We start from the raw sequence: 126,257 nt of genomic DNA, 5'->3' as shown, positions 1-126,257 counted from the left end.
TCTCTTTAGAAAAGTTTAAAGCAAGGGAGGCCAAATTGGTTCATATGGAATGCAGCAGAACATAGCTGCTTGATTTGAAAAGTAAAGATTATTTATATAAGACTTTTTGTTAATAAAGCATATGACTCAATGATTCTGCCAGCAAAATAACTTATACCTTGCTGTGCTGACAGATTTTTTTTTCTTTTGATAAGAAAATGGTCTCAAATCATTATGGAAACATACTGGAGATTGCTGAGATTTTTTTGGAAGGGTAAGGAGACTTCTTTGGATAAAATGTCTGAGTACAGATGTGGGCTACCACTTTGTGTGAGAGTCAAAATTTCACTTTTGTATTGATTTAAAACAGAACTTTTTGAGATGCTGTGCTCTAGTTTCTGGTGAAATTCTTGGTGTGTGGTGGTTGACCCTGCAGAGAGGGATACTAGTGTCGGATACAGGAGTCCACGTGTGCCGATGTGACTTCCAGCTAAGCACCAGATTTTGATGATCAGTTTTCTCATCTGTGAGATTTGTCAGGAATATTATGAAAATGAGATGAGACAGATTGAAAGTACAGTTAAATTCAAATGTTAGTTTTTCTTAGTTAAGAACAGGTTTTGAATAGTCTGATGTAGGCATAGACTATTAAGGGGAGGAAAAAAAAAGAACCTTCCCTGGATTCACATAAAAGAGCTTCATTTCTGAAAGGTTCCTTAAAAGAAACTCATTTATTTGATCTGCCTTTAGGCATTGCTGTCATCCCTCCATTTTTTAAAAAAAATTTTTTTACATACTCCAGGAAAAGTATTCTCTCCTGCTTGGCAGTTCTAGGGCTACAAACTCCTCATTATCAGGAATCATAATCTAAACAGTGTAATTTGAATCTGTTTCTTCCTGAACCCAATCTCCATATATTTTTTTTAAAGGATTGGTGTCTTTTATTTCTATGGGGCCATGTTTACTATTTCTTTTGTTTGTTTGTTTTGTTTTTTTAAATAATTAATTTTTTTTGGAAAGACAGATTTACAGAGAGGAGATACAGAGAGAAAGATCCTCCATCTGCTGGTTCATTCCCCATGTGGCTGCAATGGCCAGAGCTGAACTGATCTGAACAAAGCCAGGAGACAGGAGCTTCCTCTGGGTCTCCCAAGTGGGTACAAGGTCCCAAGGTTTTGGACCATCCTTCACTGCCTTCCCAGGACATAGGCAAGGAGCTGGTTAGAAAGTGGAGCAGCTGGAACATGAATTGGCACCCTTATGGGATGCTGGCACCTGAAGGTGGAGGATTAGCCATTGAGCATTACCTATTGCATTGGCCCCAGTGTACTAACTTTTATTTTCCTTTTGCATAATTGAAAAAAAAAATCAGCAAAAGCTAATTAAGGAGATATTCTCTTTGTAAACATTAGAATAGGAATTAATTCTTAGCTTTTTATTAGTCAGATTTAGATCATAAGCTTACTGTTGATTAACTTCAATTTACATGAATTTTTCTTCTTTTAGTTCTAACATATAGTTGATAACAAAGTGTGCTTTGCAGGGATGCTTCTGCTTGTGTGGCTCTTATTTCTTCTCTTTGTAAAAATGCAGTTGTGAATTTTAAGTTTATGATCTGCTTTAGGAATTTTGTTTTTGACCTTATTTGATGAGCATAATTATATAACCTAAAGGGTTTCCTTCACTTTGTACATGTGCACTGAATTTTGAAATAAACATTACAGTACCAAATGCCTAATAAACAAAACATCAGGTAAAGTCACATACAGAATAAAAGACATGAATCTGGCTTCTTAAGATAATTTGTTGCTAGTTGGTTGAGTGGTAAAGTTTTTGGATGAGGTTACAGTTATGCCTGCATTAAAAAATAGTAGTAAAACTTGACAAGCCCTCTGAAAATAGCTGCTACACATATTGCTTTCTGGAATGTAATCATTAGATATAAATATTCTCTTGTTCTATTCAAATGCAGAATGCTAGTATAACTTTCTTATAGGCTATTTGACAATGAACGTCAATTCACTGTTTAAAAATCCTCTTACCCCTTTTAGTCCATTGGGGCGTTCATGTCCCTGTTGTAGAAAATTTCAAATGACTGGAATGGTGGTTTCTGATTTCTTCTCACTGAAGTGTCTTCTGGAATACCAGATGATTAGAGTTGCTCTGATGTTTGATAAGGGGGTTAAAAAATGTATTCATATTAGTACATGAGTTGTCAGCAAAAAGACACTCTGCTCAAAATTTCAGATAATGCTGAGATTTTTGATAACTTAAAGGGAAGAAGTGTGTCTCGTATATATTGTTGCACACACCTTAATGCATGATTTTAGTGTAGGGATAAAATAAAATGCAAAACATGTAATTCTGGGGATCTTTTCCACAGCTAATTAAAATATTTAGGAAAACTGCTTTATGAAGACTTAAAGATTTAAAGAATCCTTGATTTTCTTCCCTTTTCCTATCTCTTCATTAAAACATGGGTTTTTAAAAATATAACATGTAGCTTTTACAAACAGGTTAATCACTAAGTTTTACAAATTCAATTCTTAATATTGAATTGGTTATTGGTTTTAGGCATAGGATCTCAGTAAAATCTGTATACATAAATACATAAAATTACTATCAGCTTCATTATAAGTATAGTACTTGATTTAAAATGTTAATATGCAGTTATTAACAGGGCACTATGTTTTATGTGTTCATATAGAAAAGTGATTGTAAATTCTGAACATTCAAAAACTAGAGATTCAAAGGGGACAGGAACTTGAAAATATTTTCAAATAATGTTGCATTTCTCTTTATAATTAAGATATAATTCACATACCATATAATTCACCCTTTCTATGCACAAAATTCATTTTAGTATATTCACTACATCATTCAGTATCACCAATATTTACCTGCACAACTTTTCCTCAATTTCAAACAAAAAACAAAAAACAAAACAAAACAAAACAAAACAAAAAACCCTCACCTGCATTAGCGGTCACCCCTCACCTGTCCTTCCCAGCATCTGACAATTACTAATATGGTTTCTGACTCTATGGATTTGCCTGTTCTGGCTGTTTCATCCTAATAAATCATACAATATGACACTATGTGGCCTTTGTGTCTAGCTTTTCTTAAATATCATGTTTTCAAGACTCAACCATGCTGTAACATGAATTGATAATTCTTTTCATGGTGAAGTAATATCTCATTGTATGTGCCGCATCAACTGATGGGCACTTGAGTTGTTTCTGCTTTTTGGCTATGATAAATAATGCTGCTATGTACTTTTATGTAAAAAGCTTTTGTGGAAGCATATTTACATCTCTCTGAAAAGCGATTAGTCTAACAAACCATGTCATTGTGTTGATTTAAAATCCTATTTGGAGAATGTAACTTATGACTTTAGTTCAATTGATCAATTAGTAGACTTCTAAATAATGCAACATCTCAATATATTCGAGAGTTTTTCTATGAGCTTGTTGTCATTTAGATATATCAATTTCATAAAGATTGCTTCAGTCTTGTGGAAACTGAGTTGTCATCACAGGGAATTTCTTAAGTCCTCTACATTATTTTAAGGACAGCTGTACATCATGCGGAAGAGAAATTCACACTTCCAATCTTTTAGGATTTAATGAAGGAGCATTTTTAATATGCAATTTCTTTCATATACTGAGTATATTCTAAAGTTCGAATTTTCCTTCTTGAGCAAAGATTGTCAAATTGCCAAACTGCCTGACTGTCCATTGTAGCTTAAGTTTTTACTAAGAACTAATTTCAAACTTAGTAAAAGTAAAAAGAATGTATTTTGTGTGCAAAGGATGAATGTATTAAAAAAGGACTTTTTATTTGTAACAATTTTTTTAAAAAAGCTGAATGGAAATTGCTTTCCCATTTCCTTGTATATAAATAAATGTTTCCTGTTACCCACATTTGGAGGATCATGTGACATCAAAGTCTGTAAAAAGCAAATACACTTTAAGTATGTGGAAGTCCTTCAGCAAAAGATACACTGTGCCCTGTGTCCGGAGATCCATGTATGAGTGCTGATGCTTTAACTGACTGAACTCGGACATAACACTTCACATACTGCACCACGGTTTTCTCCTCCATGTAATAATGGGCTACATGAAATAATCTTCAAGACATGCTCCAGTTGTAATGCTAAGTAAGACTGCTGTGCTATATTCAGAGTGTGAAACTTATATGTTAATTATTTCTACTGGTGAAAAAGATACTTTGTGTTGGCATTCTGAAAGCAGTATTACATTGCAACTCACAGGAGTCAAAAATGCTAATATCATTTTTCACATTGAGAAGCTGTAAATTCAGATCCCAATCACTCTAATCTTGGATTTATCATTCAAAGCCTTAGTTTTCCCAAATACAAAACACGGGCACAAGATTAGACATCTTTACAGTCTCTTCTGACTAAGGCACACTATACAAACTCTTTAGATGTGTCATGTAAGATGTTATCCTGCTAAGCAATGAGTCTACTGACTCATCAATAGTAAGATATTTTATTCATCATTCACCTCCTCATTTATTTGCCATTTATTGTGTATATGCTATTGGGGAGGTACAGGAATCTGCTTTTTTGATGCCCTCTCTGTGCACTGCAGAAATCATGGTTTTCCACTTTTCTTTAAATTATCCCTTCCCTAGCCCTTGCTGCTTACCATCAAACTCAGGATATTGATTTGAGAGATGAATATCTTGGACTAAAGGCAAGTATAATAGATTATGAAAGATGTCAGAATTAACAAGATGACATAGGAATCAAATCTATGATCTTGGGGCCTTTACATGGTGTTAATTATTGAATGTGGACAAATTATTGAATGTAGACAATTATTGAACGTAGACAAACATTATCTGTTTCATCCAGCATTTATAAAGTGTTGGAGTTTGCAAAATCATTGCTATAAGTTTCTGTTATTGGCAAAAGATAGCTTCTTTGCAGTTGGTTTGAGACTCTAAATTTTGCTACTTTATCACCTTCATTAAAAGAATGTGTTTGCAAATATTTCTCTTCTGAACTTGCATGTGTTGTGGTTTTAAAGCATCCTATTATTACTATTAGTTTGAACCACATGAAACTTCAATCTTATAGATCCAAAAGAGCTATTAGTAATATTGTATGACTCTAATATGACCTAAAAGTTATGACCAGCCAAGACTGGGAGGTAAATCCTTTTAGCTAGAGATAAAACTTTGACCTCCTTTTGTTTATCCACTAAGGGAATTTAGACAAATCGAATCACTTTACATGCTTCTTTCTTTTCTTTAAAAGATCACTTTATTTTTTGTGGGGGAAGAGGCATGCATATCTACAGAGAGAAGGAAAGATCTTTCAGCCACCGATTTAGTCTCGAAATGGTTGTGATGACCAGAGCTAATCCAAAGCCGAGATGAGCTCCTTCTGGGTCTCTCATGTGGGTGCAGGGTCCCATCCTATGCTGCTTTCTCAAGCCATAAGCAGGGAGCTGGATAGGAAATGGAGCAGCTGGGACATGAACTGGCACCGATACGGGATCCTAGTGCTTGCAAGGGAAGGATTAGCTACTTCAGCCATCATGCAGCAGACTTCTTTTTTTTGTATTAGCTAAACAGAAAATTTCAAAACTCAATTGCATTTTTTTAAAACTGTAAAGACTTACTATTTTTGTTGGAAAGGCAGATGTACAGAGAGGAGGAGAGACAGAGAGGAAGATCTTCCATCCGATGATTTACTTCCCAAGTGGCTGCAACAGCTGGCGCTGCGCCAATTGGAAGCCAGGAGCAGGCAACCTCTTTCCGGGTCTCCCACGTGGGTGCAGGGTCCCAATGCTCTGGGCTGTCTTTGACTGCCTTCCCAGGCCACAAGCAGGGAGCAGAATGGGAAGTAGAGCTGCCGTGATTAGAACCAGTGCCATTTGGGATCATGGCGCATTCAAGGTGAGAACCTTAACCATTACGCTATTGTGCTGGACGCTTAATTGCACTTTTAAATGATATATGTCATTAGAGATTATTAGAAAACATGGCATGAATGGGGCCTATCCTTCAAATATCTAAATGTTTATATATATATATATGTTCTGATTTGAGCACATAATACAGCAGATACCTAAATCTCTGGCAAATTAGAAATCATTATTTTAAAAAACCTGAGGATTACTTTCATTATTAAATCAATTAGTCTGTATGTGCTGACAGGAAGACTATAGTTCTACTTGTATTTACATACCCCAGACACATCTGCACCCGAGATGAAACCTGGAGCTATATTTAAACCTCAGTCACATGGGTGTGCCAGGTGCTCAGATCTGAATATTTTAAGAACCATAACACATTTAAGGAACTGAAATGTCTTATTTTCATTACTTACAAGAAACCAAGTGTGAATAATGTAAGACCCATCCTAGTTAACTTTTCGGATTATTCAGGCTTCCTAGAGAATAGTTACATTTTCAAATCGAGATCAAAATAAACTTGGAGAAACCAGTCTTCATGCCTTGATTTTAGAGATGAATCCACAAGAACTGTTTGAGGCCTAACATTCTACAATGTTGATAGTCGTATGTAATCTTCGTTGTAAGCTGAAGTGCTCTGAATAGTTAAAAGTATAGAAAGTACATAAGTTTTGAGGGAAAATAAGCATCTAAAAAGCTCTTTATAAAAGATTATAAGATAAATGCTTGGCATTTAAAAAGCATTCTGGGCAAGAGGAATAAAGAGTGTAAGAAAATTTAAGCCAAAATACTTTGCTACTTGGAGCAAGTTATTAACTGGTTTTTATTCAGTTTCCTCATTTCCAAAGTGAGGATTTAACTGGTTTTTATTCAGTTTCCTCATTTCCAAAGCGAGGATTGACATGCTCGTCTCCATTTATCAGTTACTATATGCCAAGCAGTATTTTAGTCCCTGAGCTGATAGCAGTGAACAAACCATATATATATTCTCAAGGATTTACATACAACAGGGTAGGAGTAAAGAACTAGGTATCTGTCAAGTGCTGATACAATAAAGAGCGAAGCCCATGCAACAGTTTCATTGGTTAATTCTATACCTATTAGTGCCACCATCCAATATGGGTGCCGGTTCATGTCCTGGTTGCTCCACTTCCCATGCAGCTCCCTGCTTGTGGCTTAAGAAAGCAGTGGAGGGTGGCCTAAAGCCTTAGGACACTGCACCCACATCAGAGACCTGGAAGAAGCTCCTGGCTCTGAACTTGGAATCATCTCGACTCTGGCTATTGTAGCCATTTGGAGACTAAACTAGTGAATGGAAGATCTTTCTCGCTGACTCCTCTTCATCTGTAAATCTGCCTTTCCAATAAAAATAAATCTTAAAAAAAAAAAAAAGGTAATAACAAGAAGTAAACCAGGGCAAAAAGAGATAGTGATGATGCAGTATTGCTGTTTTGGTAAGGTGATCAAAGTGCCCCACTAGTAATGTGTCATTTGAAAATAGGCTTATATGGCGTAAGGGAAGGAACGCGTGTGCAAATCTTAGCAGAGAGACTGGGGCATGTAAAGGCCTTAAGACAAAAGACTTCTTAGAAGCATCAAGGATTCTAGAATGGCTGAGACAAAATCAATGAATGAAGAGAACAGGGCAGATGATGTTTGAGTTGCGCACAGATCATAGACCCTGGCTGTCAGGACTTTGGTTTCTACTTGCAGTGAGATGGCAGCTCTTGAAGTGTGCATCTCAGAACAGGGAGCTCAATCTTGCCCATCAAAAGTTTTTTCCTTTCTTAATTTAAATACTGTTCCTCCTCCTTAGATTTAAAATTCTCTGTTGAATCACATCCCTTTCTTCTCTTAAAATTCTCTGTTGAATCACATGAGTTGTTTGACCTGCAGTTTCCTGATATGAATCGTGTTTTCACTTTCATGGTAAAGGTATATGCTTGTTGTCAGATTTGTAAGTAGGCAGCTGGATACAAAGGAACGATGACTGTTTCATTCTCTTTAACAAGAGGGCATAGTCATCTTAAACCTAGCACAGCTCCAGGTACAATCTGGAACTTAATAATTTGCTCAATGAATACTGAGGTAAGATCTATGGTAAGATTTAATACAAACAGGTTCTGAAAAATTCCATGGCACTATCATTACTAACAGTATTGCCACTGTTACTGCAGTAGGGGTCATGAAATTACCCCAAACTGGCATTTTTGTCAAAAAGAAGTTATTTCTTAGTCCTGAAGAAAACATGGTACTTGTGCATTGAGATTGTACACAGTGATTAAACAGTAAATATACACCCATTCTCCTAAATTTTCAATAATATACCACTTTCTACTTTGCACTGGTACATGAATCTTATTTACAATTGTTTCTATAAAGGCCTTGTAAAAATACAAGTAACCTTGACTGAAGAACAGAAATGGAGAAGCCAAAGCTGTGAGAGTGGTATCTTAGAAATATAGGAAGTTCAGAGATTAAATAAGGAGTAACAAATCCACTGGATTTCAGTAAAATTACTGATACCATAGCTACTGTGGTTCCACAGACTGCAGGTTAAATATTGACTGGGCTGAAAGTTGACTACTCAATTTTTTCAGAAGAGGTGGATTAACAAGTCAACCAGCAGGGTACTTACAAGGAGTAAATCTTGGGGTTAAAAAGAAAGGCACAAATCACTGGAAAGTAAAAATTGAGTCCATAGTGATAAAGTGATGAAAGAAAAAAACTCATTTGCCAACGCTGGCAGGTGGTTATACTTTATTTTAAAACATTTACTTTCCTTACAGAGGTGAAGAGATGGGGATTGCAGACTCATGTGGGCCTCTGGTAGGGAGAGGGTGAGGGTGGGAAGGGAAGGAGGGGTGGTAGAGATGTGTCAGTGTGGTGGTGGGGAGAGGTAAGAGGGTAGCTTTCCTTGTTGCCAGTTGTTAGTGGCAGGAATGGAGATGGTCCACTGAGAAGAGATGGCAGCCTTGTGGACTGAAGGCGGTTGGAGGGTAGATGTCCTGGGAATGTTAGTTGAGTGGTCAGTGTGTAATAAGTGACATATTTCATTTGTCCTTGCAGGAGCTCTTCATTGTTCTCTTCATATAACAACTAAGGATTGTCAGCTGTCAATGTGTGCCTTACAGGCTAGTTGCTTTCTGTAGAACTTGATCTGAAGGGTGTCACTTGCTCTTCTTTTCACCCTTATACTTTTATTTTTAAAAACGATTGAGGCATAGAGAACTCCCATCTGCTGATTCACTCTCTAAAGACCTACAGGAACTCAACCCAGGACTTTCAAGTATAGTACTAGAATCTAACAACTTGCCCCATCATCACTGCCTTCCTAGGACCTGCATTAGCCAGAAGATGGAATTAGGATTCGTATCAGGATCAAATATGAGATACAGGCATCCTAACCGGTGTTTTAATTGCTAGGGTAAAACCCCAGCCAGGCTTCTTTACTGTTATAAAGGAAAGAAAAGGGGTGAATACGGTGTAACCAGGTAAAGCATTACCTATAATGTTGGCATCTATATGGGTGCTAGTTTTGAGTCCTGGCTGCTCCGCTCTGATCCACCTCCCTGCTAATATGCCTGGGAAAGCAGAACATAACCCAAGTATTAGGCCTTTGCACCCACATGGGAGACCTGGAAGAAGCTCCCAGTTCCTGTATTTGGCCCAGCCGAGCTCTGGCTGTTGTAGACATCTGGGGGAGTATACCAGTGGATGGAATACTTTTCTCTTCCTGTCTGTAAACCTTATGTAAAAATAAATAAATAAATAAATAAATAAATAAAATAAAGGCCTAAGTGTACAGTGGAAATTAGATACATTAACCAAGTAATCTTAGTTTCACAGATAATGGGACAAACTGATATTTTTCTGTGTAATACAAAAATACACACCATAAAGTATTACTGCCCCAAAGTCATATGTCTTAAGCTCTAATCTAGATGAAATGAGTCAAAGGAAAGGAATGATATCCTGACACTAATGCAGCAAACATACAAATCTAGAATGTTGTACTCTAGAACTAAACAGTGATTTCATTTTTTAAAAAGGTGTATGTATTTGAAAAACATTTAGAGAGAATCTTCCATTTGCTGCTTCATTCCCCAAATAGCTGTCATGGTTAGAACATGGCTGTTCTGAAGCCAGGAGCCTAGAGCTTCTTCTGAGTCTACCCATGTAGGTGCAGAAGCCCAGAGATCCAGGCCATCTTCTGATGCTTCAGGCACATTAACAGAGAGCTGTATGAGAAGCGGAGCGACCATGACAAGAACCAGCGCCCATATGGGATGCCAACACTGCAGTCCAAGGTTTAAACTACTATGCCACAGTGCCAGCCCTAGTGGTTCGGTGTTTTCATGAAGTTAATGTTTCAGAAAATAAGACAATAAGTTTTTGAAACAAAGGATACAACCAACAACTGAGGGTAAACCGTAATGAAATACTTATCAAATAACATTAATAATTATAACTTGAGGACAAATACAAAATTTTAAATATGGGCTGAATATTAAACAGTATTTTAATACTACTATTTTTCTTGGGTGTGCAAATGATATTGTGGCCATTCAGAAAAAATCCTTTTATAATGATTCATAGGGAAGTATTTTAGTGAAATGTCCCATCTGTAGCAACCTTTAAGTGGTTCAGCAAAACTCCAAAATGTTTATATAAGAAAACAAGCCAAGCAGACAAGTCGAACTGATTAGAATGACTGAACAAAATGTTATGTCACTGCACTATTTTTTTCAAGCTCTCAAAACAAAAAGGGAAGAGAAAATATCTAGCATTGCCAAAGGTAGAAATATGAGGGGATACTGCTTACAAGACTTCAAAGATGGATGTACAATAAGTCAAAAACCCCAAATTAAAAAAAAATATTTCACAGGGTGCAGCTACAATGCTGCTGTGACTGTGTGGGAATTATTCTTCATTTTTTCTGATTAGCATTGCTTGATTACCAGACTAAGAGTTTGGGGAAAGGAGGTTTTGCCTTTGATTTACAGTTCCAACCACAGAGTCTGGCATGTAGGAAGCATTCAATCAATACTTAGTAAATACAATTAATATATTAACTTCTAAATAGTAAACAGTACTGGGTTAACTGCTTCTGTTTCGATAGCAACATGTATGGCATCCCCATTAAACTTGTATTGCTACATTTTCTTTTACCAGTATATCCATCCACTGGTATACTCCCCCAGATGTCTTCTTTTTAGAAGGTACTTTATAGGCAGATACTCAAAGATCTATCTTCTGCTGCTTTGCCAGGCAGGAGTTGCACCAAACATGAAGTAGCAAAAACTTAAACTGGTGCTATTATATGGGATGTTAATGTCACAAGTACTGGCTTAATTTGCTACACTATCCTTTCTACTATATTATCTTGAAATTGCTTGCCCCTGTTTTATTTATCAGATTGAAATTTGACACCAGTGATGTTAGGGATCTGGATGGAAAGTGGAACAGCCCGGACAAGAACTGGCACCCATTTGAGATCCTGGTGCATACAAGGCGAGGGATTTAGCTACTAGGCTATTGTGCTGGCTTGTCATTTCCTATTCTTAACTGATTGAGAAACAGCACATTTTGGTTTGCAAAGGCTTTATTTCTGGAATGTACATGTGATTTTAACAATCTTTAAAAGGCAAAATTAACAATATTACTAAAGTTCACTCAACAATATAAAGTGCATAAACTCTAAATCATAGTGTCTTGGGAGGTCCATGGCTTTACATTTTTGAAGACACAATAGCACGTAGAACACTTTCTATTTGCTTTTCCTCAAGTATTCAAAATGCAAAGGATGCTTTCCATGCCACTAGAGGCAAGTTTCTGGAAGATTTATCTTCACTTAAGTTAAGATACTGAGTTCAGGAGATCTTTTATGAAAATAATTCAGGAGACCAAGCATATTTATTTTCAGGTGCAGAAGACAGGCAATTTTCTGAAAATGGATAGTAATGTTTGACTTCTGAAGAAGAATTAAGCCCAAGACTTAATTCTTTGGAGATCTGGTCTGAAGTTTTACAGTTATATTTAGGAGTTGTCTGTTTTGTAACTGCTGTAAACATATTCTTTAAATTTAACTTCTTAATTAAACACTCATCAGTTCTTTCTTTGGCATATTTAGTTTTCTTTCTTGGTAATTCTCTTTGATCAGGGGAATTCTGTGCAGCAAAGCTTTTCTGTAGACTCCTGACTTGGAATCCAAGCATGTCAGAAACAAATACTTTTTTTGTGGTAGGGGGGACCCATTCATCACTATCAGTTTCAGGGCTCTCAGCAATAGGACAGTGGTTAAAAACCTCTGGTTGTGCAATACTAGGTGTAACAGGGTTTCTGGATTTCTGGATGGTTGTTTTTATATTTTGTGGACTGCCTGGGGTGGCTTTCAGCTTGTCATTTTTAAAAGAAATTCTAGTTTTTCCCGTGTTAGCATCAAGATCTGAATAAAAAGCTGGAATTTTTTGGAAAGCTTTCCTTATTCCATAAATTCTTGTTCCTTGAAACCCTGCAACTGGAGTTGACTGTGAACATGGAACAAAGTCTTGACTGTCTTCAAAATCCTTTTCTGAGTCTGACTGGCAGTCAGGTGGAGGGGAGAATGTTCTTGGATGCCTGCAGGCAGATGCATTTTGCATGGATAATTTCTGTGAAGGTTGGCTGGAGCTTTCAGAAAGTGCCTTCACTGAAAAATCAGGCTCTACTTGAAGACTTTCTGCCAAAGATGTTCCCAAATGCAATAAAACATCCTGTGAATTTTTGATAATTTTCACTGTAACATTTATTTCTTTATCGATATCATCAAAGAGCTCAGCAGAAGTGTTGTAGACACCTTCATGGCCAGCAGAACAGCTCTGTGATAAGTCATCACTGGTATGTCCATAAGGGATATCTTTTAGTGTATGTGTACTTGTATCTGGACTACTGCAAGGAATTTCTAAAGAATATGTAAGTTTCCTACATACTGTAAAACTGTCACCTTCATTTTCTGGCCACCTATAAGATTGTTTATGATCTACTTTGCAAAGATCAGAAACATCATAATACTTCCTAGAACACAATGCTGTCAACTTCTCATTCATTTCTGAAACTGACTTTCCTTCATATCCATTAAAATATTTGATACTTAGATAAGAATGCTCACTCTCTGAAGTATTGGGCCTACATAACATTTCATCCCCACGAGTCTTCTTAACTGTTGTTTCTGAATCTTTTGCAGAAAGAAAACCTGACTGGTAAGTATTTTGTAGAAAAAAACGTGAAGTATTTCTTCCAAAACTGGTTATAGAAACTGCTTCTGTGGTGCTATCTGGTTGTGACTGCTTTTGAGCATTAGAACTTGGATCTGCTTCACAGTTGGAAAGGAAGTTTCCTTGGCTAGAGTTTGTGATGACTGCTGCTTGTGACGATCTTAAAGCTATAGGTGGTGTGTGCAAGTCTTCAGTACTTCTTTGAGGCACTCCGGACAACCTGCTGTGGTCTGCATGTAATTCATTGATGCCATCTGCATTATGTTTCCTAAGAGAGGCATCTGTCTGGGTTACAGCAGTCTCACTTTCAACAATTGCTAAAAATTTGTTCAGGCTTTCGGAAAGTGGCAGATTATCCCAAATCTCGGAGTCAGAATTCTGGGAATCACTAGCTGTCTCTTCAAGTTTAAAAGGTGATAGTGAATACACAGATTTCTCTTGAAGGTTAATGGGGGTATCAGGATTATGATGTTGGTAACATGGTATTTCATACTCGGTGTAAGTGTTTTTTATCTGTATTACACTGTGGACGGATTCTCTATCATTTGACTTTGGAGGCTCCTCCAAGTTCAAAGAGAATAAATTAGAGTCAGTAAGTCCAATATCATGACGGCTGCTGTGTAATCCACTCAACTGATCAGTTTGGAAGCCATATTTGACATCCAACTTTTCTGCTATATCATTTTTTTCCATATGTGAAACAAGGCTCCATGAACCCTGACTGGGATCATGGCAGCTTTTGGAATCTGTGGCCTCTGCAGAAGACAAACAGTTTTCATTCTGGTGAAGAGTGCCAACAACTCTGCTTTGTTCTAAAGCTGAAAGATCATTACCATCTGTTTGTGGTGAACCAATGGAAGTGAGTTCAAGTGATAGCGGCCAGAATCTTAAAAGCTTTTCTTTGTCACAGGATCTGAAAAAGCAAGTGCTGTCAGAACCATGTATGCTGCTGAACTGACTATCTGATTGATCCAAAGTTAAAAAGTCGCTGTTAGGTGATTGGGAGATACCATGAAGTTTCCTGAAATTCAAAGTCTGCAAAAGCTGATGAAAGTAGTCAATGACAGTAAACCCTGCCACAAGTGGGTCTGGTAGAACAACCTGGCAAGCTACAAGTTCTTTAGCTTCTCTTTTGTGATCACAGCACTGCTGCAGAGAGTTACTGGAATCTGGAAGTTGGGTTCCAAAATTCTGTGAAAGAAATGAGTTAAATAAGTTTTTTTTTTCCCCCTTTGGACTTACATCTCAAATAGATTAAAAGGTTAAAGGCTACAACAATCGCAAAGCAGGCTAATCCCCTCCCTGTGGTACTAGCATCCCATCTGGCTGCCAGTTCATAGGTTCAAATCCCAGCTTCTCCACTTCCAAAGCAGCCTGGGAGAGCAGCAGAAGATGGCCAGAGTCTTTGGGATTCTGCACCCATGTGGGAGACCAGGAAGAAGCTCCTGCCTTCCAGGCTTGGAATAGCTCAGCTCTGGCTATTGCAACTATTTGCAACAGAGGAAGGAAGACCTTCTCTCTTTATCTCTCCTCTCTGTGAAAAATTTGCCTTTCAAATAAAAACAAAATAGGTCTTAAAATAAAAAAAGGCCAAAGCTGATACAATTATAAATTCACATCCTCTAATATCATTGCCTGTAGTATTTTATGCAGAGTAGCGTATTTAAGAGATCTGACATTAAAATCCAGTTCCAGAATTTATTAGTATTCTGGGTCTTTGTAAAAGTTATTTAATATTCCTGAAATTTAAAAAAAGATTCATTTATGTATTTGAAAGGTAGAGTGACACACAGAGAGAGAAAGTAGCAGAGAAAGATTAGAAGAGACTGATTCCATCCACTGGTTCACTCCCTTGGCTGCAACAGCCAGGTCTGGGCAAGGAAGAGAAAGCCAGGAGTCAGGAACCCCTGCTGGCCTCCCACATAGGCTGCAAGGACTTAATGCTTTCATAGATGCATTGCAGGAAGCTAGAAGGGAAGCAGAGCAGCAGGGCATGAATCAGCACTGAGATATGGGCTGCTGGTATGACATGTGGTGGCTTGACCTGTCATGTTATAATGCTGGCTCCTTTGAGCTTGGTTTTGTCATTTATAAGAATAAAAATGTGGAATTATTGTTTAGCAGTTAACATGAGTAACTGCATAATGCTTAGTAACAGTAGTTAATAAATAAACTGTATTTCTCATTAGCTTCCATAAACTTTTGCGTTTAAGGAAATGTTCCCCTTTATTAATGGGAGAGGCAGACAACGTAAGTCTGTATAGTATGTGTGAGAAAGGCGGGCGGGGAGAGAGAAAGTTCCCCTGTAGCTCTTGGTTTTACCTTCATTTTGTTTTTTTCTTACCTTTTAGTGATGGAGTACTCTATACTCCTTCCCCCACCGCCCCCCCCCCGCTTTTGAAACTCTGATTCTAGTGTGGACATTTTTCTCTTTAGTATATGAGACATAAAATTATTGCAGCTTTAGTCAGTACATTCTTTTAACTTATTCTACAGTCACTTTTTAATTATATAAGACTATCTTTCTTCATTTAGTCTTAACATTCTTATTAATATTCACTTTACCATCAATATAGTTCCTTCCATTCCCTTTTACAGATGGCAGAAATGAATGGTAGAACATGAACAAAATGTGTAGTTAAGCAAACACCTAGCATCAAAATCAACTATCTCACACTTCTGAATTTATAAGAAATTTATATTTCAAACTTCTACAAGCATCTGAACTTGGCTACTTTGACTTTTGAAAGAGGAAGTTGCCACACATGGTATTTTAACAGATTTCCTGTAGACTATTTTTACACAGCTTAAAGAGCTTTTTTTTAAAAAAGTTTTTACACGTCTTCTCATTTATGTAACTCATAAAAATTACATGGAAAATTTAAATCATTTTCATTACAACAGAAATAACACAATACTAAAAAGAACACTATTCATAATTACCGTCACTCCGAAAATAAGTCTTTGTCCAACAAAGCAAGTTTCAACTGCTTTAGTTAATAGGTTTTGTGTTGCGTTGCTGTCCAATATTTCCGGTATTCTACTAGGATCCTGAATATACCTTGATTGGAAATAAGATAAAAAATGTGACTGGATAAGCTTTGAAATTTTATTTTGCTGTGAAGTGAGAAGATACAGTTAGTTTGAAAATTCATGAATGTTTTGTGTTACATAGAGAAAAGGGGAGAATAACTACGAGGCAGGTATTTTGCTCCTTGGAGTTTTCCATAGCACTGAAAGATCAAACAAATAAATCTTGCCCTGCTCCAACAAAGAACCGGACCATCAGTGGGAATAAAATAGATGCTTGTCTAGTCAACAGGCCAAGCCATTCCAAAACAAACTGAAGTAGTAGTGGGAGCAATGGCAAAACGTCTGCCTAGCCCTTCACCTCACTGAAGAGGGAATTCTTTTCCCTGGCAGTGTGGTTTCAGTCTCTTCACTCTCTTTCTTCAAGCCAGGTTGTTCTTAAGGACATACTACTTCTGTGAAGTGTTCAAGGGTGGAGGACAAAGACTGAAGGGGAAGCAAAGCTTCAATTGCTCATATAGATCTTCAAGAACATCTTAATGGGTCAAATGATGCAGATGAAGTTGCAATGCAGATGAAAAACTTTCAACTTCCTGCCTCAGGAAACTTTAGCCACTTGAATGCTAACCTTAACTTAGATCACCCTTCATTATGAAATGATTTTATTTATTTTTTAATTTTTCTACTTTGTATTAGAGTTTTGCAATCTAATGTTATCATTAGTTGTTTTAAAAAAAAAGCCTGGTTTAACATCATCACAGTACGTATTCACGGAATAAATATCTGTTTCTTACTTAATGATCTATTCCAAAAGACAGACTTATTTATTGGAAAGGCAGAGAGAGAAAGCCTGAAGGTCAGAGAGAGAAAGCAAGCCAGTTAGTGACAGGGGCCAACCTGATGCCTCCTAGGGTGCATGTTTGCAGGAAACTAGGATTGGGAGCATGGTAGCAACTGAAGCCCAGACAGTCTAATAATGTGGGAGGTGTCCTAACCAGCACCTCCACTGCTAGGCCAAATGCTGGCTGGGCCCCAATTGTCTTTTAGAGGAAACAATGATCTAAGGTGAAAACTACCTTTTTTAATTCAACATGCCATCTTAGGAATATCTATTTTCAACTTCTATTGGTATATTAGAAGAGCAGCCAGAGGGAAAAATGCTTTAAATATTCATACCTGTGCAAATCAGTAGCAGTAAGCCCAAAAAATGTATCTAAGCAGCTTCCAAATACAGTAATGATAAATAATTTGTTTGATTCTGTAACTTTTAGGGAAAGTTTATATCTGTAATTAGCATTTTCAGCTTTACCAGTAAAACCACACTTTGGACACTTGGACCTGGAAAAGTAAGGAAAAAAGTGTAGTATACAGTAAAATTTTTTATATGAAAACAAATTAGAAAAGTTAAAAATATTTTATGTACAAACATTTCTCCACAATACATTTTTCTTAAAATATTGCATAATGAACTTTAAAAAATTTTTTCCGGGCCTGGCAGCATGGCCTAGCGGCTAAAGTCCTCACTTTGAATGCGCCTTGGGATCCCATATGGGCGCCGGTTCTAATCCCGGCAGCCTCGCTTCCCATCCAGCTCCCTGCTTGTGGCCTGGGAAAGCAGTCGAGGACGGCCCAAAGCTTTGAGACCCTGCACCCGTGTGGGATACCCGGAGGAGTTTCCTGGATCCTGGCTTCGTATCGGCATAGCACTGGCTGTTGCGCTCACTTGGGGAGTGAATCATCGGATGGAAGATTTTCCTCTCTGTCTCTCCTCCTCTCTGGATATCTGACTTTCCAATAAATAAAATCTTAAAAAAAACCCACAATAATGAAAAACATTAAAAAAAAATACCTCTAAGGCCGCAAGACACCCTCCCTTCAAGAAGAAAATAATGATTTCTATGTAAATTCAGTTTCACTTGTGTAAGTTTACAATCTTTTTTGGGTGGATGCAAAATTTGTGAACTATGATTCTTGCTTTAATAAGAATAGAAATCCCACAGTAATTCATAAATAGCAACACTAGTAACAGTGTTGGCGATGGATTTCTAGACTAAAGGGACCACAGATCTATGAAGTCACTTAGGACATCATGCATTTGTTTGGACTTAGTGGATGGCTCTTAAGGCTCGTGCCTTGTTCATAACTTTGGGGAATGTACATACATATGCCTATACACTATAAAACTAACCTTACATTTACATTTATAACTCTGGTTATGCAGATTTAAAAATATTTAAAGATCTTCTGCAAAGATTATAGTGTGGACTCTATTGTCATTAATTTGCAAGGAAGCACAACCAAAAACATACAAAAAAAACCCAAAAATAAGAAAACAAAAAACAAAACAAGAAAACAAACACAAAAGCATTTGATTTGTGTGTTTTTTTGGGCCAATGTGACACATACATGCAGAGAATAGATTCTTTTTCATGGATTATGTTTCCACAGGCTTTTAGTTTTACATGCTTTTCAAATGGTCCAAACAGAGCTCCTTTCCCAGGGAATTTCCAGTTCTGGGAAGGAGGGAGTGCCATTCTAAATATAAATCCTGCACAGTGTTGATGAGGGCAGACAGCAGGCATATTAGTGAGGCTTATCCATATCTCTGCCCCTGACTAGTTTTATATAATTTTTCTAAGCTTTGGTTGTCTCCTTGGAGGGTAGGCATTAATAGCAGCACCAATTTCATGGAACAAAGTGCTTGTATTAAAGTGCTATGATGTCCACAAATTCCTATCATAGTGCCTATCACATAATAAACACTCATTAATATTATCTATTAGCATACCAATCTAAAGAGATAGCAACACAGCAATGCTGTTCAACCTAAATTTTTGATGATTACCTTTAAAAGAAACAGCTTGGAAGGAAGTTTCAAAAATATAACCACTTACTACAAACATTAATATGCCTATCAGAATAGTGTTTTACATACAACATATACATGGATAAATTATATGATATATATTAACATATTTGAGCCTTTTTAAGAACCCTAAGAATGTTAAGTTCAGATAATTTAAGTCACTTGTTCAAGGCTATAAATGATAAAGCTAGAATTTGAACCTACGTCATCTGGTTCCTGAGAATTAATATTTTTAATCACCATGATTAATGGCAAAGTATACTTCAAATAATCTGTAAAAGTAACACAAGGTATCATTTTAGAAATCCTAATATATAAGTTATAAATTGTGCTAGATTTCTGTGTATTAACTCTAATTATCCCCTATTGTGGGGACAGCTCCACTTTATTATTATCTTTAGATTTATTTATTTAGATTTACTTTTATTAGAAAGGCAGAGGAGAGACAAAGAGAAAGACCTCCCATTTGTGGATTCATTCCTCAAATGGCTAAAATGGCTGGAGCTGAGCCAGGAGCTCCTTCCAGGTCTCTCACATGACTGCAGGGTCCCAAGGTTTTGAACCATCCTATACTACTTTGCCAGGCCATAAGCAGAAGGCTGGATTGGAAGTGGAGTTGCTAGTACTCAAACCAGAGCTCTTTTGGGATGTCAGTGCTTGCAGGCAAAGGATTAGCCAACTGAGCCACTGTACCAGCCCCTGTTGTCCCACTTTTTAAATGAGTTTTACAGAAGTTAAATATATCGTGCTCTAACTCATATTACTAGTAAATGCCAGAGCCTATCTGTAATCCTATTGTGTCCTCTGAAGCCTGAAATTGTTCATTCTTAGTGCTTATCCTGATGAAAACAAATACATGGTTCGTGGTTTTTATTTGTGACAAATGATAATCAAGAACCTGAAAAATGAATAAATGTGACATCATAGTGTCATTTAGTCATTAATTCAGCAAACATTTGTTGAATGTTTGATATGAGTCTTCAATGAAGTGCTTCAATAAGTCTTCAATGAAGTGCTTTAATAAAGTAGTAACTACTTCAAAGATAATTGAAGAGTAGATGTGAGAAGTGACCCTTCTTGCTTTTCTGTTCAATGTTAAGTGAACAAAAAAACAATGCAAGGAATATTGCATACTACTCTTCCTTACTACTAGGATGCACTTTTGCCTTATCTTCTAGACAGAGAAAAAGTGTTCTTGAGGAACTGAACTCACTTCTACTCTAGAAAGACCAGAAGATCCTACACTCTCAGATATACTTGGCCGACATGTGAGCATGATCATAAACTATGTGTCAAGCAGTTTTGAGATGCTACATAGAAATTGCTATAGACTGAGTACCTTTAATCTGTGAACACAACATTCAAAAGGTTCACCAAGCTGAACTTTTCAGTAATGACATGATGTCCAAAAGCTTTGGATTTTGGGGTAGGGATGGTTTACTAGTAAAGTCTATGCAAAATTTCCATAATTCAAGGCCAGTGCCATGATGTAATTAATGCACAAAGTTGCTGCCTGTGGCACCGCAACCCACATGGGCACTGGCCTCAATCCTGGCTGTCACTTCTGCCAATATGCCTAGAAAATCAGCAGGTAATGGCCCAAGTGCTTGGGACCCTGCATCTAAATGGAAAACCCAGAAGAAGCTCCTGACTCCTGCTTTTGGATCAACTCAGCTCTGATTTTGCAGCATTTCCCAGAGTAAATCAACACTTTGGGAGACCTCTCTGTCAATAAATAAAACCTTTTTTTAAGAAAGAGGAAAGGTTTGGATTAATGCAGATATGGAAAGACTGATACCTAAAAACAAAGGTCAAATAAAAATTGCAAAAACTCTGAAACCTGAAACACTTCTAGATCCAAGCACTTGGGTTGAGGGAATCTTCATTCTGTATAATGTATTACCTGTTTTCAAAGAGTTTTTTCACATTAAAAAGCAATTTGGCTATCATGCAAATACGAACAAACAACAAACAAAAAACCTCCCACATTATTTCCAGAGATCTGAGAAGTAGGTTACTTTTTTGTTTTTAACAGGTTGGTCTGAGAAGTTATTTTTCTTCTCTGAGGCAGGTAGTTAGAAGACTTGGCAAAAATTTCCCCCTTATCATGGAGAATTATCAGCCAATTTTATTCTCAGATTTATAGAACAAATCCTTGAGGATTCCTGTGAGAACCTCATATTCTGATATAGTAAATTTAGTCTCTATTACCCTTGGATCCATAAGAAATCTACAGTATACACCCATATTTCCTTTCTTAGGCCTATAAGCTTTACCTCTTGGAAGCTAGGATTATTCGAGAGAAGCACTTTGGACATGATGGATATATAAAAGTTGAATTCTGCAGAGCAAGTACTGAGGCAAGGAGAAATTTTCTTCTTCTATTCATGCATTCATACTGTGGTCTGCAAAATAAAAATAATCATTGGGATAAATGATAAGCCTTTAATTGTATGTACATACCCATTTATTTAAAACTAAAAGGCTATTTTCCTTTAAAAGATTTATCTATTTTTACAGAGAGAAAGAGAGATCTTCCATCTGCTGGTTCACTCCCCAGAGGGCTGCAGCAGTCAAAGCTGAACTGATTCAAAGCTGTAAGCAGAGCTTTTTCTAAGTTTCCTATGTGTGTGCAGGGACCCAAGGACTTGAACCATCCTCTACTGTTTTCCTAGGCCATAAGCAGGGGACTGGATCAGAAGTGCAGCAACTGGAGCTAGAACTGGCACCCATATATGATTCTGGCGCTACAGCAACTTTCTAGAGTTACTTTTTAGAGTTTATTTATTTTGAAAATTATAAATATATAGAGACAGAGCAAGGCATCTTCCAAGTATTGGTCCACTCCACAAATGCCTGCAACAGCCAACGCTGTAGCACTTTAGGCCAAAGCTGGGAGCCAGGAGCCAGGAACTTGGCCTGGGACTTCATGTGACACCCAGCTTCTTGAGCCCTCATCTGCTGCTTTCCCAGGGTATACATTAGCAGGAAGCTGAGCGGAGACTTGAACTAGGACATGGAATATACTTTATTTTAATTGCTGAGTCAAATATCCACCCCTATATTAATTTCTTAGGAAAACCAGTTAACCAATCTTAAATAATAGCTGTCTTGTTTCACTTTCAAAGTTAAGTTTGTTAAGTGTCAAAGTATTGGAAAATTACCTTTTCTACTTAATTAAAAATATTACTAGAAAGAAAATAAGACAGAGTAAAACAAATATTATTTCTGAATAAATGCTCAATCTCAGTAATTCTGTAAAGATGACACTTAGCTCTCTCTGTTCCTCTTTCTTAAATTATTATTTTATGATACAGTTCTGAAGGCTCTGGGATTTCCTGTCTCCCTCCCCAATTGGCTTCCCCTTTAGTATGACAATGAGTGGTCCTTCATGAACAGTCTTAAGTCCATCGTTCCGCTACTGAAGTGTATCCTGACACTGCAGGCATGGACAATGTTGGAGAGTCCTAGCTTTCTCCTTTTTAAGATACAATCTGGTGTTTACCATTAATAGGGAGGCCATCACATAAACTTACACGAATCATTCAAAGAACTTAAGTTGGTGGAAATGATCTTTTGTTTTAGCTAAAAAATTGTTTTATTAATTTCAGTATGCACATTTTTAGAGTTTTTTTTTAAAGACGACTAATTTGTTTATTTAAAAGGCAGAATTTATGTGTGGCCAGTCCATGTCCCAAATGCTCTATTTCTGATCCAGCTCCCTACTCATGGGCTGGGAAAGCAGTGGGTGATGGCTCAAGTCCCTTGGTCCCTGCACCTACTTGACAAACCTGGAAGAAGCTCCTGGCTAGGATCTGTCCATTGTGGCCAATGTGGGCGGGGGTGTAGAAGCAGCAGGAAGACCTTTCTTTCTGTCCTTCTCTCTGTAAAATTTGCCTTTCAAATCAAACAAAACAAACCCAACAACTTAAAAAAAAAGTCTTGTTTGAAGCCACAATAAATTCTTAGGACTACCTCTTCATATCCATGACACCAAGCTCAGCTCTGAATCCTTGTCATGACTTTCCAGCCTTTCTCTCTTCAACCAGTTATGCTGCATCACTGGATAAAACACAATTCCACCAAATGATAAGCTCATCCTCTGCATAAGGAGTACACATCTAGTAGTTTACTGTGAAGTACCTGATTCAATATTTATTTTACTCAATACTTGCATTTTTTCTCATTTCTAACATTTTTCCTAATTATAGTCATATTGTGGTTAAGCACTTTTATTTAGGGCACTAAAATAGGACTTTATATTCTACAAAAAACATATGTGCATTCACCAAGTCATATCCTTCATACACTGTTACTAAACTCAAACCTTAGGAAAGGGAGGAAAGGGATTAAACTTGTAACTAGACTGGACACTGTGCAAAGTACCATGGGAAAAAATAAAAAAGAACCTTGGGTCTAAAAAGTTTAATGCATAATTACACAGTAATTAGGCAGATAGCACACCAACACATTAAAAACTTAACTATGCAGCAAATAATGCCACATTTATAAGGAAGTATGGTTATACTGTCTTTATTTAAGGGTTTATTGCCCCCTAGTGGATCAAGTAAGTATGCTCAGAACTATAACAGCGATAGAGAATTGAAATGAGAAAGATTAATACAGTACTTTTACCATTTGTGTTTCATCTGATAAACTCCAGCAAGTGGCAAAAATAATTTCCATTTCCCATCCGGTGGGATATAAGATCTTCAAACTATCACTGTTAGATATGCTTTCTGCTGTTTTTCGAAGTTCCTTCATGCACCCTGCCAACCAACCTTGGCTTCTCGGTTTACTGCCTGATTTGCAGTATGGACAATCTTTGATAGAAAACAGTGATGCATGAGAAAAAACTATCAGAATTAGGCAAATATGATGAGCTACAGGAACAAACTGGTATGTTGCAGCTTATCATTCCATCACAATCAACAAACCACATTATAACTATCAGCATATTGGAATCAGTGCTGAGGGCTAGGTCACCTGCTGTGGTGACAATCTGAGTCCCAACTGCTCTCCTTCTGATCTAGCTCCCTGCTAACATGCCTAGGAAAGCGTGGTCCAATGTTTGGGTCCCTGAATCACTGTGGGAGACTTGGAAGAAGTTCCTGGCTCCTGGCTTTGTCCTAGTCCAGCTCCAGCCATTGTAGCCATTTGGAAAGTGAATCAGCAGATGGAAGATTTCTTTCAAACAGAAAAATCTTTAAAAAAAAAAAACAACAACAGTATACTTATTTATCTGTAAATAAGGTGCTGGGAATATTATAAATGATAGACAAACTGACTAGGTCTAATGCAAGAGACAGGTCTTAAATAGATAATCACAAAAGGCGAAAGACAATTTATGGTAAATTCTATAAAGAAAATGTACGTAATACCATGAGTAAATACAATAAGCGGTATAATATAGCTTTTCTTTAGGGAGATGAGGATAGAATTAAGACAGGAAAATATATAATCTTTTCAAGAAAAAGTATTTTGGGCCTGGCGCGGTAGTCTAGTGGATGAAGTCCTCGCCTTGAACACACCAAATCCCATATGGACAACAGCTTGTATCCCAGCGGCCCTGCTTCCCATCCAGCTCCCTGCTTGTGGCCTGGGAAAGCAGTCAAGGAGGGCCCAAAGCCTTGGGACCTGCAGCCACGTGGGAGGCCTGGAGGAGGTTCCAGGTTCCTGGCTTCGGATTGGCTCAGCTCTGACCTTGGCGGCCACCTAGGGAGTGAATCAGCAAACAGAAGATCTTCCTCTTTGCTTATTTGAATTTCCAAGAAGGATAAACAATCTTAACAACAAAAAAAGTGTTTTTTCTCAGTGGTGGTATTAAGAGTTTTTTAAAATTTTCTTTACATATTTAAACCATTTTCTAAATGTGACATTTTTATAGATTTGTTAGTATAATAAAAATATGGGAAGGGACTTAGCTATAGTATACTAAGAAAATGTCAGCTCCTCTTAGTCTGTTACACATGAGAGCAGAAATTAGAATATTTGATGGAAAGCAGGAGAAAATCTAAATGTAAGGGAAGATGGACGGGAATTACATGGGGCCTCAGTTGCTTTTGTTTTGAAGGTCCAAGGATTGCTTAAGTCACGCTCTGACAGATTGGCCTATTGAAACAACGTGGTGTCTTACTGGACACATTCTAATACATTTCTAAATTACAGTGGGATATTCTGGATAGTTGCTTTTTCCTTTTTTCAGTCAAGTCATATGAAGAGTTAAATCATCCAAAGAAACTTTACTAACTTATCACAGGTTAAAAAATAAAAAACATAGGATCGGTACTGGCAATGCGTTTGAGCACAGGTTTGAGTTACAGCTGCTCCACTTTCAATCCAGCTCCCTGTTAACGGCCTGGATAAGGCAGTGGAAACGGCCCAAATGCCTGTGCCCCTGCCACCCACATGGGAACCCTAGAACCCCTGGCTCCTAGTCTTGGCCTCACACAACACTGGCCTTTACAGCCATTTGGAAGGTCATTAGCAGATACAAGTTCTGTTATTAAATAAATTTTAAAAAGACATAATTAAAAAAAAATAATGTCACAGGAGGGATTCATCAGAAGCCCATGTGTATAAAAGGTTTTTTTGGCAGGGGCAGCGGGGTATAAATATGCGGTAAGCCAAAGTATGAACAGAAAGCATTGCAGAAAAGGATCATTAAGTCAATCAACTTTAATGGAATGAGGCTAATTCCTGATTCTTTTCACTCTAGAGATGTTTTTGTCAGTGGAATGAGACATAAAGGGATTTCAAAAAGTTCCTCAAGAAAAAGAGAATTAAAAGATGAGTTTATTTTGGTGCAAAACCTTTTTGAAAACCATGCTTAGTTTATTCATAACATGAATGTTCCATGTTCTTCTTAAAGATTCTTCATATACACGGATTTCAAAATTTTTCTACACAAATAACCTTATCTTTTAATCCCACTTCCTATGAACTTGCTTTAGTACCCTCATATAAGCTGTATTCTATCTCTACGCTAGGCAAACAGTTCTCAGGCTGGAGTGTGCATCAAAATCATGCTTGATAACATCTATGGCTGGACCGCTCCTGTGGAGTTGGATCCAGTCAAACTGGGATAAAGATTGCCAACTTCCCAGGTCATGGCCACGTAACTCACCTACCCTTGAAAACTATTCGCTTAGCCACTGAGACTGACAGATGCACAGCACTGTGACTAGCATAGTTTCAGGTAAATCCCAAAGCCCAGGATCATTTTTGTCTTAAGTTTATTGTATCGCTAGCGTAACTGTTCCTTATCAGGTTCATGGAAAGCATATTAATAGTCTGAAACATCATTCTCACAAGCATTCTCATTGACTCTGACTCAGGTCAACACACCTTATTTCTTCCTTTGGACTGGATTAGAAAACACAGGATAATTATTGAGCATCAGCTCCTGGAGAAAAAAATTCAAATAAGTATTTAGTAGGACCTGGCATATGCAGTTAAGAAAGTGTAAGATGTGAGTCCTATCTTAAAGTCCATAATTCAATGGAGTTCATCATTTTTCTGTTTTACAAACGTGCAAAGTATTTTTTACATCATTATCTCACTCACAGATAAATCATTCAATCAATTAAAGGTTATGAAGCAAATGAAATCAGATGTGAAACTCACACCCTGTATTGACATTACTATTTGTTCAACCTTCACACTTGAAAATTTGGTTGTGTTTTACAATTGTACCCAAAGGAGAAAATTATCCCTTTAAAAAACCCTACTCCCCAGTTCTAATGACATGAGGGAAAAAAACAGTATGACTAATTCTCCATTTTTTTATTCCTCCCCAACCTGTTTTTATCTTACAAGAAGAAAATGTCAACTTTGTGTCCTCAGTTTTCCAAAATCCTATTTTACAGGCCAAAAGGATTCAGCTATGGGAATGATGGGTTTTTGAATTATTTCCTCAATCCTAATAATCTCCTCCAAGGACATATATATGTCTAATTATGTTTTTTAGTCTGAGATTTCTTAATACCCAAACTACAAAACAAACCCTGGGAGCCAGCGCCGTGGCGTAGTAGCCTAACTTTCTGCCTGTAGTGCTGACATCCCATGTAGAAGATTCCAGTTCTTTTTCCAGTTGCACTGCTTCCATTCCAGCTCCCAGCTTACAGCCTAGGAAGGTGGCAAGGGATGGCCCAAATGCTTGAAACCCTGCACCTTAGTGGGATACCCAAAGGAAGCTCTTGGCTCCTACCTTTAGATTGGCTCAGCTCCAGCTGTTCTGGCCACTTGGGAGTGAACCAGCTTATGGAAGATCTCTCTTTGTTAATCTTTCAAATTAAAAAAAAAATTTAAAGCAATAAACAACAAACTCTGCTATGTTCTTCTCTTCGTCACTGTCTGCACAGCAGAGTCAAGAAGTGCACTTTTCAATTCTGTGTTCTCATCTCCCTAAATTCATCCAGCAAGCCACAAGCATTATAGTAAATGCTTTCTTCCTTCTTCTAGTCCCTCTCCCCTCCCAGCAAACTAACTACTCAATTTTTCTTCCTAAATTTTGAAATATCAATTATTATTATTTTCACTTCCATCACCATAAAAATATATGGTTTATTACTGATCATGAATCTAAATTCCTAGTGTGTTTTCCTTCTCCTCCTTAGGGATACAAGTGCTATCTAGACAAACAAAAAAGTTGCAGATGTTTATAATTTAGAAGAAACAAACAAGTATTCAAAATTTCTAAATGCATTCAACGTTCTCAACCACTTTTCCAAACTTTCCCTCTCTTGACATATCCTGAGTAGATTTCATTTCATGCTGTCACAGCTAAGAGTTGTCTGTAAGTTTCTGAGCACTCTTTTTTTTTAAATAAAGATTTATTTTTTATTGGAAAGGCAGATATACAGAGAGGAGGACAGTCAGTGAGAAAGATCTTCCATCTGATGATCACTCCCCACGTGAGTGCAACGGCTGATGCTATGCCGAGTGGAAGCCAGGAACCAGGAACTTCTTTCAGGCCTACCACACTTGGGTGCAGGTCCCAAGGCTTTGGGCTGTCTCCACTGCTTTCCCAGGCCACAAGCAGGGAGCTGGATGGGAAGTGGAGCTGCCCGGACTAGAATCGGCGCCCATATGGGATCCTGACATTCAAGGCGAGGACTTTTAGCCGCTAGGCCACACCACTGGACCCTGAGCACTCTTTTCTCTGGCTTTGAAAGCTCAATGAAATTCAAAGAGGCTCAAAAGACTTCACTGATACTGGAAATCAATAAAATGGTCTATTCCACAGATAAAGTATTAAATTCGCATTGTGTTATCTTTGGGGGCTGTTACCTTGTCAGTTAACAATCTCTTGGCATTGGATGATGCCACGTTGTAGCACATTAAGGCGCTGTGATGTGGTTGCCAGTTCAAGTCACAGCTGCTCCACTTCCAATCCAGCTCCCTGTTAATGCACCTGGGAAAGTAGTGGAAGATGGTCCAAGTGCTTGGGCTCCTACTCCTTGTCTAATTACTTTTTCTAAGTGGGAGGGAGACCCTGAAGAAGCTCCTGGCTCCGGGCTTTGGATAGGCCCAGCCCTAGTCATTGTGTCTATTCTCTTTTTCCCTATAATTCTGCCTTTCAAATAAAGAAAGAAATCTTAACAAAACTCTCCTGGCATGTCTGAAATATTTGATATATTTCTATTTTATTTTCAGAAACATTCATAACAATTACTTGAGAAATAATTAATGACAGTAACATATAATTTTTTAAAAGAGAGGCAGGCAGGTGACTGAAAATTAAATATGATGGTAAAATATTAATGAAAAATGATATAAGCATATTTTGGTACAGAGCTTTTTAAAAATTATTATTAAATCTATGCCTAGTTTCTTCATATTACATAATGAATGTTAAGTAAGGCTTCTTGGGGCTGATGCTGTAGCATAGCATATTATGCTTCTGAATGCAGTGCCTGCATCCCATTTGAGTACAATTTCTTGGCTGCTTCACTTCCCTTCTAATGTTTACAGGAAAGCAGTAAAAGATAGCCCAATCTGTACCCATGCGGGATATCCAGAAGTTCCTGGCTTCTAGCTTAAGATCAGCTCAGCTCCGGCCTTTGTACCCATTCAGATAGTGAACCAGTGGATGGAAGATCTCTCTTTCGGTAACTTTGCTTTTCAAAAAAGAGTAAATAAATCTTTTTAAAAAGACTCTTTATAAACAAGAAAATCTCTAGTGAAAAGACACAGGTGAACCATACTGTTACAGCAGGGAAACCTTACTGAGTAGAATGGTCTGTCCGATTTATCCCACTATTTTATGGGGTATCTATGACAAGGCTGAAGATGCAACAGTGGTATAGAAACAGAGACATGTTTTTGTGTTCAAAGAATTCATAACCTATTAATTCAGACAACAGATAACTATCAATAAAGAGACACAAAGGTACAAACAGCACACGAAGCTCCAGCTTCCCACATCAATGGCTTACCTGACAGCCAACTGTACTTGGCCGTCTCAGCAACTCAAGGTTAACTAATCATAAAATCTGAATTCTTACTTCTCAATCTTCCTTCCCCACAGCTTCCTCCATTAAGGAAACTGCACTACTTTCAACCAGCAGTCCTCCCTTATTCCTTTGTCCTTCAAGTGTCACATCACATCCATCATTAAGCACTCAATTCTCTTAGCATATTAGAAATGAACAGTAATTGCCCCTTATATTCTACCATCTCCTTAATCCAAACTCCACCATCCCTGCACTGCCTCTGAACAGCATGATCTGGTGCTTGCCTGTGTTTGCTGATTGACACCATCCTTTGCAAAAATAGATCAACCATGCCAGTCTGCAGTTTTTTAAAAAGACTTATTTATTTTTATTGTAAAGTCAAATATACAGAGAAGAGGAGAGACTGAGAGAAAGATCTTCCATCCAATGATTCACTACCCAAGCGACTGCAATGGCCGGTGCTATGCCAATCCGAAGCTAGGAGCCCAGATCCTCTTCTGGGTCTCGCACATGGGTGTAGGGTCCCAAGGCTTTGGGCTGTCCTTGACTGCTTTCCTAGGCCACAAGCAGGGAGCGGGATGGGAAGTGGAGCTGCCGGGATTAGAACCGGCACCATTATGGGATCCCAGTGCGTTCAAGATAAGGACTTTAGCCACTAGGTCAAGATGCCGGGCCCAATCTGCAATTCTTTAATGTAGATGTAACTGCTTTCCTTCCTGGGTTTTTGCTCAATGTTGTTCCTTTCTCTTTGGCATGACCTCATAATTCTCAAGTTTCAGTCCTCCATTTAAGTATCAATTTGTCACAAAGGACTTCCCAGACCAATCTAAATCTTGTTATGTTCCTTAAATCCATCCATAACAGGAAACTTACATTAGGTCAGAAAACTTCTTATTTACCATTGTCGTATCTGGCACAGAGGAGTATTTACAAAATGAATTACTGAATGCTCTGCTATCCAGTCTCTCTCTTTTAAGATTTATTTATTTTTATTGGAAAGTCAGATTTACAGAAACAAGCAGAGACAGAAAGATATTCCTCCACTGGATCATTGCCCAAGTGGCCAGAGCTGTGCCGATCCGTAGCCAGGAGTCAGGAGCTTCTTTCATGTTTTACACGAGAGTGCAGGGTCCCAAGGCTTTGGGCTGTCCTTGACTGCTTTCCTAGGCCACAAGCAGGAAGTTGGATGGAAAGTGGAGCAGCTGGGACATGAACCAGTACTCATATAGGATCTCAGCGCATGCAAGATGAAGACGTTAGCCACTAAGCTACTATGCTGGACCTTGCAGTCTTACAGGAGGGAAGGATAGTCGGCCTCACTTAAAAAAAAAAAACTGATACCTAAGGAAAGGGAAAGAAAATTTTGGGTTTAAGTGGGCTGGTGCTATAGCATAACATGCTAAGCCTGTAAGAGTGGCGCTGGCATCCTACATGGTTGCCAGTTCGAGTCCTGGTAGCTTCATCTTCGATCTAGCTCGCTACTGGTGGGCTGGGAAATCAGTGGAGTTTGGCCCAAGTTCTTGGGCCCCTGTACCCATGTGGGAGACACAGAAGTAGATCCTGGTTCCTGGCTTCCTACTAGCCCAGCTTTGGCTGTTGGAGCCATTTGGGGAGTGAAGCAGCAGGTGGAAGATCTCTCGCCTCTCTGTTACTCTGCCTTTTAAATAAAAGTAAATTCTAAAAGTACACGAGGATTCAGAGGACTAGATCCTAATTTTCTGCTAGTATAATAATAATAATAATAATAATAATAATAATAATAATAATATCCAGATTGAGGAAAGGACTAGAAAAGGTCTGAGGGAGGGGGGAAGGAGAATAGTACATTTAAAGAACTCCCAAGACGTTTTATATGGCCAAAGCCTAGGTGGAGTTGGAAAGGCAGGCAAAGGCCAGATAAGGAAGAGCCATGGTGTATTACCCAGGAGGGCAGATAGGCCTGAAAGGTTTTAAGGCGGGGAGTGCCTGGTTAGCTCTGTACTTCCTCGGCCGGGCAGTGTGGAGCCTGTATTGGAAAGCAGCAGCTCTTTTTCAGCTGTGTGTCAGGGCGCAAAACACGTTAGATGAGGGACTGCAACCGAGCCTTTCACTCCTCCACAATCCTGCCCGCTCATTTACAGAGAAACGAAACCCGGAGCGGGGGAGGGGGAGAAACACCACAGACCGCAGCGCTCGGAGTCTCACATCAACGCAGGGCGCTCACCAGCAGCCTCCGGCCTCTGCTCTCCCCGGACGCCTCCTTCCCAGCTCCTCACCTGAGGCACAGGACTGGGGGAACCAGGGCAGGTGTCGCCCCTCGACGCAGAGCCGCCAGACGCCTCAGCTCGCCCGGCCAGTTCCGTCAAACCTCCCGCCTACCCCTCCGCCGGAGGTGACGCTCGGGCCGCGGCTCCTCAGAGCCAATCCGAAGAGGCTGCTGGAGGAGCTCTCAGCGACCATTCGTTCTCCTCCGCGGCGGAGGCGTGGCCGAGGGTGGTTCCTTCCGGCCGAGGGCGGTGCCGTGTCGGCTGGGCGTGGAGATCCAGGGGCGGCCTGGGGCGGGTGGGAGCGTCCCTCGGCGTGACTGGAAGCCGTTGAATAGGGCTGGCGGAGTCGGGAGGACGGGAGAGGGCGCTGTCCTGGCGTGAGGGCTGGGCGAGATGCCGGCAGAGGGAGGCGAGGGGTGACTGGGTTCCAGGAGAGGAAAGGGGGCGTCGCTGGAAGAAGGGAGCCGGGCCGGGCAGGGTTCGGATACCGTGGGCTCGGAGCGGCCTCCGTCAGGGCGGCCGCACGAGCCTCGGGGATCCGGGGGCACAGTACCACAGCGGGGTGACATCATGGTGGCCGGCTGCTCTGAGCTGCCGAGCTGTGCTCCCCTTTCTGCTCTGCGTGACCCGGTCCTATCCCTGCACCCCTCTGGGCCTGTTTCCTCATCTGTGAGTGGGACAGGAGCACAGGTGGTTGGGTTGCGTGACGTGGTGTGTTGTGTGCGTGTTTGCCGTCATACTTAGTGGGAGGCAGGCAGGTAGGAGACCGTCATTAAATGGTCAAGGTAGCTATTATTAACATGAGGGCTTTGCCTAGCGCGGGGAGTGCGGCCAGGAACTTGGGGTGCCCAGGATAGGGTTTGGCAGTGAGAGCAAAGATGGGTGATGTTCGGTGACTTTGGTTTTTTCTTGCCGGGCAATGTAGACAGGGATACGGCAGCGAGGTGTGCGGTACGGCGGAGGTTAGACTCGGCCGTGACCTCCGGGAAGGTGCGCTCTGTGGGCAGCGGAGGGGCGGCGTGGCTTGGGGGGCTCGCCGGTTCCGGCTTCCTCGGGGGAGGAGTCTGTGTGCGGCGGGCGGAGCAGTGGGCTGTGCCGGGGTTTGGACGGCTTCTTCTGCCTGTCTCCCTCCCACACTGCAGCCGGCAGCCTGAGCCATGGACCTCGGAGCCCTCTTGTTCCTGCTCGTGGGTTTTCTGGCCCCCGGGGCTGCCATCATCCCCCGGCCAGCCCTAAGAACTCTTGGTAGCCTACATTTGCCAGCCAACCCCACGTCCCGCCCCGCTATAGCCAACAACTACTCAGTTCTCTACTTCGAACAGAAGGTAAGAACCGGGGAAGGAGGAGGGAGGTTCACTGTCCCAGGCCCGACCGCCCGGGGTCATGCTCACGCATTATGAGCCCAGGCACTGCAGCCTACCCGCATTGAGACCCTGTAAGGCCCAGGACATGTCACACTTTCCCAGTAGCGGCTCCGTACCCTGGTGGTGTTTAAAATTTCACCTGCCATTACCGGTAGTTTTATATCAGTCCTGCCTCTTGGTTGGGTCTCATCTGTAATTGAGTCATCTCCATTTCTCTATCCCCAGTCTAAATTTCCTTGATTTTTCCCGAAATTCAAATTGTTGAAGGCTACCTCTGACCCCTAGTCTGACCTTCTCTGGCCCATAGCCTGTGGTGACAGGCATTCTTTCACCCCAAACAGTCTCTAGATACAAATTTTATCTTTACCTATTAGGTTTTATAGAACGTTTCTCCAGTTTAAAACACTTCAGTGTGTCAATTTAAGATTAGCTCACGGTTGTAGCACTTTTAAGAGTTTTTCAGCCCCTAGTCTCTGTAAGACAGCATAGATACGGGCTATCAATTGATCGGGATGATATTCTGCCAGTTCTACCTTCAGACCAGAGATGGTCACCCCAAGAAACCGTTGAATTTATCTGGACAATAAGATGCTGGACTCTATGTTTGGTATATGTTTGCAAAGAAAGAATCTTGACTGAATTTGAACTGTGGTAATACAACAAGGTGGAGGAATCCACCATGGGGGGAGGGCACGGGGAGGGGGTGGGGGAATCCCAGGGCCTATGAAACTGTGTCACATAATGCAACGTAATTAATAATAATTTTAAAAAAGTTAAAAAAAAAAAGACAGCATAGATAGCCTGTGTTTCTCAGAGTGGTAGAAAGACATCAGTATTTGAGGTGTGTGGGGATTAGAGTCTACTAACTTGGGTTTACATTTTTAAAAATTTAATTGTATTTGAAAGAGAGGTAGAACCATCTTCTGGTTCACCTCCGAAAGGCCTTCTGCCAGGGGCCTGTCCAGGCTGAAGCCAGGAGCCAGGAACTCCATCCAGGTCTCTCACATGGGAGCCAGGGACGCAAGTACTTAAACCATCAATCCGCTGTCTCCAAGGTTCCATATTAGCAGGAAGCTGGATAGAAATAAAACAGCTGAGGCTCAAGCCAGGTACTCTGATATGGGCTATGGCACCTCAAGCTGTGAATTAATGGCTGTACCAAATTGTTTGCCCTTTAACTTGACTGTAAGAGTTTAAGAAAGGCTGGAGACCTTGGTGCTTTGCTGTCATCCAGGTTCCCCAAATCTGAGTGGAAAGTACATTCTGTGTGAAATGACAGGAAACCCTTACCATTCTGCATTTCTGGGAGCCTGCATAAAGACAGGCAAAAATTTGGGAGAGAGTGTGAGGTTCTGAGTCTGGAGTCTTGGATCTAGGAATCAGATAAGCCAGGATTCCTCCCTGCCAGCTCTATGACCTGGGGGCAGATGGAGACCCAACCCTGAACTTGTCTCTTGATCTGCTGGGGGAAGGTTGGAGAGTGAAATAACAGCATTGTCCCTAGTAGAGTTTAAGGCTTCACTTTCTTAAATGTATGGTATAGACATATGTGAGCTGTTGATGGGAATTTGGGATGGATTACATGAGTTTATAGAATAACTTGTAAGAAATAATTTTTAACCAGGAAGTTTCAGTATGAGTTTATAAGGAAGAGAAAACACTTCAGTTTCAGCAGAAATACCAAGCAAACAGAAGTTTTTCTTGAACAGTTTAGGACAGTTTTCTGATTTGTAAATTAACATATTCGGCCAAAAACTGATGTGTTTTATACTTCACTGAGGAAAATTAAGGACATTTTAGAGAACTTTCTTCGGAGATCTGGGTAAGGGGCTGAACTCCAATACCCTTCTGGCCCCATTTCACTGTTTTTACATATTGAGATTATATAGAGAACTGTTTTCTGAATCTGAATTGCTGAAGTGACATTGGCAAGGAACTATTTGGATATGATATCTCAGAAATACCTATAGCAATTGATAAAAAAATATATCATCAGAAAAAGGGAGAAATGGAAGGATGGATGGGAACATTTTCCTAATTTATATTCCTTTGATATGTGGCAGTTTGTTCTCCACTCTTTAGAAATATAGTTCCAGGCTAGCACTTTTCCCATTTTTGGTGATTTGCAAAATCTGCTTGGCTTTATGCAGCCACTGTTTGCCCACTGATATTTGGTTTATGTTTTAGGATGCAGATTCTGCAACATGTCTGTAGCATCATAATACTTTTCCTTGTATCAGTTCCAAAGTTTTTTTTCTTTTTCTTTCTTCCTTTCTTTCGCTTCCTTCCTCCTTCCTCGCTTCCTTCCTTCCTTCCTTCCTTCCTCTCTCCCTCCTTCCCTCCCTTCCTTTCTTTTGGAAAAACATCCACTTATATTTGTTGCATACTTAAGAGTAGTTGGCACCTTCTGGATAGAGTTTTACTTGGAATTAACTGTCAACTCAAACAAATATTTTTATACCTTTTAAAAATAAAATGAACATAAACCCCAGTTCTTAACTAAAGTTTAATTTTTATCATACTTTATAATGATTTTTTGCATTTGATCTTAGCCAAAAGGCCTAGAAATGATATCTATGTAAATAATGATTTTTTTAAATGTTTTTTAAAAAGATTTATTTATTTTTATTACAAAGTCAGATATACAGAGAGGAGAGACAGAGAGGAAGATCTTCTGTCCAGTGATTCACTCCCCAAGTGAGCGCAACGACCGGTGCTGTGCCGATCCGAAGCCAGGAGCCAGGAACTTCTTCCGAGTATCCCACACAGGTGCAGGGTCCCAAAGTTTTGGGCCATCTTCGACTGCTTTCCCAGGCCACAAGTAGGGAGCTGGATGGGAAATGGAACTGCCGGGATTAGAACCGGCACCCATATGGGATCCCGGCGCATTTGAGGCGAGGACTTTAGCCTCTAGGCCACAGCGCTGCTAGGCCCTATAATAATTTTTTTTTTAAAAAGATTTATTTGTTTTTATTTAAAAGGCAGAGTTACAGAAAGAAGAGGAGAGACAGAGTTCTTCTATTTTGCTGGTTCATACCCAGATGGCTCCAATAGCCAGAGCTGAGCCGGTCAGGAACCAGAAGCCAGCATCTTCTGGGTCTCCTCCTGCACAGCTGGAAGGGCCCAAAGACTTGGGCCATCTTTGCTGCTTTCCCTAGCTGTCAACAGGAAGGAGGATTGAAAGTGGAGCTTTCGGGACTGAATCAGCACCCTTATGGGATAGTACCTGCAGGTGGATGCTTAGCATACTATGCCGTGGCATTGATCTCTAAAGTTGTTTTTTTTTTCTTTTCTTACCTTTTTAGATTTACTTATTTTTATTGGAAAGACAGATTATAGAAAGAAAGAGAAACAGAGATCTTCTCTTGTCTGTTAACTTCTGTATGGCTGCAGCAACTGGAGTTGAGCCAATCCAAAGCCAGGAGCGTTTTCCAGGTCTCCCATTAGGTGCAGGGTCCTGAGGCTTTGTACTATCCTCCTCTGCTTTCCTAGGCCACAAGCAGGGAGCTGGATGGGAAGTGGAACAGCTGTGATACAAACTGGCATTCATTTGATATGTTGGCACTTGAAGGGGAGGATTAGCCAATAAAGCCATTGCCCCAGGTGCCTACCTCCTAAACTTTAATGATTTGTCTATCCACCCAGAGGACCAGTCTAGTGCCAGCTGTCCTTGAATGTGCATAAAGGACATGATGTTATGGAGTGGTCTTATAAAAGGGATTCACCTAGGGCCTTGTCCCTTTCGTGTTCAAGAAATCCTTTGTAAGGAGGCAAAGGAGGGAAACAGGGATGAACAAAAAGAAAGAAAGGAGAGAGAGATGAGGAGAAATATTATATTCTCAGAATTCAGTCTATGAACTGCATTAAATCTTTTCTTTATACTAACAAAAATGAAAATAAAAATTACTTTGAAAACATAATGAGATACCACTTCATTCCAATTTAAATGGTTATTATCCAAAAGTCAACTCTTCCACCTGCAAGCACCAGCATCCCATATGGGCTCTGGTTTGTGTCCCAGTTGGGAAAGCAGTAGAGGATGGGAACCTTAGGACCCCTGCACTTACCTGGGAGAGTTAGAGGGGTATCATGGCTTCTGGCTCGGATCAGCTCAGCTCTGGCTGTTTGGTCATTTGGGGAGTGAATGGAAGATCTTTTGTCTCTGTCTCTTCTCTCTATAAATTTGAGTTTCTAATAAAAAAAAAAAATAAACACTTTCTAGCTTTATATCCTGCCAAAATCCCTCATCCCTACACTCACACACCTACACTTTTGACAACACAGAAGGCACTCCTGTGCATTTTACTGGGTGGGAAATGCTGTCTAAATTACCATCCCTCTGCCCTGCTGGGTAAGTTTATACTTCTGTCCCAGCTGAGATGATGCTTCTGTGAAAACTTTATTTCCTTAGCAAGATATAGTTTGTCATTTTTTCATTCTGTATATTTATAATTTGAATGCGTTCCTTTAACCAGATGGTTTCTCTATAGTATACCTGGAAGAGCCTATAAAAAATGTAAAACATAATGATTCATCCTTAAGGGGGTGAATGGCTATCTGAAGAGATCCCAAACAAGGCGAAGTCTATTATCATTGAAGTGGCACAACGTTTTGTATTGTTTTAAAGCTTTTCTCTCTGGCAGTAACTTTTCTTCCTTTTCAAAATCTTCAACTTTTGAGTTAATGGGAATGTTGTGTTTCTATTACCAGAAATAAGCTGAATGAGACTAGAGAAAGGAGGCACCCACATTGCACGGGCGCATGAAGGCTGTGGGAACGTGTGTGATGCCACAGTTGTAAAACATCTCCTGGGGTGCCTCACTTGCGATGACAGTGTTTCATTCTCTTCCATCCCTTTCCCACCCAGTCCCTTTAGGCTGCAATGTGAGCTGTGAGGTCATTTTACTCTGTGATGCAGTAAGGGAATGAAAATGGTTCTCTTAGCCATCGTATTTGGACTGGTAGAATAGAGTACAGTATCTGCTATGTTAAGATTTTTTAGAGAAACAACCAATAAAATTTCCCTGTCTTTGGGAATTGTCTTATATAACTGCAGGTTTAATAAGCCCAAGATCTGTTAGGGAGTCTTGGAGGCTGGGGACCAAGGAAGTTGAAAGAGCCTTAAGAAAGTAGTAGCTAAGAAGATAACCTTGAGAGGCAGGAAAAGTTTGAGCATAAATTTTTTCCTTTTTTTTTTTTGAGGTCAATTGAGAAATTTGAAAAATTAGGGACCGGTGCGGTAGCCTAGCGGCTGAAGTCCTTGCCTTCCATACGCCTTGGGATCCCATATGGCTGCCAGTTCTAATCCCGGCAGCCCCACTTCCCATCCAGCTCCCTGCTTGTGGCCTGGGAAAGCAGTAGAGGATGGCCCAAAGCCTTAGGACCCCGTACCAATATGGGAGACCTAGAAGAGGCTCCTGGCTCCTGGCTTTGGATCAGCTCAGCTCTGGCTGTTGCAGCCACCTGGGTAGTGAGTCATCAGACTGAAGATCTCCTCTCTGTCTCGCCTCCTCTCTCTATATATGCCTTTCCAATAAAAATAAATACATCTTTTAAAAAAATTTTTGAAAAATTGTTTTGCAGCAGGCTCCTCTTTTCATAAGCAGCAAAATGGAAATTATTATGCTGTCCATCTCACAGGTTTGTGTGTTAGCACAGTACCAACTGATAATTGTATTTTTATTTTGTAGTTTTTTGATGCCTTGATTTATGCCCTCTCCACTTGGAATAAAATATTTAAACTATTCATTATTATACAATATAGTTATTCTAGAAAACATAAAAATATGTGGAAACATTTTTCTGTTACATTAATTACACTCATGTATCTTTTGTTCTAGGGGCTATAATTTAATGGACCTATGGTTTAGGAGTTAATCCTTTCGTTTGACCTAACCCAAACCTGGCTGTTGTAGCCATTTGGGGAATGATCCAGCAGATGCAAGCTCTCTCCCTGTGTGTGGGTCTCTCTCTCTGTTAATTCTGTCTTTCAAATAAAAAGTAGATCTTTAAGAAGAAAATAAGATGTATGTTATCAACCTGCGTATTGTACTACTTGGAGTGGCTAGGTTATGCTGCTTTAACAAAAATCCAAAATTGTAATAACTTAACCTTACCAAAATTTATGACTTTTCTGTATTTCCAATGGAGTGAGCAGAGACTCACAGAGATTTGATGTAACCTTTCTCTCAATACAAACTGTAAAGATCACTGTAGCCATGGAAAAATAACACGGGAGGCCTCTGTCTAGACAAACATATCACTTCCTCTCACAACCAATTAAATGTTCGCACCTAACTACAGGGTGGGGAGACAAGAAGTATTGACTTTGGAATAGCTAGAAGGAGAGACAGCACTAATGACTACCACACACAGTCACTACCCACCCATCCACCCACCTTCTCAGTGTTTATCCAGTACCTTTTGTATGTCAGGCTCTGGGCTAGGTCCTAGGGAAGCAGAGGTGACTATAGGACCCCAGATTGGACTTGTTGACTACCAATATGACATACTCAAAACCTGTATCTGAAAAGCAGAAAACACTGGCATTTTTTTAATGCTTTGATATTCATATGGTTGTGACTCATAGATGGCTTCATATCGTATCCCCGAAGTGAGGCAGTTTTGTTGAGTATTTTCTTGTTTATCATAGTAGTTAACTAACCTGATTTACATACATTAAAGCACATGATAAAAAAATAAACTTATTTACTCATGCTGTCATTCAGTCAAAATAATTATTTTGCCTTTTACAATAAAGGGAAAGTTGTATCAAGGTTTATATAGAAAAAGATGTTAAGTATGTTTTGGTAACTGTTGTATCATTATTCACAAAGAAGGAGAAATCTACAATGATAATTTTTATTATGTGCATAGAAAATATGATTTGAGAATTTAGAAAATTATTTATGGTTCACAGTTTAGGAGACATCTAGTCATCCCAGTTATTACTTATGAGCAGTGAATGAACATTTATTGATTATTCTGCACGAGCACTATGCTGAAGTCTTTTACATATCTATTTTTCATGACTACAATCACTTAAAATTTAAAAATTATTTGAGAGGGAGGGAGAGAGAAATAGCACATCCATTGCTTCACTCCTGAGCTTCTGTCAGCCAGAAGCTGGGAACTCAGCCTGGGCTTCCATTTATTTTGCCTGGAACCCAATTACTTGAACCACTAATGCTGCCTCCTAGGTCTGCACCAACGATAAGCCAGAATGAAGAGTCAAAACCGGGAATTGACTTCAGGCACACAGATGTGGGGTGTGGCCATCTTGACCATCCTCTCAATTATTCAGTCAAAAGCCTGCCCCTGGATCACTTTTTGAAATAGATGGTTTAATTGCAGTTGTGTTGTAAACAAGCCATTTAGGGACAATGACAATATTATGAGTCACATTTTAATCTGTTGCTTCTAGGCTCTGTGATCTTTCATTGACAACGTGATGCCCCTGTGTCTTCATAGTAATAATCAAACTGATGTCTCTGCATCTGTTTATATTCCACATTCATCCAGTCTGTCAAAAAAAAAAAGATCCAAGACATAGTTTTAGAGGTAAAATTATGTAAGTCAGATCAAAGGAGAAAACATCTGGGGCTGTTGTTGTGCTGTCATTTCACATTAGAACACTGCTTCAAGTACCAGCTGCAGCACTTCTGATCCAGCTCCCTTCTAATGCTCAAGGGAAGGCCGGGGCAGATGACTCGATTACTTTGTCAGCCATGTGGGAGAGCTGGATAGTTACAGACTCCTGGCCATTGTGCCTGTTTGGGGAATGAATCAGCAGATCTCTATATCTTCCTCTCTGTCACTTTGTTTTTTTTTTTTTTTTAATAAAATAATGTTTCTTAAAGGAGACATCCAAAATATTTGAAAGTCTCTTTGCTTTTCAACCCCAGATTGTAAATAATTTGTGGTGTATATCTGTAAAATAGAATATCATTAGTCATTAAAAATGAGTATATCTGAAATATATCTGAGAAGGTGGAAATAATGTTCTTGCATTCTGATGAAAGAGGAAAAGCTAAAAAAAGGAAAAGTTCATATGCAATATTGTATTAGTCTGTTTTCCAGTGCAAAAACAGAATCGCTGCAGCTGGGTAGTTTATAAAGCCAATCAGTTTATTTAGTTCACAGTTTGAGAGGCTGAGGTTCCAAATAGCATAATGCATGTTGAGCAAGGAACTTAGCTGTGTCACACACGCATACCATGTCAAAGTCTGCAAGTTCTGGCTACTTTGCCTCCAGTCCAACTTTCTGGTAATGTGCTTGGGAAGACAATGGATAATGGCCCAAGTACTAGGATCTCTGCATCTCGTGTGGGAGATCCGGATGGAGCTCCTGGCTCTTTGCTTTGGTCTTGCCTGGTCCTGGCTGCTGTGGGCATTTGGGGAGTTAACCAGTGAATGAAGATGTCTCTCTCCTGATCTCTCTCCTCTGTCTTTCTCCCTATGTCACTAATTTTGTTTGTAAGTGAAAGATTTCTAAGGAGAATTTATGTCTGTGTAAAATCGAAAAAAAAATGATTAAGGTTGCCTAAATAGAACCAGATAATGTTTTCCCACCTCCTTGAGCCCTCCTGTCTATCTGATTTAATTCCTTTTGCTACCTGCTGCAAATAACTTGCTTTCATGTTTTCCTTTAGAACTACTTTGCAAATCATTTCTAATCCATAGTTGTCAGTCTTTGTTTCAGAAAAACTTGTGTATGAAAACCATCCACTAAAGATGGAAGGGCTAAGAAATAAATCTAAGATTACTTAAGTATAATTTATTTTATTATTTTATTTAATATTTTATTTATTTTATCTTTTTAGGGACATGTGGAGTTAGGGACAATTATAATGGATCCCTGTACTCCCAATCTATTGTAAAGAGACTTATCAATATTAAGTTAGCTTGTCGCTAACCTAACTGTTCCTGGACTTTCTCAAGAAGCATTAACATTCTAGGCATAAGAGATATTCCAGGATCTTGTTATATATTTATATATTTTTGATTATTTTATTTGAAAGGCAGAACAAAAGTGAGAGAGAAGCAAAGGAAGATATGGGCCTGGTGTGATAGCCTAGTGGCTAAAGTCCTTGCCTTACATGTGCCAGGATCCCATATGGGCGCTGGTTCTAATCCCAGCAGCCCCACTTCCCATCGAGCTCCTTGCTTGTGGTGTGGAAGAGCAGTTGAGCATGGGCCAAAGCCTTGGAACCCGTACCAATATGGGAGACATGGAGGAGGCTGCTGGCTCCTGGTTCTTGGCTTCGGATTGGCTCAGCTCCGGCCATTGCAGCCGCTTGGGGAGTGAATCAATGGGCAGAAGATCTTCCTATGTCTTCCCTCCTCTCTGTATATCTGACTTTCAATTAAAAAAATAATAATAAAATAAATTTTTTTAAAAAAAGAAAAAGATTCATTAAAAATGTTTCATCTCAGAATCCTCGGTTTCTGCTTATCCCTAACAATTAACCCATTGTAGGGCACATAAAAAGAGCTCAGTAAACTTGCTTGAGTGCATGACTGTGCTGCTTTATTGCATTAGCTATCACACTTGCTAGAATAGAGTGATATGTCATCGCATTTGAAGGAGCCTAGAGAATTGGACCCCCAAATATGGCGTGCTGGTATGCTGATGATTTCAAGTTAAAGGCCCTTGAAGACAGAAGATGCAAGAAGAAACTTTACGAACAACATCCAACTTGAACAAACTTGCTTTTTCCTAACACAGTTGGGCCAGTCTGCGCAGTACAGGCAGCCTGTGTGGGCCTGACAAAGACAAAGCAGCTGCTTCTTTCCATCCGTGCATTTTGTGGAAGCTAGAACTAATTAATGTGCATATAGAAGGAAGTCAGGATTCCCAGACAAAGGGGGCAGACATCTAGCACAAAGGTTAAGTCACTGCTTGGGACATCTGCATCTCTCATCACAGTGCCTGGTTCCAGTCCTAGCTGTTAATTGCTTCTTGGCCTTTTGGCTGAGATCAAGTGTAGCATCCCATCCTGGCTGTTTCACTTCCTGCCAGTTTGCACTCACAGGCGCGGCAGATGCAGATTCAATAATGTGTGAGATGTGGATTGAGTTTCATGGGCCTGGCTTCAGAATGATCTGAATGCTTGCAGCATTTGGGGCAATGAAGCAGTAGAGAGAAGATATCTTACAAGTAAAATAAGGTGAGATTTATTTGTTGGTTGAAAGGGGTAGGGGAGGATTGTGGAGACAGAGATCTTCCACACACTGGTTCACTTTCCAAATGCTTACAGTGGGCGGGGCTGGTCCATGCCAAAGCCCAGAGCTCCCTTTGGTTCTCTCATGTGGGTGGCAAGGGCTTGAGTATTTGGGCCATCTCCCACTCTGCCAGACATATCGGCAGGGAATTAGGTTAGAAGCAAAGCAACCAAGACTCAGACTGGCATTCCAACATGGGATGCCAGCATTGCAAGCAGCATCTTAGCTTGCTACACCACAACACTATCCCCAATAATTCTTTTAATTCAAATAGACACATTTAATTGCTGTCTGTCTTCAGATAAAAAGCAAAATTCTAAGAAATTCATTTCAGCTAATAAATAAAGGTGGCATACAGCTGTCACAAAGCTGCCTTTAAGGAGATTCAGGGACTTTTTTTTTTAATGTCTTTATTTTCACCCTTCTCACAGACAAAACAACAGGGAAAGGGTGAAAAAAGCAAAAAAGAAAAGGCAGCTGTCTCTCCCAATAACCCTTTCTCTGTAGATACACAACTCCAAGAAAAGAATTAACACAAACTTCCAGCTACAGCTTCGATGTCACCAAGTTGGGAGGAAAAGAAATTAGATTATTTTTTCTCCAATACTGAACCTTCCTCTCCAAAAGCCTGCAAAGCAGCCTAGGTTCAGGTTTCCACACACATACACACCCTGCCTAGGCTTAAACAAAATTATCACACAAGGCTAAAATAAGCATTAACAAAGTATAAAGCAAGCTCTATGAATCACAAGCGTCAGATTAAGAAATGGCTCCTAACTGATGGAATTATGATACCTTATGAAGGACTATAGCATTATAGTAAAACAGGGAAAATCTGTCAGGGGGTGGGAGTTTGAGGGGAATCTTAGTTTATATGGAAAAAGAAAAAATAAATAAATTAAAAAAAAAAAAAGAAATGGCTCCAAACTAATGCAGTGGCTCAACAAGCTAATCTGGCTGCAATGTCAGCATTCCACATGGGTGCAGGTTCATATGCAAGCTCCTCCACCTTTGATCCAGTTCCCTTTTTATGCCTTGGGAAAGCAACAGAGGATAGCTCAAGTCCTTGGGCTCCTACACCCATGTGGGAGACCTGGAGGAAGCTCCTGGTTCCTGCCTCTGGATTAGCTTGGCTCTGGCCTTTGAGACCATTTGGAGAATGAACCAGTGGATGGAAGATCTCTCTGCAAATCTGCCTTACAAATAAAAAGAAACAAATCTTGAAAACAAAACAGAAAAAGAAAAGAAATGACTCCTGAAGGAGGCAATGTCTGAGATGGCACTTAAACATGGAGGAAAGTGATAAAGGGAGGAAGGGCCATACAAGAGAGGCATTCCAGACAAGGGAAACAATGTGGGCTGATACAGAGACAGGAAAGGAAAGGCCAAGTGTAGAGAACAGATTAACCAACTAAAAAGGTGAGTTAGGGTCATGAAGGGAAAGGTTTGGAATGCTACAGGATTCTTTTCTTAATAAGCAAACAATAAGGAGTCATTACAGGGTATAAGTAGAGGAGTGAATTGGAAAGGAAGGGGGAGTGAATGGATGACTCACAAGAGCCACAGTGCAGGGGCAGGGGAGTTGGGTGGGATACACAACCCCAGTAGTCAGGGGAGACAATGGTAGGAGCTAAGGGAAATAACGTTTGTACTCTAGGGAAGAACTCATCTCATCTAGATAATTGCAAGGAATGTAGGGAAAAGAACCAAAAATAACCAACATGCTAAACATTGGGGGCTATCTTGCTTTCTGCTGCCTACCAGGTCCAATGTCCCTCCCTTGGAGAAACCTTCCTCAGAGGGATGATATAAAGACTTTGCCACCTCCTGCACCCCGTATTTTCACTTACCACCCTGCCCATTTTTTTTCAATGCAATCATTACTATTTATAATTTTACTAATCTGAGGTTTATCTCTGTCTGGAGCAGCCAGGACAGGAGCCAGTGCCCATATAGGATGTTGGTGCTTGCTAGCAGAGTATTAGCAAGTTGAGCCATCACACCGTGAGAAAGATCTTTCATCTGCTGGTTTGCTCTCCAGATGGCGACAATGGCCAGGACTGGCAAGGAGCCAGGCAGGATCTTTATCTGGATCTCCCACATGGGTGGCAGGGGCCCAAGCAGTTAGGCCATCTTTCACTGCTTTTCCCAACCATTAACAGAAAATTGGATGAGAAATGAAGCAAGCAGCTGGGACACAAAACAGTGCCCACATGGGATTCTAGTGTCACAGGCAGCAGCTTTATCTACTTTGTCACAACATCAGCCCCGATAAATATTATTTAAATGATAGTGTGCCACTACAAGAAAGTAAGACCAAATTACTTCATCACATAAACCTGATTTGAGTCAAACCTACAGAACCTCCAAACAGAAATATCAAAAGATAGGCCGGAGTAGTACTTATAATATTCTGTGTCTTACATTACCCGTCTATATATTACAGATAGAAGTACCAACACCTGGCCAGGTTGTTGTGAGAACTTGTGTGCTAATACATGTAAAGCACTTACAGTGTTGCCTGGCACAAAGTAAGAGTTCAATAAATACTATCTAAAATAGTTATTGCGGTTATTTTTAGAGAAATGTGAATATTGGGGAAAGGGGAAACCGAGAGGATGGTAAGGATTTGATTCAATGTGACTGCAGCCATTTTGGATATAACCATCGTCTTCCCCTTTGGGTAACGCTGACAATTATTACAACCTTCACAGGATAAAGAAATCATTAAGAAGACCTGCTGGAACTGTCAGTTCGAGTTTCAACTGCTCTGCTTCCGATCAAACTCCTTGCTAATGTGGTTGGCAGAGAATGTTCCAAGTACTTGGGTCCCTGTCACCTATGTCTGAGAACTGCCACCAAGTTTGAGACATTGTGATTATTTGGGGATTAAAACAGTAGATAGAAAATATTTTCCTTTTTCTTTTTTTTTTTTTAAGACTTATTTCTTTATATTGAAAAGCCAGAAATACAAGAGAGGAGGAGAGACAGAGAGGAAGATTTTCTATGCAATGATTCACTCTTCAAGCGCCACAACGGCTGCAGCTGAGCCTATCCGAAGCCAGGAACCAGGAACTTCCTTTGGGTCTCCCATGCGGGTGCAGGGTTCCAAAGCTTTGGGCCATCCTCAACTGCTTTCCCAGGCCACAAGCAAGGAGCTCAATGGGAAGTGGAGCTGCTGGGATTAGAACCAGCGCCCATATGGGATCCTGGCACATGTAAGGCAAGGACTTTAGCCACTAGGCTATCACACCAGGCCCATATCTTCCTTTGCTTCTCTCTCACTTTTGTTCTGCCTTTCAAATAAAATAATTTTTCAAATAAAATAAAATCCTGGCAGTTGCAAGATGAGGACTTTAGCCGCTAGGCTAGCATTCCAGGCCCTGAGATGAAACTTTCTATGAGCTGTGGATAGATGTATGCATTCAGAGTAAAGGTAAGAGACCTCCATAAATGGTCACTAAAAAGGTACTATCTGGAGGGAGAAGTGAGATTAATTTGATGAAGCAAGAATGTAATCATTACTGTAAGACTTGGCCTCCTTAAGTTTGGTACTCAGTATGGTTTCCCTAATTCCATAAGCAAATCTTCCATTTTGTGCTTCCTCAACTGTCTGTGTACAGAATTTGGCTCAAATAAGAAGAGTTTGTGTAACTCTGTTTAATTCACGCTGTCCCCACTTCCATTCTACTTTTGAAAGTCTGCCTGCCACTGTCCCCAACCCTGACACACAAGCAATGTTAACTGTATCTGGGTAAAATGTGTTCTTTAAAAGTCTGAAGATCCATTTCAAGTTTAACTGTGACTTTTGGAATATTAGCACTGTCTGAAAATTTAACGCTTGTCTCTTTAACCACTTTTTATTTTCAAACTTATGCAAAAGGCAGAGAAGGAGAGAGCCAGGTGCAGAGAGACCTCCCATTCACTGACTCACTCCTCAAAGCACCCCGAACAGCTGGGCCTCGATCAGACAGAAGTCAGAAACCTGCAGCTCCGTCTGATTCTCTTGTGTGAATGACAGAGACCCAAGCCCCACTCCCTGCCGGTCTTTCCTGGACGTTTGCACACATGTGTTGTCCAGGTTAACCCGCATAAGACCCCTAAATTGTTGCAGAAGGGGCATTGTTTTTGTTTTTCCATTTTACACATGAAGAATCCCAAAGATATGGAGTCACTTGTTCATGTTTAAACTTAGGCCTGTCTGCAGCTTCTGTTTTCTTCCAACTACATTGCAGAACATTTGTGGTCTTCAAGAGGAGAAATAGGGCCTGGTGCAATAGTGTAATGGTTAAGGTCCTCGCCTTGAACGCACCAGGATCTCATATGGGCGCCGGTTCTAGCCCCGGCAGCCCCACTTCCCATCCAGCTCCCTGCTGTGGCCTGGGAAAGCAGTCGAGGACAGCCCAAAGCCTTGGGACCCTGCACTTACTTGGGAGACCTGGAAGGAAGTTCCTGGCTCCTGGCTTTGGATAGACACAGCACCGGCTGTTGTGGCCACTTGGGGAGTGAATCATCGGACGGAAGATCTTCCTCTCTGTCTCTCCTCTCTGTACATTTGCCTTTTCAATAAAATAAATAACAATAAATCTTAAAAAAACAAAAAAGAGGAGAAGTAAGTTTTTGAGATGCCCTTGTTTGACATTGATTGAATTAGTGTGATTGTGGTGGTGGTGGGTGGGTGTGTGTATGTGTTAAGCCTTGAGGCCATTGATATTTTTATCAGTTTTCCAGATGGCTATGTTTATCCAACATCACTGTGATTTTATAACCTAATTAAAACAAGCAAGTACAACCTAAACAATGGCTCTTGATTCAGCAGATAGGAAAGTAAGGAAGTCATTGTTATTGTTTCTCAGTGACTTCTTATTTTGAGTGACATTTGAACTCTGGGTCACACTGCAGACACTGAGCTGCTTCCTCAGCGCTGATTGCTTCTTCCTTTGAGGCAACAGCTCACAGAACAGTTCTAAAACGCAGTATCCCTGGCTGCCTTCTCCTTGGCATTGAATCCTTCCTTTTCCTTGAACAATTGGCTTTCAATGACAATGACCCAGTATAGTCAGTGCAAACTAAAACAGCCTTTTGTTTGTCTTTTTAACTAGTTTAATTCCTAAAATGTGATCACCTTAAAAGAAAAGGAAGCTTGTATTTACTGGAGAATTTGTGATCTCTCCTTTCCTTGAAAAAAAAAATCTATTTAACTTTACTTGAAAGGCTCTGATGCATTGCTGCTCAAATAAATATATTTTTAAAAGGCAGAGAGAGAGAGAGAGATTGAGAGAGAAAAAGAGAGAGAGAGATCTTCCATCTTGTGTTTTATTTTCCAAATAGCCTCAACAGTCATGACTGGGACTTGCTGAAACCAGGAACCCAGAACTCAATCCAGGTGTCCCACAGGAGTAGTAAGGACCAAATTCTTGAGCTAACGCCTGCTCTGTGTGATTTAGTGTTTTAGCAGGACATTTTAATTGCAAGCAGAGCTAGATTTTGAATCAGGCCTGCATTTTGAACAGGATGTGGGTTTCCTAATCAGCATTTAACCACTGAGCTCTATGCTCACTTGTCTGATATCTTTGAGGATAGCAGTCTTGAGTCTTGCTCATTTATCGGTCTGAGAGATTTGCTTCTGTGCCAAAGTTCATCCCTGCCTACACACATCTAGCAAATACAGGCAACTCTTGCTGATCTTGTGAATGGTGACTGCTGTCTAATGCATACACTGCTTCGTCTGAGCAGAAGCTGGTCAGAGTGCAGACCTTCTGCAATGCTATGGGTCAGTACTTCAGGCCTGCAGATCTACAGAGGGATGGGACAATAGACTAGAGGTGGTGTTTACGTGTGCATGGGGGAGTGCACATCATTGAAGGTGTTCAAATAGTTCTTTGCCAACTGGAATGGGAGTATTTAACTATGCTAACAGTTGGCTGAGTATTAGCATTGGTCCTCCCAGAGAGGATACCTAAAGAATGGGAGAGTACTTGTACTGCTTAGTGTCCTAGCTATGGATACCTCTGCACAGCTCAGAGGTATTGTTAAAACACTACATTCCTTTTAAAAACTCCTCTGATGTTTCTCATTTAAAAAACTATTTTGAAGGCAGAGAGAGAGCGAGAAAGATAAAGATACTGAATGAGAGAGAAAGAAAGAGAGGGAGGGAGAGAGAGAGACCTAGTATGTGTTAATTCACTTCCCACGTGACTACAATGGCTGGGGTTGGGTCAGACTGAAGCCAGGAGCCTGGTTCTCCTTCTGGAATTCCCGCAGGGCTGGCAGGAGCCCCAGCACTTGGGCTGTCTTCTGCTGCCTTCCCAGGTGCATTTGCAGAGAGCTGAGTGGAAAGTAAGCAGTGGGGACTTGAGCCAGTACTCCTATGGCACTGTGGGTTAAGCCTGAGTTGCTGCTCCCATCCCATTACTGTTAACAGTATTGTTCTCCTGGTCACCCAGGATAATAAATTTTGGAATCGTCTGATTTCTTCACCTTCACAACCACACTTAAATCCAATCAATTAAGAGCTTTCCATGATTCCTTCCTAATTTTCCTATTACAATAACCTCTCTGTTCTCTGACCTTCCAGTTTCAGTCTGTGCCAGTTGGCATCAGGGTTTATTCTCCTTTCCTCTCCTGAAATCCAGATTGTAGTGTGTGCTCTGCTTAAACTCCCCCTGCTAACAGAAACTTTCCCAACCAAGCTGATATGGCACAGGCTATCCTTCTCACAGCTCCGCTCATACTTACTGTCTATGGCTGTTAATTATACTCTGCAGCTGACTGAGCTGTAGTTCTATCATTTAGCAGATAGTTGCCTCAAGTAGAGAGCATGCATGCTCTTTAACTATTATATGTGAAAGTTATAAGGTTTAGGCCATTTAGTTTTTCTTGAAGATTAATTTATATATTTAAAATGCAAAGTGATATACATACAGATTTTCCAACATATACACAGATTTTTCCATCACACATGTGTACACACAGGTTTTTCCATTTACAGGCACACTCCACAAATGGCCTCAATGGCTCTGACTGAACTAGGCAAAATCCATGAGCTTGGAACTCCATCCAGGTCTCCCATGTAGATGAGGCTCAAATACACGGGCTGTTTTCTCTTGCTTTGCCAGATGCATTAGCAGGGAGCTGTTTTGGAAGCACAGCAGTCAGGACTCGAACTAACCCATTGGGGATGTCCATGTTGAAGGCGGTGGCTAACTTTCTGTACCAAATGGTAGGACCTTCAAGTGGAGTCTTAATCCTTCGTACAACAATACTGGCCTGGGCTTCTTAGATTAAAAAAGTAGAAGAATCTTTTTGTTAGAATAATTTAAAATTCTATATCTTAGTTGTTGAATAGTGTGCAACTTTGTTTTAAAAAGTGCTGGCCATGACTACTACCATTTTATGGCAGCCTTACAAAGATGAATATTTCTTTTGTAATAGTAATGTCTAGAAACAGAAGTCTTTACTATATGGTGAATGTAAAGTATTGCAAGAGAAGAGTACAGCACAAGAGTTCAAGGGAAGGAAAGTCGCATAGCGTAGTGAAAGCAATCTAGATAGGTCTTAGCAGTGTAGAGATTCCCCCCCCGCCCCCGTAATAATTGAACTATTCTGCGGCCCAGTTTGTGATGGCTCAGTGGCTAAATCTTTGCCTTGTATGTACCAGGATCTCATATAGGTGCCAGTTTGTATCCTGGCTGCTCCGTTTCCCGTTCCGCTTCCTGCTTGTGGCCTTGGAAAGCAGTAGAGGATGACCCAAGGCCTGGGGAGACTTGGGAGACCTCAAAGAAGCTCCTGGCTCCTGGCTTTGAATCAGCTCAGTTCTGGCCATGCAACCACTTGGGGAGTGAACCAGTGGATAGAAAATGTTTCTCCATGTCTCTTCTCTCTGTAAATCTGCCTTTCCAGTAAAAATGAATAAATCTTTTTAAAACAAACTCTTCCTTACTAAGTTTTTTTTTTTTTTTCCTTCTCCCCACAAGGGAGTGGAAACATGTGCTTTCATTCCCTCCCCTGGAGTTTTCCGTAGGCTTTTATTTATTCTCCCTCTTGTTTTCTTGCCTAGTGTTTATGCACTTTGTAATAGCAGGGCTTGTGTAATAGCAGGGCTTGTTGAGGTTTTCTGACTTCAACACTGTTTCTAACAGGGACAATGAAGCAGCAAACTGCCAAAAAATTTTTCCTTCAGTAATCATGTATTTTGTGGTGATTATAAAAAACAATTTTGAAAATGTGGAGTTCCAGGAGAGACAAGGCTGAGGGGTGAAAACACCATCACCTGCAAACTGTAGTGCTCATCTTCGTGCATGCTGCCAGGATCATGGCTTTGAACAGCAGGCATGTGCCAGAGTAAGTGGAGACTGCTTGAGCCAATTTGCCTCGGAATGTCCTGTGTTACTTTCTGGACTTTTTAAAAAGTGAAATGAACCTTGGTGGTAATTTTTTTTTTTGAGGCGGGAGGCGGTGTGAAGATTTTTTTTTCCTCTTGTAAAAGAACTTTCATTTAAAGGCTGCCTTGTATTATTTTTATTGCATTAATGAGAACAGAAATGTACCTTGGGAAACTGTATCAATAAACTGTTCTTAGGTTCTGGGATTACATGCCAAATGCAAAAATACATATACGGTTGTAATATACTTCTCTGTGTATGTGTGTGTGTGTGTGTGTTTTTGATAGCACAGTATACACATTTTTTATCAGTAGTAATTGTTAGAGATATTTGCTATAATTTGAAAGATTTTGAAAACTTTTGCAGTGGTCAGGTAATGTACCTACACTATGTTAAATCCTTGGAGCCCTGTAAGAAATGTCTAGTGTAGCTCCTTTTATATGTGAAGCAGCCGAAATGCAGGCATGTGAAAAGTTTGCTGCAAGTCATTTAGCTGGTTAGGGGGAGTCTTTCATTTCAACGTGGGGCTCTTCTCACTGTGCCAAGGCTGCTGTACTGGCTGCTGTTAAAAGATCAGAGGTGAAGGAGCACTCTCCCTTAGGCCCAGCTTTGTGTTAGAAAACTGTGGGAGGGATACCCTTTGAGTGAACACTCGGAGGATGACCTGGGAGTTTTTGTGTCGATATGAAGGAGGGAGGCAATCCAGCCAGGAGGAGAATCGTGTATAGAAGCCCAGAGACCTGAGCAAGTATACTGTGATCACAGCATTTCTGAAATATGAAGTGAGAACAATGTAGATGGCAAAAGACATGACTGGAAGAGTTGGGAAGTGTCCCAGAACAGACAGCCCATTTTTTTGAGTTTGCACTGCCCGTAAACTGTACCGTCGGTTGCTTGGGTTATGTCTCCTCTTTGCTATCCTAACAGACACCTTGTGCTTAGTGTAATTCATAAATGTGCATTTCTGTTTCTAGATGTTTTTATTATTATTGATTTTCGTCTACTTGAAAAACAATTCCCAGGGCTGGCTTAGGCCATAGCCAGGAGCCTGGAATTCCATCTGAGTCTCCCAAACGGGCGATAGAGGCCCAAGCACTTGAGTCATCGTTCGCTGCCTCCTAGGCTGCATTAGGAAGAAGGATCATAAGCAGAACAGCAGGGGCACTCAAACTGACACTTTGCTGTAGGATGCTGATGTTGCAAGCAGCAGCTTCACTGGCTGTGCCACAGTACCCACCCCAAATGTGCATTTCTTATGTAAAAATACTTCCTTTCCTTCTTGTTACCTTCCCCTTGAGAGCAAAGGGAACACCTTCTGTCCTGTGTCCAGTGCAGCCAGGCACACATAGGCTTCCAGGAGGTAGCAGGTGGGGTGTGGCGAGGACCTGGCCCCTGTTGAGGAGGATCAGGGTCAGTCGTAGTCACCTCTTCCGCCCCACCAAGTTTCAGTTTTTGGATTTTAATTCAATAATTTTTATTATTTGTATGAATTTTTATTTTATATGAATAGTTTCTATTCATATTCCCTGAACCTCGCATACTTCTGATAGAAAGGCCCAAGGGGCCAGATCAGAGTTAACCAATCCAGCCTGGGTCACTTAGCCTTCTGCTGTCACATCATGCTGCTCCCTTCTCCCCAGTCCAACTCAGTATTGACATTGGTGGACAGAGGCCCAGGCACATCATACTTTAGGCTGTGATTATTTAGAGATGAGTAAGAAAGGGGGAAATGGGATGAATGCCTGGAAAAAAACATTCTCTCCACTTTAGAGTTTCTTTGAAGAACAGCGTGTATGTATTCCCCTTGTGCAGTCCTCACAATACTTAGAGTGGCAGATGGAAACAACACTCATGGCCAACAAATTCTTTTATTTAGTGTTCTTTTAGTCTTGGAGTTTCCAGTAATATAGCAGTTGTAAGACTTGGCAGCCCTGTGGTGTAAAAGGTTAATCTGCCACCTATAACACTGGCATCCCATATGTGCACCAGTGTGAGTCCCAGATGTTCCACATGTGATGCTGCCCCCTGGGAAAGCAGCAGAAGATGCCCCACATGCTTGGTCCCTGCCCTAATTGGAAGACTTGCATGAAGCTTCTGGCTCCTGGCTTTGGCCAGACCAAGGTTGTTATGGCCACTTGGGGAGTGAACCAGCAGATGGAAGATATTTTTCTTTTCCTTACCAAGTAAATCTCTTAAAAAAAAAAAAAGCCAACTTGCATGTATCAGCTACCATGGAAATGACATTTAAAAAGCTTCAGAACAAGCATGGTGTAGCGAGTTAAGCTATCCCCTAGTGATGCTAGCATTTCTTGTAGGTGCCTTGTAATCCCAGCTGCCACATGTCTAACCCAGCTCCCTGCTAGTGTGCCTGGGAAAGCAGCAGAAGATGGCCCCAAAATTTCTTGGGTTCCCTGCATCCATGTGGGAGGCCTGGAAGAATCTCCAGGCTCCTGCCCCTGCTATGGTGGCCATTTGGGGAGTCAACCAGGAGACAGAGGATATCTCCCTCTCTCTCTGTAACTCTGTCGAACAAAGAAACAAACAACAACAAACAATAAAAACAAGCTCTAGAACATCTGAATTCCCTGAATGCTTCAGGGAAGAAATGGCATCATATAGACACCCTGAAACCTTTCACATAGTTGAGACCTGTGGGGATTAAAGATTTAGTTGACTGTTGTCTGCTCTGCGATCCCATTGCTGGTCACCTTATTAAAAGTAAATCTGTCCTGTTATTCTTTATCAGAATAAATCCTGTATAATTACAATCTAAAGTATTATTTGGTGTGTTGGCTTGTCTGCTCTCTGTCCCTCACTATAAAAGCTGCGAGGGCCATGGACATGTCTAGCTTGTTCACTGCTGCATTTCCAGCACCTATCCCATCGGAGGCACTCAACATAACTTGTGGGGTGGGCGTTTAGTCTAGTGGGTAAGATGCAGGTTAAAAGGCCTTCATCCTACATTGTAATATCTGGCTTCAGTTTCCAGACCTAATCCTGATTTGTTTCCTACCAATGCTGACATGGTGGCAGTGATGATGGATCAAGTAATTAGGATCTTGCCATCGTTTACGAGACCTGGCTTGGGTTCTCCTGGCCCTCAGCTTTGGCCAGTGCCCAGTTTGAGCTACTGTGGGTATTTGAGGAGTAACTAGCAGATGGGAGCTCCATCTCTGTGCCTCTCAATAAACAGATATAAATTAAAAAAAATAAAACATACTTGGTAAATGAATGAGCGTGACTGCTGAATGCTGTTTCCCTGTGTGTCATATTAGCTCTGGGCAGTTATATAAGCTGGTGACAGAGTGGCAAACGCACCTGAAAGTAATCAACGGAAGCAACTTGGCTGCATTTGAACTTGCTGCTATTGTTCTGAGCTTTTTGCTTTCAGCTGCGGATATCCTTTTTCCTTCCTTTATCTTTTTTTACAGCAACATTATCATTTAGACCGGATTAATACTCTAAACAATGAGTAGTTTGTAAGTATATTTTTACAGTGATGATAAGAAATCCATGAAGGCCATTATATAGTGACTTTAGAACTAAAAATGTGATATTGGAGTTTCCCAAAGGAAAAAGCATAGGCATTACTCTTCTCTGTTGTTTCATTTTGTGGATTCTGTTCATGTGTGGATTTCATAACATTACTTTTCCAGAATGCTTCAAAGAGACAGGTGTTGTGGTATAGTACACTAAGCCATTGTGTGGGATGCCCGCAGCCCACGTCAGAGTGTTGGTTTGAGACCTCGCTCCTCTGCTTTCCATTTGACACCCTGTAAATACAGTGTATGGTGGCATAAATATTTGGGTCTCTGATATCACCTGGGAGACCCAGATGGAATTCTAACCTCCTGGCGTTGTTCTGGCCAAGACCTGGCTGTTGTAGGCATTTGAGGGGATGAAACAGCAATGAAGACTTTGTCTTTCTGCCTTTCAAATAAACAAGTCTTCTTAAAATGCCTTCAAACCATATGTTTTCGATGTAATAAAAGTATAGTCGTGCTTTTGTAAATATGAGGATTGGTTCCAGCAACCCCCTTGATTCCAAAATCCAAAGATGCTTCAAAACCTGTATACATAATAGCAGAGTATTTGCATATAAACTATGTATAGGTTAAATTGTCTTTAGTTCATTTGTAACACCTAATACAATGCAACTGTTGTATATATATTTGTATTGAATTGTTCAGGGAATAATGACAAAAAAATTAATTACCTACATCTTCAGGATGGATATAATTAAAAAAAACATTTTCTAACTAAAGTTCTTTGGATTTGTGAATATGGAACTGTAGATGTGGAAGGCTGATTGTGATTCATTTTAAAGCCATGGCCAAAAATAGAACATGGGTTTCTGTTTCAGTAATTTTCACAGTGTGAGTCACAGAAGATCCTCTAAGAAGGAGGAAGAGTTACGGTTTAGCATTATTATGCAATGTTCCTATTATCCTTGTATGTGCTTTTTCTTTAGAAAAAGTATTAATTCTTCAGAAGTCACCAAGTGAAGATTGTGGCTCCTGGTGTGTTTTGTCTCACCAGTTCAGCCCAAGAAGCCTGAAAATGAGTGGGTCATTGCCTTCTAGCAGTTTCTTGAAATAGTTTTTTTGGTTTTTTTTTTTTTTTTTTTTTTTTTGAGGAAAAGGTGGGAGGAGTTGGTGCTGTGGTGCAGCCAGCTAATCCTTTGCCCTGTGGCTGTAGCATCCCATGTGGGCACCAGATTGTGTCATGGCTGGTCCACTTCCCATCCAGCTCCCTGCATATGGCCTGGGAAAGCACTGTAGGATGGCCCAATGCTTGGGCCCCTGCACCCATGTAGGAGATACGGAAGAAACTCCTGACTCCTGCCTTTGGATCAGCTCAGCTCTGGCTGAGTGAACTAGTAGGTGGAAGATCTTCTCTCTCTTCTACTTTCTTCTGTAAAATCTGCCTTTCAAATGAGAATAACTCAGTCTTTAAAGATGGAAGCAGAACATGCTTTGTTAACTGCCACCGAACGCTAGGAGGAGCCTTGGACATCTTTCACTGGTTTACTGGGGCTCTATTTAGCGTCCTCGAGTCAGGGTCAGTGCAATCGGTACATGGTGGTGGCAGCAATTCCAACTGCCCTCTTTTGTCAAGTTTACTGCTCGCTCATGCACTGGGATTTCTTCCACTGTGATCATTTTTGGGTGTTATGGCATGTATATATTGATATATATGTTGTATAGGCATCAACTTGAGAGGCCTATGATTGAAAGCTGGCTTAGTCTAATAATCATTATACACATGGAGCTTTCAGTAGCTACCTGTTTACTCTTCCTTTTTAAAAAAATTTCCTTCTGGTGTCTTTCACTGACCAGCTAAAGTGATCTTTTGAAAACAGGTCTAAGGGCCTGGCACGATACTCATCTGTCCAATCTTCCCCATTGCAAGTGTCAAGATCCCATATGGGTGCTGGTTTGTGTCCTGGCTGCTCCACTTCCCATCCAGCTTCCTGCTTGTGGCCTGGGAAAGCAGTCGAGGACGGCCCAAAGCCTTGGGACCCTGCACTTACTTGGGAGACCATGAGAAGACTTCTGGCCTTGTGTTGGCTGAGTGCTGGTCTTTGTGCTCACTTGGGAAGTGAATCATCAGATGGAAGATCTTTCTGTCCTTCTCTCTGCAAATCTGTCTTTCCAATAAAAAATAAAATAAATATTTAAAAGGATAAAAGTAATAAAATAACATAGTTAAAAATAGGTAAACCTTATCTGGAAAGGTAGAACTATGGATAGAAGGGGAAACAGAAAGATCTTCCAATTTCTCATTCACTCCGCAGGGGGCCATAATGGCTAGCGCTAACTGATCCGAAGCCAGAAGCCAGGAGCCTCTTCCAGCTTTCCCATGCAGGTGCAGGGTTCCAAGGCTTTGGCCCATCCTTTACAGCTTTCTAGGCCACAAGCAGGGAGCTGGATGGGAAGTGGAGCAGCTGGGACACAAACTGGTGCCCATATGGGATCCCTCCATGTGGAAGATGAGGATTTAGCAACTGCCCCATCTCCCCAAGCCCAAGATAAATTAAAACAAACAAACAAACAAGTACACCCCCCGCTCCCACGAAAAAGAAAGGAAGAAAACAGATCTGAGGGATCCATGCTGTGCTGCAGATTAAGCATCTACTTGTAATGCATTGGTTCAAGTCCCAGATAGCCCACTTCCGTCCTATCTCCCTGCTAATGTGTCTGGGAAAGCAGAGCAAGATGGTCCAGTTCTTGGGTGCCTGACACCCATGTGTGAGACACAGATGAAGTGACATTCCAAGCTCTTGGCTTCGTCCTGCCTTAACCCAGGCTGTGGTAGTCATTTGAGAAGTGAACCAGCAGATACAACATTTCTTTCTTTCTTTGTGTCTCTCCCTCTAACTCTGTTTTTCAAATAAATAAGTAAATCTTTAAAAAAACAACAGATCAGATTAATTCTAAAGACTCTCAAAGACTTCCCACTGCCCTTTAAAGTAAAACTCTCGGGTCTGATGCGGTGGCCTAGTGTCTAGAAGTCCTTGTCTTGGACGCGCTGGTATCCCGTATAGGAGCCGGTTCATATCCCAGCGGCTCCACTTCCCATCCAGCTCGCTGCTTGTGATCTGGGAAAGCAGTCAAGGACAGCCTAAAGCCTTGGGATCCTGCACCTGTGTGGGAGACCTGGAAGAAGCTTCTGGGTCCTGGCTTCAGGTTGGCGCAGCTCCAGCCGTTGTGGTCACTTGGGGAATGAATCAGTGGATGGAAGATCTTCCTCTCTGTCTCTCCTCTGTATATCGGACTTTGCAATAAAAATAAATACATCTTGAAAAAAAACGAAGTAAAACTCCCTGCCTTACCCTGTCTGCTCCCCCACCCGCTTGGGCACACTACCATCCCATTCACTACGCTGCCAACACTATGGTTTCGCTCCTGCAACATGCCAGGCAAGCCCTTTCCAGCTTTGGTGTCTGCATTTTCTGTTCATTCTTTCTACAATTCTTTTCTTGACTGGCTCTTGTAGGGTTCGTCTCCATCGTCCCCTCTCCTTCTGATCAGGATTTTAGGATAACTCTAAGTCCCACAAGTGCTATGCTTCGTACGACCCTAGCGCACCTCCTGAGTCTTAGAGGCTGGAGATTCCGCCGGGGTGTCAGCCGGAGCGGCTTCTCCCTGGGGGCTTGGAGGGAAGATGTTTCCCCTGCTTCTCTACAGGCTTCCGGGAGTTGTTGGGGGTGGGTGGTGTTCCGAGGCTTGCAGCTGCATGATTCCTATCTTTGCTTCCCTTGTCTTTGGGGGGTCGTCCTTTTGTGTGCTTCTGCATCATGACCAGTATTCTTTCTGTGCCTGCCTCTGTCTGTTCTCTTTAAAACAATAGCCTCATTGGATTGCTGCTTCAGCAGGACCTAAACTTACCTAATTGTTTCTTCATGAAACTTTTGCTGGGGAAATGTGCATTGGGTTCCCATCACTATTCTGCCAAGTGAGACACTTTAATATACATTACATCAGAAGCTGTTATTCACGTGAAATGACTATCCTGGCTGTGGACCATAGCTTTAAAGCCCTTTTCGGTCTTAAAAGCATTTGAGTGGCAACCTGTTGCAGGTATAGTTTAGGTAATGTATTTTGGTAAACCCTGACTAGAATGTCTGCCCTCTCATCCCAGCAGAGTGGGGTGCTGGCCTTCTTTGTGTCTTGTAAATATTTGTCTCCCTGTTTCTCCCCACAGATCAGGGCATGCGGTTCCTGCCCTCAGCAGCCTAGGGTGATTGAACTCTTTCAACTTGGCATTAGGTTTTAGGCTTGGGCTTACTGTCAGGAACGTGATCTGGCACTGGGCAAGTGGCATATCCAGGCACTGTATTCTGCAACTCTTCCAAAGCCAGTACAGACCCACACTGTGAAATGAACATGTACAAACCTGATTTTGGAAACTTGGCTCTCCTTTCTCATTGCACTGGATCTAGAATCATGCAGAGTGTGTTCTTACACAGATTACAAAGCCTTTATGTGGGCATGCGTCCTTTTTCTATGTATTGATATTCTACTCCAATTTAGGGATTGTTCTAGGCTCAGTGGACTGACTCAGCAGCGGATAAAACAAATAGAAATCCATGCTTCAGTAGTCTATTTCTGGTTGACTTATTTCATCTATTGTTGGGTTAATAAACAGGCTCAGGTTTTAGTTAGGTTTCTCTTTTTGGAAAAAAAAATTTATCAGAATTTGATAGTAGTCAAATGAGTCTCTTCTCCCATCTTCTAACTGCATGAGTCATGTACCTCGTGCCATGGAGCAGTGATTGCTGAGTTTAGGCTGGCCGCACGCAGTTCATCCATAGCTTTGCTCATGGTGTCACCCCATTTGCTTGAAATGTTCTTCTACCTCTCTTGTACCTGCAAGAACTCCAGTTAATTCTGTTCAGCTGACACCTCCTTGGTGAAGCCCTCAGGTAGGATGCAACTTCTGAGCTCCCATAGCACCTGTCTATAGAACTTAACCATCAGTTGTGTGACTGTCCATCCCATGTCAGATTCAGGACTGAAAGATGAAATTTCATCTTAGTTCTTTCCTTAATACCTGCCATTATATTAACATTAAAAAATTATATTTGTTTTTATTTGGAAGGCATATTTACAGAGACAGAAGAACAGCAGAGAGAGAGAGAGATATCCATCCATTGGCTCACTCCCCAAGTGGCTGCAATGGCCAAAGCTGAGCTGATCTGAGACCAAGAGCCAGAAGCTTCTTCCAGGTCTTCCATGTGGGTCAAGAGCTCAAGGATTTGAGATGTATTCTGCTGCTTTTCCAGGAAAATTAGCAGTTAGCTGAATCAGAAGTGGGAGAACTGGCATTCACACTAGTGCCTACATGGGATGCCAGCACTGAAGGCTGGGGCTAAACCTGTGTGCCACAGTGCTGGCCCCAACAAATATTTTTAATGAAAAAACCCAATATTGATATGATTTAGTACAATAAATAATTTAAATATAGCAATATAGATAATAACATAGAGATAAAATATAGAAAATTATATCCTAAATCAAATTTCAAAGTTTATGAATCTGTAAGTTATTATTACTTGTATAGACAAATGTACCATCTTAACTCCATAGTCCCTACATCCTCTTTTTTTTTAAAGATTTATTTATGTTTGTTGCGAAGTCAGACATATACAGAGAGGAGGAGAGACAGGGAGAAATATCTTCCGTCTGATGATTCACTTCTCAAGTAGCTGCAATGGCCAGTGCTGCGCCGATCCAAAGCCAGGAGCCCAGATTCTCCTCCGGGTCTCCCACATGGGTACAGGGTCCCAAGGCTTTGGGCCATCCTCAACTGCTTTCCCAGGCCACAAGCAGGGCGCTGGATGGGAAGCAGGGCCTCTAGGATATGAATTGGCACATGGGATCCTGGCGCGTGCTAGGCAAGGACTTCTAACCTCTAGGCTACTGTGCTGTGCCCTAAGTGTTGTATTTTAAAAAGGGAGATGATCACCGTATTTAAACTGTGAATGCAGATATGTCTTTATTTAGGACAGCCAGGTTTAAAATAATTGGTGTCTGTGTGTCGTCTTCTACAAGAGTTTCATCTTGAGATCTGTATTGCCTTTATGTCCTAAAATTTTGAGTCTAGTGGAAAACTCCCACTTCACTACTTATGCAATGGCGCCCTCTGATGGTGAAACATTTCCTCAGTATACGCTGGAAAATTGCAGTGCCACTTTGTCTCTGGTTTGAGAACTTAACTGTGACTAGGTGAGTTTTGTGGTACAAAGCCATCCTGAGTTATTTATCTTGTGGTGCTCTTACCAAACTATTGGACAACAGATGCTACCAGAATCTTTTTAGATGAAACACTTCATGATTGGTTGGCAAAACATGTTGTTTCTTGATTTACTGAAATGATGGGGCAGGATAGCTCCATTCTGTGCTAGCTGTAGACAGGGAGTATTTTGGTTTTTGGCGTTTTGGAATTTAGGGTGAGATTCCCCTCGCGGCCCCACAGTCCTTGGTCAGGGACAGGAAAGTAACAGCCCTGCAGAGTTTTTGCAGAGAATATTTGAATCCATTTTTCTACAAACACATACAGTTTTTTTCCCCCAAGATTAATTAGGTGCTGTTGTGATATTGATTTATTATCACTATTAAATTTATGGTAGCTTATTTTAAACATTGGCTATTAAAATAAAATTATACCCATTGTAATTTTTCTTTGCCTTTTTTCTGTCTGCAGTTGTTTTGACATTAACAATAAGAGCTCATACACTGAATATGAGGAACCACTAAACTGAATTCACTTTGTTTTTATATAAAGTCTGTGCCTTGTACGAGGTAGGAATTGTGGTAGCTGTTGTTTCTGCCATTCAGACTAACAACTTAGGAGAATTATCCCATATCACTTCTTTTCTCCCCTTCCCCCTTTACCATTTTTCTCCTTCAATAACTACTCGAAGAGACTCCTTTTTAAGGTTAGAGGAGTGTTAGCAGAAGCAGTACAGGAGGAATGGGTGCAGGGAGTGTGAGGAAGCAGTGTCTTGTTGCCTGGGATGGTAAGTTCACCAGAGGAATGGTTCTGCCAAAACTTCTGGAAGCTAGGCCCTCAAAGATTGCCAATGCGAAGGGTATCCCTGTGGGAGGCAAAGGTGTTTCCTGTCGTCTAGACTCATTTCCTCTTGCAAGGACTTGTAACTGTTTCCTTTGCTTCCACAGCATTATTAGCAAGGGTAAGAGTTTAGTTCTTTAAATCAGACCTAGTCTCTAATTACTTCTGCCATCCTCATCATACAGATGAGTATAGAGAGAACAGAGAAGCAGGAATTTTGAAAGGCCAGGGCATACACAGGTGGAAATAAACAGGGAGTCAGCCCCAGCTAAGGACCTGACCCCTAAGAGGCTGCCTTGCCAGCTTACCTTGTACTAACCCTGGGATTCCCTACAACACACCCCCAGTCTTTCACCAATAGTTGCACGACAGAACATGTGGCATTCTGGTCTTTTCACTGACCCAACTCAATAATCATAACCATCCTACTATTTTAAACCCGTTTTATTAGGCTGCTGAGAAAAAACAAAGTCACACCGACTCTTTGTTTTAGAAGCCTCAGTATATAGCTTGTTTTATTAAGGCAGCACAGTAGGCTCCCAGCCCTAGTCATCCATCCCTCTCCAACCTAGACCAGGACCTGCCCAGATCCCCCCACTTCCTTCCAGGTTTTGGTTTCTTGGAGAACTTGTGTGGTTTCAACAAGAAAGTGTCCTCCCCTTCAGTGGATATGATATCCTCAGGTTTGCCAAAGATTGTCAGTTTCCATTTAAAAACAGAGTGTGATCAATGCCACAGACTCCAGATTAATATAGGACACACACACCAAGGGGGAGAAGGTCTTTCCTTCAGCATCTCCAGGTGAGAGCAAGAAGGCAGAGGCCCTGTTTTAGGATGCTTTGGCTTATAGGGATCCGTTTGTGTGTTCTTTGCGTGTCTCAGTCTGCCTTTGATTTCTGCAATAAGATTGTAGTTCGCTACATTATATATCTCGGTGCCTTAATAAAACAAGCTATATGCTGAGGCTTCTAAAACAAAGAGTCAGTGTGACTTTGCTTTTTCTCAGCAACCTAATAAAATGGGTTTAAAATAGTAGGGTGGTTATGATTATTGAGTTGGGTCAGTGAAAAGACCAGAATGCCACATGTTCTGTCATGAAAGACTGGGGATGTGTCTTTCATTTTACAAATGCAGAGCTGAGAGACCTGAGTCCCTGCTGCAAGTTGAAGTTCATAGTTTATGTTTTTTTGCAGCAGCATGTCATAATGAAAAGACTAGAAAGTTATGTCTGAGTTTGTTGGAAGCGAGATTGGGCATATGTTAATAACAAGTGAAAAGAGTTACATTTTGCTTCTACTTTTATTTTTTTTAAGTATATTTATTTTTTTAGAAATGCAGAGATGGGCCTGGCCGCCTGGCCTGGTAGGCTAGTGGGTAAAAATCCTCACTTCGCATGCCCAGGATCACATATGGGTCCTGGTTCATATGTCGACTGCTTCACTTCCCAGCCAGCTCCCTGCCTGTGGTCTGGGAAAACAGTCAAGGACCGCCCAAAACCTTGGGACCCTGCACCCATATGGGAGACTTGGAAGAAGCTCCTAGCTTCTGGCTTTGGATTGGCTCAGCTTCATTACTGGGGCTGCTTGGAGTGAACCAGTGGATGGAACATCTTTTTCTCTATCTGACTTTCCAATAAAAAAAAGAATCTTAAAAATAAAGGCAGAAACACTATCTTCTCTTGGACTGCTAGAGTGAATTGCTGTGCATAACTAGACATGAGTTTCCTCCATTTTTAAGAAAATATTTATTTATTTTTATTGGAAAGTCAGATTTACAGAGAGGAGGAGAGGCAGAAAGATCTTCCATCTGCTGGTTCAATCCTCAAGTAGATGCAGTGGCTAAAGATGACCTGATTTGAAGCCAGGAGCCAGGAGCTTCTTCCAGTTCTCCCACACGGGTGCAGGGTCCCAAGGCCATCCTCGATTGCTTTCCCAGGTCACATAGGCAGGGATCTAGAAGGGAAGTGGACCAGCTGGGACATGAACTGGCACCGATATGGGAACCTGGGGCATGCAAGGCAAGGACTTTAGCCACTAGGCTACTCTGCTGGGCCTCTGAGTTTGCTTTTTTGAAGCTGTGCTTGCATTGTTTGTTTGATTTTACATCACTATTATTTGTTTTAGTTTCACAAAAACTAAATTGTGAAAACGAGTAGCTCTCCCTCTGGCTGGTGGTCGAGGCCAAGTGATATGACCTCTTTGAGCTGGTTTCTTAAGTTGAGCGACACAGATCAAATGGTTTCTTAGGCCTTTGTTGCCTTTTCACGTTGTGATTTGTAAAATCTCTGTGCGGGAGCCCGCAGCTGCAAGTGGGATGTATTCTCACTTCTCAACAGCAGAGGGCAGTGTTCCTGCCCGTTAGGTGTTGAAAGCGGATTCCGGTAGGGTTGTGGGAACGGTGCTGGCCTTTGCTGATGGGGCCGGGTGGGGTAAAGGGGAGGGGAGCCAAGAAAATGCCGTAAATTCATATTGTACCCGGGAGATTTCACTGCATGTTTCTAGCTGTTTAGCATTTAAGTGAAGCACTCAGAAACAGGAGACTTTGATGTGCTAAGGGTACTTTCTGAAATTCTGGGAAGAACTTCAGCATCTCTTTGTAGAAGTTCTTGATGCGAATGGTCCAGGGAGGAACACTAACGTTGGCGGAGCGTTTGTGTGCCAGGAACTCCGCTGGGTACTGTGGGCACATTGTCTATCCATATAGCAATACTTTAAAACTCTATTTGAGATGGTTACACACATGAGGAAAGACAAAGAGTAGAGAAGGAGAGAGAATCTTCCATCTGTTGGTTTACATACCATGTGGTTAGAACTTCTGGGTCTGGGCCAGACTGAAACCAGGAACCAGGAACTTCATCCTGTTCTCCCACAAGGATGGTAGGGGTCCAAGTACTTGGATCATCTTCTGTTGCTTTTCCAGGCACATTAGCAGGAAGCTGGATCAGGCATTGGGGCAGCCAGAGCTCAAACTGGCACCTAGAGGAGAGGCTGGTATTGCAGGTAGCAGCTTAACTTACTGTGCCACAACACAGTTCAAGCAGCTAATAGTTCAAGCAGCTCCAACCAGCTGCAATGGCCAGAACTGCACCAATCCAAAGCCAGGAGCCTGGAGCCTCTTCCATGTCCCCCACGCAGGCGCAGGGTCTCAAGGCTTTGGGCCGTCCTCAACTGCTTTCTCAGGCCACAAGCAGGGAGCTGGATGGGAAGTGGGGTCTCTGGGATTAGAACTGGCACCCATTTGGGATCCTGGAGTGTGCAAGGTGAGGACTTCAGCTGCTCGGCTACTGCGCGGGGCCCACCATTTACTATTTAAAGTGACATTTTGTAAACAGAAATCCATATTTTCAAGTTTGAAGCTTTTAGACTGAGTTGTTAAGGTGTATTTCCTTATGGATTGCTTTTAAAAGTTTGACATTGTTTCTTTTGTAAGAAGTCAAGTTTGTTATGACAGTGGGTATGCTGAAAATCACTATGTCACTATGGTAAACTTACTGTTGAAAATCCTGTAGGAAGAGGGCATCTTGTTAGACAACCACGCGCTAGAACTTCTGCGAGAGCAGCGTAGACTTTCCTCCCTTGCTGGAGCAGATCCGGGTTTCTCCTGTCGGTTTTTGCAGGACGCAGCTGAGCTGTACGCTAAGGCTATCGTGAGTGGTAATTGGAAACTTTAAACATAAGGAATCTCATTCAGCATCCTAGCAGGTTTACAGTGTTAGCACTATTCTGAAGTCTAGATCGGGAGAAGAAATGACAGATCCCTGTCTTGTTTCAGTGCTTCTTGTAACTCAGTAGTTCTCAAAACTTGAGTTACAGTAGAATCACCTGGAAGGCTTGCTAAAGTGGAGGGACTAGGTTTTGCTCCCGATTTTCTGATCTGGTAGGTCTGGGATTCAGTCAGAAGGACTTTAGTTCTAGCATGTTCACAGCTGATGCCATGGTCCAGGTCAGGGGATCTTACCTGGAGCAGCATAGTGCTAATTGAAGGGAAACATGTTGAATCATCTTCCTATCTTATCGTTCATCATCACTTTCTCTTGTTCTGTTTTGTTTTTAGGCTGAGCGGGGGTAGTTGAATTAGTTTAAGGCAAATATAGAAGTTAGAGCACAGCCAACTCCTTATCCTATTGCTTAGCTTAGTCCTTGGCCAGAGCCAGAATTCCGTAGACACCTGTTGAATGATTGCATGATTACATATATATATGAAAGGGGTTCATAGCACATAGGACGTCATTATTACATATTTGTTCCATTTCCTGAAAAGTATACAGTCTTTATTTTTTTAGGTCACCTATGGTGGTGACCATAGCTATCAGGAAATAGACAGTTTGGGACAATATTAAGGTGCTTGCATTTTGGGACCTGTGGTGGGTGAAGTATAAATTCACGTGTGTGTGTGTGTGAGAGAGAATGCATATGGAACTGGGTGCAGGGAGTCCCGTCTGTTCCAAAATGGTCTGGGGATGTCGTGCAGGGTCTGATTTCAGTAAGAACCAAGGCCTGCTGTGTAGACAGCCCAGCAGCTGTGGAAGCAGCCTAAGTCGGCTGCAGACCTGACACTGTGTTTGCCGTCTTGTTAGTTCAGACCCCTGAGGTCCTAGTCGCTCAGTGGGGGCTCTGCATAGTGGGGTAACTTTGTAAATTCAGATAGTATTGCAGATACATCTTACCGTGGTACAGGATGTGCAATCGTATTTTAATGGCAAGTTGGAAAAGTTCAATGCATTAAAAAATTTTCCTAAAATATATTTAAAATTCAACTTCAGCTTAAAATTGTCATTCTTATTTTTTTGACATTTTGTCGGTTTTTGCAAGCTCTCTGTGTCCTGTATGTTGTGTTTTCTCAGTATAGATCAATTTTTCCTGCTTTAATTTACGTTGTTTATGCTGAAGTATTTTCAAGTTAATTATACCATGGTATTCTATTCCTATATCCTTCAAAATATACCTGTAACATATAGAAACAATTTCTCATGTACTCAAAATAATACAGTCACTCCCAAGGAAACTAACAAGCCATTAGTGTCATTTATTCCCTAGTGTGTGTTAAAATTAATCCTAGGTTAACCTAGTTGTTCCTAGGTTGTCATCTGTATGTTGTTTATTCCAACTAGTATTCAGTTCAAGGTTATACATTACATTGTTTAATATGTTGCTTAAAATTTGTGTAACTGAAATCAGTCCTTTTGCTTTGTGAAACTTTTCTGACTTCACATTTGTCATAGCGTTTTTCTTCAGGGTATCTTCCACTTGTTTTTCCATCTTTCACATTTCCTGAAAATAGGAAATAAGGTTTAGAGGCCAGATTAAGACATGAGTTGAGGGCCTGGTGTGGTAGCCTAATGGCTGAAGTCTTCGCCTTGCACATGCTGGAATCCCATATGGGTGCTGGTTCATATCCCTGCTGCCCCACTTCCCATCCAGCTCCCTGCTTATGACCTGAAAAAGCAGTCGAGGACGGCCCAAGGCCTTGGGACCCTGTACCCACGTGGGAGATCCGGAAGAGTCTCCTGGCTTTTGGCTTCGGCACAGCTCAGCTCTGGCTATTGCAGCCACTTGGAGTGTGAACCAGGTGACAGAAGATCTTCCTCTCTGTCTCTCCTCCTCTCTGTTTATCTGACTTTCTGATAATAATAATAATAATAATAATAATAATAATAATAATAAAGACATGAGTTGACTGTTTTTAGCAAGAATACAGCAGAGATGGTATGTGTCTCCTGTTGTACCCCTGAAGTGCGCACAGCCCCTCCCTGTTGGGGAACACTCCATGTGAAGGCTTTGGCAGCCTCAGCCATCCTGTATGCATTTTCCTTTGTGACAATAGAGCATTCTTTAAGGGATGACTTTAATGGGATGTTCATTTTCCTTTTACCCGTTCTCTTTATGCTTTTAATACTTTGCAAAACCATAATGTTTCTATGTCTGTCATTCCTTCTGCATTAGTTGACACTTAGCTAAGCAGACTTACCGATCATCTGTGACTACTTGCCACTGTGAGATAAAATTTCTATTGGAAAGGCTGGTTAACTGTTGAGTTCTTTACTTTCTGACTTCCATTTCAAAGCAAGGAATTGGTGTAATGGACATCTTAATGGTAACAAATGAATTTTTCCTTGCTTTCCTCTTTTGAGTGTTTCTAATGGGTTAATGAATTTTCATTAAATGAATGTTTTAATCAGTTATAATCATTATTCTTTTTGTGTTCAACTTATTAAAATATTAGCCAATGATAGTCCTTGGTAGTTGCCTTCTGTGTCTGCCAAAAATAACTCTTAGTTTTTGAGTGCTTCCTTGCTTCTTATCATTGCAAGATTCGTAGACTTATCTTGTAGCTTCCTTGTCCCAAGTGTCAACCAGTTAACTTCAGTAGACAGTCATTGTTTTCTTTTTCTTTTAATGGAAACTATATTAGACAGCAAACTCTTCATACTTAGAATGCTGTTTTACTGGGCATGGCAATCTTTATAGACATATCCTGTGGTCTGTTTAGTTCTATTTTGATACTGAAAGTTTGCTACATGAAAATTCAGATAGTAAGGGATAGCCATAGTTTAAAAAAAAAAATGATAGAATGGGACCTGGCGCAGTAGTCTAGCAACTAAAGTCCTCACCTTGCATGCGCCCAGATCCCATGCCAGTTCTAATCCTGGGGCCCCACTTCCCATCCAGCTCCCTGCTTGTGGCCTGGGAAAGCAGTCGAGAACAGCCCAAAGCCTTGGGACCCTGCACCCATGTGCGAGACCCAGAAGAGGATCCTGGTTCCTGGCTTCAGATTGACACAGCTCTGGCAATTGTGGCTGCTTGGGGAGTGAATTAACAAATGGACAATCTTCCTCTCTGTCTCTCCTCCTCTCTGTATCTCTCACCTTCCAATAAAAATAAAATCAATCTTAAAAAAAAGGAAAGAAAAAAATGATAGAATGTACTATATAATGAAAAATTGCTGAGAGTAGATTTTAAGTGTTCTAATTATATGATAAGTATATGAGGTAATGTTTATATTAATCATCAGCCATGCACAACACAGATTTCAAAACATGTTTTATACTATAACTACAAATAGGTACAATTTTTAGCAATTGAAATTAGTTTAAAAAACCAATGAGAAAAAATAGCAAGTTCATATTTCTTTTTAAGTTTGTATTCCAATTTTAATATTTTTGTATTTTTAAATAGCTCCCTGATTTTATAATTATATATTTTCTTTTATTCTGAAAATCTACTGGTGACAAACTACTTTATCTTACAATACAAAGAAAATAATTTAAAAATAAGAATACCAATATTGTTCATAATACAGCCAAGTAACCTTTAGTGTTTCTTTTGATGATTTTTGTTGCATAGGCAGATTTTAAAGGAATTAATTACTTTTAGTTTGCGCTCATTTATTTTTTCTTTGAAATCTGTCTTCCTTTTGTTCTAGGTTGACCACTTTGGGTTTACTTTCATGAAAACTTTTAAGCAGCGATACTTAGTAGCTGACAAACACTGGAGGCGAGATGGTGGAGTGATACTCTTTTACACTGGTAATGAAGGTGACATCGTCTGGTTTTGCAATAATACGGTATGTGCAGATTTGTGACATTCCAGGACTCAAGCAATTTGCCTTTTATAATGATAAACTGTAATAAAATGTTTTGTGGTATCTAATCAAGCATTACCGTTTTAAATTGTAAAGTTTGTTTTAAAAATAACAAAAATATAGATTTGCAAATAATAGAAAAACAGCAAAAGTACATGAAAGGAAAGTTAACAAAAGGATGAATGCAGGTAATAATAAGTTTGTATATTCAGCGCTAAAGGATTATAAATGAAAGAATGAAATACTGTTTTTTGCAGATTGAATTAAAACATTTAATCTTAGACTATTTTTGAGTGAGCAAGAACAGGTGACGCAGTGGACATAAGAATGATATTGTGGATGTTTGTTTTGATGAGTGATGTTTTGAAATACAAAAGAGGAATTTTTATGTTTGTTCCATATTGTATTCTTAGAGCCCAAGACAATAGTAGATGTTATGTAAGTTTCAGTAAAGACTTACTAAGTGAGTAAATGAAAGAAACCTAAAGAAAACCAACTTGAATAGGAAAAAATATAGATTTAACTCTCAGGATGGGCAAAAAAAAAGTTGTAGCTGTGTTTTGGTTTGTTTTTCCTTTTTTTTTTTTTTTGTGAGGCTTACAAATAGTGCAGCTTACCTATGCATTTTCTTTCCCCTTTTATAATAATAATATTAAAATCTACTAGAATCAGATGGACATATGAAAAGAAAAGTTCTCTTCGGGATATCAATGTGGTGACTAATAAGCATCAACTCTCTCTCAGAAAGCTAGCCAGTGAATTACCTGAGAGTGGGGACTGAATCATACTGTCTCCAGCACTGCTGTCCAGCTCAGTGCCTTGCGTTCAGGACAGCTCAGTAAATGTTGAGCTTTACTGATTCGAAAGTAAAAATATGAGTCCAGTTTTGTTATCGCATTCTTCACCTCTGATGTTCTGAAATGTTAAGAGTCTGCCTATGATGGTTGAAGACAAGATAATTCCCTGAGAAAAGAGGTGCTAGAGATCAATGCCGTATGAGAGCAGGACTTCCTTGCCCTCACTTCCTGGGCTGTTACTCTGTGAAATGAAAGAAGGTGCCTTGTCAGTTCTCTCTTCCCTGTGTGACTGCCCTTCTGTGTCAGAGTCAGGGATGACTTCTGCCTGTGGCTTGCCCAGCTCCTGTTCTTGATTATGGGCAGGAAGGAGGGAGGGTCTGTCTCCACTAGGTCCCACTCCTCTGATGGGCAACATGTTAGGATTCAAGACTTGTGTGAAGAGTCAGTTATAGGGAATTGGATATGGTGGTGGATGGTCCTTGCCCTTGGACACTGAAAGCAGGTGGGGAGAGATGCACATGTGGGCAGATGTTGCAGTATTGTAGTAATAGAGACCTATGCTTTGCACGGTGATACTCAGGAGGGAGTGATCAGCCCTGCCGGGTGGGACAGGCAGAGGGAGGGCACACTGAACTGGGTGCTGCAGGGTTTGTGGATAACGTCAGGGCACCAATAGGTGCCTAACAGGGAAAGTAGGGGTTACTGAAAGCATTGTGGATGTCAGGTTAGGTTCCCTATCTTCACATGTATGTACCTGTTCTAATTGCTCACTTAAATGTGAACGAGCAAAAGCATTTTGCGGTTCATATCGTTAGGGCATGTTAACTCATTGAAAAACAGCAGTGTGAGAGTGACAAGTTGTTTTCTCCAGCGGTAAATATAAATCTAAAGGACTTATGGCAGCTGCCTAAGAATTCTGCCACCACAATTGAAGTTAGTACAAGAAAAAAGAATGCTGAACTAGCCATAGGTGTTGTAGCAAGGTCTTTTAGCACTCAGTAACTGCCATGAAGCTGCTCAGCTTGTTTGAGTCTCGGCTCTGCTACTTACTCGCTGTGTAAATGCTGAAGATTATTTAAGTTCTTGGGCCTCAGTGTCCTTATCTCCATGTGCCTATTTCTTTGCTTGTTTGAAGTTTTAATTAATTGAATCAACATATATGATGTGTTTTAAAATAGTGCTTGATACATTATAAGCACTCTGTTAACATTAGGGATTGTTACCTACTGTTCATTTATTACAAAGGTTTATAATCATGAGAAGTATATTTAGCATATTTATTAGTACTATTTTCTTGAATGTCTCTGAGTGGAAAGTTAATGTAGACATCTTTGGCCTTTTTTGAGAATATTTAGCTTGCCATGGAATTTGATGATTAAAAAAATATTTTTCACATATTTGATAGTTACAGAAAGAGAGATATTCCATCCACTTGTTTGTGTTTCAAATGGCTATAGTAGACAGGGCAGGGCCAGGCTAAAGCCAGGAGCCTGTGTCTCCTGAGTGGGTCTCCTGAGTGGGTCTCCCGTGTGGGTCTCCTGCATGGATCTCCTGCATGGGTCTTCTGTGTGGGTCTCAGGGGCTTCAAGCACTGGACCGTTTGTGGCTGCTTTTCCTGATGCATTAGCAGGGAGCTGGGTTGGAGACAGAGCAGCCAGGACTTAAAGTCACGCTCACCTTGATGTCAGGATTGCAGGCAGCAACTTCCACTGAAGACTGTTTTGTGATCATATTGATGTTAGGGCTAGATTGTGAGGATAAGAAGTGTTGGGATGACCATAGACAAACAACTTAGGTTTATTTTTAATTTTTCACTCTGAATCAGAATGAGAGTGATATTCAGCACTGAAGCAGCAGTTATACCACTTATCTTACAACAGAGAACATGTAATTTTTCAGAGAGCTCTTTTCAATTTAATTTCTGTTTCATTTTCATGTGGTTTGCTGAAGGTCCAGAGTTGGAATAGTAATTTTAACTGTGAGTTTGTGGACTCTTCCTAGGGGTTCATGTGGGATGTGGCTGAGGAGCTGAAAGCTATGTTGGTATTTGCTGAGCATCGCTACTATGGGGAATCCCTACCCTTTGGTGCCAACTCCTTCAAGGTAAGTATACTTTTTATTCTTGGATGTCACAGTGTTTTCTTCTTCTTTTGAAGCTTAGAACATTTTGTAATTGTATAACCCTCTGAGAAACAGCTTTAACTTGCTTGAAATCTGAATAATTTGTACTTTTTATATATAGTTTGAAAATGTTGAGACTTTTAAAAAGGATTTATTTGATTTATTTGAAAGGCGGCATAGCAGAGAAAGGAAGGAAGGGTAGTAGAGAAGAGAGGGAGATTGAGAGAGAGACTGAGAGAGAGATCTCTCTTGGGTCATTCCCTAATGAGAGAGAGATGTTTCATCCCTTGGGTTATTCCCCTAGCAGCTCCCTGCGAAGGTGCCTGCCAAACAACAGAAGGCAGTCCTTGGGCCCCTCCCACACTCATGGGAGACCTGAATGGAGTTCCAGGATGCTGGTTTTGGCCTGACTCCTCCTCTGGTTGATGCCATCATTTGGGGAATAAACCAGCAGATGGACGATCTCTCTATGTCTAATTGTTCTATTCCAATGAACAATTGGTAGATCTTTCTGTAACTCTGCCTTTTAATAAGAAAGTAAATACATACATCTTGAAGAGTATTTGTATGCAGCTTAATATTATTGTTTTGTATTCCACCAGCACACACATACCATGCTTTTGGAGAACTCTCAATAAGAAAAATAAATTTGGTAATTTTCCAGGCTGCTATTTTTTTTTTCTTAAAGATTTATTTATGTTGGTTGAAAGTGAGACTTACACAGAAAGAGGGAGAGACAGAGAGACCTTCCATCTGCTGATTCACATGCCAAGTGACTGCAATGTCCAGTGCTGGGCTGATCTAGGAGCTTCTTCTGATTCTCTCCCACATGGGTACAGGGGCCCAAGGACTTGGGCCATCCTCCACTGCTTTCCCAGGCCATTGGCTGGATTAGAAGCAGGGCAGCTAGAGCTTGAACAGGTGTCTGTCTGGGATGCTGTCACCATAGGCAGAGAATTAGCATGCCACACTAGATGTCAGCCCCAGGCTGTTGCTTTGAAATGTGCTTTAATTTTTATTCTGATGTCTCATAAATTTTAAGAATGTCCTTGTATTGCAAATGGAAAACAGAAAAATTTGCAGGTATCTGTTGGGCTGTATGGGAAGCTCTCTTGTTTTTTGTATAAATATCTGGTTCAGGGAGTTGATGGGTCCTGGGAAGCCACCAGCTTGTTTCAGGTAGGAACATAGCCCTCGGGCCTGGTGAGATGGCTCAGCAGCTAAATCCTCAGCTTGCACACACTGGGATTCCATGTGAGTGCCAGTTCATGTCCTAGCTACTCCACTTCCCTTCTAGCTCATTGTTAATGGCCTGGGAAAGCGGTAGAGGATGGTCCAAACACTTGGGAGCTTGCACCCACGTGGGAGACCTGCAAGAGGCTCTAGGCTTCTGGCTTTGGATCTGCTCAGCTCCAGCTGTTTTGGCTATTTGGGGAATGAACCAGTGGATGGAAGATCTTTCTGTCTCTCTGTCTCTTTGCAATAAAAATAAAATAAGTAGATCTTTAATAATAATAATAGGAATAGTAATAATAAAGAACAGAGCCCTCTACAGAGTCCCTGGGATTGATCCTTTTGTAGCAGAATAAAGCTGAGGGCTCTTTTTGATATGTTTCTTTCTCTTCATTTGTTTGCAGAATTGTCAATAGCATGAGGGGTATTATAGATATTATGCAAAGATTAGGAAAAACTTTGTAATGAACTGTCCATCATGCCATAAAAATTGAAAATAAAAAATAGTGACAGTATGAGACTAGGTTGGAAGTCAGAAAACATGCATCTTGGAGGGGGTGGTGGCTGAAGGAGTAGGTAATGTCCATTTGAAAGAGGAAAGAGGGAACCTGTGATGTAGTTATGTGGCTGAAGGAGTCAGAGTGGTGAGAGGCAAACAAGGTTCAAAAAGATGGCCTGCCAGAGATATGGCTGCCTTAGTTACTTATTGGTGTGTAACAAATGATCTCAAAGCTTACTAGCTTAAAACTGCACCAAGTATTTATTGAATCAGTCTTTTGGTGGAGAAGTGAGAAATTAGGAATGGTGTGGCTGAATGAATGCTTCTGTTTCGGTGGATCTCATGAGAGTGTCCGTTGGTACTACCGTCATCTGAAGACTTGGCTGTGGCTGGAAGACCCTTTCCCTGCACCCGGAGGATCCCTTGCTAATGATGATGAGCTGGGGCTAGGTGTTGGTGAAGAGGCTTCACTTGCCTCCTGGGCTTCTTGAAGGGCCTATTATGTGGGTTCATGACATGGCAGCTGACTTCCCTCAAGGTTGGCAGTCCTGGGGAGCAAGATGGAAGCTGCAGAGCCTCCTTAGGACTAACCTTGGTAGTTACAGTTCTTCACTTTTGCCACAGTCTGTGCTTTAGAATTAATCACTAGCTCTGGTTGAAGTCCCAGGGAGCAGAATTAGCTTTCACCTTTAAAAGAAAGGCATCAACAATTGCAGGTGTATTTTAGCAATACTTGGCTAGCTGTCTCAGGTGAGCAGGGCTCTCATTGAGCTTTCCCTTCTTACACTGCAGTAGGGAAGCTCTGCAGGCAGCAAATTAGACCATTATGGAACTCAGTTTTTGAATTTTCCTTGTCAGGGTTCAGTGTCTTTTATTACCTCTTTTCCATGAAGTGCTTGAAAATATTTTCCCCCAATTATCATAGTATGTTTCAGTTGTTGAAAAGGCTAACACAATATTTAATTTTTGTGGTGAGAAAGGATGCATTTTATTTTTACTGATGAGCTTTATCTTATCTATGCACTGAATCTAATTTATCTTTGCCTACATGACAGACGTTTTACACGTGATTTTAGCCAAAAGATCAAGAACCTATATGGTAGCCGTTTTAAATGTGACAAGTTTTGAAATAAAAGTTGTAACAGTTACCTGTGAGGTTCCATTTTATACTCTGTCATGTTTGCTATTACATGTTATCTGACTTGTGTTTCTGTTAGTTCTACAACCTCAACATGGCCCATAGTAAAAATTATTTTTAAAAAGTCACATTTGAATGCAGAACATATACTGTTCTTCCACAAACTTAAAATAATTTTTGGTAAGTTATATGTACCAACACAGAAATTATTTAGAGCGTTTTAGCTCAGTTGCCAGAAATCCTGTTTGCAGAACAGCCTAGCTGACAGTGAGTCTTTTCTCGATCTGTGCTATGCCTGTGTTGCCATTTTGTGCATATTTTTACTCAGGTTCTTTGTTATTTTCTTTAGGATTCCAGATACTTGAATTTTCTAACATCAGAACAAGCTCTGGCTGATTTTGCAGAGTTAATCAAACACTTGAAAACAACAATACCGGGAGCTGAAAATCAACCTGTCATTGCCATTGGGGGCTCTTATGGTGGCATGCTTGCAGCCTGGTTCAGAATGAAATACCCTCATATGGTAGTTGGGTGAGTGCATTTATGTTGAATTGCATGCATCTTAGTGACTGAGGTTTGTTTCTGAGAAACAAACTTAGAGGTTTGTTTCACTCCTGTTTATTGTACTGAGATTGCTAGGTTTGTTTCACTCCTGTTTATTGTACTGAGATTGCTAGTTCCTGTCCCATTAACAGCTGTGTTAAAACTAGAATTAGGGCCTGGCACAGTGGCCTAGTGACTAAAATACTCGCCTTGAACATGCCGGGATGCCATATGGGCTCCAGTTCTAATCCCAGCAGCCCTGCTTCCCATCCAGCTCCCTGTTTGTGGCCTGGGAAAGCACTTGGGCCCCTGCACCCATGTGGGAGACCCGGAAGAGGATCCAGGCCTCTGGCTTTGCATTGGTTCAGCTCCGACCCGTGAGGCCACTTGGGGAGTGATTTAACGAATGGGAGATCTTCCTCTCTGTCTCTCCTCCTCTCTATATATCTGACTTTTCAATTAAAAAAAATAAATAAATCTTTAAAAACAAACAAAAAACTGGAATTAGATGAGTTATATGTTTTTATTTCTTATTTTCTCTACTGTCTAGAGCTCTTGCAGCTTCTGCCCCTATCTGGCAGTTTGAGGATTTGGTGCCTTGTGGGGAATTTATGAAGATCGTAACTACAGATTTTCGGAAAAGTAACCCAGGTTGTCCAGAGAGCATCCGCAGGTCTTGGGGTATCATTGATCGCATCTCAAACACAAGTAAGCTTTAATTAAGAAAATGGAATTGTGGGGGAAATCCAAGCACCTATAAAACTGTATCACATAATACAATGTTATTAACAATAATTAAAAAAAAAGAAAGAAAATGGGATTGTGTGAATTCTGACCTTTCATTTTAGGTGTAAAAATTGATACACTTATATTTTACAGGTTAGCTTATGCAGAAAAGCACATAAATCATAAAAGCTTGGTGCATTTTCAAAGTGAGTGCCAAGTGAGATCCACATCAGTACCATCAGCGTTCTGTCGCTACACCTCCCCAGCTAACCACTAACCTTAATTCTAGAACAAGAGATTGATTTTGCTTGTTTTGAATGTTTCAGTAGCTGAAATTGCATAAAATATGTTTTCTAGCTTTCGCTTTACGTTGTTAGATGCATCATTTCTTTTGTTTAGCTGTTGTTTATGCATTCTCATTCTGTAGTGTTCTCATTTATTCATTTCACTAGTGTTTAAAACAGAGGAAATTCCAGAGTACTAATCTTGATATGCTCAATGAAGAAAGGCAACGTGTCTATCATGGGATTATCCATTTGCTCCGAAAATATATTATTGAATGTTGTAAATACATTCTTGGAGGAGTGGTATAGAAAATTGAGTTTTCTGTAATGCTAAGTAAGCAATAAATATCTGTAAAAACCTTCTTTAGACTAACAACTTCTATATGTTAATGATGTGATTCTGTCCCCAGGCCATGGATTGCAGTGGCTTACCGAAACCCTTCACTTATGTGGTCCATTAACTTATCAAGACATCCCACATTTGAAAGAATGGATTTCTGAATCCTGGGTGAATCTGGCAATGGTGGATTATCCTTATGCATCTGACTTTTTACAGCCTTTGCCTGCATGGCCCATCCAGGTAACAGGAAAATGTTATCTCATCATTTTAAATAACACACTTCTGTTATTTTTGTAGCATTCTCTGACTTCCAGCATCAAGAGAAAACCCCAGATATACAGGGGAAATCTATGGAATTAACCCTGCAGCCCTGGGTTCTGCTGCTTTCTGGTCGTTTGACCTTGGACATGTTATCTAACTTTTCCATATGTGTGTGAGTGTGTGTGTGTGTAGTCTAGATCTTTGAACAGCCATTGTCCTGGTCCTATGATGCAATCAGATGCTAAGGCATTCTAAATGCTGTATAGAAGTTGAAGGAATGCTCACTGTGCACCATGGCAGGGCGGAAAGAGCACCAACTTGGATCCTGAGGGTGAAGATTTGGGTTTAGAGCTTCTTCCCAGTTGTGTAGTAGCCTTGGACAAAGTGTTCTTCCTTGAGCTTCCATGCCTTCTGCTCTAGAACAAGGAGTAGTAATACATACGTATCAGATGAGATCAAATAAAGCACTGGATGTGAAAATACTGCTGAAAGTGCAAGGATAAGTTGCTCTACACCATAATTTTTAAAGTTCTTCTCATGTCAAAATTCTTTGCTGTGTATGCTGTCTTTTAAGCATTGCTTTGTAAAGAATTTTCCTGTTGGGCCTGGTGCAGAAGCCTAGTGGCTAAAGTTCTTGCCTTGCACACACCATGATCCCATATGGGCACTGGTTCTAATCCTGGTGACCCTACTTCCCATCCAGCTCCCTGCTTGTGGCCTGGGAAAGCAGTCGAGAACAGCCCAAAGCCTTGGGACCCTGCACCCGTGTGGGAGACCTGGAAGAGGATCCTGTCTCCTAGCTTTGGATCATCTCAGCTCTGGCTGTTGTGGCTGTTTGGAGAGTGAATCAGTGGTTGGAAGATCTTCTTCTCTGTCTCCTCCTCTCTGTATATCTTACTGTGCCCCCCACCACTACCAAAAAAAAAAAAGAATTTTCCTTTTAGTTTTAAAAGCGAAAGTTGGCCAACTTGATGGTTAGGTTAACACTAAAATGAATTCTCTAGTTAGAATAGGTACTGAACATGATTAAATGGACATTTTGCTTAAGACGAGTAATTAGGGGCCAGCATCATGGCATAGCCAGTTAAGCTGCTGCTCCTATGTGTGCCTATTCATGTCCTGTCTGCTCCACTTCTAATTCTGCTCCCTGCTAATGGCCTGGGAAAACGGTGAATGATGTCTCAAGTCCTCGGGCCACTGTAGCCAAGTGGCAGATCTGGAAGAAGCTTCTGGCTTTGGCTACAGATCAACTCAGCTCCGGCCATTGCAGCCTCTTGGGGAATGAAGCAGCAGATGAAAGACCTCGGTCTCTCCTTCTCCATGTGAATCTGCCTTCCACTTAAAATTAATAAATATTTTTTAAAAGCCTTAGTAACAAAATTAGAGCAAATATATTTTCCACTAGAGTTATTTGTCTTCATGTAAAGATAGAATGACCAGTGACAGTCTTGCACTTAGGATGTCAGTAAGCGTGCATTGATTTAACTTGGACTTTTGACAACACAGAGTTCTTAAAAAGAGTATGTCTCTCATAATAAAATGTGAATCAAAATGTCATCAGTCCCCTGTAGGCTCTGCCTCTATGGATTCAGTTAGTCGGGGGTCAAAAAATATTTGAGAAAAAAAAAAGAATCTATGCTAAACATACAGACTTCTCTTGTTTCTTGTTTAAGCAATATAGCGTAGCAGTTATTTACATAGTATGTATGTAAATTTACATAGTATGTATGTCAATTTCCATAGTATGTAAATTAGATGTTATAAAGTATTCTGGAGACTAAATTATGTGAAGGATGTATGCTGAAGTATGTACAGGATGTATACCAAGGGCAAGCTGTTTTATTTTTTTTAAGATTTATTTTATTTATTTATTTTGTATTGGAAAGGCGGATATACAGAGAGGAGAGACAGAGAGGAAGATCTTCTGTCCGATGAGTCACTTCCCAAGTGAGTGCAACAGCCGATGCTATGCCGATCCTAAGCCAGGAGAGCCTCTTCCTGGTCTCCCATGTGGGTGCAGGGTCCCAAAGCTTTGGGCGTTCTTGACTGATTTCCCAGGCCACAGGCAGGGAGCTGGAAGGGAAGCGGGGCTGCCGAGATAGAACCGGTGTCCATATGGGATCCGGGGCGTGCAAGGCGAGGACTTTAACCACTGCGCCACCACTCCGGGCACGGGCAAGCTGTTTTATATAAGAAATTTGAGCATCCTTGAATGTTGATATCCATCCAGTTATCCTCAGATCCTGAGGGACAAGTATAATAAGGAAAAAGTTAAATGTGAACAAGTCTCCATAAATGTCTGTGTGCTAATACTTCCTTGTTCTTTGGTATTTTTTACTATTTACTAAGTACTCTCTTTTTAATGATTTATTTATTTTTATTGGAAAAACAGAGTCACAGAGGGAGATGGAAAGGCACAGAGAGGTCTTTCATCAGCCAAAGCCGGGCTTTGAAGCCAGGAGCCAGGAATTTCTTCCAGGTCTCCCACATGGGCGAAGGGGCCCAAGGACTTGGGCGAGCCTCCACTGCTTTCCCATAGCACAGACAGGGGGCTGGATCAGGAGTGGAGCCAGCAGGGCTTGGATCAGCTCCCATGGGGATGCTGGTGTAGCATACTACACCGCTGTGTTGGCCCCTATGAAGTACTCTCCAATGTGTGATCTCATTTGATCCTCAGAAAAGCACTTTGGGAAAATATGGTATAATGCCAAGTATATGCAGGAGGATGTAAAGCTCAGCTAAGAAGTGGTGGAAGTGGGATTTGGACTTGGGTGTACCCTTCTTCAGAGCCTGTGAGCTGCCACATTGTAGCGGGTTAGGACACTGGTTTGAATATTTGAGTGGATCACTGCTCAGTGCAACAACTATCCAAAAACAAAAAAGCTGATGGTTTTAACTCTGTCCAAAGTGAGATTACATTTGCATCTTTGTTCCCACTTGAAGAACAGATGAGTTGTCAGATGATAAAAACATATGGGGAATTCCCTCATTATTTAGAACAGAGATTGGCAAATGATACATGTAAAGGGCTGTGTTTTAGGTTTAGTAGGCCATATGGTCTCTGTCACAATTGTTCAGCTATGCAGCTGCAGTGTGAAAATAATCATAGATAATACATAAACAAATGAGCATATTTGTGTACAATAACACCTTATTTATAAAAACAGGTAGACAGTGGGCTGCGTTTGGCTGGAGGGCTATAGTTTGATGACTGAGAAAATGAACCACAGAAATTCAGCTTTTTGATCCACCAAAATTTGGAACAATGAGAAGGACAGCTGACTTTGATTTGCTCCCCACTTCTTTAATATTCCTTATGAGATATTTGCTGTTGAGTCTTCCATGTAAATAAAAAATTTTTTTTGTTCTGCTAAACATTTGGAGCCAGTATTCAGATAATGTGTTCTCTGTTTTTGAATCAGCACAATTTTTCTTTTAGTCTTTATGCATATATATTTATATAATATTAGTTTATTTTTCAGGGAAGATAGCTACCTCTTTCTCCTACCGTTTCAGTCTTTTGCCCAGAATTAGTTCTTGTTGTACATTTTTCAGCTATTTATTACCAAAGTTCTCCTTTCTCATGACAAAAGTATATTATGGAGTTCTTGTATATGTGTAATGTATCTGTGATCCTGTTTCCTGCTTTCACTCAATCAAAAATTGTTGTCTCTTGTCCCTTCAGTGAGGAACTTCCTTTGCTTCTATTCCCCATTTTGTCCCATCTGATTTTCAGAATTTTTCTACTACGTGTTTCCCTCCCAAACTTTTAGCTTTGGATCACTTTCTTTCACTGTTCTTTCTTTCTGAGTCTCCTTTCTTGACCCCTCTCTGTTCTCCCAACCCCCTAATCCCTAGAACACTACCCAGTTGGGGACCGCTCTTTCACTTGGATACTTCCATTTACCCAAAATTCCTCCTCCCTCTGATACACTTCCTCCTTTTTAAAGGGCTGACAAACAGCCGTCCTTTGCTGCGTCCCTAACTCAGGCTTACAATGGAAAGATAATATGTAACAGTTGAGTTATGAAGAAAAGCAGGTGATTTCCAATTCTGCCTGGATCTTGTACAGTTCTGAAGGATCCATGGGTAGCGACTAAATGCCATTTTCCGTGTCTATTCAAGTATCATTCTTTTTAATTTGTCTTTGGGCTTTGCACCCTCAGACTCCATTTGCTTTTGTTTACTGTTAACAGAGGCTGCAACATTCATGCAGAAATAATCATGGACTTGGCTGGTAAAATATAAGGAAGGGAAGAAAAGAGAAAGCGAACTCGTCATTTGACTGTCCCAGCTACATTTCTTTCAGCTTAAAGAACAGTTGTAAAAGATACTGTAGTTTGTTAAGTTTGCGGTCATTATTTTTAGTTGAGCATCCATCAAATTTTTTAGTTTAGCCTTCTGAGCATGTGGACAGTTTAGAGTGAAATAGTAAGACATAAGTTGGAAAAGCTCTTCCGTTTGTCTTGGTGTTTAATAATGTATGCGACCTCTCTGGGTGGTTTAAGCGGTTTAGGTGCATTCTATGAAAGGGAGCTTTTACTGACAAAACTAATGTGATTATCTGAGTGAGTGTGAGAGGGGTATTGAAGTCTTAGAGAAAGAGAATCTGTTAGAAAAGCTGAATGTATCTGCTTAATCCTTTCTCTAATGTGGATGGACTATGCTCTCTGAAAGGAGATTGATCTTTTTTTTTAACCTATCTTTTTAAAAACTTTTTTTCTTGCCTCCCACTTTTCTTTCTTTTATTCAAATGCTTATCTTCATAGGTTGGGACACTTAAAACTTTCAAACAAATCATTGTCTTTAGTTTTTTATATATATATATATGTATATATATATATATATATATATATATGTTGGGGTCAGAGGGCAGAGCCTAAATATTTGGGTGTAGATCTGATGAGATTGTTACTGAAGTTGGCTGAATGTTGCACTGTCTCCACTGTTTCAATACCCTTTAAACAAGAATTATTGAAGTGGACTTTCTAACGCTCTTTTTAAGTGTTTCCTGGAAGTTTACCTTTATTGAAAGAAACAGCGAATTATGCCTGTCCATTTCAAGTACTGATACTTGAACCTCGTTTACTCTGCCACTTGACCCTTTTGTTTTTACTGTTGCATATGGAACTTGGTAGACTGCAACTGACTCCAAACACAAAGATAAGGAAATAGAAAAACAAGTGGCCTGGTATGACCAGGATATGCTGTGTGTATATGTGTTAAAATGTTGCACTATACCCCCTAAAAATCTGCAGATATTATTTGTTAGTCAAAAGTTTAAATACAGTTTTAAAATACCAATATAAAATTCTAAATACAATCTTAAAAATGTTTTATGATTTTATATTGCTGCAAAACACCTTTTTACTTTTTACCTTACACAAACAGAAAAATAGGAAGCTATTTTAAGAATCAGAACGTTTATTTAAAAGGTGAATGGAGCATAAGACGACAGACATACTTAGGCAGCTTGTGTTGTAATTTTTTCTTGCACGTTAGCTTTCAACATTGAGAATATGTAGTGTAGTGTTTTAGGTGGAAGCTGCATTAGAATCTCAGCTGCGCCACTTGCTTGCTGTGCAGCTTTGGACAAGTTTCATAACCTCTCCGCTGTTTCTTCATTTGCAAAATAGGGATGACAACAGTTACAATGCTTATTAGTATTGTTGTGTTTCATAGGCTCTTATGTATAGTTAGCACTAAGTTAGTACTAGTTAGATAACAATATAATAATGTTTTAAGAGAAGGAAAAACTTGGGCCCAATGCAGTAGCCTGGTGGTTAGGGTCCTCATCTTGCATTTGCTGGTATCCCATGTGGGTGCTGGTTCACATTCCAGTGGTTCCTCTTCCCATCGAGCTCCCTGCTTGTGGCCTGAAAAGCAGTCGAGGATGGCCCAAAGTCTTGGGACCCTGCACCCATGTGGAAGAGGCTCCTGGCTCCTGGCTTTGGATCATCTTAGCTCTGGCCATTGTGGCTGCTTGGGGAGTGAATCAGTGGACAGAATATCTTCCTTTCTGTCTCTCCTCCTCCTCTATATATATCTGAATTACCAATAAAAGTAAATAAATCTTGAAAAAAAAGAGAAGGAAAACTTTAAAAAACTTAAAAAAATTGTTTTGAAAGGTAGAGAAACAGAAATAGATATCTTCCATCCACTGGTTCATTCCCCAAGTATCTATAAACGCTAGAGCTGGGGCTGTCCGAAGCCGGCTGCCACGAGCTTCCTTTGGGTCTCCCCTGTGGGTACAGATGTCCAAGGACTTGGACTGTGTTCCCAGGCACATTAGCAGGAAACTGGATTGAAAGTGGAGTAGCTAGGACTCGCATGCTGGTGCCACAGATAGTGGCTTTGCCTGCTACATTGCAATGTTTTATGCCAGAAACCTATCGTCAAAATCTGAGTTTAGCATCTCTATACAGTTTTCTGTTGTGTTATCTATAGTCAGAGTTCTCTGAGCTTGCCTTCTCCTCCCTGAAATGGAAACAGTCCTTCTGTATTGCTCCCTGGGTCATCATAGGGCAGAGACTTGGCCTCAAGGAATTCCATTGTGTTGACCCTTGCAGTCCCAGTGATTCTCATTCTAGTGCACTTATGGCATAAGCAGGAATGATATTCCTTGTGTAGAAAGTGTTCAGAAGAAGCTGTTGGCCTGTGTCCACCAAAATAAGTAGAAACTAATGGTACAGGACTTCCTCAGTAATGCATATTTTGAGGATTTATTTATTTATTTGAAAGACAGAATGAGAGGAAGAGAGAGGGAGAGAGCTCCAGTCCGCTGGTTTACTCTCAAGTCACAACAGCTAATACCAGGTCAGGCTGAACCCGGAACCATGAACTCCATCCTGTTCCTGTCCGTCCTTTTCCTGGATGTTGACTGTTTTGAATAGAGGTGGTTTTCAGGGACTGTTTCCTTATCTGATTGATTCACACTCTTGGGTGGAAATAATCAACAAGCCAAGTACTTTGCCTCAACACGATCTGCAAATTACCAGTTGAAATATTACCAGAGATCGAACCAAATTTGCCAGTATTTGACTATGTTTGACTTGTAAATATGGTAAATTCATAATGATTGAGCTCAATTTTTACATATTTTATGTATCTACATCTTTGATAAAAGTGTGTAGATGTCTCCTATAGTTTTGGAATAAGCATGGGAGTAGTGCTGAGGTCTTGCTAGTTTTTTTATTCAGTAATTACCAGAACTGTTAGGGAAGTACATACACATTGATAGGCTGCAGGATGATATTTGAATTTATGGAATCTTGATTCAGAAAGGAACTTTTTTTAAAAAAAGATTTATTTATTTTTTAAATTTTTATTGGAAAGGCAGATATAAAAAGAGGAGAGACAGAGAGGAAGATCTTCCGTCCGATGATTCACTCCCCAAGTGAGCGCAATGGCCAATGCTATGCTGGTCTGCAATACAGAGCCTCTTCCGGGTATCCCACGCAGGTGCAGGGTCCCAAAGCTTTGGGCCATTCTCAACTGCTTTCCCAGGCCACAGGCAGGGAGCTGGATGGGAAGTGGGGCCGCCGGGTTTAGAATTGGTGCCCAAATGGGATCCCAGGCATGCAAGGTGAGGACCTTAACCACTGTGCCACCGCGCAGGGCCCCAGAAAGGAACTTTATAACCACTCAAAAAATTTTCCCATTATAAGTTTGCAAATATTTTTCAAAAAAATTCCAGTGACAGATTTCTTTTTTTAAATTTATTTTTTATTATATTTTTGACAATCTTTCATAGTTAATTAGGGTAAAAAGGTTCAGGGGCTACAGGAAAATGGGTAAGACTATTATTTCCATATTGTTTCCTTCATGTATCTGAGGTAAAGGGGAATATTGAGGGAGAAGCCCCACCAGTCTCCCACCCACCCAAAGTCCCAGATGTGGGGCATCCTCCGAGGGTCTCACTCAAGTGGTTTTGATAGTTCACCAGTTATGAATCACTGCCAATCTTGCCACTCCAAGCACGATGAAGCCGTTGAAGAATCCACTGACTGACATAGTCCATCATAGAGTCTCCGTTTGCCCAGTATTTCACTGCCAACATATAGCTGAGGTGGTTGATTGACTTGTTCTGTCTTCTGTCTTTTCTTGGTTAGGGTTCTGAGTCCGGTATTTCGATTGGGGAGATCCCCAAAGGAACTTTGAGGTATTCCCAGACCAGATTCCTGTGTGTTATAGCAAGCACAGGGCCTGGCACAGTCCATTGCCCCAATCAGCTGGTGTTGCAATTGCTGGGTTGGTTCTGTTTTCACTCCCGACTTCCATTGGAACCAATGGGTGTTGCAGTCCAGCCTGGTTCTGCCCAGCACATACTCAGCCTACACATAAAGCAGTGGGAGCTGCAGCCTAGTCAGAGTGACCCACAATAACCTCCACCAGGCTTGCCCTTACTATGGTTTGCCAGTATGTGTAGCAGACTGGTCTAATCTGTCCCACATCCCATTTGGCACTTGTACATGTTGATGGATATTAAAGCTTAGTTCCATCTAACCAGCTCAACTATCCAGGCCTTACAGATGTTGTTGAGTGCCTCTCTGTCTAGCCACACCAGCCCCCATCCAAGTTTTTGTGCCTTCCTGTGGGAGTGATAACCCAAGAGGGAGGAGCCCACTATTTCCCTTCCAGGTCTCTCTCACTCCCGGATTATGCACTCTCCAGGTAGTTCTGTGGTTTGACTTGACAGAACTAGCACCCAATGCCAGCTTCTATCAGCTGATGCTGTGGCTAAGCCCAAACAAACCTCACCCACTCTAATATGCTTGCACCCGTAGGAATAATCAGCCCAGCATGGTTTTTCCCTGATCTAGTCCACATGAGGCACACAGGTGTTGTAGCTCTGCTTAGTCTGGTCTGCCCCCATTCCAGTCACGGTCTCCAGTGGGAGTAGTTATCAGGCAAGGGGACCCTCCCATACTTCCCCTGCCGGCTCCACCCTCTCCCTTTCTGGTTCTCATGCATGCTGGTTGGTGCTGCAGTCACAACCGGTACAGGCAACCTCACCTTGGCATTCCGTATTGTGCACTGGTTTTTGTCGCAATCGAACCTGGCTCGACCCACACTCTGTTCTGGTGCTCGGATTTGCCAGAGGATGACGTAGACTGATTCTTCCCCCGACCCCTGCCAAATGTGTGCCAGTGCAACACTTTCCATGGCCTATTCTAGGCTGTTTCCTATCATGCTTCTTGCGCTTACCTGTAGGGACTATATCCTACCAGAGGAGTTGCCCAGACTCCTCCATCAGAACCCCTCCCAATGCCGGATTTTGCACATACCAGGGAGTCCATGAGCCAGCCCTACTCAGTCCACCTCCTGTCCTAGCAGGAACAGTGGCTTTTCCTGACTGGCCTTCAACCCAAACTGGTTCTTGCTGTTGGATGTTTCAGCCCAGCCATGGTTTGTCCATACCCACATATGGCTCAGTAAGGGTTGAGACCTAGCGTCCGTCCCACATCTACTCTGGTCCTCCAGGACACCAGAGGGTGTTGAGGTCTGGCCCAGCCCGGTACATCCAGTCCAGTCCACACTAGTGCCAAGGGAGACTGAAACCATTTCCTGAATAGAACGCAACCCCCATTCCAGCACACATGCCCCTTGGTGGGAACCTCAACCCAGTTAGGGTGTCTCTTTAGCTCCCCAACTAGGCCTGTTCCCAGCCATAGATCATGTGCATGCCAGTGGTTGCTCTCAGCTTAGCTCAGCCCCTCACCTGTCCCGGCCTCTGCCTTAGACACTGTGGCTTAGCGTCCCTGGCTCACGCAGACCAGTAGGTGCAAGAGCCTAGCTCGGCATGACCTGTGCTCCATGCTGGTTTCTAGGTTCACTTATAGGCTAAAGTTTGCTCAGTCCTGCCCAGTACATCCCATTCCATTACCAATTTACACATTAGCCAACTGTTGAAGCTACTTTGCCCAACTTGTCCGACCCCCAGGTCTGGACCATATGTTCACCAGCGGGAGCTATGACTCGCCAGGGGAGTTTCCCAAGTTCCTCCACTTGATCCACTCCCCGACCCAGTTCTCATACATGCCATGGGTTTTAGGCCAGTACCCGGCGCAGTCTGGCTTTCCATTTGGCTGTGTATGAGCTGGTGAATGTTGCAGCCCAGCCCAGCCCCACACCCTATTCAGGATGCACATTCGGGTGCTGCTGCGCTGACCAGTCCAAACTGTTGGGGGTTCCTTTACTTGTGATTGATGGCAGGCTCCTTGGTCACACCTAGCTGAGTCTATCACCATCCCAACTCTTGAACTAACCAATGGGGCTAGAATTTCCACAGGGTGTGGCCCACACATCACCCACAGAATCTACTCCTGGATATGGTTCTCGAGTGCTAGTTAATGTCATGGCCCGGCCTAATGTGACATGTCTGCTGATCCATCATCATGTCGGGTAATATTATATCCTGTTGGACAAGCCCCGAGCCTTAACTTTTGCATGAACTGGTGTCCGGTGCTTAGCATTGTTATGTGATTACAAGTTCTTGAAAGGAAGAGTTACTGTCATTGGGAATCTTTAGGATTGACTCACATCCCAGAAGCACAATGGGTTCAACCTGGAGCTACCTAAGCAGCAATTCAAAGAACTAAAACCCCAGAGCTCCCCAGCTGGGCAGCCAGCAGGCGGAGCCTGGGGGCAAATGGTGCACTGGCCACCCAGGGACAGCTTACACGTGCACGTGGTGGTTGGAGTCAGGATCCGAGCAAGACACCCCATCCTGAGGCCCACCAGCAGCTAGGAGGCTGCTGGAAGTTTAAACCCCCAGGCCCAAGGTCGCACCCCTCCCCAATCCCATTCACTGCCCAATGAGGGTGATGGGTGGGCTCCGGACCTACCCAGTCACGGAGACTTCCCCCCTCGGTGCACTCACCCCAAAGGGAGCAACCCCCAAGCCCAGGCAGGCCTGGGGTCAGCTCACCATGTGCACGTGGTGGCTGGAGTCAGGATCCAAGCAAGACTCCCCGTCCTGAAACCCACTCCAGTGATATTTTTCATGCCTCCTGTGACACACTAGTGAATTATAAACAGGTACTTGTTTTCCATAAGGCAATTTGATATTTATTTCCTTTGAACCAGTAATCTCTCTGAATTTATCCCAAGTAAACAGTTAAGGATATAAAATTGCTCTTTGAAAAATTCATTGAAAATATGTGTTATGAAAGAACTATGCATCGATTTAAAAATTTTTTTCTTGCCCAGAAATAAACTTATCTGGGACAGGTGTTTAGCACACCAGTTAGGACACCCCTTATGATGCCAAATCCCGTATCTGCGGACCAGGACTTGAATCCTGATCCCCTTGGATTCCTGCGTCCTGGGGGTCAACAGGTAATGACTCAAGTAATTGGGTCCCTGTCATCCACACAGGAGACCTGGATGTCGTTTCCACTTCCTAGTTTCACCCTGACCCACCCTTGCTGTTGTTGCAGGCACTTGGGGGAATCAACCAGTGAATAAGAGATCTTTCTGGCTCTCCTGCCTTTCAAAACAAAAAACAAGCCAAAGTACATCAAAATAAGCTTCCGTTTTAGTTCCATTTTTTGACAAACTTTGTGAAATACCTCTGTCTGTAAAGATCTGGCTGTAAGATATTAATTGTAGCTTTGTGTGAAAATTGGGAGTGAAATAAATGACCAACTTTAGGGTTGCTTGCATTGTTCTTCAGTGTCCCATCTCCCCACCTTGATTGCTCCCTTTGGATTTTCTGATGTGCATCAACAACCTTCTTAAGGTTTGGAGCTCAGAATTGGACTGTGGACTCTGCAGGTGATCTGACCTTACAGAGGACAATGAGGATGGGCTTGAATCTGGACATGGAATTTCTATCTGCACAGGGCAAATTTCTGATCACGATGTTCTCTTTGTGTAACTGGGACTGCCAAAATCCAAACACTGTCAACTGATGCTGGTCTCCAGCCACACTTGTGTCTTTCAAAGAGCAACAGTAACTGCTCTTTGCAGAGATGGCTATACATGGGGACTCCTTTTCTTTGGCTGACAGAGGCCCAGTGTTCTAGCTCTAAGAGGGGATCTGATGCCAGCATGTGAGTCACACTTACTTGCTAGCTGGTGTTCCTTTCTGAGTCTGAGGCCGCTTACACATCAGTTCTTCCTCCTCCCCTGCCCCCTGCCCAGCTTGCATTGTCACCCTGCCTCATCTACCATGCTGGGCTTGAATGTAACTCTGCTTTTTGTGTATCTACTCTAGTTTTGTGCTGCCTTTTGGGAAGACTGAGTTTTGTGTCTTCATACAATTTTACTAATTCATTTAGTAGTTAGTTCCTCCTAGATAATCTTGCTGAGTGCCAAGGGAGGTGTTCTGGAGGCAAATGCTACAGCAGAGCATTCAAGGAACTTGGATAAACAGATACAGGCAGGATATAATGGGGCATTAAGTTGAGAGTGGTTTGTTCTTCCTGACTTGAGATACAGGCAAGAATGGCCTCAGAGAAGAGAATGATATTAGAACTGAATATTGGTTTTCCTAGGCATTGGTGCAGGGTAAGAATGAGGAAAGCATTCCGGGGATGGAGTGGAAGGTAAGTGCTTGGTCTGGCAGGGAATGGCTTCAAAGAGAAGCCTGGAATGGTAGATGGAAGGGCCTTTACATTCCACACAAGTGACTTTGATTTATTTCTGTAACCTGGGAAGTAATTGTTACGTGATACACTTAAAAGCTTAAGTGTTTTATGATCAAAAACATTTTTCTTTGTGTTATTAAACAGCACTTGCATATTTATATTCTGATTCTTCATTTGCTTATGTCTTAAAAATGAAAGGTAGTGTGCCAGTATTTGAAAGATCCCAATGTATCCGATTCACGGCTGCTGCAGAATGTTTTCCAAGCTCTGAATGTGTATCACAATTATTCAGGCCATGCAAAATGCCTGAATATTTCAGAGACAGCAACCAGCAATCTTGGATCCCTGGGCTGGAGCTATCAGGTAAGTGTGAATCTATAATTTCTCCAAGTGAAGCTTCTTTTCACTGATAAAAATTGTTCTGTAATAGAGAGTACCCAAGATTTTATTCACTTTAACTGAAGAGAATTCTGGGCTCTGCTATTTTACATGGCAAGAACCCAAACAGATTTCTTTATATCTTCTCTCGTGTACTTAGTCAACACCAAATATCTTTTAATTTCATTTTTTCACAAACTTTTTGACATGCACTCATATATTTTGAGTGCACACTATGTGGCTGACACTTTTCTTGGCTTCAAAGATACAATCAATAATAAATAAAAGGTGATCTTTTTTTTTACAGTGTATATTTATAAATATACACTGATGAGAAAGATAACTAGTTAAATTAATATTGCAATAGATCTTGGTAAGTCTCACAAAAGAAACATTTTTGTGGAAACATCAGGAGTGTTTAGATACTGACCAATCTTATAAAGGAAGCTTTCTGATTGGAATATATATACAAGAAGGAGTGTTTAATTTGGTCCTCTATGCTTCTGTTCCTTCATTCATATAATGGGGCTAATAGTATTAGTAATATATTACAGAGTTGTTGTAAGGGTTAAATGTGATGCTATAAAATAAAGGAGTTTACAAAGAAAACCAGATAGTCCTAATTTCTGTGACTTCTCAGCCAATCCTTTGTATGGGTAGGTGACAAAAAATTATGTGATATTAAAGTAGTTCTGAAACTAAATTGCTTGAGTTCAAACCCTGGTTTTACTATTAATTAGCTGTATAACCTTGGGTAACTTATTTAATCTCTTTGTGACTTTTTTTTTTTTTTTTTTGGATCCTTTCTTGGTTTTCTTTTTTAGGCCTGTACAGAAATGGTCATGCCCTTTTGTACTAATGGTATTGATGACATGTTTGAACTTCATCTGTGGAACTTGGAAGAGTTTTCTGATGAATGTTTTAAACAATGGGGTGTGAGACCAAGGCCCTCCTGGATCACTACCTTGTATGGAGGCAAAAACATCAGTTCACACTCAAATATAATTTTTAGGTGAGTCTTTACTGGTCCAAGAGAAACTGTGCAATGCATACATTTGTTTACTACCTTAGAAAATTGAACCAGGAAAATACTGGATGGTGAAACAATCTAGAATACACTGTAGGGGTTGGTTTAGATGCTTCTTGAAATACCTGCATGAGAGTGCCTGGGTTCAAGTATTACCTCTGTTTCCAATTCCAGCGTTCAGCTAATCAGAGGCTGTAGTGATGGCTCAAATAATTAGGGCTCTGCCACCCACCTGGAAGATTTGGACTACATTCCAGGCTCCTGGCTCTAGCTTGGCCCAGCCCTAGCTGGTACAAGCAATTTGGGGAGTGAAACAATGGATGGGAGGTTTCTTTTGTCTCCTTTCCTTTCAAAACATAAACAAAAACAGAACAATAACAGTAATAATGCATCATGTTTTCCCATTCTTTGTGAAAGACAAAGGATGCTGAAATGAGAAAATTTTATATGCTCTATTTTTCTTGTACTTAGAGGCTTATAATCGCAACAGCAATAAAATTAAATTATTTTTAAAAACCTTTACCAATACAAACATTAAGCATTATCTCTTGTTCTCAACTTGTATTGTTATTGTTAACTGTGATTATTAATGATAATTAAACATTTTCAGTGTTTGTACAGAACTTGTGGAGTGTTCACTTTGTTTTGCCCTAAGTACTGCAGAATATGCTGTAAATAAGTTATTTAGTTGAATGCTGACAACAACCCTGTGAAGTAGTGGTAATAGTTCCTTTATTACCAAGGAGGAAATTACAGGTCGCTGTATTCAGTCCCTTGCCAAAGCCTATGCAACTTTGTTTTAATGATTAAAAGCTTGGCCTGTCTGAACAAAAAGCCCATGTTTGTTTTTCTTCGTTATGCTACATCTTAGGAAATTGCAGAGTTGATCCTGGTTTGCATCAGAGTTCACTAACTAGATTTTCTATTGTATCTGGCTATGACTTTGAAATGTCCATGTTTTGACTTGAACGTTGGGATTGTCAGCTGGTAAGACAGCAAATAATTACTATAATTTCCCCAAGATCTCAACAAGAGATTTTTTTTGAAGACTGCTAGATATGAAAAATGCAATATAAACAATTTCTGTATATTTAAAAATTCAAACTTATCCTCCTTTCATGAAGAAAGCACATGCATAAAATAAAGGAATAGCCTTGGGTATTTCTGCTTTGTGTGCTCAGTGGTTACCAACTGTAAAATATTTCTGATTGATGTACTAGAAAATGTCCAGGCAGCCAGATAGAAACTTTTTGTTCAGGTTGCCTTACACTAATGTGCTTTTTTTGGTAAAGTCCAATCTGTAATTTTTGGAGCTTTGCTAGTGAAGACCTTCAACTCTGATGTCACCAAAACTTTGGACTGTCCTACCTCTTCACCTTATTAGCTGGGTAGTCTTTGGCAGATTGACAATTCATGTAACTTAGAAATAATGACCAAGAAGCTTATTTCAAGGAGGTAAATTCCCGTGGAAGTTAGCACCTTACAAGCAGCAGTTTTTGTTCATCTTATTCATTGCTGAATCCCCTGGGCCGACCTCAGTGCCAAGCACAGAGGAGGTTTCTAGTGAACATCTGATGAATGGATGCGACTTTAATAAATAGTAGCTGTTAAAAGTCTCATTTCTCCTATTTTTGAAATCCTACAAGGTTTGTTGGTTCTCTTGTCCTCTCCTCCTGTGTATAAACATTGTTTTACCACAGTCATCTCAGTTATTTCTATGTAAGTCCAAAAAGGGTTCCCTGTGGAACTGATTAATTTAACATAATTCCTTAGAAGGATTAATTATTGTCAGTGAATAAATGAGTCTGCAAGGTGGGAATTTTACTCAAGAATCAAGCACCTCTCAGGAAAGCCAGTTTTTTGGGGTTTGTTTTGTTGATTCCTCAATGCTTGGTTTAGTTTTCACACGTTCAGGACCAAGAAAATCAAGGCGGTGTGCATCCTGGGTCTCTCAGCAACTCCAAACACTGTTGCTAAGTCACTAGAAAGTTTCAGATGACCTTTTAAATCAAATGCAGTTTGCTTATTATGTGGCTGTTGGGGTAGCCTTTTTGTTTTGCAAATAATGGAGAGTTTTCTATCTGGACTGGGCTTGTTGAATTTTAACAGTGATAAAGGCTGTTCATTCACTTAAGGAAATCTATTTCCTTGTGTAGCTTACTTTAAAAATTTATCTGGTAGTTGCAAACTAACATTCATGCTTTGCAGGGAAATTATCCCTTTTGTTCTTAATTATATTTTTAAAAAGTACCTCTTTGGAGTGTTTTAAAAGAATTATGTTCTTAAGGTGTAATTGAATTGATTTTTCCCCATTTTTAAGTTATATTTTTGACAATCTTTCATAGTTAATTAGAGTAAAAAGGTTCAGGGGCTACAGGAAAATGGGTAAGACTATTATTTCCATATTGTTTCCTTCATGTATCTGAGGTAAAGGGGAATATTGAGGGAGAAGCCCCACCAGTCTCCCACCCACCCAAAGTCCCAGATGTGGGGCATCCTCCGAGGGTCTCACTCAAGTGGTTTTGATAGTTCACCAGTTATGAATCACTGCCAATCTTGCCACTCCAAGCACGATGAAGCCGTTGAAGAATCCACTGACTGACATAGTCCATCATAGAGTCTCCGTTTGCCCAGTATTTCACTGCCAACATATAGCTGAGGTGGTTGATTGACTGTAATTGAATTGATTTTTAAAAAGTTTTATTTATTTAAAAGTTGGTTACGGGGGGCGGGGGGCGGTGCGGGGAGAAAGGGATATTTCACCTGATGGCTGGTTTACTACCCAAATGGCCACAACAACCGGGACTGGGCCAGGCCAAAGGCAGGAGCCTGAAGCTTCATCTGAGTCACTCTTATGGGTGTAGGGGTCCAAACACTCTGGCCATTTTCTGCTTCCTTCCCAGATGCATCAGTAGGAAGCTGGATCAAAGTGCAGCACCTTATACTTGAACCAGCTCCCATATGGAATGCCAGCAACTGTAGGCAGTGGCCTAATCAGTTATGCCACAACACTGGCTCCCCTATTGATTTTTTTTTTAAGAGAAGTATGGTGATAATGGAAAAGAATTTAGAATTATATTTTTTGGAGCTGGCACCTTGGTTGGTGAACTAAGCCCCTGCCTGTGGCACTGGCATACCAGATGGGTGCAGGTTCATAACCTGGCTGCTCTACTTTTGATCCGGCTCTCTGCTTATGGCCTGGGAAAAGAGGCAGAGGATGGCTCGAGTGCTTGGGTCTGTGAACCCATCTAGGAGAGCTGGATGAAGCTCCTGGCTTCTGCTCTAAGCTCCAGTCTGGAGGGAATTTGGGGAATGAACCACCAGAAGAAAGAGCTCTCTGTCTCTCCTTCTTTCTGTACCTGTGCCTTTCAAATAAACATAAAATAAATCTTAAAAAACAATAAAAGAAAAATGAAAAACAATTGTGTTGTGATGCAGTGGGTTAAACTGAAGAGTTTGAGAGTTTAGCCAGCTGTACCACAAAGCCAGCCCTCTAATATTGTATTTCAAATGCATACTTAATGTTTGGTTTACTCAGGTAGTTTACCTGGAAAATTCTGATTAAATTTATATTCTGGCCAGTTTTTTGCAAAATGCTTTCACGTATGTTTTCATGATTGATTTACCTCTAAGAGGTATCAACACTTCTCATGCTCACAGAATAATAATTGTAATTCTGTATATTTGTGCACTATTTTATAATTTATACTTTACTTCCAGGTATATTATTAGTTTGGGTCTCACAATATCAGTAAAGGGGCATTATTTTCTTTTAAAAATGCTTTTTTCCCCCTGTAATATACATGATAGTTAAGGCTCATAGATGTTTTACCCAGAATTGTACAACTTAGTAAGGATATAAAACTTAAGAGAAATGCTGATTTGGTTTACTGTTCATTCATTACTATACACAGCTGAAGGTCATTATAAGTTAGTGCTTAAATTTGTCATTTGAATCAGCTCTGCTTTTCCATGTACAAAGTGCTGAAGTGATTTACAATGTCCATGAACTTGCATACATGTATTTATAGATCTCTATGCCGGGGATCCAGTATAAGGTCATAAACTAGAGACTTACATTTGGTATGCATTCATTTTTTTGGTGTTCATTCTTTCAATAAATGTTTGTTGTAAGAATTGAGGATTTAGTAAGAAATAAAATGAAAATCTTTCCCTTGGTGGAGTTCCAGTTTGAGAAATAGGTAATACCACCTATAAACTTGTATATACATGTTAAGGAGAAAAAGATAACCTGGCAAAGGGGCTGGGAAGTGTCAGGAGCAGGGATGAGGGTTTGATGTTTACATTGATCAAGACAGACCCTACCAATATCTGTTGAAAAGTGATCTGGGGCGGGGTGAGGTGGTAGTTCAGTGTGATGCTCAACTGGCTAATGCTCCACGTGCAAGTGCCAGTATCCCATATGGGCACCAGTTCATGTCCCAGCTGCTCCATTTCTGATCCAGATCCCTCCTTATGGCCTGGGAAAGCGCTGGAGGATAGCTCAAGGCCTTGGGTCCCTGATCCCATGTGGGAGACTTGGAAGATCTTCGGGCTCCTGGCTTCCACCTGGCCCAGAAGGGGAGTGAACCAAGTCTTTCTCTGTCTGTTTCTCTCTTTCTTTTCCTTTCTCTCTTTGTATGACTTTGCCTTTTGAATAAAAATAATAATTTTTTAAAAAATAAAAGTGATCTGGAGAAGTAAAGGTGCTAGTTGTGAGGCTAGATGGGTAGGAGTACTCCGCAAGTGGACAGGCAAGGGAAAAGCTTTGAAGGATTAAGTGTCCCCCGCATGTTCTACAGGTAGATAAGGAGTACAGTATGGCTAGTACTGAGTGAGGAAGGGAATAACAGGAGCTAAAACCTCAGAGGCAGACTGATTGATCTATAGATGCAATGCAGTCCCTGTCAAAATATCAACTATATTTTTAACAGAATTTGATAAACTGGTCTTAAAATTCATATAGAAATTGAGGGAACAACCAAAATAACCTTGAAATGAAAGAACAACTATAAAGAATTTATACTTCCTGATTTCAAACTCTTTACGAAGGTACAATATACAGTGTGATAATAGCGTAAGGATAGACATATAGTGGAAAGGAGGGTAGTCTGGAACTCAACCCTTATGGTATGTCATCAGTTGATTTCCAACAAGAGTACACCAATAATTCATTGTAGAAAATAATGTTTTGTTTTATTTTGTTTGCAAACAATGCTGGGAAAACTAGACACCAATTAGTCCAAGAATGAGGATAGCCTTGTATTTTGTTCCATACAAAAATTTTAATGCAAAATAAGTTAAAGACCTATAAACTTAGAGGAAAGTTTAATAATCTATCCTTATGGCTGTCTGTTAGACTAATTTCTTACATACAATCTCCAAAGCAACAAAATAAACGATAAATTTGACTTCACCAAAATGAAAACCTTTTGTGCTGCAGATGTTGTTACTATTAAGAAAGTTGGAAGGCAGACTACAAAAAGAGAAGATATTTGCAAATCATGTCAGATAATGAGTTGTATCTAGAATATGTATATAGTATACTCAAAAAAGATATATAACCTAGTTAAAACGTGCAAACATTTGAATATATATTTTTCTAAAGAGGATATACAAATTGTCGCAACATATGAAAAAATTTTCAATGCCCCTTAGTCTTGGGAAATGCAGATCAAAGTCGTAGTGAGATACCCTTTCACCCGGGAAACTGGAACCTTTCTGTTTTTCTGCTAGGAATGTAAAGAGTGCAGCTGCTTTTGGAAAGCAGCCTAGCAGTTAAGTTATCCAAAAGTTATCAAATGTTCCAGCAATTTTTTCCTATTTATGCACTCAAGAAAAAGCAAGCATGTACCCACACAAAAACTGCTGCATGAATGTTCAGAGGAGCAATATTTGCAGTAGCCCAAAGGTATATAACAAGACAAGTTTATATCAACTGATAAATAGATAAATGATATGTGATACATCTATGCAATGGAATGTTATTTGTTGATAAAGAGGAATGATGTATTGATTCATACTATAACATGGATGAAACTGGAAAACATGTTCAATGAAAGAAATTAGTCACAAAAATCCACCTATTATTTAATGCCATGTATTCAAGTTTTCTGGAATAGGTAACTGTAGAGATAGAAAGTAGATTAGTGATTGTCTTGAGTTGAATGACAGAGTGGGTAGGGCTGGGGATAATAAATTTCTTTTGGAGATCATGAGAATGTTCTCAAATTGTGATGGTACAGTTATACAGTTCTGATTATATAAAATGCCATTAGGTTGTGCATCTTATTTTTTTAAAAGGGTTTATTTATTTTCATTGGAAAGGCAGATTTAGAAAGAGAAGGAGAGACAGAGAGTAAGATCTTCCATCCACTGGCTGGATGTCCACAAAGGCCAAGGCTGAGCCAATCCGAAGGCAGGAGGCAGGAGCATCTTCTGGGTCTCCCATGTGGATGCAGGTTTCCAAGGTTTGGGCCATCCTGAGTGCTTTCCTAGGCCACAGACAGGGGAGTGGAGCATCTGGGACATGAACCGGCACCCATTATGGGATGCAGCATTTGGAGGTGGGGGACTAGCCAGTTGAGCTGTTGTGCCAGCCTCCCAAGTTGTACATTTTAAATGGGTGCATTTTATCTCAACAAAACTGTTAAAAATGGATGCTGCTTGTGATTACACTTTTTAAAATCTCATCTAAATTAAATAATCTGCTTCAGTGACTGAGCCTGTTATTCTGAAATGTGTTATGCAAACCAGCCAAAGCTAATAACCTTAACTTTAAAGCTAAGGTAAAATGAAGATTTTTTTTTAATGAAGCCCACATTATCTGATTCCAGATCCCGGGAACAGTCTTTCAGTTCTGCCTCACTGTTTCCCAAAGTCCTGTACCATATTAAACAACAACAACAACAAAAATCTGAATTTCCTTTTTTTTTTCCTTAGTGCTTTGGGTAGTTAGTTGGGGCCTAGGAACAAGGAAGCCAGCATTAATAAGGGACTTCCATATGTCTGGCACTTTGTGTTAATGAAATTCTTTCATATATACCATGGTGTAGTCGTTATTCAATCTTATAGAGTGTTATCTCATTTTACAGATAAGGAAACTGAGTCAGATAACTTGTTTTTGGATGATGAAGCTGGGGTGATACTTCAAGCTTTTGAATTTCGAGTCCAAGTACTGTCTAGGTTAATTCACGGGGGTGAGGACCAACTTCAGTCTTCTTTGCGTAGATGCTAGCTAGCTAGATAGATAGATAGATTTTCTTTGCAGAAATATTATAAAAACTGTTTGAAGCATATGATATATGCTTGCCTTATGACACATCCTCAAATCGAATCCCCTTGGTTATAAGTTTATAAGTTAAAGTATTGTGCCTATAGTTTGCCTCTGCTATCTTATTTGAATATAAATATGAAAAACTAGCAATCTTAGTTTTTTGTCTTTTCCTTATTTGCAGCAATGGTGAGCTAGACCCCTGGTCAGGAGGTGGAGTCACCAAAGACATCTCAGACACCCTGATTGCGATCACCATCTTGGATGGAGCCCATCATCTAGATCTGCGAGCCAACAACGCATTCGATCCCAAGTCTGTCCTGTTAGCCCGCACCTTGGAAGTTAAATACATGAAGCGGTGGATCCAAGAGTTCTATGGCAGCTTGCAAAGGCAACACTGAGCAACTTCTGATCATTTTCAGTTTTTTGCTTGTATGTTCACTTCCACCCACATTCCTGTTCATTTTTGGTTTTGTACATATAATAACTGCCCCTTTTTTATCATTAGATTTAGTGGGCTTCAATAGAAGAGACCGATTTCCCAGGCCCCCACTGTTTTTGCGGCATCTCCAGGAAGGATCTCTGTGACTGCCCTCCCCCACACCATCAGTGACCTTCACAATGGAGATTTCCTGACAGCCTTTCCTACTGGGAGGGGCCCACTTTGTTTCTCCACGAGTAGGGATGTCCCCTTGAATTTGAGGCTGAAACCACTTTGGCCTGTCTGCAAGTGCCCAATCCCTGTCCTATGAATAGGAAAAGTAAAAGATAGATTGAAATGATGTCATCGCAGCTGGTAGGAAGGATGTCTGATGCCAATCCAAGAAATGAGTGCCATTTCTTTTTCATGTGATTTTCTGATCTTGAATTGTGCCATAAATAAAGAAAAAGGCTGGACCTTATACCTGTGTGATACTTATAAAGCTACCCTCGCAGAATGCATCTGCACTGAACTTTGCTGTTTTTAGAAAGTTCTTTCATTTTCTGTCTTCCACTTGGCAGCTGTTCTTATTCTGGGATATTTGCCACTGTGGTACTGCCAATAAGAAATCTGGCCTTCTCCTGCTCCATTTTTCTTTGTTTCCAAGGTGAGTTTTGTAGTAATTTGATTAGATTCTGCCAATTTGGGAAAAATGACTCTGTTTTGCCTTTCACTTCTAAACAAGCTTAACGCTTGTGATCACTGGTGAGACTTTAGTAAGCATTTTGTAAAGATTCAAGGCTCAGCTATTTAGAAAGTAGAATGTGGTTATCGTTTCTTCTTCTTCTTTTAAACTTTCTGATGGCAATTACTGCTGTTGTTCAAGCCAGAAGTGTCAGGAAACTCAGAAAGCAGGTGCAGGAGGACTTTTCTGTATGGCTTCCAAAAGACAAGCTGACTAATTCATGCAGGCTGCATATTTGACATTAATAAATGGCTGAGCTGTCCCCATTTCCAAGGGGTTGGCTTCTTTCAAGCAGAGCTTACACTGAGACCTTTCTTCAGAAGAACTTTTCTAGGATAACAAACAGAGTAGGATCAAAACCTTTTAGGGACACACACACAGAGACGAGCAGTTTCTACTCTTTTGAAAGATTTCTGCTTTGTTGTTTTTATTTTCTCTCAATATTTTTTTTTCCTGTTCACTCCACCTTGGGAACTTTTTCTGCTTTGTAAAAGCTGCCTTGAACTCAATCAATTCCAGAGCACGTGTATTTTTTTTAAAAGTGCATATAAAATTCCTTCTTGGATGGGAGACTTCAGTCCTTCTGTGACTTTCACGAGCATCTGAAAGGCACAAGAAAATCTTGCTCATGTTTTGGAGACCTTAAGTCATTATTGTAGTGAGTTATCTGCCAAATCACTTGGCACTATTTTCACATCAGCATCACAGAACATTCTAGTGGGGTGGAAATTTAAAGGTCAAAACAATGCTAGTTTTTAATTTGGGCAATTAAGAAAGTACAAAATGACAGTTTGTAGGCTTAATATTCTTGCTACTTATTTTGGATATTTCATGGAAGTTTGTTTTCTTGCTTAAAACCTTTAAAACACTTATTTCATTCATATTGATTATTTGGACAAATTTCATTTTGCTGAAGAAACCATTTGTCAAGCAAAAGTCTGTTTTGGGCAAGTATAATTTCATCCTTTTTCAATGTATCTTTTATACAGACAGCAACCTCAATAGAAATTAATTTAATTATGATAAGCTAACCTTTAATTTTGAATTTAAAAAAGAATTCAAATATTAAATGAGTCTTATATGTAAAATATCTAATGAATACACTGTGTGTTTAACTGGGAAAAAGAGACAGGGAATTGGACTGTTTTGTTTCCCCATTTTGTTCCTTCATGACCTTGTGTAGAACTAAGAAAATGTAGAGAACTTTTGTTGAGGACCAGGGGAGCCAAGGAGTTATCCAGAAGAACGTAGCAGTGTCTGAACCAGCTTATTATTAGTGGGTGAAATCTCAGATATTCTGCCAGATATTATCCTATGGTAGGTGGTGGCTTGTGGACCAGAGATACAGAATTTGTTGAGCTCAACAAATTTCTTTTAGAAGAAATTGGATTTGGATCTAGAATTTCTGTTTGGTGTCTTTAACAAGCATTTGGTGTAATCTGATGTAGCTTTACCTTTGTTTGGATTCAAGCAGCAAGTCCCACAAAACTAGTGTTAGCAAAAGGCATTGTATTGAAACCAGACAAGAATAGCTTGAGAAGTTGAGTAACCAAGAATCACGAGGGGATGGAACCAGGATCTGGAAAGTCATGAAAAAATCCAATCTGCTGAATTCTGTAGGTCAGATGTGGTAGTTTGACCAGAAATCTACAATAAGTTCCCCAGAGGGCTTGTGAAAGCAAAGTTTGCTGAGCCCCAATGTTTCTAATGCAACAAAGGGTAGATCTTAGGAAGTTGCATTTCAAACAAAAGTTCCCAGCTGATGTTGGCACATCACACTTTAAGAACTACTTGTTGAAAGAATCCAGAACTTAAATTCTTCAGATAGGATCTATTGCTTCAGTTCAACTTACTGTCGTTGTCTTGCCTGGCCCATTTGAGTATGGTTCTTGAGGCCTTGTTGCCCATTTGCTTCATTCTCTCATTGAGGACCTGCTTCCTCTTCTCTGTTCTTAGAGAGCCCATGATGACTTTCCAGGATGGTGTCCTCAGACCCCAAGGCCACTCTGCCTTACATGCCCACACCTGTCAGTTGGCTTGAGAAGAGCAGGACTGAAAAATATGATTACAGAGAGTAATTTCTTAGCATGGAAGGAGAGAAATCTGGGAAATTTAACACACAATATCTGTCACACAGTATTTGTTGGAATATAGGTGTCCAGCTAAATGTCAACAACTTACATAGTATAGGATAAAAGTAAATTGTTTTTTATGCTATCTGTCAATATGCATTGTCTCAGTTCAAAATGACACTGGAGAATGTAACTTTTATTTAACAGTGCATCTATTAGGCATAAGGTATTTTCTAGAGCCTGAAAAAAAAAATAAGCACAGTATCAGTTGCTGTAAGATTTGCATTCTAGTGGAAGAAGTTATGCAGTAAATCGGTGCAATTATAAGTACTATGAGGAGTTGGGGCTATTAGATTAAGACATTTATAAATCTTAGAAACTGAGTCTGAGAGAATAAGAGAATGCTATTTTTTTTAAATGTATTTTTATTTACTTGAAAGTCATAGTTTCAGAGCTGGAGGGAGGGACAGGGAGAGAGGAGGAGATCACTCCCTAGATGGCCACAATGGCAGGAGCTGTTCTAGCATGAAGCCAGGATCCTGGAGCTTCTGATGGGTTTCCCATGTGGGTGCAGAGATCCAAGCAGTTGGGTCATCTTCCACTGCTTTCCCAGGTAGATTAACAGAATCAGAAGTGGAGCAGCTGCATCTCAATCAAGCACTGGGCTATCGGCATCATGGCAGCTTAATCCATTTCTCGACAATACTAGTCCTGAGGATGCTATTTTTATATGTGACATTTTAGCTTTTGATCTACATGGTGGTTGAATGACAGCTATCCTAGGGAGAAGGGTAGTGAAAAGGACATATGCAAAAACCACGACTGAAGCATATTGAATTGAACTGAGAAAAATATTGCATTAATGGGAGAGAGACAGGGAAGCATAGATAAAATGATAGAAGATAATCATGCAGATGTGACTAGTGGGCATGATAAGGATTCATTATCAGGAATGGAAAACCGTTGATAGACCTTAATAGGGGAGTGACACGAGCAGGTATTTATTTATAAGGATCTCTTTGGCAACAGATTAGAGTGTGCACTGCAGGGGCAAGAAATTAATGTTAAAGACTTCTGTTGCTGTGATCCAGGTAAGACAAGCTTTGACTAAAGTGGTTGAGATGAAGAAATGCATGAGTGAGTTTGAGAAGATGTAGTAATAGAAGAATAGGGTTTGGTGATGAGACATGAGTTGGACCGCTGTCATGGATGGTGGTTTCTGGTTTGTACACTTGGATGGTGCGTAATGGTGGTACCATTCACAAGAGAAGTTTGGCAGGAAAATTGGTAATTAGTTCAGCTTTGTTGTGATGAATTTATACACTTTTGAGTTAAGTGCAGTCAGCTGTCAGCTGGATATAATGGTATCTAACTCCATTTGGGCTGCAGAGTCATGCTAAGCAATAATTAAAGCATGGTCTGGGGAGCGATGATTCTCTGAAGAAAATACTACAGGAGTAGATATTATATATTCCCCTCCATGGCTTTTTCTAAAGAAATCTCCCCTGATCAAACCCACTACTTTAGCCTTGACATAGCCTTTGGTTAAATTTGGATCTACTCCTTTGAATTTATTTCTTATTTTTAACACTGCCTTTCCTCTTCCTTATACCCTGCCCTTCAACCAAGCCAAGCTTCTTACCATTCTAAGATATGAATTCATCTGCCTAAATTTTATCCCTCACACCATCCTCCAATATTTTTTCACTTGAAAGCTTTGTGGCATCTTTTAAAACCTGCATCAATCTACTTGATTTCCCTGTGAAATAGTTCCCAGTTTTCCTAAAGGAAATCTTTCATAGAACAAGGTTGGCTAGAATGTCCTGGAAAATTATCTGTTTTCAGCAACACAATCTTAAACATGCTGACCACCTCTAATTTGGTATACATAGCCCAGACCCTGATAGTGTTTTGAATGTTTTCCACCTTCTTTTTAGGAAAGCCAACCTCTCAGGGGACAAGGACTATGCTTAATTTCTTCTAGTAATAAGCACCTGACGTGGGTCCTTGCAGCCAGGTCTCACTAGGCTCTCTGTACATTTATATTGATTAAATACATTTCTGGGTAGACAGGCCTTGAATTTTACTGATCTCTTTGTAAAGCAAGGCATCATTCACAGCTCTGGTGCACTCCTGGGATCACTTGCCATCTGCTTTCTTTGGAGTTTGGAAAAGGGTATCACTCATACTCAGAATCTCTGGAGCTTGGACTTTCTGATTCGCCTTCAACTGCGAGTGCACTTAACTCTGTCTTCTGCTTGATTAGCTTGGTATTCTGGCTAAAAACAACCATCCAAGGGGTCATGAAAGGACTTGTGCCAATAGATACTGCTAACTTTAAAATGGAAGGATAGAACCATCACCTGGGAATAGTAGGTTAAGCCTCTATCTGTTGTGACCATTTGGGCACCTATAGGGGCTCTTGTTTGAGTCCCGGCTGCTCCACTTCCAATTCAGCTCCATGCTAATGGTCTGGAAAAGCAGTGGAGGCTAGTTCAAGTACTTGGGTCCCTGCACCCACATGGGAGAACCCAGAAGAACCTCCTGGCTCCTATTTCAGATCATCTCATCCCTGGCCATTGAGGCCATCTGGGGAGTGAACCAGTAGATGGAAGATCTTTCTCTTAAAGAGAAAGAAGATCTTTCTTACTTCTGTGACTCAGTGTTTAAAAAAAAAAATCAAATACATCTTTAAAATAATAAAGGATAGAAGTTGACAAGAGCAGAGCTGGAAAGCGGTCTTGGGGTGCTAAAACTCTGTGGACGTGTTAACATGTGACTATGGCTAACACCTTTAATAAGAATTCAGGCCTAGTGTGAAAGGTTCTTCGAGTTCATTCAATCCAACATGTGTATTATTATTTCTTTACCTCTAGTTCTGAAATTTAGGTGATCTAGCAGTATACTTTAAATATGGCACAAGTAGAAGGAATGCAAACAATAAAATAGTATTTATCAAATAAGTTCCACAGAATGCTGGTAAGGCCAAATAGAAGCAGATGTTACATTATCACTAGTAGGAGTTAAGAAATATTTGAGAAGCAAATGTTTGGCACAGTGGTTAAGATGTTGCTTTGGACATGCACGGCCCAGTTCCTACTCCAAGTCTCAGTTCTGACTCCAGTTTCCTGCTAATGTGCATGCTGGAAGGTAGCTGAAGTAGCCCACATATGTGGGTCTCTTGCACTCATGGGGCTTCAGCCTGACTCAGGCTATTGCAGCCATTTAGGGCATAAACCAGTAGATGTACAATCTCTGCTTATTTCTGCTTTTTCAATTAAACAAATATTTTAAGTGTTTGGGTATAGTTTTAGCAATTTTAGATAGGCTATCTTTACTATAAAATTTCTCATTGTGAATAATTAAGACTGAAACATTTGGGGTTAGCACTGTGGCAAAGTTAGTTAAGCTGCCACTTAAAATGCCAGCATCCCATGTCAAAGTGTCAAATCAAGTCGAAGCTGCCCTGCTTCAGATGTAGCCACCTGCTAACATGCATGGAAAGTGGCAGGTGATGATCCAAGTATCTTGACACCTACTACCCGCATGGGATGTAAAACTGGGTCCTGACTTCAGCTTGGCTCAGTTCTGGCTGTTGTGACCAAGTGAGAAAAAAAATCCATGTGTGGAATATCTCCCTTGTCTCTCCCCCTCTCTCTGCTACTCTGCTTTTGAAGTGAATTAAATCTTTAAAAAAATTGTAATAATTTCCACACTTATTTCATCCTAAGCTCTTTTTCCAGGATTTCTGGAACTAGTGCTCTGCCAAACAATTATTGGAAAATGCTGCCATGGAGTTTTGTGTATTTCTGCAAGATAAGGCCAAGAAAATTTGGCGTTTAACTTTTAGCAGAAATAGTGAATCAAATGGCTCACACTATGTAGATGATAAAACCGGATCAAACAGTTCAGAAAAGCTCACACAGGATTTTCTAAGAACAACCTGAGAAAGGGGGTAAGTAATACGACAAATTTCATTTCCTCTTGCACATATTGAGAAAAATCTCATCGAATTCATCTTATATACTCCTTGATGTAGATGAAAGTCATAACTTCACTCAACTAAGGAAATCTGGCTTGATATAGAAGCAGAGTTTACAACATTTATAAGGCCATTCTCAGCCAGCGTTTCCCAGGTAGGTGTCTCTGCTCTGTAGATGACTGAACAGCAGGAGGGAATGTTTAGTAACAAGTCAAGATCTCTCTCTGTTACTCTTCCTTTAGGTCTGCCTTTCCAATAAAAAAATGATGAATCTTTGGAAAAAAAGAAAAAATATAGATTATTGTGCTCTGTTATTGCCCGCTGTGCCATGTAACAAGAGAAACTAATGCTTGCTATTTAACTCAGATTTAGTATACCCATTATCCAAACTCTATTTCTATTACCTCTCCAAGTCTTTAATAATCACTGTTTGGATTGGTTTTTTTAAGATTTATTTATTTATTACTGGAAAGACAGGTTTATAGAGAAAAAGAGACAGAGAGAAAGATCTTCAGTCTGCTGGTTCACTCCTCAAATGGCTACAATAGCTGGAGCTGAGCCAGTCAGAAGCCAGGAGCCGGGGGCTTCTTCACATGGGTGCAGGGTCCATCCTTTCCTGCTTTCCCAGATCACAAGCAGGGAGCTGGGTGGGAAGTGGAGCATCCAAGACACAAACTGGTGTCCATATGGGATCCCAGCACATGCAAGGCCAAGATTTAGTCACTGAGCCATCTTGGCAGGCTGGTTTTGTGTGTTTGTTTTTTGTTTTGGCTCCTACATGTGGTATTTGTTTTTCTGTGTCTGGAGAATCCAACAGATTTGATAAATGACTTCCTCTCTTTATCAGAATGCTATCAGATTATTCTTATTTCAGAATATCACTTAGAGTTGACATTTCACTTTACTATGGTGCCAAAATCTTTGCTGAATCCACCTACCTTTGGAAGGTAGGTGATGGAATCTAAACTAGTAAATATTCATTTACCTTATCTTTAAGAGAGATATGGGTAAAAGGTCTACCGTTTCTTGTTTCCTTTTCATATGCTACAAAAGCCTGCAGAAGTTTGCTCTCTAAGTCTAGATCAGTGGTGCTGAGGGCACTTTTGCCTCCCTGAAGACATTTGACAATATTGCAGACGCTTCTGGTAGTCATAACTACAAACTAGGGATGCTGTTAAACTATCTTACAACACAGAAAAGCCTGCTTTCTGTTATTTTAATTTCATATCTGAAACAATCATTTTCAAATAAAAGAGCTAAATAAATAATGTTATTTAACTCATCTTAATATAGAGTTTCCAAGATTGGGTGCCTGTGTCCACTAAGCCTTCAATGGGGGCTCCCTTGACTGTCACAACATAATAAGTGACATTAGAAGTAGAACATGTTCAAGAATGAGAGATCACATGGCATGACAGTGGTTCAGGGACCAAGTTATCAAAGAATGAATTGAGATACATTAATCCCTTCTGAGGTGGTACTCCTATTACCTTGAGCTAGACCTCACCTTTTGAAAGTTCCAGTGCTGCTGCATGGGGGACCAAACCTCTAACATATCAACTGATATGGGGCAAACCACATCCAAGCCATAATACCTCTAAAATGAAGATAAGGTCCCATACAGCAATAATGTTAGTATTAAATGAGTTCAACCTGAATCTTCTCCATTTAATTTAATGTCTTTTCCTGGGTTTTCACCTTAGAAAAGAAATGAAAAGCAATTCATTTAGTTCCTTGGAATAGATTTGCACTTTATCTTCTAAAGAACACATTATTACAATGTATGGAGTGGATATGCTACAGTCTAAAATTTAATATCCTGTATTTTGGAGAATCATTCTTACATTATCTTCTATTCCCTATACTGAGTAAATCCACCTATGTGGATCATTTGTCATTTGTTCATTTAAACATTTATTCAGCAGCAACTCTGGGCAGTAAAGAGTCAGAATTCAAAGATAAAATCTGGTATTCCCAAGGAGCTTAAAGTTACTGGGATAGAATAGTCACAATGTCAGATGATTATATACATTGAGCAAAGAATTTGTATTGTGTTCAGGATTCTGTGGAAACATGAAAGTAGAGGTGATGAATGCATTTCAAAGAAGTTAAACTGGGACTGGAGTTTGTAGGATGGGTGGGAAAAACTAATAAAAGCACTTTTCATTGAAAAATAGTAGCAGTTGGGCCTGGTACGGTGGCCTAGCAGCTAAAGTCCTCACCTTGCACGCACCGGGATCCCAAATGGATGCCGGTTCTAATCCTGGCAGCTCCACCTCCCATCCAGCTCCTTGCTTGTGGCCAGAGAAAGCAGTCGAGGATGGCCCAAGGCCTTGAGACCTTGCACCCACATGGGAGACCTGGAGGAGGTTTCTGGCTCCTGGCTTTGGATTGGTGCAGCACTGGCTGTTGCGCTCACTTGGGGAGTGAATCATTGGATAGAAGATCTTCCTCTCTAACTCTCCTCCTCTGTGTATATCTAACTTTGCAATAAAAATAAATAACTTTAAAAAAAAAGAAAAACAGTAGCAATCATATGCCAATTATTAGGCACCAATCATGTTGTTATGGGAGTCAAAGCCTGAGGTATCTTTCCATTTAATTCTCATATCAAACTCTTCAGATCTCAAAATATTTGACTCTCATTTATCACTTAAGCCCTTCAACAACTCTAGGTGAGAGCAAGGACATTACCTCTATTTGGGGGTTAGATATTTATTTTTCTATTTACTTTAAAGGCATCATTACAAAGAGACAGATAAAGACATAGATCTTCTATAGTTTGGTTCAATTTCTAGATGGCTACAAAGGCAGAACTTTGGTTGGAAGCCAGGAGTCAGGAACTTCTGAGTCTCCCACATTGGTGCAGGGGCCAAAGCACTTGGGTCATTTTCTGCTGCTTTCCTGTTAACACGGAGCTGTATTCGAATTCGTACCCATATAGGATGCTAGCAGCACAGCATCAGCTTTACTTGTTACACCACAATGCTGACCCCATTATCTTCATTTTACAAAGGAAGACCATGGGTCTAAGAAAAATGAAGTAACTGTTTTCCATGCCAATTATGATCAAAGACTGTGTGTGTGTATGTGTGTATGTGTGTGTGATTTCAAATCTTGGACTTTTTCGTGCTGGTTCCAAATTTTCTGTAACACAGAGCAAGCACACTTCTATCTGCTCCTGACTCTGCTGTTTTCATCTTTTAAACTTATTTTCTGCTGCTTCTGTGCTAAAGGAAATTTCCTGCCTTCCTAGTTCTAATTACAGAGGAACTAATGAGGAAGTGAAGGTTTCTGTCCATTTGCAAAAATCATTTCTACCTCGATTTCCTAAAATTTTTTAGGAATAAGAACAACTGAAGTGTAGGCCAGAAAATCCCTTTTGATTGTCTCAGTGTTTGATAATGTATGCAACCTCTCTGGGTGGTTTAAGCGGTTTAGGTATTTTCTATAAAAGGAATCTTTTAATGACAAAACTAATGTGATTATCTGAGTGAGTGTGAGAGGAGTATTCAAGGCTTAAAGAATATCTGTTAGAATAGCTGAATGTATCGGCTTAATCCTTTCTCTAATGTGGCTGAACAATGCTTTGGGAAGCCATTGGTCCGTTCTTTCTTCTAGTAAATGCCTGTCTCCAGAGGTTGGGACTGCTCGCAGCTTTTGATACCCTTACACTTCACCTTCGCAGATGCACAAAAGCACAGGAAAACCCGGGGAAGCCTGAAGCATTGGCGGAAAGCAGTGTCCTCCCAAGATTCTGAGAGTGAAGCATGTAGCTCATGGCATGCTTTCTCCTTACAGCCCTGCGAGCCAGGACTGTGGTCACCTTTGTGAACGGCAGCTCAGAGAAGGGCCTCATTCCCAGTAGGTGCTTTCATTAGGTGCTGGGTAACAGGTGGCTTGTGCGATGTAAAATCCTGCACTTGAGTTTTCAGACTGGCTTACATGACTTTTTTTTGTTTGTTGAATGAGTGGTCATAAGGGAATCCCAGAGGGTAAGAGTGATACAGATTGCAATTTTGCAATCTTTTTGGTGACTTTTTTGCCAAAGTTAAATCTCTCTGAGCCTCTGCTTTCTCATTTGTGAGTGAGAGGTAACAATGCCTACATTCCTTGTGAGAATCAGTGACGATGGGAACCCGCACGTGAAATGGTCATAGCCAGTCTGGAGTATTACTACAAAATATGTGTGCTTTCACTTTTATTTAAAGTTTTAATTTTGTGTGCTTTTAAGAATACTATTCTTAAATATATAATTAAACCCAACAGAACATGTATTGGTACTTATTTGTCAGGCATTATGCAAAGTTCTGGTGATACGGATATGTCTCCAGCTTTGAAGAGACCACAGTTTCTCCAGGAAACAGACTTGCAAAATGCACTTTGACAAATATGTATCAGAAGTGATTAATTTTAACTTGAGGTTATCAATAATAAAGGCTAGACTTTGTACAATGCTTGTTGTTTTCCAGAGCTGAGCCAAATGCTTTGCTTGAGCTACCTCATTTAATCCCCTTTGTCGCGTGAGTTAGGCACTATTATCATCCCATTTCACAGATGAGGAGGCTGAAGCTCAATGAAGACACATTTCTAGTTTCACAGCTGCTAGATGATGGGCCAAATAGTATACCGACTCAGTTCACAGTTGACATTCTCACCTCGTATGCCGCACTGCAGTCTTGGAAAGCTTCCCAGAGGAGATGCCCTAGGTGGCTTCAACACAGAGCTGAGAGTTTATCCAGAGTAAAAAGGCCAGGGATGCTGTTAAACATCCTACATTGCATGGGACATCACAACCAAGAATCATCTGGTCTAATATCAACAATGCCACAAGCTATAGAGATTTTGTTCTCTGAAGTCAGAGCAATTCTTTCACATAAAAATATTAAGTTGTGGGACTTGCTTACAAAAACTCCAGATTCCTTATTCATTATGAATACATGCCAAATTATTCAGTCAATCCATGCAGAGCAACTGACCTGTGGCAGGTAATTGTGTTACAGAGTGAGATGGCAGATACAGCAGCAGAGATGTTGACCTTGAAGAGGCAATTAAAAGGCAGTGGGTTTCTGTCATCTCCATAGTGGAGCCCAGTCACCTGAGAATGGAGAGAAGAGAAAAGGAAATGGGAGGTGAGATTCTAGTTTCAGGGCCCGGGGAGTGAGTTTACTGTTGGACTTTCTAGGCAGAGAAGTGTTCGGATAGAGAAGGATTAGAAATAGCTTGTGGTTGGTAGTAGGGTGGGGAAGGTTGGCCAGATTATGATTTCCTTACTGGACTTCTGTGGAAAACAAAACCAAAAACGGATGAGTAAACTGGGCAGGGTTGCCCCAGGACACTGGGAAGCTTCCAAAGCTGAGCCTGGTGCAGGCTCTTCAGTCACACAGAAATGTAAGCTTCCTACCTGGGAAAACTTGTTGGATCATGGGGAAAAACATCACCTTAAAACAGATTTCATTAAGCCCCATCTCATCCTCCTCCAGGCTTGGGCCTGCCACCAGCTAACTACCCATCAGCCCATGTTCCCACTCACTCCCCCTCCCGATATGCCGGGTTGGCTGGCAGGTGGGGTAAGGGAGTGAGGGGTTAGGTTGAAATAACAAATAAAGTGAAGTATTTTTCTTTTATAACTAGAGCTTTTTCTAATCAACTTGAAGATTAGTTTAATGGGTGAGCAGCAGGGTTCCTTGTGTGATGTTAGGCAGTTGCAGTAAAGAAAGGACTGATGAAATGGGGGTGGTCCCCACATGACATGGCACATGACATGGCAGTTACAGAGTGGCCTGGGCAGCACCTGTCACAGTCTGATTAGGGGCTCCAGCTCCAGCCTAAAGCGATGAGTCCTGGCTGCACCCTGGCTGCTGTCTACAAGTGAAAATGTTCACTAGCCATAATGGCTCAATATAGCTTCAGGACGGAGTGCACTTCCTTCCAGAACTCAGTACCAGTTTTCTGGAAGTTCGGTTCTCAGCCCAGTTCCATTTGCGACCAAGGTGTAGTCCTCACTTTCACAGGGCGGAACCCTATACACAGGCTGTGAGAAGAACCACTCTGTGTTTGGGTCGGATTGAGGGTTTGCCTTGTCGGGTGGCTTTTTTCTTTTTTCTCAAGAAAGAGAGGCGAGCTGCATCTGGTGAGTGACACGTTTTACATTTAATTGCAGATCCCTGTTCACAGATCTTTTAAGTGTGAACATTAACAACAAATTGTGAATTCCATTTCAGTTACAAATGACACTCTATCATTCAGCTGCCCAAATAAAGTAAATTCTAAACCCTACTCCCGCATGGGAGACCTGGAAGAAGCTCCTGGCTCCTGCCTTTGGATCGGCTCAGCTTCAACCATTGTGGCTACTTGGGGAGTGAATGAGCAGACTGAAGATCTTTCTGTCTTTCCTCTCCGTAAATTTACCTTTCCAATATAAATAAATAGATCTTTTTAAAAAAAATTCCCAAACCATAGTGGATAGTCCCTGTTGCAGCAGTGGTCGGCTTTTACCTGTCCTACTTGCCAGCTGCTTCCTTCAGTGTGTTCAGCGTCTCTAACTCTGGGGCTGGCGTTGTGCAAGGGCCTTGAAGCTGCCACTCAGGACTCTGGTATCACATATCAGAGTGCTGCTGGGTTGAGTTCTACCTGATGTGCTTCCAATCCAGCTCCCGGCTAATGTGCCTGAGAAAGCAGGGATGATACACCAAGTACTTGGGTCCCTGATACCCCCATGTGAGGCCAGCATGGGGAGCCTGGCTTCAGCCTGGTCCAGCCATGGCTGCTGTGGCCTTCTGGGGAAGGAATCTGGGTAGATGATCTCTGTCACTTTCCATTTCAAATAAATGAATAATATGTAGTTTAAAAAGTCTAACTCTGCTGACTCTATCAGACTGCTCTGATGAAATTTTATTTTACCACCTAGGATACTGGCCTCAATTATGCACTTATTGTAACACAAATTATTTACTTTAATTAATTTGTTTATATCCTGCTTGTCAAAAGGGGATTTGCCGCAATATAGAAACTGTTGTCACCCTTATGGTGAAGAATCAATCACAAAATAGTTTTTAGAATCACAAAACTTTGAAGATAAAGTTACTTGAAAGTTTATTAACTAATCCTAGGAAATCAAGGCTAAATGCATTCAAATGTCTCAGTTAACATTATAAAGCAGCTAACCAGGAACATTTGTGTCTTTTAGATGGATTATGGAGTTTCAGTGAACATTAAATGAGGGTTACAGGATTGCCCTCAGATGATTTTATAAAAATTGGTGAATGGGAGAATAGGGAGAAATCTAGTTTGAAAAGTCAGGAAAGGGGAGGAAGGTCCTTTGTGGAGGTTCTTCACTGGAAACCCTAATGACAGTTCTCTTTGGAGAATGGTGGGGGGTTCCTGTGGTAAGTGGGCATCTTGGCTGAGCTAAAGCTGGGAATCAGAGCTGCCTGGGAAGCAGAGTTCAGAGAGCTCATGCTATGTCTACTTAATTTTCAAAGGCAACTTTAAAGGGAGATCAGTAAATACAGTTGTTGGCTAGTTTTTGTTCTCATCAAATTCACACTGTAAATAGTAGAGCAGGCAAAAAAAGACAGATAATAGCAACAGATTGGAATGAGTAGTGGACTATGGAATAAAACATTGTGGCATCCCAGTTTGGGGTGAGTCCACAGACTGTTTTCAATGGATTGGAAAAGCTTCCTGAGAAAGTAATGTCTGAGAAAAGACCCAAAAGATAAAGAGAAAACATGGGAAAGGGCAGGGCAAGAATGTTCTAAGTAAAGGGAATGGTTGGTCCAAGTTCTCCAAGGAGAACTGCTTTATTTGGGAATGTTAACTTCAATATGCCATTCCTGTTAGGTAGAATTGTGATTTGCAACTTCTGTGAGAATGTTCTCTCTCCCCTTTCTTTTCCCAGGAAGCAAAATGTTACATATAGAGACAATTTTCAAAAGAGTGTTATAACTCTGACAAAATAAAATTGAAATAAATTTAGGAGATCAGGGAGGGAAGGCGCTGACGTGTCCAGATGCGCTAAATGCTTGCAAGAAACAAAATACCGATATTCCCCCTCCCCCAGTCATTACAGCATTCTAGTGACCTCAGAGTTGGTCTCCCCAAAGGGCCTACTTCTCACCTCTAAGGCAGAAAACAAAAAAGCATGAAATCAATGCTCTGAATGTAAACCAGACAAATAAATATCGGTGCAGCAGGAGGGGAGAGCAATAAAGTGAGCAGGCCTGAGTAATGGCTGTAACCTGCTGAATTCCCAGGTCACACAGTAATTTACTGACTGGTCCTAGGCCACGGGAAAATTATCCAGACAGTTCTGATTCTGGTGCAAAACCTCCTGCTGCTCACGTTATTAATACTGCCAGCAACCAGCGGGCGTTGGTGGGAGCAGAGAGGAGCAAAACCAAGCCCCAGGCTAGTGAGTGAAAGCAGAGGCACCTGCCAAAGCCCCCTGAACTGGACTGCCCCTAGAAAACCAACCAGCTCCAGCACTACAACTCAGAGCTGAGATGCTGTGTGAGTCCCAGAGACAGGCACCCTGAGGATAGCCTAGGTCTTAGGTGAAGGAACAAGACACCTATAAGCTGGAGCTTGACCAGCGTATGCCAAGGATCCTCTGCCTGACTTCTTTGGCAGGATCTGGAAAGCAATTTTGAAGCCTCCCCAGGATGACTTAAATTAATATTCGCAGAGCAGTGTCAAACCCTCCTTTTTTGACATAATGTGGGAACCAGGCTTGGTTGTACTCAAATGAGGTTAGGGAATGTGATGGTGCCTGTTTAAGGGTTTGATCATTTAGGCCCTTGACCTCACGTAACCTTGAAGGGATTTCAGAGGGCAACTGGGAGAAGGTGAGAGGTGAGGTTGTCTAATGCCATATCCTTCTTTAAAATGGGGTAAAGCGTTCAGCACCTACACATCATATTTTTTGTCCACAGGAATGTACTTCCTCCTCTTACAATGAATTCCAGTAAACGGCCCCGTTCTGACTGATCCTTAATCTTTTCTCTACAGGACAGTGGTTCTCAGCCAGGAGCAGTTGTGCTTCCCAGAGAACACTAGCAATGCCTTGAGTTTCTGCTGTCGTAATTGGAGTCTGTGTGTGTGTGTGTTATTGATATTGATATTTAGTAGACAGGGCCGGGAGTATTGCTAAACATTCTACAATGCACAGGATCTCACAACCAAGAACTATCTGGTCTGTTATCAGTGATGTCATGTCACAATCTACAGAAGATTTTGTCCTGTCAAGACAGAGTAATGTTTTCCCTTGCTTATAAAAACTACAAATTGCTTATTCATCATGAATACATGCTGAATTATTCAATCAATGCATGCAGAGCGCTTGGCTCATGGCAGGTAATTGTGTTACAGAGTGAGATGGCAGATACAGCAGCAGAGATGTTGACCTTGAAGAGGCAATTAAAAGGCAGTGGGTTTCTGTCATCTCCATAGTGGAGCCCAGTCACCTGAGAATGGAGAGAAGAGAAAAGGAAATGGAAGGTGAGATTCTAGTTTCAGGGCCCGGGGAGTGAGTTTGCCGGCGGGCCATCCAGATAGATGGGGTAGAAAGGACAAGAGTCAGCACTCCAGATGTGCAACAACTTCCACCCCAAGAAGAGATGAGTATGTGTGTTTCTTGCTTCAATAAACGCAACTCGCAGCTTCTCAGTCTCCCAGCTAGGATCCTATGGTTTCTTCCTGATCCTTTTTTCAGGCTCTCTATTCAAACCCTTCTCATGTGTTCCAGGAAGGAATTTTGTCCCAGTTGCATAATATTATCCTTTGAATGTCATGGAGAAGCCTTGTCTGCTGCTTCCAGAAGTTGGAATTTGCTTGAGCCATTGTTGAGATAAATCTTTTAAAAAGAGTCATTCAAAATATTTTCTGGGCCCTGTGCGTTAGCCTAGTGGCTAAAGTTCTCACCTCGCCAGCACCCAGGATCCCATATGGGTGCCAGTTTTAATCCTGGCAGTCCTGCTTCCCATCCAGCTCCCTGCTTGTGGTTTGGGAAAACAGTCAAGGACGGCCCAAAGCCTTGGGACCCTGCATCCGCGTGGGAGACCTGGAAGAGGCTCCTGGCTCCTGGCTTCGGATTGGTGCAGTTCTGGCCTTGGCGGTCACTTGTGGAGTGATTCAGTGGATGGAAGATCTTCCTCTCTGTATATCTGAGTTTCCAATAGAAATAAATGAAAAAATATTTTCTGTAAGATAGACTTTTCTCAGGCAATAACTGTTGAAAATGGTTGGCAAGCAAGTCTCTGTGGCTTGTGTTTTAATCAAATTCATAATATTATGATCTTTAAATCTCTTTTTTGTCACCATATGGGTGCAAAGTTCCAAGGCTTTGGGCCGTCCTCGACTGCTTTCCCAGGCCCCAAGTAGGGAGCTGGATGGGAAGCAGGCTGCCAGAACACAAAGTGAACCGGCACCCATATGGGAGCCTGGCACCTGCAAGGCAAGAGCAAGGACTTTAGCTGCTAGACTACTGTGCTTGGCTGCTTCTTTTCTTCTTCTTCTTCTTCTTCTTCTTCTTCACTTCTGTAAAGAACGTTGTCAGGGAGCAGGGGTTGGGGCTGGGTAGGTAGGGGGAGTTGTGCTGTGGTATAGCAGGCTAACTTTTACCTTCAGATCAGTTTAGCTCCAGCCATTGTGGACATTTGGGGAATGAACCAGTGGATGGAGGACCTGTTTTTCTCTATCTCTGCTTCTCTGTATAACTCTGCCTTTCAAACCAAAATAAAATAAATCAATATAAAAAGAATGCTGTTGTATTTTGATAGGGTTGTATTGAATCTGTAGATTGCTTTAGGTAACCTAACATTTTAATGCTATTGATTCTTATTCTCCATGAGCAAAGGATATCTTTTATCTTTTGTGCCTTTGATGTTTTCTTTCATTAGTGTTTGATAGATTTCATTGTAAAAACCTGTCACATCTTTGGTTAAATTTATTCCCAAATATTTGATTTTTTTTTTTTTGGTAGCTAGTGTGAATGGGATTTCTTTTTCGAATTCTCTTCCTGTGGATTCATCATTAGTACAGAAAAGGTACTTTTCATGTCACTGAATCTTCATCCATACATACCGTAACAGGTCCCTGATGCACCTTGACCAACCACTCTCCTCTCACCTTGCTTTACGTGGTCACTTAGTGATCTTCAACACTCGGGTTAAATTTATCCTCTTGGAGAAACTTACATTGAAACTTCCCCTTGAAAATTTAGTATACCTTATCTGAAATGTCTGGCACCAGAAGTATTTCATCCAGATTTCAGATTTTTTTCACATCTTAGAATATTTCCATGTACACTATAAAAAATATTGGGGATAGGACCATCAGAAGAACATAAAACTCATTTATGTTTCATAAATGCCTTTATACAAAGCCTAAATATGATTTCACCTAATGCATTTAAACATTTATTTTATCTAATTCAAAGTCAGGGACAGAGAGAATGCTCCATCTGCTGTCCCACTCTCCAAATGCCTGCCATAAAAAGGGTTGGGCCAGACAGAAACCAGGACCCCAGAACTCAGTATAGATGTCTCACTTGAGGGGCGGGGGCCCATGTACCTGGGCTGTCATCTGTGGGAAAGCTAGATTGCAAGTAGCATACCAGCAATGTGAATCAGGTGCTCTGATACAAGATGGGGGCAGTCTAGCCTGCTGTATTGCAATGCTTCTCCACAACGTTTTATTTTAGTAATTTTGTAAAGGAAACAAAGCTTCATAGTATGAAATGTCTCATTTTTTTGTGTCAAGTTTGAGCCCAGAAATTGTGAATTCTGGCCATTTCTGATTTTGAAGTTTTAATATCTTCTGAAGTTCACTTTTCTTTAAGAGATTTGAAAGTTTTGAATTAGCAATATTCAACCTGTACTGTAGTTTGAACACTGTCTAATTTTTTTTTCTTAACCTTTGTATATACCTCTTGCAGTCTTTGAAACATCACAATATGATCATGGGTTTTCATGTTTGTTGCTCCTTCTAGGCAGGGAGGTCCTCTGTCATATGTGATAACTTTTCATGAACCAGGTGCTGTGTAAGAATTTTACCTGTGGTGGGGTGTTTAGTTCAGCAGATGAGATGCTGGTTTGGATGCATGAATCCTATATCAGAGTGCCTGAGTTCAATTCTCAGTTCTGGCTCCTGAATCTGGCTTCCTATTGATGTGGATCCTGGAAGACAATGACGATGGCTCAAGTGATTGGGCCCCTGGGAGATATGGATTGAGTTCCTGATTCTGGCTCTTGGCTTTGACCATCAGCCAGAGGTGAAGGTGGGGGACACTGCAGGCATTTGGGTAATGAGCCAGCAAGTGGGACTTCTCTCTTACTCTTACTTGACTCTCAAATAAATAAAATAATTTTTCTGGTGTCATTTCATTCCTTTCTCAGAAACTTGTTGGCATAGTTACTATGAGCTCTACTTTAGTGATAAGGATTCAAAGAGAAGAGAATTAAGTGACTTTCTGAGTTGTGACTTTTAATCTTTCCTTTCTATAGCCTGTTATGTCACCTAGCTCCAGCACCAGGAGTATGCAGACAGTATTACATAATGGAACCCACCTCAGTTTAGAGCCCACCTACTACAGGAACTCTTCTATAAATGATTTCTGCTGAAGCCACCTCCTCTTCGTAACACACACCTGAAACACCCCTCTGTTCTCACACCCCACGTGACTTTGAGCAGGTCAGGGCTCCGAGTAGATTGCATTACGCCTACAGCTTCTCCTGGGAAGAGTGAGCTACCAGGGTAGGGGGAGGGAGGAGAGCAGAGCCAGCCCAGGAAGAAATACTCTCAGAGTACCCACGGCTGAGGCAGTTAATTTGCCCCAGTAGTGAGGAGGAAATTTCTTGTAAAAGCTCGCTCCTCTCAGAACAATGTGGCCTTTTATTTTTTAGCTTTGGAATCGAGCCTAGCTGTCCATGGAAACAAAGAGAGGAGAGAATCACTGAGCCAGTGTTGCACATAAAAAACGAACCAGAATGTCTGTCTTTGAAGTCTCCTTTGTGCCGTTGAGAAAACTTTGGATTATAGGGGTGTTTTTCCGCCTTTTCTTCCTCAATTCCTCACCCCACCCCAATTTTCTTTTTGCGGAGAAAAGAGGGAACTGGGTGTAAGGGACCCTTTCTTTGAAACAGGGCAGAAGTCATTAATTAGGGCTCCCATTCATTCCTACTGACACTTGCTCATCAATCAGATTTCCCCCGAGCATTCTGATGACCCCACTGACCTGGGTCCCCTATACTGTCTGCCAGACAGAATTGAGACTCAGACCACACACCAGAGGAGAGGGAGTGGGCTCTAGCTGGAGCCTTCCTGAGATGCAGGAGAAAGGGGCTGGGGGACAAAGCTTGCTGGGCCAGAGTGCCTCTGGGTTGAGGTGGAGGTGAATAAAGAAGATATTTTCTTTGCGGAAGCAAGCGTTGCTCACTTCACCAAGTACTGATCTATAGCTGTCCTTCCTTTCCTCCTTCTCACCCAGGGCCAGCCAGGGAGCTCGGACCCCAGCCAGATGAGCCGGGGAAATGAGGCTAGCAATTCCTGTGTGCCAACTGTGGCATTGCTGAAAGAAGTCAATAGCTCCAAACACCACAAGTGCAGGGAGTGGTTCTGGAGATGAGGCAGCAGCTGCGAGTTAGTCTGTTGGAGGTCGAATTTCCCTATTTGTTCATTCATTCATTCACTTACTCATTTGTTCAATAGGTGTTTACCTGGCAGCTACTAGGTACTAGCAAGTTTTATGTTATGTATGATTTAATCACAATTAGGAATATAGAATTTAAATATATTTTGTGCATTAGTAATGTAGTACAATTGTTATTATTATGTTATTGGATTAGTAAGGTTGTGAATGAATATCTTCTATATTTTGTTTGCCATAAAAAGTATTTGGAGGAGGCTGGTGCTGTGGCTCAGTGGGTTAAACAGTGGCTGCAGTCCACATGGGTATTGTTTGGAGTCCCAGGTAATGATTCAACTCCCTGCTAATGGCCTAGAAAAACAGTAGAAAGTGGTCCAAGTTGTTGGGCCTCTCCATCTACAGGAGAGGGCTGTAGCCATTTGGGGAGTGAGTCAGTGGATGGAGGATCTCTCTCTCTCTCTCTGTTTCTGTGTGTTTGATTTTAAAATAAATACATTTCAGGAAAAGATTTTGTAAATAATAAAAACTGAAGAAAAATGGATAAAAGACTTACATGGACTTTTCTAGAAAAATATAAATAGGCAAAGAGTTCAAGAAAAAATGCATAATGTTAATTATCAGAGAAATGCAAATCAAAGATTGCAATGAAATTCCACTTCACACATGCTAGGGTAATGTAATTATAAAACAACAAAGCACAAAAAACAAAACCACAAATGGACAACCCAAATGCAAGATGGAGGAAACTGAAACTTTCATATTTTGTTCATGGGAATATAAAATGGTGTATCGGCTTTGGAAATATGAAAGAGAAGCTGAGAATTTCCATAGTGATGTCCTTGATAATGATAGAGGGGAAAGAATACAGTGTGCAAGAGGACAGGTGGCCCATAATAAAGGAATAAAAGCGTCCATTCTCTTGAATAGCAGAGAAGGCAGAAAATGTGGACAGTGACAAATGCCTGGAGGACAAATGGTGATGTAGCCTCCCAAAGCTATTTTCTCTTTAAAAATATTAATTGGGGAATCAAGATGGCAGAATAGGGTAAGGACACATTTAAACAGATGGAAAAACATAGAATCAGGATGAAGCAGAGAGGACATATTCCAGGAAATAGGAGAAGACAGAACAACAGCAGAGGGGTACCTGGAGACTGACAAACACAGGAAAGCAGCAGACGCAATGGTGTGGTGTTCCAGTGACTGATACTCCAGCAGCATTCAGCTAGCAGCGATCTGAACTCCACCAACAGCCAGAACTCCACCAGCAACCAGGTGGGAAGGGAGTTTCACTGGGAGCTTGGGAGGTGAACCCAGACAAACAACTGTCCATCCTGCTGGTCCGTTTGATTGGACCAGGAGCAGAGACAGAGCAGCAGATCCCAGATGGGCAGTGCGAGAACAGGGTAAATTTCAGCCCAGTTGCCCCCCTAGAGCCGAACTGGGCACCATTTTGTGTAAGGAGGCAAAGACAAGGGAAAGGACTGAGCATGCGCTGACCTGAGAATGAACTCATTTCTGACTCAGTGAACTGCACCAACGTGGCATTCTACAAGTTCGACCCGGGGCAGGTCTGGGTAGCCCTCTAGGTAGCCAGCAGATCAATACCTCTAGTAGTGGTACGTCAGACGCCATTTTGCACACTGTGGCAATAGCTTTAGGACTGCAGGGGACAACAGTGTGCTGTGCATGTGCTGAGCTCTCGAGAACTCACTGAGTTCCATAGATTGCACTGGTACCACAGGAAAATAATACTGACTGTGGCATAGTATGGATCAAAATAGGTCCATGTGGCACCCAGACCTAACATCCATCAGGTTCCAAAAAGATCAGCACCAATAACAACCTAACTAGATAGGACACCTGGTGTCTCTCTAATCCTGGAACCTGCTCCAACCAGAAGTGGGAGAAAGGTTGTACAGACAACAGTGCAGCCTCACCACAGTATCACAGGACGTAGAGAGTGGTGAGCCAGGGAGCTGGGGCTGTGGAGACCATGGTGGAAATCTAACATAATAACCCAGACCTGGAACTCGCTGGAGGTTGTGGCATAAGTGGCTGCCAGCAAAAAGTTGTGTACCAACTGCAATAAGTAAACTCGAACTGTAGACCTGTGGGTGACACAGCTTAGAAACCTGCCCCAATGAGAAGACTCTGCTAACCAGAAGTACAATGACCAAGAGCAAAAGAAGAGACAAAGGCACAATGAATATTACTGAAGATTCCCCTGAAAGGAGCAAAACCCTATACCAACCTCAGAGTTAACTGAGGAAGACATTGAGAAAATGGGGGACACAGAATCCATAAAACTCATTTTAAAGATTCTGATCAAAAATGAGAAACAAAGAATTTGAGGAAGCAATAAAGCAAATCAAGGCTGAAATATCAGAAATTAAGAACACAGTAGAGCAAATTAAAAGTACAGTGGAGAGTCTCCAAAATAGAATGAAGCCAGCAGAAGAAAGAATCTCAGAATTGGAAGATATTTCCTATCATCAGTGGGAAGCAAACAAAAAGCTGGAAGCAGAGCTGGATCAGGCCAAAAAAGTATTCAAGAACTGAAAGACACTAATAAAAGGCCAAATATAAGAGTTATGGGAGTCCCAGAAGGTGCAGAAAGAAACTGGTTTTACAAATATATTTAATGAAATAATAAAGGAAATTTTCCCTAATCTAGAGAGAGCATTGGGAAACAAGATCCAGGAGGGGCACAGAACTCCCAACAGGCTTGATCAAAAGTGATCTTTACCAAGACTCATGATGATCAAGCTCTCTTCAATTGAACATAAGGAAAAGATCCTTAAATGTGCACGTGAAAAAAATCAACTGACATATAAAGGAATGCCAATTAAACTCACAGGAGACCTCTCACAGGAAACTCTAGTGCAAGCAATAACCAGGATTATAATAGGGAAAGGCTGTGGTTCATGAGGCTGGAGAAATTCTGTGTATCCTGTTGGTTTTACAGTGGAGCAACCAGAGGAACATAGCCTGATTGAATGAGATACACAGACAAGGTCCTCAGTCCCTATTTTGGGATACAACCTTGATATGTGGGGTGTGTGTGTGTGTGTGTGTGTGTGTGTGTGTGTATGTGTGATGGACATCTTTAGAAAGGCAGAGGTGAAATTAGAGCACTGGAGTTAGAGGCTTAGGACAAGCACAGTAGGGTCCTACAAGGCTCAAGGTTGAGTCACACATTTTTGGATGGCACTGAATATAAGCAGAAGTAGAGGCAAGAGCTACAGGGTGCATTAACTGCTGGGAGGTGGTCTAGACATTTAGAATAAGGTAGAATGCTACAAGCGGTTCTGCATGCCTTGATTCAGGTGGCCTGAAGAGATTGGTGATGAGCAGAGCTGCAGGCAAGATAAAAAAAAAAAAACCCATAGAGGAACAGATTTCTGTAACCTGGCTCATGGATCCTGGGCAATTGGATCATGCATTTCAAAAGCAATTGGTAGGCTATGATGCACCTGGAAGATCTGATACAGTCAGCAGTATCTCACTGTGTACCAGCCCAGAGGCCAGACACAAGAGTGTACTGTAAGGCTCTCCTTGAAGAAATGTGGGGGTTCTCTTCCTCAGCTGTCACAGCCCAGGTGAGGCCCTTCTCACTGAATCAAATGCCATTTTTAGGTGGATCATGGGAAAACAGAAAAATAATCAAAAGTGTGCATTATGCAGAAGAGACTGTTAGAACAGAAGAATAATTTTATTAATTGAAAAATTTGCCTTTTCCTTCTTATTGAATGAAATTGGAACCATTAAAGTATGAGATAGTAGTTTTTAAAGTCTGTCTCCCTTTACAGGAGTACCAATGACCAAATCCTGTCTTAGTAATTTGAACAAACAATGTCATACATCTCCTTATGATTAATATTTAAACACAATGTTGAGTAGAATTCTTTAGGCAGCTGACATGTGACTGTAACTCAGAAGCTACAGGATATTGGCCCTATGTAACAGGTAAGCATACACAAGCAGGTTGCATATGTGGTAGGAGGCCCATAGAACTGGAGCTCAAACTAGCATCCACACTGCTTTCCCTGGAAGCTGACTATGGTGATCTGCCAGGGCTATCGTCCCAGAGACTGTGCCATTGCTGGTCCCCCTCAGTCACACCGTCACAAATAGGATGGAGCAGAAACAAAGTGATGGTGAGCTAATAAGCCCATGCAGAGCCAGATTCCAAAGTCTTTAGAAACCTTTAGTGGTTACTTTTATGCATTCAGCGCTTGCTTTCTTTCTTCCTTCTTTTTCTTTCTTCCTTCCTTCCTTTTTTTTTGTTAATCTGTGTATTTGAAAGGCAGAGTGACAGAGACTTAGAGCAAGAGGCACAGAAAAGGAGCTTTCATTCACTCCCCAAATGGCTACAACAACCGGCTGGGTCAGGCAGGTCTCCACATGAGTGGCGGCATTCCAAGCACATGGGCCATCTTCTGCTGCCTGCCTACCTGTCACACTGCCAGGGAGCTGGGTTGGAAGCAGGGTAGCCAAGACTTGAACTGGAATTCCAATATGGGATGTTCATGTGCCAAATGATGGCTTAACCTAAGCCACAATGCTAGCCCTTGTAGTTGATGCTTTAAAATTCATAAGGCTTATCACATTTGCTAGTTGACCTTTACAAAAGCCTGAAAGCATATGTTCATATTATTCTCTCTTGTTCAGCTTTGTTCCTGGAAGGCACACAAGTAAAGGGATGGTAGTGACCCCTAACCTCTTACTCTGCCTCTCTACTTAGTTCAATGTCTGGAGGATACTGGCACAACATTCTGCTATGTTCCTGTCTTCTTTGCAGAGGAGGTCTCATGACTTCCATTCATGTCTCTCTTCCTGTCTTTCTCACTGTGGTTGCTTTCATGTTTGGCTGTGCTGTTCAGGACAAGTGGAGTCTGAATTTTTGACAGGTGATGAATGGCAACAGTTTAATTTCCCTTTAGTCTGAGGGTTGACAACCACTGCATCTGGGAAACAGCTGCTCAAACTTGGGGTGTGGTGGGAAACTGGTGCTTTTGGGAGATGCTTGGTCACAGGCTTATGCAGTTACATGGACTCCTGCTTCCACAGACTTCGAAGGAAGGTCTTGCATGAACTAGACCTTTCTTCCCATATGACTTGGCACCTTCTCGTCTGTCTGAAGAGTCAAGAGGATGTTGAGGAATAAGGGACAAAGACCCACTGGTGCCTAGAGACCTAGTATGGAAACCTGAGGCAACTGGTTTCAACATAAATGAAAAATAAAAAAGAAGCTCCAAATGAATTGTAAATAGAAGAACTGATGTGTTTCTTATCAGTCTTCTGCCTGTAAACTCTGCTGGGAGATAATCACCATGGTTAACAAGGATCCTGGCAGCCAGTAATTATTCATTCCTGTCCAATTTCTCCTACCATTGTTTTGGCATATAAAACCTGGAAAGAATATCAAATCCCCAGTGCTCTTCGGCATTGGAGTTTCTTTTTATGAGCCACAGCCTCCTCATTCTCTGCCCATCACTCTCCCTGCCTTCCCACAAGCCCCGCTGCTGCCATACACAGTGCAAGGCAAGGTTGCAAAGGCAGAAGTACAGACTTCACATCCTAGGCTCAAATCCTCACTCCACCAGGGGAGCTTGGGTACCATCCATTTTATAAAACTAGCTACTGGACACTACTTCCTCCAAAGAGTTACTCCATGAAATACCTGGAAACTGCAGGCTGTCAGATGTTCACAATCTCTAGCCGTAAAGGCAGTGAGGGTAAAACAAGGGTTTTGCTGGGTGGGTTCAGGCTTTCATTCCTTCATTCTTTGTGAAAGTAAGCATGGGTAATTGTTGGTGCTGGTTGTTTGTCCATTCTCTCAATTATAACATCAGCCGGAAGGTAAAGAAGTCTTGGCACATCTTATTTGCATAGGCACTGCTACCGAGTTGGACCTTAAAAAAAAAAAGAATAACATTTATGGGTCCTTCACAGGGGCCAGGAGCTGCCCTGGTGATGGCAAGGCAGCCCCTGGCAACTGGTTGGCTGTCTTTTCTTTATCAGTCCTGAGTCTGTGGAGGCATCCCTAACATCCCTGTCAAGAACAGAGTGCCTTCTGATCAAGAACGAAGCAGGGCATTCCCATGGGTCAGCTCCAATCTCCTTTTCCTTACTCCCTCGGGCTCTGCATGGCCAAACCATCTTGAATGTGCCTGAGCTCGTCTGATCTCAGAAGCTAAGCAGGGTTGGACCTGGTTAGTATGCAGACAGAAGAGTTTCATTGATCACCTGGCTTCCTGG

General features: G+C 41.0%; 2 protein-coding genes across 7 annotated transcripts; one reads left to right on the top strand and one right to left on the bottom strand.

The window, feature by feature from the left end:
• Positions 1 to 11,705: 11,705 nt before the first annotated feature.
• DDIAS (DNA damage induced apoptosis suppressor) lies at positions 11,706 to 31,896 on the bottom strand. Of its 4 annotated transcripts, XM_040964213.1 has the most exons (6): positions 26,427 to 26,663; positions 23,055 to 23,141; positions 21,356 to 21,484; positions 17,390 to 17,551; positions 16,127 to 16,244; positions 11,706 to 14,374 (listed from the first exon to the last, which is right to left on the bottom strand). In XM_040964213.1, exons 2-6 carry the CDS (start codon positions 23,066 to 23,068, stop codon positions 11,813 to 11,815), a joined length of 2,985 nt encoding a protein of 994 aa, XP_040820147.1. In that variant the 5' UTR covers positions 23,069 to 23,141; positions 26,427 to 26,663; the 3' UTR covers positions 11,706 to 11,812. The 4 variants fall into 4 exon arrangements, with proteins under 4 accessions (XP_040820147.1, XP_040820149.1, XP_040820150.1 ...); XM_040964215.1 differs by lacking the exons at positions 23,055 to 23,141; positions 26,427 to 26,663 and adding an exon at positions 31,792 to 31,896; XM_040964216.1 differs by lacking the exon at positions 23,055 to 23,141.
• A 639-nt stretch (positions 31,897 to 32,535) lies between these two features.
• LOC121145332 (prolylcarboxypeptidase) lies at positions 32,536 to 100,027 on the top strand. Of its 3 annotated transcripts, none has more exons than XM_040964062.1 (10): positions 32,536 to 32,772; positions 32,925 to 33,107; positions 69,754 to 69,894; positions 72,711 to 72,812; positions 76,050 to 76,231; positions 76,794 to 76,951; positions 77,664 to 77,833; positions 90,646 to 90,810; positions 91,650 to 91,837; positions 99,310 to 100,027. In XM_040964062.1, the coding sequence occupies exons 2-10, from the start codon at positions 32,940 to 32,942 to the stop codon at positions 99,524 to 99,526; spliced, it is 1,491 nt and encodes a 496-aa protein (XP_040819996.1). In that variant the 5' UTR covers positions 32,536 to 32,772; positions 32,925 to 32,939; the 3' UTR covers positions 99,527 to 100,027. The 3 variants fall into 3 exon arrangements, with proteins under 3 accessions (XP_040819996.1, XP_040819997.1, XP_040819995.1); XM_040964063.1 differs by lacking the exon at positions 99,310 to 100,027 and adding an exon at positions 92,888 to 92,898 and having other exon boundaries at positions 91,650 to 91,851; XM_040964061.1 differs by lacking the exon at positions 32,536 to 32,772 and adding an exon at positions 47,400 to 47,472 and having other exon boundaries at positions 32,810 to 33,107; positions 69,752 to 69,894.
• The last annotated feature ends 26,230 nt before the right edge of the window (positions 100,028 to 126,257 follow it).

The sequence above is a fragment of the Ochotona curzoniae genome, unplaced genomic scaffold, assembly GCF_017591425.1.
Source record: "Ochotona curzoniae isolate NIBS_2020 unplaced genomic scaffold, NIBS_Ocur_1.0 scaffold_3223, whole genome shotgun sequence".
NCBI lineage: Eukaryota > Metazoa > Chordata > Mammalia > Lagomorpha > Ochotonidae > Ochotona > Ochotona curzoniae.
This window is presented reverse-complemented; position numbering and strand designations above follow the sequence as displayed.

What these genes read in the sequence shown, in the direction of transcription:
- DDIAS (XM_040964213.1), bottom strand. An exon ending in ATAATCCTAGCTTCCAAGAG is followed by an intron (nt 17,552 to 21,355) that starts GTAAAGCTTATA and finishes TTACTTTTCCAG; the next exon opens with GTCCAAGTGTCCAAAGTGTG. An exon ending in ACTGCTACTGATTTGCACAG is followed by an intron (nt 16,245 to 17,389) that starts GTATGAATATTT and finishes TTTCCAATCAAG; the next exon opens with GTATATTCAGGATCCTAGTA.
- LOC121145332 (XM_040964061.1), top strand. Translation starts at nt 32,940, where the DNA reads ATGGACCTCGGAGCCCTCTTGTTCCTGCTCGTGGGTTTTCTGGCCCCC. An exon ending in TCTGGTTTTGCAATAATACG is followed by an intron (nt 69,895 to 72,710) that starts GTATGTGCAGAT and finishes GACTCTTCCTAG; the next exon opens with GGGTTCATGTGGGATGTGGC. An exon ending in TTGGTGCCAACTCCTTCAAG is followed by an intron (nt 72,813 to 76,049) that starts GTAAGTATACTT and finishes TATTTTCTTTAG; the next exon opens with GATTCCAGATACTTGAATTT.